The 116,352-nt window shown below is 49.4% G+C and overlaps 1 protein-coding gene across 4 annotated transcripts; it reads right to left on the bottom strand.

Moving 5' to 3' along the window:
* Nucleotides 1-8,937: 8,937 nt before the first annotated feature.
* Igf2r (insulin like growth factor 2 receptor) lies at nt 8,938-93,763 on the bottom strand. Of its 4 annotated transcripts, XM_052169702.1 has the most exons (49): nt 93,440-93,763; nt 71,637-71,776; nt 63,843-63,967; nt 62,524-62,622; nt 60,567-60,699; nt 58,593-58,722; nt 56,488-56,593; nt 53,406-53,568; nt 53,094-53,259; nt 51,963-52,066; nt 48,437-48,601; nt 46,116-46,256; nt 44,922-45,065; nt 43,590-43,727; nt 42,897-43,044; nt 42,205-42,379; nt 41,705-41,820; nt 41,166-41,334; nt 40,268-40,447; nt 38,312-38,413; nt 36,942-37,043; nt 35,728-35,926; nt 32,027-32,191; nt 31,220-31,363; nt 30,951-31,126; nt 30,644-30,731; nt 29,795-30,010; nt 28,280-28,410; nt 28,028-28,125; nt 27,322-27,458; nt 26,350-26,540; nt 25,217-25,343; nt 24,612-24,731; nt 24,177-24,433; nt 23,624-23,845; nt 21,725-21,874; nt 20,728-20,889; nt 19,806-20,004; nt 19,353-19,499; nt 18,607-18,841; nt 17,900-18,036; nt 16,958-17,072; nt 15,751-15,897; nt 15,073-15,260; nt 13,640-13,826; nt 12,625-12,768; nt 11,684-11,753; nt 10,429-10,623; nt 8,938-10,231 (listed from the first exon to the last, which is right to left on the bottom strand). In XM_052169702.1, exons 1-49 carry the CDS (start codon nt 93,580-93,582, stop codon nt 10,229-10,231), a joined length of 7,239 nt encoding a protein of 2,412 aa, XP_052025662.1. In that variant the 5' UTR covers nt 93,583-93,763; the 3' UTR covers nt 8,938-10,228. The 4 variants fall into 4 exon arrangements, with proteins under 4 accessions (XP_052025662.1, XP_052025660.1, XP_052025663.1 ...); XM_052169700.1 differs by having other exon boundaries at nt 8,938-10,623; nt 93,440-93,762; XM_052169703.1 differs by lacking the exon at nt 93,440-93,763 and adding an exon at nt 82,075-82,265 and having other exon boundaries at nt 8,938-10,623.
* Between the last annotated feature and the right edge of the window lie 22,589 nt (nt 93,764-116,352).

Below are 116,352 nucleotides of genomic sequence, written 5' to 3'. Positions count from 1 at the left end.
GTGGTCACCCCACACAGACTGGCTCTTCTGCCTTCTAGGATTCGCTTTCCTCTGTGGGCCTGATAAAGCAAGTGACCTTGCTGAGAAGCCCGTGTAGCGAGGAGGTAAGGGCTGAGAGGACACGGATGAAGGCCACTGAGCAGCTAAGACCCTCAGCCCTCAGCCACAGGAACGGAATCCTGCCAGCTGTCAGGTCAGCTCAGTGCCTCATCTCCCTTTAAACAAGCCTTGCTGTTAGGCTCGGCCCGTAGTCCTTAAAAGTTCAAGCACTTAGAAATCCATTCTCTTTAAAATATGCAGTCTCTTTTAAAAATCTAATGTCTCTCAACTGTAGGCTCTGATAAAAAAAATAACAATAACAATAATAATAGCGTTAAATACTTTCTTACTTCAAGAGGGAAGAACCAGGGTACAGTCACAGTCTGAACAAATCAAAATCAAACTCCACCTGCAAATAACTCAGTGTCCAATATCTGGAATCCACTCATGATCTTCTGGACTCTTCCAAAGATCTTGGGTCAATTCTCTGGCCCCACCCTCTGTAACACCCACAGTTGGCCCCACTCCACCTCTACAGCTGTCCTGGGTCATCCCACGGTCCTGGCATCTCTACAACACTGGCGTCTTCTGCTGCAACTGGGCTTTTTCCCCCCCGGGCTCTCTTCACAGTGCCAAGCCTCATTTTCTCTGCATGGCCCCTTCAATCCTGGGGCGTCAACTGCCACAGAGGCTAGGCCTTCACCCACAGCCTCTCCTGGCCTTTCAGATTGCCAGGCCTCAGCTGCTCTCTCTGGCCTCGTTATGCCTTCAAAACCAAACTATCTGGATGATGCCTGCTACGACTATTGTACTTGAATATACATGTGTTTCTTACATTATCAGGTTCAGCTGCCAGCACAAGGTACAATCTTGGCCACCTCTGGGATACAGCATCTGTGTGTGCTGATTCTGAGGAAGCACATCCCAGAAGATTTCACCTCCGATTTCACCTCATCCATGCTGGTCTCTTCTTAATCACCACTATTTTCCAAGCTCTGGCCCACCAACATTAGCTATCCCAGCAAAGCAAAGGTTTTGCTTTAGTGGTTCTGGTCTCTTGCTAAGCACAGCAGATTTATTGACCCCCCAACTGAGCAGAACCACAGATTATTAACTCAGACCAGAAGAATCTTTGCTTTGCTCTGAAACCTCACAAGCCAGGCCTGCATCTTCTGCACTGCTCTCCACATTCCTAGCTCCCCAGCTCCCACAGAACAGCCCCACTCAGCGCTCAACTCTCACAGAGTTTTCTAGACCAAAGTTCCAAAGCCCTTCCACAATCCTCCCAAAATTCACATTCAGGTCTGTCACAGCAATACCCCACCATCCCAGTTTCTGTTCCTGGGGGGGGGGGGACCCACCATGCATGACCCAAAAAAAGTTGAAATAGAAAGGGTTTATTTGCCTTTACACTTCCACATCCATAGTCCATCATGGAGGGAAGTTAGGACAAGAATTCAAATGGGGCACCATGAACCTAGAGGCAGGAGCAGATGCTGAGGCTGTGGAGGAGTCCTGGTTATTGGCTTGCTCCATATGGCTTGCTCAGTCTGCTTTCTTGTAGAACCCAGGACCACTGACCTTGAGTGGCCACACTCACGGTGGGCTAGGCCCTCCAACACCAGACACTATTTAAGCCCTATAGGCTCGCCTACAGCCTGATGTGACGCGGGCATTTTTTTTTTTTCTCAATGGAAGCTTCCTCCTCTCAGATGACTCCAGCTTGTGTCAAGCTGACATGAAACTAACCAGCATACATTGCTCAAAGTACATGACATACAAGACCGGAAGACTAACCAAACTTTAGGGCTGGGGATGTCCCTCTGTTTGTAGATGGTGCAGGGAGTCATGGGTTCAGTGCCTGGTACTTCGCAAAATAAGAGTGGCAATCCCAGAACTGAGGAGGAGGAGGAGATGGAGGCAGGATGATCAGAAATTCAAAGTCATCTTCCACCACGTCTAAGGCCAACCTGGGGTCTATACATAAGGCCTCGCCTCAGAAAGAGAAAACTGATTAAACAAAGCTTAAAATGTAAGTGGAGTTTAAAAATCATGTGCATCTGTGTGTGTGAGTGTGTGTGCATGTGTCTGCAAGCATGCTTAAGTGTGTGCATGCATGTGTGTATGAATGTGTACATGCAAGTGTGTGCATGTGAGTGTGTGTGCATGCATGTGTGTGTGCCTGTGTGCATGTGTGTGTATGTGTGTGCATGTGTATGCATATTGTACATGCATGTGCATGTGTGTGTGCAAGCATGCTTGAGTGTGTGCATGTGTGTGTATGAATGTGTGCATGCAAGTGTGTGCATGTGTGTACCTGTGTGTGTGTGCGTGTATGTGTGTGCATGTGTGCATTATGTGAGTGTGCATGTGTGCATGCATGTGTGTGTGTGTGTGTGTGTGTGTGTGTACATACATGCCATACATATACATTTGGACTCTAAGTGGGCACATGACAGTAGGAACAGGTTGTTGTGATGGTTTGAGTGAGAAACGCCACCATGGGGGTGGTTTGAATCCTCGGTCCCTGGGCCCTCCCCAGGGCTACTGGTCTGTGAACAATCATGGCCTCCCCCTCGGCCTTTGACTTCACTACAGTCTTGGGTGCTCTACTCATCTCCGCACTGCACACCTTTCCTTTCTTTCAGTCCCGCTCGTTGCCCTTCTTTATATCTGCGGAGCTCGCAGAAGGGTCATCAGTAATAACCAAGCCACAGGCTCAGTGCCAGGCGGCCCTGAAAGTTCCTCTGTTGAAGGAATCCATCCACTGCTCACTAACTCAGCTCCCTCTCAGTTCCCAGAGCATGGGTAGGGTGCCACCGCCGGAATCTTCACCAAAATATCCTAGGAATGGCTTCTAGAACATTCCTTTTTCCCACTCTGCAAACTCACGAAAGTTCTATTGTCTGAATTGCTGTCTTCCAGGCTTTGACTACAAAGCAACTGAGTACAAAAATTTATGCAACCGTGGACCAACGCCAGGCTGGCATCTGAACCTGGCAGTGTTGTCCATGTAGGACTAGTTTTGGAAGAAAAAAAAAGGAAGGAAGGAAGGAAGGAAGGAAGGAAGGAAGGAAGGAAGGAAGGAAGGAAGGAAGGAAGGAAGGAAGGAAAAGAGTGAGGGAGGGAGGGAGGGAGGGAAAAAGGGAGGGAGAGAGGAAGGGAGGGAGGAAGGGAAAGAGGGAGGGAGGGAGGGAGAGAGGAAGGGAGGGAGTGAAGGGCGGAGGGAGGGAGGGAAGGAGGGAGAGAGGGAGGGAGGCATGTTGAAGGGAGCTGTGGGTTCTTCTCCCATGGTTTCAGGCGGCCAAGACAGCTCACTGCTAGGTCTGAATCTCTTCAGGAAGGCACTCACTGTGAAGCCATTGTCAGAAGCTGTAAGGGTGAAGCCTGGGTAGTGGTAGCGACCCCAAGGTGTTGGAGATACCAGAGCCATGAGACATCTGTCAATCAGAGCTTGGTACAGGAAGTGGAACCAGCCTGAGAGACTGTTACAGGCTGTCTGTTACAGGCAGCTTTGGGGAGAAGCCGTGTGAACCCTTTGCAACTGAAGCCCCAGAGAGTGGACACACGGGATTTGGGGTTTGCTCTGATTTTTGTTTTGTTGTTTGTTTTTTAGCTTTGGTCTAATCTTTCCTTACCATGCCCCATTTCTCCCCAGTGTATATCCATGTATATTCGTGCCAGGGTATATGATTTGATGTTGGGTTTTTTTTTTCTTTTATAGGGGATCATGATTAAGAAATTGCCTTAAGTGTCAGCAGAGACTTTGGACTTTTAAAGTGTTGAGATTATTAATGACTATGTGGGCTTTTGAAGTTGGATTATAAGTATTTGGCATCATGACATGACCACAAATCCCTGGGTGACAGAGGCTAAATGCGGTGGCTGAAATGAGAAATATCTCCCACAGGGGCATGTTGGTTCCCTGTTGATGATTTTGTTTGGAGAAGTTATGGCAATTTTAGGAGGTGGAGGAGAGAGAGAGAGAGAGAGAGAGAGAGAGAGAGAGAACATTACTGGGAGCAGATACTGGGTTTATAGTCTCACCCCACTTCCTGTTCCTGTGTCTTTGCACATGCTTGCTTTGATCTCTCTCTCTCTCTCTCTCTCTCTCTCTCTCTCTCTCTCTCTCTCTCTCTCTCTCTCTCTCTCTCCCTCCTGTAGGTAGAGGAATATGTGATCAGCCAGCTTCATGGTGTTCCTGCCACCTTGCATTCTGCTCCACTAACAGGAAGGTCACACAGCCTACACATGCACACAACCCCAGAGACTGCTCAGAGAGTCCCTGTGTCTCCCAGGAACTCAGAGTCGGGCCTCTGCTGCCCGGGTGTCTGCTGCCCAGACTGGCTGGTCTGCTTGGAGTCTAAGCCACTCCCTTAGCAGTGCCGAAGCTCCTCCCTCTCCACCAGCTTTCCCCCTCCTCATAAGAGCTCAGCCTATGGGGCTCTGCCAGAAGGGCTGAGCCCATCCTGGGAGGACAGAGAGAGGAAGGAAAGTAAGAAGGTAGGCATGAGGGATAGGGTGAGAAGGACAGGAGGAGGTATATGCAAAGGCCCACCCCACGGAACTAACTCTGAGCAAGGCACTTGTCTTTCCTGAGCCCCCAAGATATCCACTGTCCCCACAACCCCTGTTACCACACAGGGCCCCATTTCCACTTCTGACTTATCCATGCAGAGTATAGCTGCCCAGATCTAGAGAGGAGCTATGGTCAGGTCTTCTTTCTTTTGTTTGGACCAGGGACCAGGGACCAGGGACCAGGGAGGAGGGGTCTTCCCTAGCCTATATGGTTCCCTTTATCTTTACCCAGGTCTCTGGTTCCAGTCCCCCATGCAAATGGCCAGACATCCCAGGCAATTTAAATTGCAAGGCTCATTCCTGAGAGGGACCCATGCTCTGATGAATTCCCAGGTTAACCCCACATTGTAGGTGAGAACCCAAAGCCAGAAGGGCTGATGAGACAGTTGGGATGTGTTTTTCTGCCAAAACTCAGGTTGAAATTTAACTGTTAATGGAATGGCATTGAGGTGTGGCAAGCCTTTTAAGAGATACTGGGTAACACTGCTCCACCCTCCTGAAGGGATTAAGGCAGTGATTCACAGCCTTCCTAATGCTGGGCCTCTCTACAGTCCCTCATGTTGCGCTGACCCCCACCTCAACCATAAAATTATTGTTGTTGCTACTTCATAACTGTAATTTTGCTACTGTTATGAATCATGATGTAAATACATTCCCAGCCGTGTTAGGCTATCCCTGTGAAAGGGTCAGTTGGGCCCCTTAGATAGTCCCAAGAGACAGACTTAGTTTCAAGAGTAAGCGGCAATATAGCATCCAGTACCCATGTCCCTCTCTTTCATGTGTGCCCATTGGCCTTATTCCTGGCATGAGTGAGCAGCATGGGACCACACTACTAGCTTCATAGTCTTGGACTTTCCAGTCTCTATCGTGAGCCCAAAGCGGCCTGCTTCCTTCAGACATGACTAGTCTGCAGTGTTTCATTATATATACTCAAACAAAGAGATAGGTCACCTGCCCTGAGTCATGTCATCTCTCTGTAATTCACTCACTACCCAGACACCAGTGACCCATTTTCCAAAACTTTCTGTGCATCAGCTCAACTCACCTAATGTCCAACTAGATACAGACTCCATGTGGGCACTTTCCCCACTGTTAGAAAGTGGTCCTTGGGTGCTGGTACCACTTGGAGTCAAGGAAGGGATGGGCGTGGAGGTTGGGTGGGGGCTTTAGGGGCAGGGGTGTTGAAGTAACTACAGGAACAAGAATAGAAGCTGGGCTCATCTGGAAAGGGAGAATTCAGGTCCTAAAAAATACTGGCTTCCCAGGGTGCTGTAGGTGTGACCCAGAAATCCAGGTGACCTTCCCAGAGGCCATATGTAAAATGGGGCTGAGCCATTCCTGCAGAACTGAGGTAGGGTTTGGGAAACATCCATGCTAAAGGAAAGAAAATCCATGGCACAACATGAAAGCTGATGAGAAACGGATTCTGGTGCACCCAGTGGTTCCCAGGGTGAGGAGCTTCCATTGGAGCAGTTTCCCTCTGTCCTGTCATTTCCCTCTATGGCTTTATTGTTGCTGCTGCTGTTGTTTCGAGCTAGCCTAATGTAATCCAGACTGTGGTGGTTTGAATACATTTGGCCCATAGGAAGTGGCACTGAAGGTGTGAACTCCAATAAGTGTGTCACTGTGGGCATGGGCTTTAAGAGAGCCTCCTCCTGGCTACCTGCAGGAGAGATCCAGTCTCTCCTGGTTGTTTGAATCAAGATGCAGAACTCACAGCTCCTCCTCCACCGCCATGTTTCTCCGCCATGATAATGGACTAAACCTCTGAAACTGTAAGCCAGCCCCAACTAGATGTTTCCCTTATAAGTGTTGCCTTGGTCATGGTGTCTCTTCACAGCAAGGAAACCCTAACAAAGACACACTTGCTATAAATGCAACTGAGGTTGACCTCCAACTTCTGAACCTCGATCTTCAGCCAAGTGCTCAGTGACAAAGATGTATCACCACACATCCTTGCTATAGTCTGTTGGACCCGTGTGCATAAGTATGTTCTTTCATACAGGCACATGTGGAGACCAGAGGTCAATGGTGTGTGTCTTCTGTCACTCTCAGCTAGACAGGAAGGGTGGGTGTCTCAGTGAACTCAGAACGGCTCAGCAGCCAGCCCCAAGGATCCTTCTGTGGTACCTTCCCAGCAATGGGACTACAAGCAGATGCCAACACACCTGCTTTAAGGTATATGCTGGGGTAGATGGAATCTGAGCAGGGTATGGAGGGGAACTCATGGGACAAGATCCTAAACATTTAAGAACTTTTCAGACTGAGGCAGCTCAAGAGATAAGGCATCTGGCTGCAGCAGTGGGCACTACTTCACTCAGCTCCTTCACTGTGCCAAAGGCAAAAGCCCCACGAGCTTCTGCTCCCAGCGGGACCCTGGCTTTAGTGTTTGCAGTGTGATGTGTTCATGCTCACACTGGGTGTGGCACTGTAGTCACAGAGAGGGTCCTCATCTGTAAGAATGACAGTGCTCAGGTGCCCAATGATGGTAGTCAGGGGTGAAGCTTCCTCAAAGGACTGAGAGAAGCCATTCTTTATCTTGTGATCACGTTGCCTATGTGACCATAGGCGAGGGCCCAGCTTCTCTTTCCTCCCATGAGAGTACCATTGGCTCTGTCATCTGCTTTCTCCTTCTCCTTCCATGCTAGGCAGCTCCTGCTGAGACTGGTTCAGCAGCTGCGTTGGCCCTCTCTGGGCTACGTGCAAAGGGGGTCTCCATTCTCTACACATCTGTGTGAGCACTGTGCCTCTGTGCCTTGCCTGCTTCCTGGTGCCAACTGATTATGTGGTTTTGCTCTGGAAGAACTTTATCTGGAACCTACAAGAAGCCCAGCCGGGGGTGGGGGATGGGGGCCAGTGTGGAGTCCAGACAAGATACACACAACACAGGACATGGGTAACCTAAGATCCGGTGGCCCTCAGAGGCTGAAATAGGATTTCTAGGAAATCTGTCCTCTATGCCACCTTCCCGATGGGCTCTGAGGGCAGTGATTCCTAAGGGGGCAGAAGGGAGCAGTAGGCCATGGGTTCTTGACCATTATCTGCAGGTATTTTAACAGGCTGGGTGTAGCCCTTCTAAGGCTTGTCTGCACAGTGCAGTTTAGTGGGAGAAACTGGGACTTTCGGGTGCCTTATGTCCCTGATAACGGCCTCATTTCCCCTCCTCCGTGATTTCCTTGGCAAGGGATTGCATCACCTTTTGCATTCATTCCATCTCAGCATTCAACACTCGAAAGGGAAGCACAGAAAACCTTGTTAAAAGAAAATAAGAAAGGCAAAAGATTCCGGTTTCTCCTATTTGGCAGGTTTGGCTAAAAGATCCTGTACCTATAGCTGACAAGGATCATTGGTCTATATTCTCAAGAGGCTGGAGGGAGGAGTCAGGGCCAAAGTATCCCTACCTCTTGGTGACCCACTGAGGACCAGAGCTAAGCCCTCAAGGCAGGAATCAGAGCCTTACTCTGCCACTGAGCTTACCACGTAGCAACGGGCCTCTGCAAATGCCCCCTGCATATGGACAGGAAGGGAGAAGGGCTGGAAGAACAGCCCTTGTGGAGAATGCCAGAACTTGCCTCCTCACACCAAAACACAAGACATGGGCATGATAACATACATGTATAATCCCAGGGCTCAGATGAACTTCCAAAGGCATAAGACAGGTCATCTGTGGCTACAGAGCAAGAGTAAGTTCTAGGCTCCACGAGGCAGGTTGCTGTCTCAAAGGGTGTGTGTGTGTGTGTGTGTGTGTGTGTGTGTGTGGACCAGCCTGTATATAAGCACCACAGCAGAGCTGATCTGACAACTCACATGACTACTGACTACAAGGTGGGTTGGCAGTGTACAGAGCACACACACTGGACAGAGACAATTCACACCCTAGGCACGCGAAGTGGCACACATGAATTGTGTCTTTAACTGGTCAACAGAAGCTTCAGACCGCAAACAGTGGCTTCTGGGAGCCTTCTGCTTCCGAGTGACGCCTCAGTGAGTTACAGTGGAGAACCATGCTGCGTTCACTTGGGCCTTCCTGATCACTAGAGATGGATGGTGGTTTAGCTTTGGTGGATGGGAAGAGCAGAGAAGCAGAGGCTCACATGGGGAGTGTGTAGCCCTGAGACCCAGGTAAAGCTGAAGCCAGGCCTAGCCGACTCCAGCGAGAGGTGAGGAGTAGCTTTACAGGACACTGGGGTAAAAACCCAAACGCTGGTGCCTTCTGAAATGTAAAAGAGAAGGAAAGCAGGCACTCAGAATGAACACTAGGTCAGGAGCACAGTAAGTTATAATCAGGGCGTGGGGGTGGGGTGAATAACTTACACCTAGTTAATAATTTATTTTTATTGAAATTGAATACTTCATATTACAGTAAAGTTGATTAAAAATGAAGAGAAAAAAATCAATTTTTAAAAATACACTCAATGTGAAATCATATATAAGCTAGCAAAATCAGGCATAAACCAAGAAATTCCGCGGGGTACTTTGCTTTTTGGGTATGTAATACCACCTAACTACAACTCTATAATATGAGGAGTCAGAACACATCAAGAAAAGAATCCACAGCCAGTGGACTGGGCTTGCCCTTCCATCACGGGACACTGTCCCAACACAAGCCCACACACAGCACTGGCCCACCGCGTTTCACGGTGTCTGTAAGTCACCCTGTGCAAATTAAGGCTTCTTATAGGTCAAATGGGTGATAAACATTTTCCCCCTTAAAAAAAAAGCAAAAAGCACAGTAAAGGTGGCATTATGAGAACCTGAAGAGATGAGACCTACAGCCCAAACCGGAAGTGCAGCTCCTCCCCAAGAGCCCCTCCTCCATCACATGCACAAACACCCACCCCTGGGTGAGCTGCTGGGGTTCACCAGCTGGCAAAAGCAACACCCAGAGGGTTTCGTGCAGAGGGCTGCAGCTACAGAGACGAGGTAGGGCATGGAGCAGGCGGGCCTTCCCAAACACAGGCACTCGGGACCTGTGCATATATGTGTGCCCTTACAAAATGCAAAGCAAAAAACAGAATACTGCAGCTCACTGACATGTGCATCGAGGGCCAGTTCAGGAGCCACTACAACGGCTCTAGCAGACTGCCAGCTTCAGCTTACGCCCTGGCTGGCAGAAGAAACTGGTTTTGTTTTTTTTTTGTTTTCCTTTATCGCAAACCTGAGTAGTAATTGTCAAAGTCAATAAATAGGGGAGAGAATTACAATGCTAGAAATGTAAATGGTCACCCCGTAGGGTCTAAAGCAGCAAGGGTTTTTTTCCAAATTCAGCCCTCTGTGGTGAGACGCATGTGGCCTGGGCACCTGTTGGAAGCACACAGCAGCTATGATCGTAAGTGAGGGCTTGGGGCAAAACCCTGGGCACGAAGTACCGCCCTTTGGCCGATTCAAGCAACACCTTGTTTCATTGACTGTAAACGATCGTGGAGGAGTGGTGCCCACCTCCCCCATCCTCTCCCCCATTACAGAAACTCTTCCCTTTGAAGCAGTTTTGTTAAAGGCAAAATGACAGACGCATCATCGAGCTGAGTCTTATTTGGTTGGAGGTGCTTGGCTGTCCATGGCTCCACTTCTCCTGTAGGCACCACGGAGTTAGATGTGTAAGAGGTCTTCATCACTGTCGTCATGGAAGGACACCAGCTTGGCAGGGGCCATCGGCTTGCGCTGGCCGGGTCTGAACTTCCCCTTTCTGGCCTTCTCCCCCCGGACCAGCCCCAGCCTCTCACCCTCCCTTTCCCTCACGATCTGGTGGGGGGCGTTTCTCAGGGGCTGGACGCTCTCCACCTCGGCTTCCCTGCCTGAGTGGACCTTCACCTCTGGGATGGTCAGGACCTCATCCTCACTGTCCTGGTCGTCCCCGTGCAGGGAAGTGAGAGCCTCTGCTTTCACCGCCTTGGTGGTGATGTGGCCGTTCTCCTGCCCGTCCTTGATGACCCTCGGGACTGACACCTGGATCTCTTCCATCAGCCACTCCGTCTCATGCTCCTCCGTCTCCTCCTCCTTGTTGACCTGATAGGGAGTGAAGGCAGAGACCATGAGACTCAGCAAAGACGCCCGTCTGCTGCAGGAGAGCTCTCCTGACTCAGGCCACCCAGGGCCTCTCTCTGGGCATGAGGTGAGAACCAGCACCACTGGAGAGAGCCTCACAGCCGCCTGACAGGGCTCATGACTGCTCAGCAGCACTGGCAGAGGGGCGGTGCTGGCAGAGGGGACTCTCCTGGGCCACTGTGTACTAGGGACAGGGCATCCAGTGTGCAGGAGAAGCCACAGGAAGGGCTTAGATCAGAGAGCTTAACTTTTAAATTTTATTTATATATGTGTATGCCAAACATGTGCAGGTACACGGGAGTGTGCACACCTAGGGAAGGCTTGTGTGCCTGTCTATCCACCTTGGGTCTTCTGATGTGCTTTGGTTTTGTGCTTTGGTCTCACACTGGCCTAGAGCTCACCCAGCAGACATGACCGGCTGGCTGGCCGCCACATTGGCCCGGAGCTCTTCCAGTTTTGAATTCCCTACCTGCTGGGGTTCTAGCATGTGGGTTTTTTGCTTGTTTGTTTTGTTTTTGTTGTTTTGTTTTAACAAACATGGATTCTAGAGGATTGAATTCTTGTCGTTTTTGAGCGTTCACCAACCACGCCATCTTCCTAGCTTCCACTGAGCTTAAGAAGTGATTTGGCAGTTAGGTAGGAAAGCTAGCAGCACTTCTGTGTCCTCTGACTGGCCTCTCTGCAAAGTTTACCAAAGTTTACCTGAAATTACCCAAATGCTAGGAGCAGGGAAATTCCATCACTATGGCTTTTCTTTTTCTTAAAAAAAAAAAAAAAAAAAAAAAAAAAAAAAAAAAAAAAAAAACACCCAAAGTCTAGGAACAGACTAGATATCAGATGATCTAAAGGACATCAGCTGCAACTGTGCTTGCTGAGAGGCACTCGAAGGCAGGAAGTCCACAGAAGTGGTGTCAGGGTGAGAGGTTTCTTCCCAGCATGCAGGACAAGCTTAGGCAGCACTGGGCCTGCAGCCTGGCAGCCCACCCCACCCCGCTCCGCCCTGCCCCATGGTGGACAGTACCTTTGAGTACTTGTAGGACACGCCTGAGCTTCTTTTGCAGCAGTAGGCCAGCTTGTTTATCACAGTTTCCCTGTCAAAATGGAGACCACAGTAAACCCACAGCAGAGACAAGGGCCCTGGCTGGCTGGCTCTGAGTGTAGTCTCTGTAACTCCTGTGTTTGTGGGACACATCCCTCTCAGGGTGGGGCATTCAGGATGAATAACAAGTAACTGTGGAGGCACAACCAGAACCCCAGGGCTTAGCCCGAGGCAGAGGAATGAGTCTTGCTGTACCTCAAGATTCACAAGGGCGGCAGCAGGAAGGGCGGAAGCAGGAGCACACTTTCCATTTGCCCAGACTGCCCTGATGATGGGTCCCACAGATGCATACCCGCTGCTCTGCCTGAACCCCGCCCGCCCCTCGCTCTGAGTTCATTTCTGAGTGTGGTTGGCTCTGGTCAGTTTTTCAACCACTTCCCAAGGGCCTAACTTGTGACATAAAAGTCTGATTTAAAAAAAAAATGCAGTCATACGACAAGCTTTCACCTAGCAAAGCAAGGTCAACAGGAGAGCAAGCCCGACGTGCAGCAGGTGCTGAATTAATAGCTGGTTTTTGTGACACGGAGGGTCAGCTGATCAGTATAAAAGTCTGCTCATGAAAGATTCTTAGTTTCTTATTAGTTTTTGGACTTCACACAAGGCTCATGTGTCTTAGGCCCCCAGTGCCAGTGTAAGAAAGAAGCCCGTGTGCTTTGACACCTATGCACAATGTCAAGGTTCTAAGCAGTCTCATGTCATGTCATGGAAACGGAGACATTAAAAGGCAATAGTGACTTTGTTTTGGAATTCTGAATCTAGATGCTTGCTGTGTCAGGCTCAAAACCCAAGCCTGTATCCAAGATCTGATGCGCTACTTGCCCCGCCTGCCCTGCCCAGCCCTCCTACTGTGTTGCCCACATTACCTTCTCTCCTTCTTATAAAGCAGCAAGGCCAGCAAACAGCCAGTCACTGCCACCAGGAGAAGACTGAGGACTGCCCCAACCGCCTGACTCCGCTCTGAGAGTCCTTTATACTCTGGCCCAGTATTCTCATCCTCAAAGTCCACACTAGAAAGAAATCACAAGGGAGGAGAGGAAGTTGTGTCAGGAACTGTGTATAACAACATTCCCAGTAACCCAGGGCCCAGGAACCTGCCCTACTGACCAAATGCCAGGTGAGTCAGCCCCAGCCGGGAACACATGATCCACTAGGTATAGAAAATATCATGTGGAATGCCCTGAGCCCGCATTTAAAGCAGTCAGCAACAGGCCAACTGGCAGATGCTACAGGAAAAAAATACCAGGAGCTGAAGACATGGACCCACCAAGGACATCATTTCCTGTGAGTCTGCCCAGCCCTGCAAAACCCTATGGGCCAGGCAAAAGCAGGACTTGTCCTGTACTAGGCCACCTTAGGACCTAGCCCCAGGGCTTCTGGGTAGAGGGGAGATCTACGACAGGTCGGCTCTAAAAGCTCTTCGAATTCTACTTTTGACTTCTCTTTGAAACTAAGGATACCTTAAAAATAACTGGGTTTCAGTTTCCACATGCAATAAGGCCCCGACACAAGGCCACCACAGTCCCCTCCCTCTCTGGCCTGGAGGCCTCAGGGCAGCACATTCCCCTTGCCACACACCACACCCAGCCTCTGGAGTGCGCTCTGAGGCAGTCCGGGAGTTTCTTGTGTGCTTTGCCATGGCAACTGCACACTAGCGCACACAGAGATGCTGAGGGGGGCGCTTCCAGCTCTGCTCCCCACGGCTGAGGGAAGCACAGTCAACACTACTGAGCACAAAGGGCAGTGGTAACATGGCCTCAGACCAGAGGGCAGCAAGCTAATCTTCTGGGCGCATTCGCACCCTCCCTGGTGTTACCTAGGAGACATACGCATGCTCACTCTCGAACAGACGTGTGAGGAGGGCATGGGCATCACACTCACCCCAGAGGACACACAGCTGAGGTATACCAGGAGAACAGGTACTGGCAGTCAGCCGTCTCGTGGCTGAACTCTGGGATCCCGTCCTTGGCCAGAGGGTCACAGTGGAAGAAGATGGTGGAAGAAACAGACTTGGTCTTATCTTTCCCACACTTGGAGGAAGAGGTAAACACCACATCCAGATCGCCGTCTGTAACACAGAAAAGGAGACACCACACACCATTAGCACCCGCCAAACGGACGCTTTCATGGTCTGTCAAAGCTGGCACAGGCTTAACGTTAAAGGTGCAAACCCTTCAAAGGCCCCACGTGCGCACTCCACGGCTTTACAAAGCGCCCTAAGCAACTGAGGACTCTAACCTCCTCTAACATGAGGTCTGGCCCTTATCCTTGGCTGCTAGTAGAAATTATGGTGGCGGGCAAAGAGGCCTCATTCTACCTGGAGAGCGAGACTGCCCACCAGGGCACCAACTCACTGTGCCCAGACACTTGAATCCAGCATGGCCCTGAGTCCTGAGGCTCAGCCAACACAGTTGGCCAGCAACACGTGCAAAACATCCACGTCACTGTGGAGGTGGCTGCAGCACATCTGAGTTCTGCAGAAGAGGCAGAGGGAAGCTCTGTACCTGACCCCACCCCTTCTATGAGCATTTTGTCATGTGTGACTACCGTGTAAATGTCTACTGTAATCAACTGCATACATGAAGACAGCACCTTCCAGTTCCTTACAAGAGTGCCCAATCACATTTCCAGATGGAATGGAAGTGGAAACCCACCAAGCTAGTTAGTCCTTGGTGTAAGAAATAACGGGACCCTGATCTTCTGACCACACTCTATTGGCCCATGTTCTCTTGATCTGGAAATGCTTTTTTAAAAAGTTAATAGGGTTATGCAGTTCAAAAAAAACCCAAATTACAAGAATTATATGGTGAATGATAAAATACAGAATACACATGTGACCTGGCAGGAACACAGTCACATGAGCACAAGAAGAGATGGACCGGTGCCATCTACAGCCTTCCCACACCCATCTCACTTGGCTTGCCAGATTCCTCCATGGTGTGTGTGTGTGTGTACACATGCAAGCACACGCACACCCCCACACACACCTATCATGGCTGATGTCTCATGATCAGAGGACAACTTATGAAACTCGGGTCTTCAGGCTTGGCAGCCGGACCCTTACCCATCAAGCCAGCTCTCTAACAGTCCTTGCAGTTTCTAAATGAGGACGTGGCATGTTAATGCCAGGCCACAGTGGGAGTGTGACCCATGACTGTCTCCTTCTGCCTTTGCCCGCCAGAGCAGCACCAGCTCATAAAGCGAGCTGAAATCAGTCCGGGGTTTCCACGCTCATCCACGGGTGTGTGGATGAGCACACGGAGCTCCCCTTTGAAAAGCTGTACAGGAACCACTAGCCGGAAACAGCGAGTTACCTTGGACGTAGTACTTGGTCATGTCAGAGGTGCCGACTTTCCTGCTGAAACGCTGGTCGCTGGGCTTCACCTGGCAGATGTTGGCCCCAAAGCACGCAGGGTTAGAGGAGCTGGTGATGGAGGAGAGCTGGATCTCATACAGGTAGTTGTCCCCGTTGGCTCTTATGTCCCCAGAGGCGCTGAACAGCCTGAGGCAGAGGAGAGTACAGTGGTCACACTCCTTCCTCCTGCACACACTGGCCAACAAGGCTTCAGTCGTCTGCCTACCCAGCATCACCCCCGGATGACTACACCATCTCACACACTGTGGAGCACACATGCAGCGCACGCTGCCCGGCATGGCCGTGGGACCCCAAGCAGCCCAGGACACTGCTGAGAAAGGGACTTTCACTTGTTCTCTCCATGTCCCAAGAGCCTTGGCTCCAGCCCCTGTGCTTCCCAGCCGTGAGGGGAGAAGGAGACTGTTTTTTATAATGAATTCACCACTGAGTGTCAAGTGACAAAAAGGCAGTCTTTTTGCTTGCTCTAAGCTGTCCCTGGTCACTCCCCAATGGTGACCGAGGCGGTGACCGAGGCAGAGCCGGCTTTCCTGGCAGCACGCCTGCTAGGACCAGACTTAACGCTTCTATTCACTCTGAGTGCGCGCCAGTGCCAAAGCGGCGGCAATCTTCCACTTACTTAAAATAAATTTCCCCGAGGCTGAAGCTCTTGCCGGTCACAGGGTTGGTGAGCGTCCCATTTACCATGTTCACCTCCTGAGGCCGCACAGCGCAGGCGGCCCGTGAGTACCAGGAAAAGTAGTAGGTGCAGCTGTCGATGTCAAACCTGAGAGAGAGCAGACACGGTCACCCCTGCCCGGGCCACACACAGAAAGGGTGCAAGACACACAGCAGGGCGGCCTGGAAGAAGCAATCGTCTGGGTTCCCAAGGCCCCTGGGAGCCGCAGCTGTTGGTCCTGTCCCCACAGGGCCCTGTGTGAGTGGCAGCTCTGGGCCATGACAACTGTCTTGGTTACCAGGCTTCCACACAGTAACGATATCAGCGGCATGGAAAGGGGGACATGGATTCAGAGCCTGCTGACCCTGGGGACACAATCCTGTGATTGCAGCCACTGAGGAGACAGAGGTAAGAGGTGGCTAGTGCCTGTCACAGTTACAGAACAAATCCAAGGCCGACCTGGACACTTTAGTGTCATCCTGTCTCAAAATAACAAGACAGCTGGAAGACTGCCCGAGAGCAGAGCACTTGCCTGGTTTGCGGAAGCTGTAGGTTCAACCCCCACTCCCATATGGAAAAACCAAGCTCAATAAAAATGTCTTTTAACAACATATAAAGCTGGAAATTCTTCACCTAATTTTTTTACAAGTAGTATCTTAGTCTCAGAAGTTAAAAAGCCCCTTTCAAAGCAGTTTCCAAAACAGCAGCTCACATGCTCCCCCTGTTGGCCACAATCCCTCTAACCCCACCTAACAACTGCCAGGAACACACTATGCAGTACCCAGGAGCCCAGAACCTGGGTGGTGGTGCAATTGATGTCCCCTTAACTCTATGGTGACACTGAGGGGCCGGCCAGCTCTGCTCTCTCAGGCTAGCATCAGCAGCTCCAAAGCTGCTCAGGAGTGGCTTTCTTGAGACAAACCAGGCTAAAAGGCTAAGGTGGCCCTGTTCTGGTGTACCTTAGTCCTCGGGTGGGGGCGGGGATGCCTCCTGCTAGAGAAGTACTACATAGGACAAAACCATCTGTCCCTCTAAGTCCTTGGTCTCAGTGGGCATTTCTGCCACCGTGACAGCCCCAAACCCTCTCATCTGTGTGCACCTGTGCTCCCAACTCCCACATGGGAATGGGGGCTGGCGCAGAGCCACGCTGTGCTCGCCAGCGGCTCACCTCTTGAATGCAGGCCTGCCCACAGTCTTCGCACAGGTCAGTTCGATGACAGAGGATGCAGTCCTATTCCCACCACAAGGATGGCCTTTTGAGTAAGTGACGACGACCGTTTCATCTGAAACATGAGGCAATGAGCTGGCGTTATTTCTAGTGCACTTCAGAACAATGTCGGGGCTTTAAAATCTACTGCAAAGCAAGAGTTGGTTGTCTAAAGTTGTCCTCCAGACTCAATGGCAGTCACTGGCCCATACACCCATACCACCATTACCAAGGAGACAGCCAGACCACGGACTTCCTGGATTCCTAAGATGTAAGTTTGCCCACCTGGCTCATGTGTTGGGATTTGATTTTTTTAGGGTTAGGGTTAGGTTTTCTCAAAGGGAGGCCACTTTCTTGCCTGAGTTTGTGATTAAAGGCCATGGGAATTCCCTCAGAATTCCCTCTCCATTTCAACATCCACGTCACCTTGTAGATCAAGCAGCACAATCAGAATCCTACTCTAACCTTGGAGACAGAGCCTGGTCACCGCGCTTCTCTTAGCTGGGAATGCCTGCCTGACGGTAACAGCAGACACCTTCCCCTCTGCGAGCTCACATTTAAACTACTGCAGAGTGTTGTGATTGCTGTCCAAGTGCTTGAGGAAATGCCTGGCCACCTGGACCTCGTCCTGTGTGACTGTGGCTTTCTTAGATGAGTGTAGGTGTACATTTAGAAGCCCATGTGCATCCAGAACACAATTGCCAAAGGTGCTTTAAACAGGCTATCCGTGCCTCAGAATGTACAAAACAGCATGTACTTCATGTCCCAGGAAGTGGGTAGAAATGCTTCGACTAGTCCTGGATTTCCACCAGAGCGCAGGCCCTTTCTCTGTCACACCAAGGACAGCCTCACCTTGCCGATCCTGATGCGGCAACTGAAGCAAGTACAACCCCCGAGGCTTACCCAGGACGTCCAGCCTCTGTGTATGAACAAGGCCCAGAACCTGGACGTGGCCAGCGGCGTTCTTCTTGCAGATGCTGGCTCTTTCGGAGCAGTCCAGGGGACCTTTAAACACTCCTTGGCACAGATTTATAAAGTACCTGAGAATGACACGAGGGGTGTGGAGAGAGGGCAAGTGAGAGTTTTACTCTGCGTCACTGGAGACAGACAGACCTGTGTACGCCGTGCCACCTCGGAAGGTGGCTGACTCCCTGATAGCCTCAGGGGTACAGAAGAGATGGAGAGCGGAGCAGCCAGACAGCAGCTGACTCAACAGGCTCACGTGCAGGGACATGTGCGCATGTAGCCCGGACACAGTGCAGACAGGAGAGAAGGCTGTGGAGGCACAGCGGGCACCTGATTTGCAGCAGGACCTGCAAGGCTCAGGGTGCCTGGCAGAGCAGGCACTCCCCATGTGGAACGTCGGGGTAATTCAAAAGGCAAAGGCAGGGCTAAAAGAGCTGGCGAAAGCCTTAGAAACCCTATCCTGCCCTCACACCTGAGCAGCAGGGCTCCCGTCTCCGTGGTGCACACCAGAACTCCCCACACAATATGATTTCAGAGTCACTCACTGACCGTCTGGACTGTGTCTCAGTGAGAGCCCCAGGTCCCGCAGGTATGCCATGTTCCTGTTTGCAAACCTGAGGGACCGCAGGCAGCGGTGTACTCACGAGTTCCCTTCGTGCGAGAAGTCCCAGGACCCTGTGAGGGAGGAGAGCAGCCGCAAGTCGTAGGTCTTATGGTTCTGGACAAACTTGCACTCCATCTTCTTCGGAGGGCAGGCAACTTTTGTCTTCCACTCAAACGTCACCTCACACCCCCGATCTTCACTGAACACCTGTGGCTTCCCAATGTCTTCATTTTCATCACATGTAAATATGATTGCAGACATCCGGTAGCTGTTGGCTGGGGAGCAATGGCGTGCAAAGGTTAGACCTAGGGTGGGGCACTGACCTTGACCTCTGTCACCTCCTCGTACCCCTGGGCCGTTCTCCCAAGTGCAGCCCTGGCCATAGTTTGTCTTACTCCTGAAGATCTGCCCACATACAGACTCAGTTCCCTCAGACCACACCAAGATACCTCCCAGGAAAGCATTCAACACTGATAATGACAAGAATTTAAAGAATCAGCCAAGTATCTGTAACAAACTAGAAACTTCAGGGCCACCCCTAGAAGCCTCGGAGCTAGTCATCTGTCAGATTCCTTAGAGAACTACAGAGTGCGGGCCTTCACACTTCTCTCCTTCTACCCTAAGTCGCAAAGGAGCTTGTGGTGCTCAAGCTGGGCTCTCTCCATGAGCATCCCCCTTAGCTAACATGGACAAAACTTACCTCAGAGAACCACAGCCTCAGTGAGCTTGGCCTCTGCCTGCTCCCCTCCCCTCCCCACCCCTCCCCCAACCTCGGCTCCCACTCACTCGGTCTGCAGTAGCCCCACTCATGGTCACGATCGTAATTTGCGGTTTTGCTACACCACAGTCTGGTTCGTCCCTCCAATACACATTCTTCATAGCTCTTCCCTTTGTAAATGAAGGGGAAGACACAGGGCTCGCCTTCATCTGTTTCTGGAGGGAAAGAGACAGGGGTCATACACAGGCATCAACACATGAGCCCTGCCTTACTAGATGCCGCCACCCAAGGGATCCCTAAGAAGCTGTGGGCTCGCCCTGCTAGCCCGGGGTTCGCCCAAACCCACAAGCAACAGACAGTGCCATGTCCCAGACGCGGCATTCACACCAGCCAGGGAAGGCAGCATTCACACCACCCAGGGAAAGCGGCATTCATACCCGCCAGGAAAGTCTTCAAGGACTTTCCTGCTGAGGCTAATCTGTTCACAGGGAATGTGAAGTAAGCATACTGTGAAGATTTACCTGGAGGGCAAGGGTCACCATTCACGTAACTCAGAATGACTGCTTCGTCCTGGTGCCTGTAGTCCAGCTGCATCGATGCTAGGCGCCCAAAAGAAGCCCCTTTGCTCCCAGAGAGCAGACAGACCGCGCCATCCTTGCAGCCTTCCTGCTCTACTGTTGTGCACACGCCTACACTGTATGTGTGAGCATCCCGAGTCACCTGCAAGGACAAACAGCCACGTGTGGCTCCGGATGGATGTGAACAGTGCGAGGGCTCCTACAGTTGGCATTCCTCTACCCGAAGAGGACCATGACGCCCTGCGGTTCTCCTGGGCCCAGGCCACCTCCAGAAGTCATTAGAAGTCATCGTGGCCAGTCTCTTTACTATCTTGTTCTCTCCCTGTGGCCCAGGCAGCCAACAGTACTGCTCTCTCCATCCGGCCCTGCTCTCTGAGTCCTGGGTTCCTCCTACCTTCTAGAACCCAGCAGTTCCTCAGCTGGGAGAGAGAGCAGACAACCCACACGAACATGGCCTTGCTGTCCTCAACTCACTGCGGTCATGCAGAAAACTATCCCTGAACTCAGGCACCAACCCCTGACAAAGGTTCAGAACTCCACACTCGCCGGCTCCTTGAAAGCCCCCAGCCCACAGACACGCGTGAAGGGCTTTGTGCAATGCCCGCCTCTCTCACTTGCCCCTGTGCTTGACAGACTGCATCTCTTTACCTTGAGCTCAGACTGGCAACAACTGAGCCCAGGGCCCAGTGATTCTCTGTGGCTCCTTGTGGCCACACTAGTCTTGCCTGGCCCAGGGGTGTGTTCCAATGCATGTCCTCAAGTCACTCTGCCTGTTACCCACCTGTGTCACAGGATTCCAGGGCCTGCTCACTGGGTCAGAACACCTTAGCCCTCTGGAGCTGGCAAGGCTGTGGGAAGGACTTACCTTGACAGTATTTTTGGAAAGGCTGGTCAGGTTGAAGCTATAGAGTAGCTGCTCATCTGTGACGGCACAGCCCTGGGCCTTCACTTCGTCAGGACAGACAATCGGAGTCTCCCACTCAAACACAAAGTCGCAGTCATTGGTCCTTATCAGCTTAGGAGTTCCCTGTGGCCAAGAAAAACATGAGTCTTTTCTTTTCTTTTTTTTTTTAAATGTGTAGCACAGGCTGGCCTCATGATCTTCCTGCCTCTGCCTCCTTCAGCAAATCCTACTGGCGTGAGTCACCAACCAGTAAAAAACATGAGTTTTAAAAACCACAGTGTGAGTACGAGATCCACCACACTCTCTCCTGGGAACAGTGAGGACACCCACCCCTGCCACACACTGCACAAACAAGCACAGCAGAACCAAAGGGCAGGTCTGCGTCCTGCATATCTAGACACCAGGAATACTCATGAGGACAAAAGTACTGCAGCCATATGCTGCACAGGCCACGGGCCCTGAATCGGAGCATAGCTCTCACTTATCAACAGCAGCAGAGGGGGGAGGGAGCAGCAGGTGATGGGGAGTACCATGTACCCTAGCTGGTGAGCTCATGACCGGGTCATATGGGAAGGACGAACTCTGCTGCTCTGGGAAGGACAAGCCCCTCAGTGCACCCCCAGGGTCAGCAGGTCAGAGCAGACAACAGTTCTCCCTGCTCATCCGCTCCTGGGAGATAATAAAGCTATATAATGAATGATGGTACATGCCCAAAAAAACTGATCAGAAAACCGATCACCTTATAGTTTAAAAATATAAAGATATTTCAACCTTTTAATGCATTCAGAATCAGTGCTCACTAAATGTGATTTGTACTCTCAGAGCTTCCATGAGTTTGAACCACAGAAAGCATCCACGTTAACTCCGTGTTACTCACACCCCGAGTCATGGTTTGGAGTGGTTTCAGGGCACTGCCCACAGCAGGGCTCTGAGTGAAGCCGACAGGGCAGGCACTCACCATGCTGATTCCTCTCTTGCAGTGGAAGGTGATGAGCGAGGTGTAGTTCATGTATTTGTCCGCTACGCAGGGAGTGCTGCTCTCGAAGTTCAGGTAGACTTCATTCGCCACAGGGTTGAATATCGGAGGGCCTGTGACTCTACCGATGTCCTAGAACAGAGGAAGCAACTGTGCTTCAGAACCATCCCAAGGTTAGCAGGTTAGGAATCCACATGAAACTGCTACATGCTACACTGTCAGCCTTTAGAGACACACCTGGACTGCTTTGTGACTGGCACGCAAATAGGTCGCCAGCATGCAGAGACACCAGAGACGCATGGACAGAGGCAGAGGGTGTACCTACTCATGTTTACCCTTCGGATTCTGCGCACTGGGGACTTGTGTCCTCATTCACAGCAATGAGGAAGGCAGGAGCCTGGGTGATGCCCTTCTACTGTTATGATATCCACACTGCCCTGAGATAGCCCCTTACTCAGTCAGCAGTGCCTGTGGGGAATTCCACAGGGGGGGATAACTCAAGATCACTACATGTTGCTGCTTAGGACAGTGGCAGACATACACAGTACCTCATCAGTCAGTTCTGAATGAATGAATGAATGAATGAATGAATGAATGAATGATTGAATGAAAAGGCAGGTGGGCAGGGAACCTGCCTGCGTGTGTGCACGTGTGTATGAAGTGCTGTGTGGCACTATGTTCATTCCATATGAGCCCGAGTGCATGCCTGAGCATGTCTATTGAGTGGACAACTGCTGTGGAGCATATGAAGTGATGCTTTCACCAATCAAAGGACCTAGGCAAACTGTGAATCTGACGAAGGATGGCCGAGCAGGAAAACTCAGCCGACTGGGCTTCTGGGAAATGATTGCCAGGCAGAGTGCTGTGTCAGGATGCTCCCGAAGAACTTCCTATTAAAGTGTACCTCAAGCCTTGGTCCTCCTCCTCTGTGCAATACTACACTTCCCATGACGTTTAAAAGGACACCTAATGTCCCACAACAGAACTCACAACAGAGGGGAATTTACAGTTTAAAATTTCCCAAGGGCTTGGCAAACCACCAATACAACGGCACACATCCAAATCTATGCCATAAGGTTTCAGGGCAGAGTATTTAGTTACAATTACAGTAATTGTCTTTGCCCAGTTGTCATTCATTACTAGAAAGAGCTTGTATCACTTAAGCCTTCTAATTACACAAGTCCTTGAAACAGAAGCACACGCCAGCGTGCTGGTGCGTTAACACCTCTCTGGTCAGGTTTAACCCCAAGGCTGCGAAGACACCGGAAGCATGTCTGGGAAGCTGAGGAGATGGCCCTGGGCTTAGTTCCCAGCCCCTACACCAGGCAGCTCTCGATCACCTGTAAGCACAGCTTAAGGGGGTCAATGGCTGCTGGACACCTGGACACCTGGACACACTCATGCTGACACACACATGAACCACACACAGAGTCAAAGTCTGGAGAGATGTCCACACTAATCCAAAGTGCCCTGAAACAGTTAATGCCTGTCATGAGACCACCGATCTCCAAATGTGTGGGCGGGCTACCTGAACTTTCTTCCAGAGGATGCGCAGGTCCCCATCCCAGCACCACATCAAGCAGCTCACACGTGTGCTAACTCGAACCCCACAACATCAAAACCCCTGCTCCAGCCTCCACAGCTGAACACATGCACAGCTCACACTCACACAGACACATGTATTTTTAAAAAGCAAGTGGAAGCTTTTCCATTTGTAAGCAGCTCAGCTTTCCGGGCTCGCACTCTTGGGTGGCAGCTCCGGGCACGCTCTCACACTAGTGACACACTGGAGCCTGCACTCTCTAACCCCTGTGCGTGAGTGCTCCTCTGGAAGCAGAAAGCACAGCACACAGATTCCCAACGCTGACCGTGCACACTTACTATCGGGGACCCGTCCACAGGAACTTTGCACACTGAGGCACCTGCAGGGCAGGCCACTCCGTGCATGGGATTCAGTGGCTGGCAGATGTTGATATAGAAGTCAGGGTTGGTGTCAGAGGTGTCATCTTCCTCACTTTCATCATACGCTTCATAGCCACCAGTGCGGTGGATGAGAGGGGACAGGTCAATGATTGAGCTTCCATTCCGCACAGTACATTCCGTCTGTTCAAAAGAAAAGACTATATTTGAGCCTGCAAATAATTGTTTTTTCTAGTGACCATGACAGTTAGTTTAAAAAGCTTTACTCAGGTATGATGGGACATGTCTACAGTTCCAGCAGCACTTAGTGGGCTGAGGCAGGAGAATTGCCACAATTCAAGGCTAGCCCGGACTACAGAGTGAGTTGAAGGCCAGCTTTGGATATAGTCTAAGAACCCCATCCCCAAAAGAAGGAAAAAAGAAGAAGTATTAAAATAAAAAATATAAATAAAAAGCTAAGGAAGATTGACCAGGGCCACCCAGCTGGGTGCGGCCGCGTGACAGCCCCGCTCACCACTTGCTCGCAGGCCAGGGGCGTGTGCCAGGAGAAGAAGAGCGTGCACGTCTGCTTGTCCAAGGAGATGAGCATGGGCCTGTTGGTAGGGCCAGCCTCGGGCCGGCACACGAAACTGATGACACTCTTGTACCTCAGGCCTGATTTGGAGGGGCATGGTGACCCATTGTCATACACCAGCTGCAGGACCTGGTCCTTGTAGCTCAGCCTCTTGCTGGCCTTGCCCACGCTGATCCTGGTCTGCCCAAAGCAGGCCCCTGCAACACACGAAAGACAAGAGAGCACCGTAAGGGCTCAGTGACTAGTTGATTTCCTAGAAGAATGTAGCCATCTCCTAACTACTGCAAGGGCCAGGAGCGTGGGTCTTGGAAGTGGGGAAGGGGCTGAGGCCAGCCCTCGGGACAGCAATCAGGCACAGGAAGCCATGGTGCTCACCTACTCCGGGGCCACAGTTCTCATTCTCCTCACAAATGCTCATGAAGACCATCCCCTTCTCGCTGTAGGACGCTGTGGTGCCAACTCGGCCACTTAAGGAAGTCAGGTCAAACAGGTGGCCTGCCAGGTGAAGGGAGGAGGGCTTAGACGGGGAAGGCTGTGACTGGCAGCTCGCAGCAGCCAACCATGGAGGACTCCGACTCTTCCCACACCCATCAAGAGCCCTGAAACACTCCAACTGGCAGCGCCTGTCACTGAGCCACAGTCTCGGGCCTCTGTGTACCCCAGCAGCCACTGTCACTCCTGAGGCTGATGCAGCCCTCTAATGGTCAGCAGCCCGCCACCCACAGTCCTCTTGGTGCTTAGCAAAGAGGAAGGACAGAAGTCTTCTGGTAGGTGTCCTGTTGGCTCTGAAAGGTGGCCACTCTGTAGACCTTAGCACTGATGTAGCCGCCAGCGGCAGCCAAGTGTGCCAGGAGCATATATGAAACAAGATGGAAACTGGCTTTCAGAGGTCCAAGGTAGCCTCCATAGGATGAACACGAGCCCCAGAGAAAAGGCCAAAGGTACCAAGCAGCAGCAGACGCACCTGCTGGGTCCCTCACCTGTGCTGGGGTTGCTGACTTGGCAGTCATCGTGTACGTTGCTCCTCACAGGGCAGGCAGCAGGTGTGGGCCAGGAGAAGGTGTACTCACAGTCCTGCACAGCACTGATGAACAGAGGCCTGGAGTTCTAGGGCAAGCAGAGAGAGCACACTTCAGAATAACTGCTATGCCTAGGGGGCACCCTCCCATGACCCAGAACACTGCTAGGCAAAGCCAAGCACAGCGGGGTGTCTGAGGTAAACAGGTCAAGAAAATCAAAGGTAAGTAAGGTGCCTGTGGACCTCACACAAGTCAGTCAGCAGAATACCCCAGGGACCGCCACAAGCTAGCTAAAGGAGCCAGACATTTTCTAATGATGGCCCCAGGGAACCCAGGCAAAGAAGTCCGTGAGCAAATCACTGGCCAAATGCTTAGTGGGAGAATACCTGTTACAGTCAAAAGAAAAGGGCCCGCCAAAAGAGTGGGTCACTAAGACTTCTCGGCACGGGCTACAGCTCCCTCCCAGCCTCAGGTCCTTCCCACCATTGTGGAGCTGAGACCACCTACCCAACTCTACCTCCTTCCTGCACACTTCTTGGCACTAAGCATAGAGGCCCACCACCCCCCAGTACGTCAGACAGCTTGTCTCCTGGCCCATACAGCATCTGCTCCCTCAGAGATGACCCTGCTTCCCCAATACAGATGTGCTCCATCATAAATAGAAACACAGAAGCTCTTCTGTGTAAGAGAGAAGCCACACCTGCTAATGCCAACACCAACAAGCAAGGAAGGAGGGACCTCAGGAGAGCAGCCCAGGCAGGCATTCATAACACCTGCACAAGCCACCCGGGACATCCAGCCTCCTCTCTACATCTTGCTGACAAACACGGGATAAGCACTCGAGTGTGAGCCGCCCTTCTGCTCTTTAAGGATCCAGAGGAGACTCACTCAGAGACTCAGCTAAGCCAGCTCTTGGAGCTGTGTGCCCAACGAGTCAGCAAGGAGACCAATGTGCTTCTCTAAACCACAGACCTCCGCAACCGGCGTGCACCGCAGCTATGCCACCCTGACATCTTTAACTTTTGCCCAAAGGCAACCTGGCACTGTCACTGGCTCAGAGTCCCACACTCTACTACCGGGTGCCATTAACTTACCACTTGGCTGTCACTGCAGGTGAAGCGAATAATGGTTGACCTTCTCCGGATTTTGTCTGGACACAAGTCACCGTCCACATACTTCAGGACAGTCACACCACCTGTCCACTGAGGACCGTCCCACACCTTGCCAAGGTTCACAGGCTTGGAGCCATCCAGCAGACAAACAGCAGCCTCTGGAGGGCACGGCTCTGCAACACAAGATACAATCAGAGTCTCCTGGGGGGACTGCAGTCTCCTGCACTGCAGAGTGCAGCGTAAGGTATGGTATCATCCAAGCCCTCCACGCCCACCCGCCCCACGCCATCGTTTCTAAACACAGTGTACGTAAGGCCAGAGTCCTCGATGCAATGGAGAACTGTTGGGGCCTATGTTGTCACTATTTCCTGCTCTCCGGGCACCTGTGCCACATGCCCTGAGGGAGAGCCAGCCCTGCACCGGTCGGCACAGGACCAGAGTAGCAGGCTGCCTGAACAGCAGCAAGGCCCCCTTCCGTGCTGAGGATGAAGTCTAAAAAGCATCAGCCTGGGCTGGGACTGTACCCACCCCACCCCCATAGGTGACGTTCACCTTCAGCATTCCAAGGGATTCCCTGGAAAGCCGCTGACCACCATGTGTCACCATGTGTCTTTCTTCTAGTCTCCACTCTCACCAAGGCTCTTGGGGAGAGGGCTCCCTCTAAATGGTACGCGTCCCAGCTAGGATACAGTGGCCACCTAAGGATCTCTAACCCCTTCCCCCATTCAGCTTTCCCTCTTACCCACAGGCATGTCCTCACAGTCAGAACGGTTAATATGTCCCTGCAGAGTCCTTAGCATCACCAGAGCCTGGCCATATGGGGATAATCACCAAGACCCAAAGGCCCTTCCCCTGGCTCCGGGGCCAAGCCCCTTCCACTGAGACCTCTCCTGCTGTCTGTCCCAGAAGGCTCGTCCTGGACCACCACCCTACAAGGGCAGGATCACTTCTCACCTGTGCCCGCGTGTGGAGACAGAGACTTGCATACATTGATGAGGTAGTGCTCAGTGGCCCCTGTCCTGGTCACAGCCTCCCAGTTGTCACTGTATCTTGACAGTGGGGAGAGGTCAACGGAGTTGCCAGCCCCATCCCTGCAGGGGACAGAATACCACAGTCAGGGTCCAGTTAGCTCCAGTGACATGTCTGGCACTCGCCTCAGAGGGCTGAAGCATCAATGTGTCCTTGATGTCCTGAATCAAGCTTTACTGCAGAACATAACTTCCCAAATACAGAGGGAGCAAAACACTTTGGGGGTCAAGGTTCACATTAACAAAATGGACCATCGGAAAAGCCAAGTCTGGATAAGTCTACACACACACACACACACACACAGTGACAATTGTAAGTCGGTGGCCAGCAGACATCACCACAGCACTTAGAGCATATACACTCACTGCCATTCCTAGAAGCTGCCTCGCCCAAGCCTCCTGCTCTCTAGACCTGAGGCCACTCTGGCCTTAAAAACTAGGAAGGCTGGCTCAGAGCTCTGCTTGTGCCCTGCGTCCTCTCCATGTGTGTCCGTCTGATGTGCCAGCCCCATGCGTGGCTACCTGGAGCCCATCTACCCAATGTGAGAAGAAGTGGGCGGGCTAACGCAGACACTACCTGTAAAGCAAACTTTTACCAAGGACGAACACAAGAAGCCAACAGGTGAACTTACTGGACAGAGCACTCTGTCACATTGAAAGGTGGGCAGGCGTACTGCGTTCGCCACTCAAACAGATAGGAGCAATCCGAAGTCTCCTTCAGAAACACCGGCTGAAAAGGTGAAGGTGAACAGACGGTGATCATGGGAGCCCGGGTGACGGATGACCATGAAAACAGGTGCTCCGTGAATAATGCAGCTTAGAGATGTTGAGAGCAGACCAGCCCCGAGAGTGGGGACGGCAGCGGGAGTGCCACACGGGCTCACCTTCTGAGTAGTCTGGTCACAGTAGAAGTAGATGGTTGTAGAGCGCTGATACACCTTGTGGCAGGTGTCCCCCCCAGAGTAGTTCATTTTCAACAGTCCATTTTCGAAGGTCAGCTTCTGGTTAAGGAGTCCTGCTCAAGAAAAGCACATCTGTAAGGCTCCTGACCAGTGCGCCCGGGCTGTGGTGCTAATGCAAGGCCTGTCACATTGCACGTGCCCAAAGCGCTGGACTGCTCATCCTCTCCACGTTACAAGGCAGGGGGACTGAAGAAGGCCAGCAATAGGTGCGGCCTAGAGTGTATGAGGTGGGATGCTGGTCTCCACACCCGACACATGCCGCCTTCACCGTGGTTCCCTTGGAGTGCTCATGTTCCCCAGAGCAGCCATTGCTGCCTCTTTAACAGTCTAGAGCAGATGAGACAGACAGACGGCTTAAATGATTTTCAGTTGTCCAGTGGGGAGTGTTTTGTTAGCTGAGACGGGATCTCACTATAGAGTTCAACTCCTGGCCTCCATCTCTAGAGGCTCCCGCGTCAACAGAGGACTGGAATGGTATTGGCAAACAGGCACCACCAGTTTTAGGGTTATTATTTTATGTGTGTTAGTGTGTTTGCCTGTATGTATGTCTATGCACCATGTATGTCTGCCCTCGAAGGTCAGAAAAGAGTGTCAGATCTCCTGGGACTGTAGTTACAGATGGCTGACAGCCACCATGTGGGTGCTGGGAATGGAATACCAGTTCTCTGCAAAAGCAGGCAGTACTCTTAATTACTAAGCCAAGTGCAGCCTTGTCAGTTTTCCAGCTAACCTACCATGCGCGCCCTTTGATGCAGCCCTGGGATAGACTGTTTGCAGACACCCACCATCACCTACTGCAGTGTGTCCTGTAGCTGGCCTATGGGCTTAGGTCGGAAACACACTGTGGCCTTGCGGTTCTTTTCCTTCTTTCTCTGCTTTCCCTGGTACTCTGGGCTTCCTCCCTCATCCCTGAAGCCCACTCCCAGTGGCTGTGCAGAGCTGCCTGTCTGCCTTATGGCTGCTTCTTAGGCCTCCTGCTGAAAATGCCAGCGTAATGCAAAAAGCACAGCTTTCTCTCCTCTTTTCCAACCCACTTCTCCTGGCAAGCCACATGATTTCCAACTGCCTTCCCTGTTGTTTTTTTCCAAACTCTAATCAAATTGTCCTCAGTAACCTGGCACAAAGGCTCAGTGGGTACAGGCACTTGCTGCCAAATCTGATGACCTAAGTTTCATTCCCTGGAGCCACATGGTAGAAGGAGAGAACCAACTCTTGCAAATTGTTCTCTGACCTGCAACTGTGCTCAGTGGTACCCGCCTTGCCTCCACATAAAATAACTTGCCCATAAGCATAAACGCAAGGACAGATGGACAGATGGACAAATAGATGGGAGCTTGCTTCCTTGTGTCATTCAGCATGTGTTCCTCCCAAGTTAGAAATACAATCCTTGGCATCACATCTTGACATCTTACAACTGAAGACAGAAAACAACAGTACCTGCCACTTTCTGGAATCCCTGCGGTCCTTTCTTTTCCTGGCATGATGAGACCGCCTTGGATCCGTCGTGGGCAGAGCAAACATCTGAGGACAGCTTCCCGCAGACCCGGAAGTAGTAGGTGTACTCGCCAGCAACGAGGATGGTGTCATTGAGGGCCAGGGGCTTCAGGTTATACAAACTGCCATGCCTGGGGTCTGTCACCTGGCAGTTGTCTCCTTCAAGAGCATACGGGTGCCAAGAACAAACAGGCATTTGTAGTTCCAAATGGGAACAACTTTTTAAATCAAGTTTCTTATTTACTTAGCAATCCTGAGCACCGAGGACACAGCATACCCAATGCAAACATCCAGCTAATAGAGCTGCATTCTTAGCTCTATTTACTGATTTGAGGCTGGCTTCAAACTCACTCACAGCCCAGGGAGGAGCCTTGAACTCAGGCTCCTCCTGCAAAGCTGAGGTTAAAGGCTTGTGCCCCCAGACCAGGCAAGTCTCACAATTTCTAATCAGGCAATGACTCTTAGAAAGCAGGTTGCCTCCATGCTGTTTTGTTTATGTGTAAGACAGACAGGTTTGGAGAGAGCCTAGGTACACTAGCAGACGAACAGACCAAGGCTATCCTGACTGCTTTACTGGTTCCAAGAAGAAAAAAAAAATCCAATTCAAGTATATTAGAGAAAGGCAAAGGTAAAAATTTACAAGTGGCTTCATAAAGACCTCAAGGATAAGGGGTGACCTCCCACCACGCAGGCAGCCACCAGCACAGGACTTCCCATGTGAGACATCGTGGGATAGCACATGTATTACACTAGATGTGTACAGCTACTCGGGGGCAGCAGCCTTTGGCTTACCTTCCTCTCTGACCACAGGACAGGCCTCCACTGTTCGCCACACAAACACGTACTCACAGTTGTTCAGAAACTGGAACATAGGTGACCCCTGCAACACAAGCCAAACAAGCAAGAGTCTCAGTGCGCATCCAGCATTGAGGAAATAGTTGAGGCCTGAGGAAAACGGTACACTCTAGTCAAACACTAGCCATGACCCCAATTTCTATAAAAACACAGACTTTAAATAACATAGAAGATTCCGAGATTAGAGGGAAATGGGAATAGAAGTAACTAGCAACCAAGTGCTTCGTGCTGAGGTCACACTAACCGACGTCTGGGCACACTCGAACATTATCCTGGTGGAGAAGCGCTGGTCTCCACACCGGTCTCCATTCACGTACAGGAGGCTGAGGGAGCCATTTCCAGTAGCTTGGGGACTGATCTGCACCACACCCAAGTTCCAACTGTTGTCTTCCGACACCATGCAGGACCCCACTGCCATGCCTGAAAAGACAAGAATGGTGAATGAGGAAAGGCTGACGTTGGCTCTTGTCAGACTCCAGGGAAGCAGCAGAAGGCAGGGGCCAGCGCACGCACCATGGCAGCCAGGGACGGAAGGCAGGGGGTTGCAGACGCTCAGGTAGAAGCTCCTCTTCTTCCCGTGCACAGACGTGTCCACAGCGGTCCATGGCTTCTTGACCGAGCTCAGGGGGCTCAGGTCGTACTCGTTCCCAGCTGCGTCTGGGGTGGAAGGAAACACAACGGAACGCCTTTTCCTCTTTGTTCTGGGACCGCTTTCCCTGGCGGGCGTAAAGACTGCCAGGATTCAGACAGCATGCCATGCAAGACACAAGGAAATCCACAGGAAGCCAGGACTGCAGAAACATACCCCTGCCCCTCTGTAAAAACCAGCACAGCACAGCACGGCACAGATGCTAAGCAGTCGGAGGACACAGCCACCTCTGACTGTGCCCACAACTGAGGAGCTCTTAGGGCTTGTGTCTTTTTTCTCCCTCATATGAACTTCAGACGTACATCTGTATCTGATTTCCTTCTTTGCTTGAGTTTTCTTCTAGGCTCTTATGCAGCATCTGACCCACAAACCACAATTTAAACCCTAGACTGTATGGGGGGAGGGGGCCTCTTCGAGGGAAGCATTTGTCTCGTTAACAAATGGTGTTAACGTCTGCAATCGCCCGCCATATTTCCTATAGAGGGAAGCACATGTGCTGCATTCACGAACGGTCATCTCATGTTCAAGCATGTGGAGGCTCAAAGGCAAGGACAGACGGACAGACGGATGGACCGACTGACCAACTGACCACACACACACACACACACACACACACACACACACTCACACACTCCCTCACTGAACCCAGCCTACTAACTCCTAGGCCTCACCAGTCACTTGGCAATCCACTTGAGAAGGAACACAAGCCAATGCAGTTTCAAACTCAAAGAAAGTGTTCCGGACCCCTCGTGTGGAGTCGATGTCCTGATGTAGGAATTTGGCGGTCCCTGGGTAAATGTCACCATTACAAATGAAGCGGATGATGAATGCTGTGCCTGCGGAACAGGAAAGCCACCAATCAGAAGGTGTCTCAGACTTAGGGCAGCGAGGGCAGCCAGAGGCCTCCCAGCCGTCCTGGGAGATCACAGAGCAGGGCAGCTGGCGTCAAGAAGCCTGGTCTGAACAGTGTGAAGACCGTCCCAGCACCGCTGACTGGCGTGGCACACTGAGGCCGGTGGATCGGATCTTACAGCTCTTCCTATCGGAGTGAATTCACATTAGTTTATCCTTCCATCAGACAGAGACAACTTTTTTTTTTCTGACGTCTTTGTTTCAACAAACTCTACACACCCACTCGAGCCCCAACTTTACAGTGTTAGAGAGGTAAGAACAAACTAAGGCGGCGCCCATGAAAGGACTGAACCCCCGGTGCTGGCCCGAGCCTGGAGCCTCACCGCTCATGAGATGTTCCCCAATGTTAATAGAGCTGGTGGGAAAAGCTTTCAAACCTCAAGCCTCAAAAGAACATGATAGAAAAATGATTAAGCACTCTTATTTTAAAGCAGTGGTCCACTACTGCAGAGCAAAGTAACTACAACAGGAAGCAGCCTGCTCTGTATACCGAGCCGGAGCAGCTGAGCACACACTCGCAGCTTCCCCACTCTCCCTCCCCGCCGCACTGCCTGACTGAGCTTCCCTCCCACAGAACCATCCTAGGCTGAGCACTGAGGCCCTTCTGCTCCAGGTTGTAAGAGTGCCCTCAGGAGGCCCTGAAGCAGTGCTCACTGTAAAATCGTGCTCACATAGCCCTTCAAAACATCCACGCGGAGGACGCTGAAGGCTGGCCTCGTCACCCTCGAGGCAGCAAACACAGTCACAGACTTTGGTTAATTCTTTAGCCAACTACAATGGTCCCTCCCAACTCCAGGCGCTGGTTCATGCCTGGAGACGGCGTGTTGGAGAGAGTGGTCGCCGAGGGATCTCACTTCCTTCTCCAGTGGAACCCCTGCCACACTCCTAACCTAGATTTACAGTCTCAAAAGTTGATTCAAAACATTTTCCATTAGGTTTTCATTTATTTTTATTTCTAACTGCCACACAGTAACTAGATATTCATGGGCTATGTGATCGCATTGCAGCCAAAACGTCCAACAGGCAATCGTCGCAGAGGAACTGGAGACCGTCATCACGGCCTCAGGCCGAGCTCAGCATGCCTCTCTGCCAGCCACTTAGACCCACAGCCAGTGTTGTCAACCCTAACTGTCCTGTGCTGTACTGAACATTACTCCTCCTGCCCCCTCCAACGCTAACCCTGCTATTCAAGCTCCACACCTCCCACCCCAGACTCTAAGAGCTATTACCCTGTCTGCTCCGAGATCAAATACTTACCATAGCTTTCAATCGGCAACAACAGGAGGATATGTGTCTGACTTACTTCACTAAACATGGCTTCTAGCCATGCAAATTGCTTCTAATGAGTGGTTTTCACTCGTTTTTTTAAGTAATTGACCACTGTGTGCCCATTTTCTCCATGTATCCACCCATCATTCAAGGAAAACTTGGTTGATTTTATACATGGGCTGCTGAGAACAGGGCTGTAATAAATGCATGTACTGTATCTGGTGTGTGTGTGTGTGTGTGTGTGTGTGTGTGTGTGTGTGTGTATACACCATACTGGGGCTGCTATATCATTTAGACAATGTTTCTTGATTTTTGGTCTTGAGTTTTTCTTCTTTATTATCTGTGTGTGTCTATGTGTGTGCCTGCCATGGTGCACATGTGGAGGGCACAGGACAACTTTATGGCCTTAGTTTTCTCCCTTCACATGTCCATGCACTCCAGGTACCAAACTCAGGTCAATGGCATCTAGCAGTTAACTGCCTTTACTGAGCCAACCATCTCATTGGCTCAAGGTACTTGTCAAAACAAGGCCTTACATATAGTCCAGGCCGGCCCTGGACTTGAACTCCGCCCCTCCACTTCACAAGCACCAGGCACTGCAGCCATGCCTGCTGCTGTATTTGTGGCTGCTTCCCTCACAGCTACACTACCTGGCCTCTCCCTGCAACACCTGCTTGTCTGTCGGGAGCAGCAATCCTGGCTGATGAGAGAATGCATCCCTTGTTTTTGGACTTGAATTACACACACATCATATCCATATCATATACATATGCACTAGCATTTAATGCACTATCATTCTGAGCCTTGCCCATTTTCAGTCAGATTGATGTTTTTGCTGCTGAGTAACTTCTATGTTGAGAAGTGATCCATAAGCAAGTGTTCCCTACCACCCCATTGGTTCTCCTCACTCGACTGTGTCTTTGTTGCATAAAATCTGCATAAATCTGATGTAATACGTTTGAAGACTTTTCGTGTTGCCTATATTTTAGGGTTTTCTCTAAATTCACATCTGACATCTGTAACTGAGTAGTATTAACTCTTGACATTCTGTCTTATTTCTGAATTTAGAGCAAACTAGTTCAGTTTTCCCTGTTCCATATGGTTTGGTCATGACCTGCCTGTATTTCTGTTTTGGGAGATTTTATTCTGAAGATACAATATGAGGGTATGATCTGCCTGGTTGTTGGCACACAATTGTTTACAGCAGTCCTTAATGATCATTTGTGTTCTGTGGAATACACTGTTATAAGCGTTGCATTTCCAGCATCTGCTAACTGGAGATGCGCAGTAGACAAAGCAGGAAGACTACAGTGTCGGGGAAAACCATGAAGCAGGGCAGACCCCACCCCTCCAGTACCCACTCGGATGCCTCGTGTAGGGTGTCACTGAGACTGCAGTGGTTCAGTGGCACTGACTGAGGTCAGAGGGCCACGCTGCGGCCTATTATAGTGTGGCCTGAGAAGTAACCTCACCCTGGGGCCCGTTTCCTCATCTGTAAAACAAAATCAACAGGTGGCAGAACCTAGAACAGAATCTAAGAGCCCTGGAGCTCACTCTGAAGATACCGTCACGAAGCACAGGCTCTACCCTAAATACAAGACCATTCTGCCTTCCAGTACGGTGTCTGTACAGTGCAGCAGGAAGTAAGCACAGGAGGATAGGCCAGGTGTGGCCCCCCGAACCTTTGACCCCAGCAAGGCAGAGGCAGGGAGGCCTCCAAGTTTGATGACAGCCTGGTCTACAGGAAAGCCGGGGCCACACCTCAAGAGCCTGTCTCGAAGGGACAAAAGAAAAAGAGAAGACTCGCAGAGCTGGCATGGGAGTTCACCAGACAACACACACACAGCATCAGTGGTACACACCACCTGAGGAGGCTACCCACTGACACAGCTGCTGCCACAAGGAAAGGCTCAGAACTGACCTTTTATTTACTAACGAAATATGTATTGACGAGTTTAACATACCCAAACTGTTACACAAGAAACCATTATCACCAAGTAAAAAAAAACAAAAAAACAGGAGGAAAAGAATAAACTTAGACAAAAAGAAAAGAAAGTAACTTATGATCCCTGCCCATCACCTCTTTAGCACCTAAAGAAGTACAATCAACACCCGCCTCTGAAGAATTGGAGATGCAAGATAAAAAGAAGGGGTGGGAAATACGTGCACGCCCCAGTGACCCTCAGCTCACCTCGGCTGGAGGGAGAAGCAGAGCTTTTGTAGGTCAGAGTGAGGAATCCCTCTGCAGACACCTGGAGGCTCTTCTCCGCCCCGACAGGCCTTTCTGGCCTCAGGTCCTTAATGTCTTCTATCTGACCTCCCGCCTCACAACCAAGGGCTGGCTTCCCCGCAACTGTTCCACAGGCAGGCATGGTACCACAGATATTGAACTGGAAGCCAAACAGAAAAAAAAAATTGTACAAGCCCATTTAGCTTCCTAGACTTACCAGACAAGATCCCTAGAACCCAAAGTGACAATGGGCTAAGGATCTGGTTCTCACTCGCAATTTATCAACTTCAGGGCATCTAGGTCCTAAAGTCAGAAAGGCAAAAACACAAATCCAAAAAACAACTACACTAATTCCTCTAAGGTTTAGTGCATAGTGTTTTATACTCTTATTTTATAGCCTTCTATCTATAGACATAATTACTGTAAGTAATTGTAAATCATATACTAGGGAGCAAAACAATCACTTTATTGTGCCTTTAATCGTGCAGAGAAGGGTATGCAGTTGGAATCTGACTGAAAACAAAGACAGGCCCCTAATTTCTGAAAGATGCTGATTCTATTTAAAAAAGCAGGTATGTCTGCTATAGTTGTATGTAAGAAGCAGCTCTGTGGGAGAGGCCCCCAAATGTGTAGAGCAGCTAAACTCAGCAGGGTAGGGGGCAGGGTTGGATAGTAAGGAGCAGAAGTCTACCCCTTGCTCTGATGCCAAGAGAGGGGCTGGTAGGCAGTGTGGCCCCAGCAGACCAGTGGTTCGCCTGAAGCGGTGAGCTCAGGCAGTCTTCCAGACAGCTACATTTCTTTATTACCCATCGGTCTGTCACCGGCAACCTGTCACCCTGCAACCAAGTGCCTCGGCAGTGCACAGGCTCCATCCAGTGTGGCTAGTGGTCAGGGCCTCTCTGGTTTGCTTATGTAGCTCACAACCTGTCACCATGCTGCTGCTTCTTGGAAACTTCTAGACACACAGCAGCAGCTAAGGTGGGGAAACTGCCCCTCTAAGTGCATGAGGACTTTGGTGATAATTTTACCTCATTACCCACCCCCTACCTGGATTTTCTTTCTTCTGGTGAAGCAGCTGTCCTCTCAACACTAAGCATGCCCAAGCCCAAAGCCCACGTGACTTGAATGCAGCTAACCTTGTATAAAGCAAACTAAAAATGTACTGTGTCACTTACCACAAAAGTCTTTCCAATGCCTAAGACCACGTATCCTTGGGTACGGTTGAGTGGGCTAAGATTAAACACAAATCCACTGTTGGGGTCCCTTATTGAGCAAGCCTATGAAAAATAAGAAAGGAAATACATTCAAACCATCTCTGTAGGAGCAGGGCAAAGATGAAAGGCCTCCAGAAACCCACATCAGGACTTGGCAAGCCACCTTGCCGCCCGCCCATGTTAAATCTCCACGGGCACAGCAGTGGGCCCACACAGTCCCTTGCCTGCATCAATGTGGGATGCATGCGCAGAGGAATGGAACCCCATGGATGCTAAGCGACTACACAGCAGAGTAATTCCTAAGGGAAAAGGGGGGGGGTGGAGCTAGAGTGACCCAGCAAAGATTTTTACATTAAAAACTAAAACTGAAGAATCACCTCTCATTTCTATGAGTGCACCTACGGGAGTACAACCAGGTTAACTCACAGACAGCCCCTCCCTTCCTCTAAGCTGGCCGTCAGCCTCCAATGTCCACCAAGGTCAAGAAGCAGTCATAGCCCTGAGCATGGACAGGTGCCTAAGAGGTCTACTGCCCAGAGCTAGGTCACCATCCTGTGCATCAGGCCAGGTGTCTCTTCCAGACTCTGAAGTCTGGTAAGAAATGAGAAGGACGGGGAGGGAAACACGTCCCGCCATAAAGAAGGGCACACACAGAACCAAAAAAACAACTTCCTAGCCCAGGAGGGTAGCAGAGAGCTCAGAGCGCAGCGCAGAGACCACGGCCAGGAGAAGCCGCCCAGACAAGGGCAGGCAGCCGTGGGGAGATGCTGGGAACAGAGTGTGTGGCCTTCAGCAGGGGGTAAGGTATCTACCATGTAGCCATCAGCATGAGGCACTGGGCTACACTCTGGAGGTAGGAACGGGAATAGCAGGCACACACTGTAGGGTGAGGTCCCACGAATTACTAACCCTACCCCGTGTGCTAACTGGCACATCCCGTGAAGCACTGGGCTCCACCTAGTAGTGTGGTCCCAGAGGATACATGGGCTTTACTGTCAGTGACCTCCCATGAAGCACTGGGCTCCACCTTGCGGATAAGGTCATAGACTTCGGGAGTATCGGTATATCAGATACTGGAATGTTCTGGAATGGAGCAATGTAAATCCATCAGACCCCGGCAGTGATGGAGAGCTCACTAGGACACATGGGCATTGGGAAGGGACAGCTGAAGAGGGCTACGGTGAGCAACAAGTAAACGGGGAGGCCCCGGGGATCTGGGTATCCATGGGAGGGAGGGAGCAGGGGGTGGTGACGCGCGTCAGAAAGGAGGGTGGGCGGGCGGGCGGCAACTTAACCCAGCGCGAGCCTGGGCGATGTGGCAACACACGTACCTGGTCTGTTTCTGTGATTGTCTGGATAGGGCAGGCAGCCTCCGTGTTCCACAAGAAACTGACCATACATTCCCAGTTGAAAGTGAATATGGGATGGATGTTCTAAAAGGTCACAGGGCAGAGAAAAGTCAGTCAGTGCATCAGGCTAGAATTCACTGACAGTCTGCAACGGTCAGCACCTGGCGCTCGCCTCCTTCCTACACCACACTGTTCTCTTACCCCTGTGGGGGAGGGGGAGTGCATTTTACATGCGTGGGCATTAGCACATCTGACCTCAAGCCAGCAGCACCTGGGAAAGCTCAGCTTGAATCCAAGCCTGCACACCCCAGAGTCTACCAGAAGCAACCAGACAGTTACTATGCGTTGCTGAAGACAGCAGCTGGAGTAAGGCAAAACTGACTTGTGTGGGACTGGAGAGGTGGCTCAGCAGTTAAGAGCACTGGCTGCTCTTCCAGAGGACTGGGTTTCAATTCCCAGCACCCACATGGCAGCTCACAACTGTCTGTAACTGGGGTCTGTACCTTACAGAGAAATGCAGGCAGAACACCAATGCACATAAAAACAACTAAATCTTCTAAACGATCGATGGCTTGTGTGTCAGGGAAGGGGCTGAGACAACAGGAAGGAGCACAAGGAGAGATCCTGTGGAGTTTTGTGACTCAGGTCCCCATGACACAGATGTGCTAATCTGTGAGCATTATTGGTTTATAATACATGGGGGCTCAACATAAAGTCTCCCCACAAAGCTGCATTCCATTCCCTGAGTGCTGTCTCCATCACAGACAGCAGTGGTTCATAGTTACCTAACTGCACAGCCTACCAAGACTTCACTGGCATTATCCAGCTGTTCTCAGCCACAGCCCTGCATGTGCCACCACTCTCTTCATCAGCCTAGGACTCTGCCTCCCCGCGGGTAAGACAGACCCAGGCTCTAGCCTGTGGTGTGCTCTGTGAGCCTGACCGCCTCTCCTCTCCCTCAGGAGCCTTCCAGGGCCCATACTGTACACTAGGCCCATAGGCAAAATCAGCTCAGCCACTGTGGAAAAACACTTAGAAAACTAAGTGTCTAAAAGAATTTTCTGGAACTATATGCATTTTCTAAATGACAGCAAAAAAGGGAAAGAAAAGAATGGTCTAGGGTTCCACACACCTAGGCCACGGCTGCCAGTAGGCACAGCTGAAATGAGGCCGGCCTAAGGGGCTGGCGTTGTTTCCTGACGCAGGAAAAAATAAACCAAAATGAACTAACAAACACCCAGCAGCCCATGGTGGTGTAGGAAAGGGAGTATGTCTGCAGCCCATGAATAGACACGGTCCTCAGTCATTTCATAACCTGTGAGAACTGAGCTAAAGACAAAACAGATTTCATGGCTGCAGGGTGCCTGGACACCAGGCCTTACATCAACTGAACTGGCCCCAGGAGAACCCGGGAGTCTACAAAGAACAATGGCACAAACCTTTAATCCCCACTCTGAATCTGAGGTGTACAGAGGGAGACTCAGACTAGTTTGAGATCTTGTCCCGCAAACACACACACACACACACAAAGGGAGGGAGGAAAAAAAGGTGGCGGCAGCAACTGGGTTGGGGAAATAACAACTGTAAATCTAAGGCAGGTGCCTAGGCCTCACCTTAGGCCCAGCACTCAAGAGGCAGAGCTATACAAGCTCAAGGCCAGTCTGGCCTACATAGCAAGTTCCAGGCTAGCCAGGGCCACACAATGAGACTCAAATCGCCAACAAACAAAAAATGACCCCAAAAAAAGGTCTCAACATGGATTTTGGTGATAAGGGCACAAGCACCCATGATAAATGCGAAGTTCCTGGTAACTCGGCAATGCCTAAAGTGGCCACTGTGCGGCCCTATAGACCCTGCTGCAGTGTAGGACAAAGCGCAGAACTGTACACTGGCCCGGCGCTGTTCTGAGTCCCCGCCACTGTCCTGTGCAGCACCTACCTTATTGCCTCGACCACAGACAAGATGGATCCTGGTGGTGTAGGTGGTCACTGTGCCATCACTGGTGGTGCAGGCAGAGCCGTTCACATACTCCAAGAGGAGGCTACCGCTCTCCTCCACCATAGGGCCCGTCTTTGCCAGTCCCAGGTTACTGATGGATACAGTCTCTGACCAGGAGCCCTGCAACAGAGTGTGGATTTGGCTTCCTTCTTCAGGAAGTCAACTGGCTACCTATAGTAGTCATTGCCGATGGTGCCACTGCTAGCAACTATGTAAGCAGGCAAACAAAACGCAGAAGGCTTGAATGGGGAGAAACCCTGAGTAGTGGCTGGCTGTACCCTCAAGCCGCTGTTGTGGTAGAGAATGCACACTCATGCGCACACAGCTTCAAATGCCTCTGAGGCACCAGAGCACACCACTAGCATGTGCAACAAATACAAATGTTCACACTCTGGTTTTACAGACGTCAACTTCTGTGTGCAACTTTCAAAGCCCACCACACGTAAGGGCCACAGGCAAGGTGCCAGCGCTCTCCCAGGAGATGATGAGGCATTCAGCACCCAGAGTGGCGTTACCACGTGCATCTGGGTCACTGTGAGCGACACTCTCACGTCCAACTCTAGGGCACCAGAGACTCTGCGCTATGGACGTCTGCAGACTCACTCAGGCACCTGAATTCAGGCCAGCACAACCGCTAAGAGCTTTCTCTGCAAAGTATTGGGTCAACAATGGCCAGCGGCCAGTGGATGTTTCAATGTGGTGTATGCCTGTGCAAGACGCACATCCTCAGAGACTTCACCTGGGCAGCAGCAGGACTGCGCTAATCAAGAGTTCTGGAATATACATCACACACCAGGCCTCAGAGTGGAGAGAGAAAACATGAGAAAAACACACATACCTGACGATTTTCATATTTCATCTGACAAACAGATGCATATCGGTCGCAGCCTGGCACGGGATTCAGAGGCCGACACACGTTGAGGTAGTATTTCCTCCGTGTGATATACTCCCGGGAGTTTTCCATGGCGTACCAGTTTCCTCCACTGCCACCTTCATACTTCACTAGACTAGATTTAACACAAAAGTATGCTTTTACAAAGGTGAACTACTAAAGCCAGTAGCTAATGTTTAATCATTAGAGAAATGGAGACATTATCAGTGGGGAATGAATCAGCTATATGGTGACTGACTCACAGGGCATGATATAACATAAGACAGTCTGAAACTCCACATACAGAGGACCCTGCTGACACTCACCTTACAGAGTTATTGTTTTAACCACTCAAGTTACACAGAGGGTTTGCTCTGACCAAGATCAATTGATGCAACAGCTGTGATGAGGTCAGACCACATTCACATTCTTCCCGTTTCTGTGTCCCTAGTCCTGCACCCTGGGGCTACCACAAACCCACTGCATCAGGTACGTCAAGCGCTCACCTGGAGAGGTCATACTGTTCCATCATGGAGGGGTCTGTCACCATACACTCCAGGGGCTCTTCTGGGCAGGCGTAACTGGTGTACCACCGGAAGTTGTAGGTAGAGTTATCCTCTTCCTAATCCCAAGACAAGAAAGAGTCGGGAAAGGATAGCACAAGTACATGTCCCTACATCTGTAACATCCCCAAAGACCCACAGCAAAACTGGTCCCTAGCCTAACATCAGAACTGTGATGGAACCTGTCCTTGGGTAAGGGGAATCTCTTCTGCATGTTTTCTAACACAACCAACAGGGCTGTGGACCAGCATTAAGATAAATGGGCATCTGAGTGAGCAGCTTACCCAGTGACTACATACTGCCTAGGCACCCCAAAAACTGCAAAAGGAACGATTATATGATGGTTTGGCAAGAAAACCAGACTAGTAATAGCTCTGTTCCTACAGAAAGGATGGGCAACTGGCCCAGGTATGGCCAGGAAAATTACACAAGATAATTCCCACCTGATATTCCGGGAAGCCCACTCCGGCATCACGGTCACAAAGGAAGGTGATGAGTGTGGTTCTCGGGGTGTGCTTGTCATTGTTGTAGGGCGTGCCGTTCCTGTAGCTCAGCTGGATCATCCCATCATAGTACGTGAGTTTAGTGTGACTCAGCCCCAAGCTCCAAGACTTACCACTAGAATGAACACAGAAATGTCACTCTGGCAGTGCCGTGGGGCAGGAGCTCTCTCAGGCTACACAAATGGGGGCAAAAGCAAAGTCAGTCCAAGACACTGCAGTCCCTGGGAATCTTATATGCAACTCTTTTGGCTGTAGGAGGAGAAAAGCAATACACGCACGCACGCACGCACGCACGCACCTTACTCTCAGCACTACTGGCCTGTAGTGCAACTCAATTCATTAGAACTAGCCCTATAGAGTAAGGAGAGACGCATACATAAATATGTAAGAACTGCAAAGCTAAAGGTTTGCAAGTGAGCATCTGTAAGCCCAGACTCTCAGCCACAAGGATGAGGCTGGCTTGGCCCCTTCTCTGGGGAGTTCAGGTGTCCTGGCACCCTGAATCTCTTCTGATCAGGTCTTCTCAGTACTTAGTCAAGCAACAGTGTCCACGGGAAACCTAACTACCCCTGTATGAAACATTCACTAGCCCACAGTACCAAAGAGGAAACCCAGAAATTGAGGTTACTTGCCTTTTTGATACCTGGCAGGCACCCGAGTTTGCCGGACAGGAGCCCACGGATACAGGGCCACAAACATTTATGTAGAAGTCATACTTCTCCGTCTCAACTTTATATGCACCGTTCTTCTTTGTGAGGAGTGACAAATCAAAAGAAAACCCTGGGTAACAAAAACAGCACAGGTGTGTCAGGCCAGTCACGGCACAGGGGACAGGTGACCACGCAAGCTTCTCAGAAAGAGGCCAAACCATGTTGAAGAAGAAAGATCCCTTTACCTTTAAACTGCCATTCCTGCAGTGACTATTACCATTGCCCCTTCCTGCTCCCACTGTGTGAGCCCTACAACCCTGTTCAAACCTGTACTCTGGGTCTCACAATGTGGCATAGCCAGGCAAGACACCAAACTACGATGGCCTTCTTGTAAACTCCCCTATCGAGAGAGGGACTCTGGCCTGGGACTCATCCAAAAGTCTTCCAAATGTGTGTGTGCATCTTCCTGTGCTCCGGCAAATCCAGCACAGCCATAAATTCAAGCTGGGCACTGCCACAGCTCAAGCACATAGCAGAAGATGCTTGGGAGTTTGTCCAGTGGCATGAACCAAGTTCTAAAGCAGGTTACTCCTAACAGCCATGCTAAATCTTTAGCAAAAGCTAGCCATGGGCCTAAGGCGCAGCAGGCAACAGAGGTACTGCTTGGACACAGACCTGCCTGGGCGTCCAGGACCGTGCAGTTCACTCCCTCTGTCTTGGACAGCACACAGGCGGCAGCCGTATGCCACTCAAACTCATAAGAGCAGCCGTCAGATCTCTCGTCTCTCAGCACTGGAGCACTTTCCAGATCACCTGGCAACAGGGAAAAGGAAAACAATCAAACACTGTATCTGCTGATTCTAAAAACTTTTTTCCTGTTAAAAGTCCTAGGAAAGAGGAGGAGGTTAAAAACTGGTTGTCAAGAGCTGGGAGTGTGGAGCGTAGAGCAGAGCGCTTGGCTAGTACAGCCCTGTGCGCCACCCCAGCACTGTCTAACACGGGCATGCAGCAGCCGACTCTCCACAGCCGCTTCTTCAGAAGGTGGGCACGGGGACGCACACATTCAAGCCCATCCAAGTGCACACAAAGTTCAAGGCCAGTCTCAGCTATGAGAAATCGTGTCTCAAGAAAGGGGACTTCAGGGAGAGGAGTCTCCTACAAATAACATGCGATTTTGCAGATAGGAGTTGCCTAGAGTGGGCAAGTTCATGGAAGGCAAAATAGGCGGTGCCAGATGCTGGGACAGAACTCCGGAGTACTATTCTTTCCAAGACTGCAGGTTTAAGTGTGGAGAGATGAGAAAGCTCTACAGGTAAACAGCAGTAACAGGCACAAACGCCCAACGGCACTCAGCTACCTCTCTGAAAACAGTTAAGACAGTCGGTAACGTTTCTAAGTTTTGTGCTATATATAGTCTACCACAGTAAAACAAGAAACAAAACATTCCTAGCTTGTGTCCTTCTCCCACAGCTGCGAATTTATACAAAGGAAACTTTACAGGGTGGGTGTAGAGAGGATATAGAACATCTAAATTCCCAGCAGTAAATTGCTTTAAAATAATAAAACTGCGCCATGTCAACAAGGAAATCCCTAGAAATCATAAACAGAACGGTGAAGCATGGGACACAGCATCCTGAGAACACTGAAATACAAGCACAAATGCAATCTTAGCAAAAAGAGCAGACACTTAACAGGGAGGGGTAACCACAGCTGAGATGCTGCAATCAAGAAAGTATTTCTAAGCCATTTATGGTCCCCCTGTGGAGGAAACTCAGCACTCCGCAGCCCTGATCCGCTGACAGTCCTTATGAACAGGATGTCATGCAGAGACTCACGACTCCTTTGGAGTGTGTCAACACATCTCTCCGTGGACAGCATATGGTTTCCCCATTTCTAGGCTGAAATCCAAACAACTTGATTCCCATCCCCAGAGACTAGAACTAGAGTGCTCAGCGCCACCCTTCCATCCCACCCTTCCCGCAGACTCGATGGGGAACGTGACGTTACCTGGTTTGCACACGAGTGTGATGTTCGTTGACATCTTCTTACCATTACCACAGTCATCACCATCAGAATAAGAGAGCTGGATGTGTCCTTTCTCTTTTGTAGGAGAAGATACAAATTTTCCAAGGTTTTTACTTCCAGTCTTATCTGGGGGGTGAAAAAAGAAGGTAGAGTGGAAAATTCTTATCATGTAAACACACATTAGAAAGAATACCAAGGCTCAGCCAGATGCCAGTGGGTCACCAGGACCTTCGTTCAGCCCACCTAACCTGGCTGTGATGGGAACCAGTTTTCTTGAAAGAAAAACTAAATCAGTCACATGGAAGCCACCTCCTGCCTTAGCAGGGACATGCTGAAAATGATACATGGGATTCCCCACAGCACCCAAGGACAGGGCTGCATGGGCACCATCACTATCTGTAAAAGACACTATTTCACATCCAGGGCCTCAGCTACCCTTAGACACGGGCAGCGGAGCACAGCCACGCCACCGGCTTTCCCCATGACCAAGCGGAAGCTCACACCTGCGTGGCACTCACTGCCCTGCGGCACCGCACATTGAATGCCTGGCTTAGCTACTTTTAAAGATGTCTATGCCTGAGTCCTCAGAAAGACAAGAACAGACTTCAGTTACTCGGAGACACAGCTCTAGTTCTGAATGCCAGGGTAATCCCCCAAATCCAACCAAGCCTCACTAATTTCTCATCCACGTTTCTAACAGATTCTCCTTACCCTCCTCCTGGCATCTTAAAAGTACACCTTAACAGACACCACACACTGAACCTCAGTGTCTCTTAAGACAAACACCCTGTGTGACATATAAGACCAACAGTGACAGCAAGAACACTCAGACATGCTGCTCAGCTGAGGCTCCAGCAGATATTCTGCTTCCCCTGAGTGTCTGACCAGAGGCTGCTGAAAATTCAACATTAGTTTTACAAGTACTGACAGTATTATTCTTCAGACGGGTTTGGAGAATTCTTCAAATGTCTACAAAATGAAGATAGATCATCGAGCAGTTTCCAACATGGTTCTTTTTGCCTAGTAACCCCTCTGCCAACCTCGGACTACAGTGGCTCTGACACTGAAATTTCAAAATGCTTTATCATCCTTAGTATTTACCCAAGGCAGGAGACTTAAGCAGCCCAGCTGGAGTCCTCACACCCCTAGAGAGAAGCTGCCCCTGATGTGACTCACCCACGGCACACACAGCAGCATCCTCAGGACAGTTCTTAGCTTTTCCCTCCTGCAGCACCCGGTGACAGACGTTGATGAAGAAATACATCTTTTCTGATTCAATCTGGCTGTCATCCACTGCTTCCCAATTATGTTCCGATTCTGCAATCAAACCCAAAGCCCTTTAGCCAAAGGCAGTGAATTTTTCTTGTGGTCACATCTTAAAACAGTGACTAAGCCAAGGTCAGACAATCTCAGGTACTCCACAGAAAGTCATGGCATCTCACTGAATATGTCAGGAGCAAACTATTCCCCAAAATGTTTTCTGAACCACATGAGAAGGTCAGGTGCTGTTCTGTGCTCCTAGAAGGGGCACAGGTCACATGCTGAGCTCCAGGTCCCACGAGGGCCTGTGCAGCTAAGAAGCACCTACCTCTTCTCCACAGGCTGACTGGCAGCAGGGTAGGAGGTCTGGCTCAGAAAATGTAAGGACGGATCCTGATGGGTGTGCATGTGCACGTGAATGTGTGTGTGTGTGTGTGTGTTTGGAGGACAGGGGAACCACCACCTTAACTGGCTGTTAAGGGTATCAGGAAAAGAAAAGAATAGTCATGAGGACGTGTCTACCACCCCATAAACAGGCCCTGAAGGACACACAAAGGCACACATTTCTATCTGAAATGATCCCTTGGGAAGTTGGTAATGAGAAGTAAAATCCCACAGAATCCCACAGCTTTCTGGGAACAACGCACAATATTTCTGGAAAGCTAGGCTCCCGAGTCTACACACAGCCCACAGACACACTTTGAGAAGCAGCACGTGTGCCCAAGTTTCCCCCAAAGCACCGGGAAGTGGCTGGAGGTGGGTGTGAGCCCTCTCCAGGGTGGGGCTTTCTGAACTCAGCTCACAGCATCCTCTGGGCTATCTAGATGCAAAGGCTACAGAAAGACTCCAGATTCCTCAAAAGCCAGGCTGTGGCTTAGTCTGCTAAGTGCATTAATGCACCTCTCTATCATCTCTCAAGATCCCAGTTTGTGTCTTGTTAACACATTGAGTGTTTCCCTCTCTGCTTCCTGACGGCAGTTGTAATATGATCAGCCATCCGTGGTCCTTACTGTCAGGCCTTCCTTGCTGTGATGGACTGTGTCCCTTCTTAAACTGTACAGAGCGAACCCCATGTCCTCTACAAACAAAACACGACAAGATCAAAGCCAGAAGATGTTGTGTTGCTGTGGCTCACTACATACAGGAGCTGAAGGAAGCAAGGGCGCTGACTCCATCGAGCCCTTGTGCCAGTCCTGCTCCTTCTGAGACTCTAGGGCCTGGAGAGCTCTCTGAAGCCCACATTGGCTAGAGCTGCACACGTCTTGGTGGAATTCTATCCCAGCGATTAGAACTTCTTCCACATTGCAGAAACCCAACCTTTCATTAGCACGAAGACGCAAGCTTCAGTCCCAGCTTCCTGAAGCTATCTTAACTCCTACAGAAATTTCCTGTGTTTCTACAGCTTCAGGATGCCTAACTAGTAAACCATGAGGATGACTTACTGCTAAAGCCATTAGCTATCACAGGCCATTTACTGTGGACCCTATTCTTGTCTTAGAGTGGATGGCAGGAAGCATTCCTCCAACAGTGCTTTTCAGACAGGCCCCCAAAGACAATGGAACAGCAGTTACAGCTGGTACTGACGCAAGTTACTCTGTCTGAAGGGTGCAAGGCTCCTATAAACCTACTGTCATCTACCTCATCTATTTTCGGCAAGATGCCACCCATTTCCGCAGTGTGACGTGTGGGCTCTCAGCAGGAGTCAGTCACCCAGCACCTTCAACATAACACACACTCTACCAGATTCTGCAGTGAACCCCCTCGCTGACACACGGTGGCTCTCCATGCCGTCCATACTGGACAACCCTCCCAAGACTACAGATCAGGGGCATGCCAATCCCCTTCCCTTCCAGTGTCAGTAGAGAGGCAGCCATGGGAAAGGACGGGAAGAAGCTCCGGGTACAGACATACAGAGACCCAGCTCCACCAACCTCCTCAGCCACTACCCCAAAAGGTTGCTGGAGAAACTGTCTCTAAGCACAGTGCACAAGACCTGTAATCGCAGGTCCTGGAAGTCCGAACGGGACCAGTAAGGTGAGCCAAGACAACTCAAGTAGAAAAAGTGAGGTTTGTATGCAAGCAGCTCACCCCCTAGTTCAGTGCTCCTTACAGTTTGTCCTATGTCTAGAAGGGAGCAGGGGTCATGACTCAGCTGGCAATTAAAAATGTTTCTCCAAACTGTTGGGATCATCTCTTGTGAACACAGTGAGTGCCGTGCCCAGAAAGGTAAGCAATACCTGAGTGTCGAGCCAGCACAGACAGGTCGTAGCGTTTCTTGCCATCAATCGCCCCACAGAGGAGATCTTCCTTCTCTTTGACACAGGCGTATTTAGTGTCCCACGTGAAGAAGTAGGTGCAGTCCACCTCACCTGTGAACACAGGCTCTCCTCTCCCGTCTTTACCTACACATGCAAAGTCACAGGAAAGCACACAACTTGGTGACATGATACAAACCCAGGAACTCTCAAGAACCAAGAGAGAAGCAGAAATCAGCATCGGTGTCAGCTGTGCAGCTAGCTGTCGTAGTGCAGTGGTACGCAGTATCTCAGGGAGGGGGTGGAGAGCGGTTATGCGGGCCGCAGACCGCAGTTTGCTACTCCAGGCTGCAGTCACATGGCAAAGGACTCACAGAGATGCCAAGCGAAGAGCACAGGCGCCAGAGCCCACGCTCCCAGAGTATAGACTAACGAGTGAGCGAGACCTGAGGTCTCCCAACACCGATACCAGGGAGGCAAACAGGCAAACGCACAGGCACCCGAGCCCACGCTCCCAGAGTATAGACTAACGAGTGAGCGAGACCTGAGGTCTCCCAACACCGATACCAGGGAGGCAAACAGGCAAACGCACAGGCACCCGAGCCCACGCTCCCAGAGTACAGACTAACGAGTGAGCAAGACCTGAGGTCTCCCAACACCGATACCAGGGAGGCAAACAGGCAAAAGCACAGAGGAGCTCCTTGTTCAGCTAGAGGGAGGCAGACTCTCACATTCCTCCACAAGGGCAGGGGCGCATTCCCAATGCGGCCTGCACCCACACTCACAGCCTTTCAGGACTTGTGTCTGTAAGGCCCGACTAGAGTCAACACCACGTCCTCCGCCCACAGAGGCCCGTGCATTGCCCAGAACAGCACGGCTCTGCTCCTCGCCGGCCACTTCTCCCTGGCCTGGAGTTGGGCAGAGAACCGCCCTCCCTCTGGAAACCCTATCCCTCGGCCTTTCCCGGCGGCGGCGGCCACTGGCACAAAGCTGCCCTTTTTCCACCGTTGGTGGTTTCATGATCCCAGGCGGCTGTACCTCCCATGTGTCTGCCTGCATCCTTGAGGTGTGTCTGAGCAGTTTCATGTTCTAAGGAAAGGGGAAATTAGGTTTTATAGCCAAAAGCAAATGAGTTCTCAAGTGTAATTTCTATAAAGTCTTGAACTAAATCACTAGGATTGGAAGACCAGAAGCAAACCTATCCCAAGTGGAATATGAGCCAGACAGTAATACAGTTAAAGCAAAACAAATGTGGAAAAACATTAATGGTCGCTTCAGAGCCATGGCTCTCAACCTTCCTGAAGTTGTAACCCCTTAATACAGTTCCTCTTGTTCTGACCCCAACCATAAAATTAGTCCATTGCTACTTTGTAACTGTAATTTTGCTACTGTTATAAATGTAATGTGAATATCTGCTATGCAGGACATGTGATAGTGACCCCTGAGAAAGAGGGTCATGACACAGGCTGAGAGCTACTGTTAGAGAGGCAGCTGTACAAAATGTCATTATAATGTTCCTCCTACTTGTATATCTGAAAACTTTTGTAATAAAAAGGGAAGATGAAAGACAAAAGGCTCTCGTATTAAATTCCCATCTTAACTCACTGGACTTTAGTTCCATACTGTCGTGGTGTCCATCAACAATAAGTCTGTCAATCCTCCATCCTCCTCTCTGTCATCCCCTGGCTTACCCCAGCATTCCAAAGTGAGCCCGGCCTGCACTGAGCTTAGCCTGAACAAGGCCATAGGAAGCAGAGCTGAGGCAGGAGAGGCTCGGGGAGTCACAGCACCCGCCTGGCAGTGTAACTCAAGCAGCAAGAGAGGCCATGTCAGAGAAGCTAGCCAGCGGCCTGGTGGCTGCTGGCTGATGACATAGAAGTAACAGCAGGCTGCGGCCCAGGGACTAGGGACAGAATAGGATCCAGAATTCCAAGCAAGTTGCCTAAGGCCCATTCCAAGGAAATGAGCAGAAGGACAATGGATCTGGGTGTGGAGAGGGAAGACAACCAGTCTATCCTCTCTCTCAGCCAGAGGCACATCGCAGCCACACAGAGATGGCTTCACCCAGTCTATCCTCTCTCTCAGCCAGAGGCACATCGCAGCCACACAGAGATGGCTTCACCCTACCTAGGTAAGATAGGAGTGAACTTCCCTGCAGTGCATGAGCGAGCAGCACCAGCTCATGGGGGGCCCTGAAGCTAAAGCACCCTCTCCTCTAGACTAGCCCAGAACCAGCTATACCCCCTGCCCTACAACCCCACTGACCTGGATGACCTAGAGCCTAGATAACAAACTCTGCAGTCAGAGGCTCAGCCATAAAAACCCTTATCTCTGCTTCTAGTCTGTGAACTCCCAGGGAGCCATCTGTCACCACCAGGCCCCTGTGGAGAGTGCCTTAGCAAACAGGCTTGAAAGCATGCAAGCTCTCTAAGTGATAAGAAAGAGCCAATGAGAGTCTCCAGTGGAAAAAGAAGGCTCCAGGAAGCCACAGCCCTCAGGGCCTCTGAGACATGGCTCAGAGCTCCCTAGTCCAGCTCCTAACCTATCCTCTGCTTAAAACCTAGCAAGGTCCTGAGAACTTAACTCTAGGCACAGTGACTGCTTCCAGATCCTGCTATGAATCACTCAGGAACTGGACCCTGACCAAATCGTCCAAGGCTGACCATAGAGACATACAAAACAAACACACTCAAGGGCAACAGCCGCGAGAGCTTGGGCCAGTTGCATCCGATGAGAATGGAAAACAGGCCCAGCCACAGGATGAGGGCCTGGTGTGGAAGCAAGTCAGCCAGGGGTGCCTGGGGCAGAGCCAGAACAGCTTAAACAAGACAGCTCTCGAGAGAGAGAACTTTATCACCTCTCTCCAGGTGCCAGGAATGCGTAATATCAGGACATGAAGAATAGACAAGCCAGTGACTCAGGGGCGCCTCTCGTCACCCAAAGGGAGTCATGACTTCAGCTTGGACTCTTCCAGTGACATCCCATGATTGCCAAATTCAAACTCTACCACTCTATCACTCTGAAAAGACTGGTAAATGAAAGGTAGACACACTTGAAGCTGCTGGAGGAAGCCGAGGCCGCCTCTGTGGGGCCTCCTCCTCTGCTGAGCGCCTGCAGCAGACAAGGCAGGCTGGGCAGAGTCCCAAAACAAACATGGAGAGCAGAGAAAGATGGAAACAGGATGATGTATGCATCCTGGAGGGGGAGGGAAGGGAGGGGATTACTGCACAGAAAACCCTGAGGACTGAAGGCGGCCAGGCCTGAAGGCCAACAGCTCACTCCCTACTCAACACCCTTCCAAGAAAGACACCTGGGTGCACACATAGGCCAATGACACAAAGCAGGGGTGGACAGCACACACTCACACACACAAAGCAGGGGTAGACTGCACACACTCACACACACAAAGCAGGGGTGGGCAGCACATACACACACAAATCAGGGGTAGGCAGCAGCACACACTCACACACACAAAGCAGGGGTGGGCAGTGCACACTCACTCACTCACCTGCAGTTTGGTTGCACTCAAAGTTTATGACACTCATCCGCTGGAAGCCGGAGCTACACTCGTCACCTCCAGAATAGATTAGGGTGAGGTCTCCATCTGAGTACCTAGGTTGTGAACATACAGTGTTTTATAGAACCAAGAAAGAAACTTGAAGTTTAAAGAACTGCTTTGTTAAGCCTTTTGCATACCACCCACAAATCATTACTGACATAAAGCAGCAGGCTCTGCAGCCAGCTGGGCAAGCGCCCTGCGGAAATGAGTTCCGAATGTTCTTTCCCGCTGTTGGCCCCTTGCTGTAGAGTAGCGGCCTGGAGGGAGGGCAGCCGCTTTGCTGGCAGGCAGAAAGCCTGGCTAGGAACGTCCAAAACCACCAGCTAGAAGATTTGGTGGAAGACTGAATTACAGAAAACTGTGATTTCTTCCTGCTTTTGTGAAGCCAACTACCAACTTAAGGTTCTAAGAATTACAGAAGGGTTTAACTATTAAAACTTGTATGTAATGCTAATAGTATTTAAGATTCCCAAAGTGCCAGAAGAGACGAGAGAGAGAGAGAGAGAGAGAGAGAGAGAGAGAGAGAGAGAGAGAGAGAGAGAGAGGGGGAGAGAGAGAGAGAGGGAGGGAGAGAAAGAGAAAGAGAGAGGGAGAGAGAAGAGAGAGAGAGAAAGAGAGGAGAGAGAGAGGAGAGAGAGAGGAGAAAGAGAGAGAAGAGAGAGAGGGAGAAAGAAAGAAAGAAAGAAAGAAAGAAAGAAAGAAAGAAAGAAAGAAAGAAAGAAAGAAAGAAAGAAAGAAAGAAAGAAAGAAAGAGAGAGAAAGAAGTGGAAGGAGGGAAGGACTGTGGAAGGGAGAGATAGAATACAAAAACAACAGCCACATCAACTGTGAACTACCTAAATTCCCTACAATAAGTTCTTAGAAACAATACATTTACAAACCAATAGTCTTAACAGATGTGCACTTATCAAAATCAGGAAACTGAGCAACTGCTCAGGGACAAATGGCAACTTGCCAGCGTGCACAGGAAGCCGCGCTGGGCTCGCGGGGCTCCGGCTTGCTTGTGCTCGGGGTCGATGGGGAGAGGAAGGGGGGCAGAGCCTGGCTCCCAAGTACACAATGCACTCGACCATCACCCACCGGAGCGTCTGGTTCTGGTGTCTTCCTGCTATTTTGACTTGAGTGGAATCCGTCTTTTTCTCTTGACAAACAGCAGCCTCATTGTTGTTACAGAGTGGGACCTTTGTGTCCCCACAGACATTGATAAAGAACATATATTCTCTTCCATCAGAAACATAGGGGGACCCTAGAGAAAGCCAACAGCAGAGAGTGTTTGCTCACCCATCAGAAAGTGTGGTGCTCCTTTCAGGCAAACCCGAGCCCGTCTCTCCCACCTCCCAGCTCGGTCCCTCTCTGAAGTGTGAGCGAGCACACACAGGACCTCACACCTACCTCCAGTCTGCGCCAAGGGGCTCAGGTCAATAGCAATATCATGCTGCTCGCTGCTGAGGGAGCAGCTCTGGCTCTGCAGGTAATCTCTGTGGCAGGCGTACTCCGTGATCCACTCCACTTCATAGCGGCAGTTGGACTTGGCAGTGAGTTTAGGGATGGTGCCCTACGGGGCCAATGTGAAGGGATGCAATCAGAGCTTTAGACACAACTCATGCATACTTGCCCATATTCAGGGAAAGCCCAAAGACAGGCTGTTAGAACTCCGAATGTTCCAGCATGGGTGTACACATAGGAGTTATTTGAGAGCAGGGGTTGGGGGAGCATGTACGTGTGCGGGTGCACCCAGCCATGTGTAGGGGGAGCATGTATGTGCGGGTGCACTCACCCATGTATGTGAGCTACACTGTCAAGCTCAGATGTCTTCCTCTAGTACTTCCCACCTTGTCTTTCTGTGAGGTTTCCTGCCGGCACACTCTCACACCGAGTCTGAAGAGTACTGTTTCTGCTAGCCTACCAGGTCAATAAGACCCGAGGACCCGCCTGTTTCCTAACACACCCCATTCCCAGCACTGAGGATACAGACATGGGTGTCTGGGTTCACACTAAGATCCTCATGCACAGACAGCAGTGACTGGCTAGACCGTCTCACCATGGTCTAGACCTTGTAACTGTACTCAGTTATAACCCTACACCCTTTCTGATCACCTTGAGTAACACCAGCTTCACTTGCTGGTCCACTCTGAACGGTGTCACTGGAGAATCTTTCCAACCCTGGCAATCATAACGGGTGGCACCACACGCCCCACAGCTGAGGAACGAACTCAAGAGCAAGAGCACCACCACCCTTCATCCCTTCTCTGAACCCGCTGTGGACACGCATCCTATTACGCCAGCACTTGAAAACCCAACTCCATAGGTTTGAGGTATGCCTGAGCTGACCTACACAGCAAGACCCTCTCAGAAGAACAAACTGCGGGCTAGGGAGACTGCGCAACAATGAAGTGTTTGCGGTATGAGCATTAACACCCAAGGTAAATGCCCAGACCCATGTATCAAGCTATGCGTGGCCGCACACATCCTGGACACACGGTGCTCAGGACGGCACATCCCTGAGGCTCAATGGCTGTTAACCCGGATAAATCTGGCAAGCCTCAGGCCCCAGGAAGAGAGCCTTTCTTGAAATAGCAGGGTAGACAGTGACAGAAGAACAACACCCAGGGTCCTGGGTGCACATGTACTGTGCACACAATGACACACACACACACACAGTTTGGCAGGTGATCTGAGTCCCATCTCCAAGACGCCCATGGTAGAGGAAAACCAAGCTGCCCTGACCTCCACATGTACACCCTTACACAAGAATAGCTGAGTGCTCATTCCAGGGGAGGGAAGGGACAGGCAGACCTCTGGTACTCAATTATTTGCGAGAAGAGAAGCTACTCCTTCCCAAACACAGAGGAAAAACCAACAGGAGGAGAACTGCTGCCTAGAGCAGCTGACCGGGACGAGAGCCCATGTCACAGATGCAACTGCAGAGTGCGCATGAACCCTCACACACAGAAGCCCGCCTCACACACAGGAACCCGCCTCATACACGCTTACATACGACCATCAGACAGTACCCAGAAGCTGACAGAGATAGGAAAACTAGACATGGGTGCTCACTGGCAAGGGGAGCACCAAGTCGGCTTGGGTCCCCGCGACCAAACAGGGCAGGGGCTGACCTAGAATCAGAGCAAACTCCATGTATATTCAGCAAAAGAATTCAGACCTCTTATTTCTACTACAAAAGGGCACACACACCAAAACAAACAAACAAAGCCCTTCCTCTTCCCACTTGATTGGCAAACAAGCCTGGACAGGCACTTGTGAAGATGACTCAAGTGACTCATGACATTCCCAAGGTGCAGTGAACACTTAGGTCAAAAGAAAGACAGAATGGAGGCCCTGCTGCTCCCTGTCCTGACAGCAAGATGTGCTGATGTGCACGCCTTGAGTGTAACTCAAGTGTAACACTGTGTAACACTGCTGGTTAGCAGTGCCCTCGGATCAGGTGATCCATATACTCGTGAGCAGGCCAGAGGATCTGCAAAGAAAAATCCAGGCTCCAGGAGCCACACATTTACTCTAACAAGAGACCCTTTTGGGGACCATGTTTCCCAACAGATGTTCTGCCTATGGCCTGGCTCTGACCCTTATGGGTGTTGAGTGGACTAGCCGACCTGGCTAAGCACAACTGAGGCTGTTACCAGTTAGCCTTGTCACTCTCAAGGGACATCTACAGCAGAGCCAGCATCTCCTCAATGTCAATGATCTCCCCAACAATGGGACATCAGACTTGCAACCTGCTTGATGCCACTACCTCTAGCAACAGTCCCTGAGTGAATTCTGCCCCTAGACATTGGTGGCATCACTTAGAGGTGGGCTGTTAGGTTGTTAGATTTATCTCACATGAGTTATCCCCCCCACTTTTATTATGTATGGACAATAAACTATACATTGAAAACAGACACCTGACTGTCTGCCTCTCTCCAAGGCCTGAAAGCACCCCCCCCCAAGCAGCTGCTGGCATGCCCAAGGCCCTGACTCTCCACCCCAGCCACAAGCACATAAATAAATGAAATGATAATTAAAGCAGCTAAGAGAGAGTGGTCCATCTGCCTATAGCTGTGAGTGAGAGGGAGGCAGACAGGAAATGAAAGGGGAGACAGGGCTAGTCTTCTCCCTACAGGAATCCCAAGCTGTGAGGCAGGGAAGATAGCTCAGTATGTAATGTTATTGCCATTCAGTTTTGATCTCCAGAACACACTTTTTAAAAAGCCAGGCATCAGAGAAGCACAGACACTATGGTGCACAGCTGGAGTCCCAGCACCAGAAGGTGCGGACAGGCAGACCCCTGGGGTTCACTGACCAGATCAGCCAGCATGACTGGTTGTGGGAGCCTGAGGAATGACATACTTGGCTTTCTCTGTCTTCAGGTGTACCCACACACACAAACTAAACTCGTACACGGGGACACATCGCTTGGGCAAATCTGGCTGAGGATCACATCTTTAAAGTCACTGAGGGCCAAACCACTTACCTCCCTCCGCTCAGATGGGCACACAAAGGTTACTGTCACTGCAGGGCTGTGACCATTACAGAAGTCTGGCTTTTCTCCCTCTTCCTTCACATAAGTCAGAACAAGCCTGCAGAAAAGCCATGTGGAAAAGTCATATTATATACATGTAGGTTACATTACAATTGATTCACTGCACTACAGGAGGTGCTCCTGAGAGGTAGAGAGGGGTAGCAGAGGAAACAATATAACAATTCCACTGTATTTCCATGTTTTAACAAGAGCATAAAAGTATAAATTACAGTGTATCTTCCTGTTGAAAGTCAAATAAACATGATCAGTAATGCAAACTAAAAATACCTTAAGGAATACTTTTGTAAGGACCTAATAAAACAAGACCGACATAGCTGAGTAGACATAATACAATTTGGCCCACTACGTCACATGATCTCCCTTTAACATCTAAGTACAAACCAAAGAGCTTTGTGTAACCAAAATGGCAGACACAACAGCTACAGGCTAAGACTGATGCCCCCAGAGCCCAACCCAGGCATCTGCCAGGAAGCACTAATACTAGTCACTAGCTCTGGCTTCAGCTGTGGGTGTGCACCTATCACCACCACATGTGGGCTGACGAGAGACAGGCCACACTAAGCCTGGCATCCTACATTTCCCTGAACCCTCAGCCACCACCTGGGGCCCTCCATCACCAATTTGTCACTCTGGACAATCCCTCCCAACTCCAATGGCACAGCCTTGACACACATACTTCAACAGAAACTCCTGGACCACAGGCACATTAAAGAGGTTAACAAACAGGACCTTCATGTGCCAATTCTATTGTTCTTGAGAAGATGAGAACACAGACCAGAGAAGACTATACACATAGGGAGAAGATGGCCACTAACAAGACAAAGAGTTGGGGGAAGGATTAAGGGACCCAAAGGGAACAGGGACTCCACAGGAAGATCAACAGAGTCAAATAATCTGGACCCTTGGGGGTTCTCAGAGACTGAACCACCAACCAAAGAACAAACACAGGTTGGATTTAGGCCGCGTGCACATACGTAGCAGATGTGCAGCATGGTCTTTATGCAGACTTCATGCCCCAAACAACTGCTGCAGGGGCTGTCCCTAAGCCTGTTGCCTGCCTGTGAATACCATGCCTGGCTTCAATGGGAGAGTATACACCTAGCCCTACAGCAACTTGATGTGCAGGACTGGGGGGTGAGGCTGGGGAGTAACACCCAGAAGAGGACTTCCCCTTCCAAAAAGAAAGGGGAAAGGAAACAGGGGAAGACTTGCATGAGGGGTACTTGGAGAAGAGGAAGAGCTGATATTAGGTTGTAAAGTGAATAAAAAGTTTTAGTCTACAGGGGAACAACAGGTCGGGGTTGGGGGAGGGAAGAGGGGAACAGGTTCTTGGCATTGAGGCCCATAGGTCACACAGGAACTTGTATCTATAAAAAAGTGGTAGGAGGGCCGGGCGGTGGCGGCAGCAGCGGTGGTGGTGGTGGTGCTCTGGGAGGCAGAGGCAGGCGGATTTCTGAGTTCGAGGCCAGCCTGGTCTACAGAGTGAGTTCCAGGACAACCAGGGCTACACAGAGAAACCCTGTGTCAAAAAAACCAAACCCAAAAAACCAAAAAAAAAAAAAAAGTGGTAGGAGATGCTATCCGCGTGCCCCAGTTAGAAAGAAGCCACACTGCCGGAAGGCCACCGGCAGACTGTCCCGCATCTCTCCAAAAGAAAGGTTACAGATAACCTGGCAAGTGATACAAAACGGAAAAACAAAAACTGCCTCACAAAACCGAATAAATGTAACCTAATAAATAAAGCAGGCGAGCAGCAGCAGGAAACCAGCCTAGGCCCGGCCATGGCCGATTAACCTGCTGGAAACGAAGCATGCTTCCCTCAAGCGCCCAAGGCAAAAGTCAAATTCTTTCTTCTTTGTATTTTTTCTCAGTATTAGTTGTAATTTCCAGTATTAATTTACCAGTTATTAATTGTACAAAACAATGGGTTGCGCGCATGCGTGCACACACACTGCATTCTTCAATCGTGCCGGCACCCCATTGCCAAGCTCACACTCCCTCCTCTTCCCGAGGACCCAAGGTGGCCACACACTGACCTGTCCTTGCCCAACAGCTTCAGCCCCTCCTTGGGCCGGCCAACGTCAAAAGCCTGGTTCCCCTTCAGCAGACAGGCAGCAGTGCCAGCAGGGCAGACCCTCAGCTGTGTGCTAGGGTCCCGAAGGGAGTCTGAAAAACATTACAGACGATTAAAGCACAAGGAACAGCATCATGAATCCTTGGGTCCAGTCTCTTAAATAAGCAGGTTCTCACACTCTCCGCCTTCATGTTCCGAGGCTCTGCATGAGGCGATCACATGTCCGTGTAACATGTAGGACACCAAAACCAATCTGCCCTGGCATACACAGGGCCCAGTTGACAGACATTCCTTTGTCACTTGTGTTTAAGAAATGTTCACATCAGCTCTTAAGTCTAACTTTAGCACCATGCCTTTAAGTTTGAGACACTGGAAAATGAGGCATTCTAGGGACCAGTTAAAAGACTCCTCTGTCAACGGAAAGAAACCACAGACAGGTCTGGGCTCACCTCCTAAAGGGTGACTCCCTCTCTTCCTCCCTCTCTCCTCCCTCCCTTCCCAGTCTCCGTCTCCCACTTCCCTTCTCTCTCCCCACTAGACATATTACTCCTCCACTAGATGCCTCCTCCTCCCCAGCCCAAAGCTCCAAGAAACTCCGCAACAATTAAGGATATAAGACTGAACCACTAAAGTGGCATCAGGCCAGAGTCTTAAACACCGCTGCACATGTAAGGCAACAGTAGCACATGCCCAGGACTCAAAATCCGAAGGAGGCAGAGAGGCACTAAGTCTGAAGTAAATACTAGGCATGGCGGAGCCTTCAAAGTTAGTTTGGCGCTCTGAGCAATGTCCTGGGCCGAAGAACGGGTTGAGGGGGACACACAACCCCCTTCAAAGACCACAAAGGCTGAGTTCCCCTGAAATGCCCCAAAACGGGGGTGTCTAAAATATTTAATGAATTAAGATAGGGATTTGTTTTTAAGGAACAGAAAGGTATTTTCCAAATCAAATTTAAGGACTAGAAATCTCAATGTTTTCCAAATTGAAACAGCACACTGTTGCAAAAGTTTATAATCAAACTTAAGTTAGGGTAACCCTGCATGAAAAACTTGAAATTACCACAGGTCACTGGTAGTTCTGGGTGGAGTGTAATTATTATCTTTTTAGCTGTTAATTAGAATATACAAGTAAGATAGAAGGTGTAGGTGTACATTATGAAGAACTATAGATCAGCCATATACATACCACCCACTAAGTAACATACACTGAACTGGCTTTTATTTCTCCAACATCTTTTAAGACCAACATTTCATGGGGGAGGGGGTAGAGAGAGAGAGAGAGACATAAGAAAAATATGCCCTCTTTACTTCTTTCTTTCTTTTTAAACGTTCCTGCCTTGGCAGTACAATTTCCTTACGGCATGATCGCAGCTAGCACAGCAGAAGGCAGTCCTGAGCTACAGGGCTCCCGGTGCTGAGCCCATGAGGGAAGCCAAGAACCATGGTGGTTAGCGAGTACTAAATAAACACACAGTAAAACTGTATGGCTCTTCTAAGAGGAGGCCTTCATGTACAGCCTCTGGTTATCAGGGAGAGATATGCTGGCCTCTCACATAGTTCTACAGAGAACACCAGAGAGGTCGTCCCACCCCAAGCACACAGCACACCACATTCTTACTGCCTTTGCCAGCCCTCAGCCCTTTTACCCAGCCTCCAACGCAAAGCCAGGAGCTTGGGTGAACACGGCAAACTGAGGCAGAGCTCGCCACGGAGCCCCCAGTACAGAGAATGAGGCAGAGGAGCCAACAATGGCTTGAGTAGACTCTGTAGAGCTGGTGGAAGGAAAGGCTCGCACCTCCTGAGGGAGACCAATGCAGCTCTGCAGAGCACACCTTTCAGGACAAAGCTCTCTCAGAGCTCTAATGAGGATGTGCCTGTCAAAGGTGTCGGGGCGGGCACCGACCATGCCCCACCCTTCTTCCTAAGCCAGCTCTTACCTATGTCTCTACACACGTTGATGAACAGAGTCGCATCAGGATCAGAGTCATCTACCAGGTAGCCGCCGTTTAGCTTGATCAGTGGGTTTAGATCGTGCTTCTGTAACTTGTCATCAAACGCATAGCATGGCACCTGAGAAAGCAGAGGACAAGTGAGCCACCTCCTTCACCCCACAACTCAGGCTGGTAGATCACAAGCTTGTGACAGACATAAGCAGCAGTGATGTCTGTCCCTTATGTATAGAACAGGCATGGTGGCATAAGCCTTTAATCCCAGCACTCAGGAGGCAGAGGTAGGAGGAACGCTGTGAGTTCAAGGCCAGCCTAGTTTACACAGCAAGTTCCCAGGCCAGCCAGGGCTACATAGTGAATGAGACCTTGTCTCAAAACTCAGTTCAGCACGCTGTACCATTGCCAAGGTCTCTCCCGTTCTGTGCGTCTGCCATCGCCGCCCCCACCTATGGCACTCTGCTTCTCCCTAGGACACTTCATTCAGCTGCAGCATCCGCTGACTTGCAGGGATCGTTTCTAGTTCCTGGGTCTCCCTCAGCTACCTGCCCATCTCTGTAGCTTAGAGAAAAGTCCCTAGAGCATCCCTGTCCCTTTGTCTCCTCTTGCTAACACTATTATATCTGGTGCCTGTCCCCACCACGCCAAAACCATAGCTGCCAGCTGACCTGGCCTGTTGCCAGATCTGGAGCTCATGTCTTCTGCTCGCCCTGGTCTCACAACCACAGCCTAAACAAAGGCCTTCATCCCCCTTTCCCTTGGATTCCTGTCTAGAAGCACCTGGTTCCTGCTGCCTCAACAGCATCCTAGAAACGTCCCCTCTCCACCCTTCAGCTTGTCTGAGTGGAAGACAGGGAAAACCTGTCCCCAGGAGTTGGGACAGAACCTGTCCCCGGGAGCTGAGACAGAGTTCTATTCAATAGGCTTTCCAGGGCCCCTGACTGAGAAGAGAGGACGGCAGTAATGTTAGAGCACAGCCAAGCACAGTGGCTCCGACCTGCACCCCCAACGCTCAGGAGGCAGAGTATCTTAGTTCCTCTGCTCATCTCTGAAGCAACTTAAGGAAGGAGAGATTTACTTTGGCTCTGGGTTTCAGAGCACAGTTCTTCGTGGTAGTGAACAGGAATGGGAGGTCACTGTCACATCTAATCCACAAAGAGGTGAGGACAGAAGGATACTAATGCTCCCCTCGCTTCCTGCTCGCCACCCGGCCCACGGTGCGCTGCTGCCCACACTCAAGACGTTTCCCTACCTCAATTAAGCCAATCTAGAAACCCTGATGAGTACCCAAAAGGTTTATGTCCATGATAATTCTCAACCTACCAAGTGGTCAATCATGATTTAATCACACTACAAAGGCAGAAGGATTACAAGTTTAAGATCATCCTCAGCCACATTCCAAGACCAAGACAACCTGGGCTATGTGAGACTCTGGCAATGAAAACTGGCAGAAAAGGAATCATCCAAGTGAGATATTTCATGGGTAGGGAGCAGATGCAGGGGAAGAGTCAGGTTCCTGAGGGCCAAGAGGTACAGGACAAAGCCTAAAGCCAAGAGAGAATATGCTATGCTTTGCTGGGCTGGGCTGTGCCCACAAGAAGCTGGCCTAGAAGAAGTTTTTAACAATGAAATCTCATGACCATCTCTGTGCAAATGGAACCTCACAGCCACGGGCACAAACTTGCACCTCAAGAGACTGTACTACTAAGTAATAAATATCTTTCCCTCTCAAAATCACAGCCTTCTTTCTAAGAGATTATTTTAATTTTCTATTTTTTTCTTTTGTTGAAAATAGATCTGCCCCCGCACCCACGATACACTGACTATGCTCTCCCTCTCCCAGCTCCTCCGAAATCCTCCCCACCTCCTCTCCATCAGAATCCACACCCTTTGTCTTTCGAGCTCTCCAGAGTAGATTTCATGACCAAATGATCTCAAACCACATTACCTCCTTATCAGCTTTAAATATGTCTTTCTTGCAGGCTGCAGTAGTCCTCCATTCAAAGTAATGCACACAGTCTGTGGCAGTTACAAATTCAGGAGTCCCCTATTTTAAAAAAAAAAAAGTTAACATACCACACCACTCAATAATACAAGTTTGGTTTTAAACTTACAACATTGTAAAATCTACTGAAAATAAGGGTGCAACAAGAAGAAATAACTGCCTTCCTTCAGCAAGGTTACCAAGAACGTCCCCCAAACAGAAAAGTTGGGAGATGAGTCTCCAGACATCCTGTCTAACTGACTGCCCAGCTGCCCCAATTCCACAAGCAGAGTAAACTCATGGGAAATTATCCTTCGACTTCTTCTCAAGAGCCAAATGGTCTCTGAACCAAAAAACAGCAAAATCAGAGCCAGAAAGTATGATTTCATACATCCTGTAAGGAGGTCCCTGAGGAGTGCAGGAGCATCTGAGCCTGGGTAGACTCACCAGCTCCCACCCCTAGACAGCCCCTTCTGGCCACCAGACCAGTTAGCTCTAGGGAACGCCTGCACAGCGACAATCAGCGTCTACCTTCCCCAACCCATGAGAGGGACCACAGTGTTCACCTCCAAGTCCTGTTTCTCCTGCAGTGAACACCAGGTTCTTAAGAACAATCAACAAACAGGCTGGGCGGTGGTGGCACATGCCTTTAATCCCAGCACTTGGGAGGCAGAGGCAGGTGGATTTCTAAGTTTGAGGCCAGCCTGGTCTACAAAGTGAGATCCAAGACAGCCAGAGCTACACAGAGAAACCCTGTGGGGGGGGGGGGAGACCCCCAAAAAAGGAACAATCAACAGATGTAAATCAGTGGCTAGCTTGCTCTGCTTATAGGTTGATCTAAAATTAGCATTCACCCTAGCTCAAGTTTCATACCAATTCTAACCAGCTTTAAGATTTGCTTAGTTGGTGGTTCTGGAAAGAGAGAAAGAGAGAAAGAGAGAGAGAGAGAGAGAGAGAGAGAGAGAGAGTGTATGTGTGTGTATGTGAGAGAGAGTGTATGTGTGAGAGAGTGTCTGTGGAAGAGAAGTGAGTATGTGTGTGTGTGTGAGAAAGAGTGTGTGTGTGTGTGTGTGTGTGTGAGAGAAAGAGTGTGTGTGTATGTGTGTGAGAGAGAGAGAGAGACAGAGAGAGAGTGTATGTGTGTGTGAGTGTGTGTTTGTGTATGTGTGTGTGTGTGTTGGGGGGAGGGGAGGTTGCCCAAATTCCTCCAGGATTGGAATTTCTCTAACAAGAACTCCCTTAAGGGGTTCTTAACAAGGAGCTTGACAGAGGGCCCCACTCACCAGGGTCTTTCCGCACAGAAATGTAATGCTAGTCTGGATTCTGTGCTGTGAATCTGAAGGCGGGCAGCCCGTAGTAGTGTTGAATTCCAGGAGTGATCTGGCTGAACTTCTCATACGTGAGTCACCTGTTGGGAGAGGATAAGAATGAACACACAATGAACAAACAAAGGCACGTAGGCTGTTCTCTCACAGATAAGCACTAGGCAAGCCAGGAATGTTAAACACGCAGGATTGTCTCTTCAAAGGGAGTAGAAAACCTGTTTCTAACCCAGAAGGCTGGAAGCAGGGCTGTTGAATAACCTGGTGACCTCTGCTATCTGTTTGGCCAGGCCAGAGCAGCTGCCCCAGACCCTTCCAATGAGCCTGCTTCCTTAATCTATAGAATCTATCTATAGAGAAGGTTCACTTGAACCTCACAAAAGATTCAGTGTAGTCCTAAGTAAAGATTTATTGACCACATGGGATTGAGTTAATTAAAACCAGGGAACTTTTCAAATAGTGCTTTGCCTAAAATAAACTATAAGAGTCTCAAATTTTGAACCATTACTGGCAACGGAGTCGTGTTGAAGAGAACTGCCTGCTTATCTTCTATAAAACTATCCTTTTGGTGGCTTGGTGGTCGTGAAAACCTCCACGGGAGTGGCACTGCCCACTTTGGATCCAAGCAATGGAGAGACTATGAATGTATCTCTCTCAATCAGACATTAGCTTAAAAGAAATGAAACATAACCGTAACCGTAATATATGCTACTCAAGTCTGCCTGAAAATACCTGGTCTCTCTGGTGTTCCTCCAAATCTTTCCAAAGGGCTCAGCAGGCAATTTATAGAAACTCTTCCAGGGCTGTAAGGCCATCAAAATCACAGGCTCCAGGCTGGAGCAGGAGGAGGAGCCGAGCCCGGCGAGGTTGGACCAAGCAGAGGGGGATTAAGTGACACAGTTGGGGCGGAACTTAATAATCTCCACCCCCAACCAAGGCTCCGACGCTATATCTATCCCTCCTTGCTCTAGCGGGCAGCAGGAAGCACGGCGCCGCCAGTGACCACGCAGACACCCTGGGAGCCGAGGTAAGCTAGGGGTCCGCGCGCGCGCATGAAAAACGGCAATGCGAGGGGAGGATTCTGCAGATGAGGGTAGGATCCCATGCAAGGGGAGGATTCCACGCATGAGAGGTGGATTCCGCGAAGGGATGGTTCCACAGGAGGGGAAGGCTCCGCGAGGTGAGGGTTCCACGCGACCAGCCCGAGGACTCCAGCCAAGAGTTCCAGGCCACGCAAAGGTTCCCTGCATGAGGTTCATCACTAGGGTGAAGGTTTCCGGGCTACATAAGGACTCAGCACTAGGGTGCCCCGCTGCTCACAAGGGTTCCAAACTACACGAGGGCCGGTCGAGAGCCCCGAGCCGCTAGCCTAGCCGCGCTGCCGCCATGCCGCGTCAGCAAGAGAAGGGAGGGGAGGGGAGGGTCCAGCGCGGGCTACTGCACACTAGGGGGGCGGGGGTTACGGGCGATCCAGAGCACGAGGGTGCCACGCTGCACAAAGCTAGGGCACCAGGCTGCTGGAGGGGGGTGGGGGAAGTCAGAGGATTTCTGCACGATCCCCGTCGCGGGCAGACAGGGGAAGGGTTCGGTGGGTTGCGCGGCACTGCGCGAGCCAGGGCGCAAGCCAGGGTGCCGTGCCGCCCGAGGGTTCAAACGATTTTAGCGATTTTAGCGCGATTGTGATTCTGGTTGTGCCGAGTTGCGCGAGGGGCTGAGGGTGCAAAGCTGAGCAAGGGGGGGATTCGGAGGGTTTAGAGGCTTCCGCGGCACTGCGCCGCTGCCCGAGGGTTCAGAGGATTTTAGCACGATTCCAGTTGTGCCCGTGATTCTGGTTGTGCGGAGTTGTGGTGAGGGGAGGGGAAGGGAAGGGAAGAGAAGGAGCTCCGAGGGTTCTGAGCTATCCTGAGGGTGCAGAGCTGCACAAGGCAAGGGTTCCGCGGCACTGCGCGAGCCCGGGTGCCGCGCTGCCCCAGGTTTCAGAGAATTTTAGTACAAATCAGCACTGCGCGATCCAGGGTGCCGCGCTGCCGAAGGGTTCGGGGAATTTTAGCACGATCCAGGTTATGCCGTGATTCTGGTCTTGCCAAGTTGCGCGAGGGGAGGGGAAGAAGGCTCGCGGGGTCCTAAGCTATCCTGAGGGTGCAAAGCTGTACAAGGGGAAGGATTCGAAGGGTTCTGTGATCAGGACCGCACACTCAAAAGTGCCGTGTTGGAGGAGGGGAGGGCAGGGTTTGGAGGGTTTGGCGCTATCCTGGCTATGCCTGAGGGTGCCGCGCTGCTGCGCGATATTAGGGTTCCTCATTGGCCACGCAAGTGAAGGTGCCCCACTAGGGGACAGGAAGATGGGGCGCTATTCAGGCTGTGCTTAGGAGCGCATGAAGGTGCCACATTCTATAAAAGGGGAAGGTTCAAAGGGTTCGAACCTCAGCATTTGAAGTTGGAAGGGTTCAGGTTTCATGTTATCTGTTGCCGAGTTGTGCTAGGGTTCAGTGCATATCTGGGCGAGGGGCTGTACATTGTTGTATTCAATGCAGTCATGTTGGCCACTGTGCTAAGGAGTGCCTGCCTTTAACCCAAGGCTTGTCTGCGCATCAGACACTGGGGCTAATGGAAGATGGGCCATCTGTCAGGTCATAACCGCAACCTGGACCTCTCAGTGGTGTTTCCTAACCTATGCCTGGGTCTACCCATTTCCTCTAGGCTAGTCTGGTATATAACCATAATGGTCCCATTTTCATAACCTGTAGAGACCCTTCTGCCTTTGTCACCATGCCCAGCACCTGTGTGCTACCTCACCCACTGTGGTCTTAAGGCTATTGCTGAGTGACTACTACAAACAGCTCTTTACCAAGCCACCGGTTCTCAGTTACAGAAAAGCCTAGTAGCTTATCACTCGGTCACCAACCCTGGAAAATCAATCAGACCATTGTTCCCACCTCTCCTGTCCTACTGGCTGGGTTTGTGTCACCTTGACTCAAGCCAGAGTCACAAGAGAAGGAGGAGTCTTCTCCTTTCCTTGAGGAAATGCCTCCATGTACTCTAGCTGTAAGGTATTTTCTCATTTGGTAATCACTGGGGAAGGAAGGGCCCAGCCCATTGTGGGTGTCACCATCTCTGGTGGTGGCGGGTGGTGGTCCTGGGTTCTGTAAGAAAACAGGCTGAGCAAGCCATGGGTAGCAAGCCAGTAAGCAGCGCCCTCCATGGCCTCCGCATCAGCTCCTGCCTCCAGGATCCTGCCCTGCCTGAACTATGATGTGGAAGTGTAAGACAAACAAGCCCTTTTCTCCCCAACTTGCTTTTTGGTCAAGGCGTTTGTTTCATTACAGCAAGTGAAACCTAGAGTAAGACTATCCTAACCTCTCCCCTACGACTCCCCTTTCCCTGATATCCAAATAGGGTAAGTCTTGGATCTATCCCACTCCTCTATAACACCTAAATGGCAGGTCCCCAAAAAGTCATTTTACTTGCCCCCCTCTGCCACCACAAAATTAAATGTTAGCCCCTGTCTACCTTTCCAGGCTTAAGAAGTTTCTCCCAGTTTCATTCCATACATCTAAGCCCCACCTCTAAGCTCATAATATACAGGCTTCCTAGTTCCTATTAATCACTGAGGACTAATCACCAATTCCTTTGTCCGCTCCTTTCCACATACGCCAGGTTCCTGAGTACATTCCAAGTTCTGCTTTTCCTGGATGCAGTACAGAAAGGCCTATAGCTGGCCCTGGGCCCGGAACAGACCACCCCAGCTCTCCCACAGACACTTGAGCTCCTTTGGTTACAGGAAGCATTCCAGCCCTTCCTTCACTCTGGTCCACATGAGCAGATCATCCCCTCTCAGGCACAGCCCCTTCCAACGCCTGAATCCCCCCCCACCCCACCTTCCTTTCTGGAGCCTTCTTCCACTTCTACTGTCCTGTGACTGGGTAATTACCAAATTAACTTGGACAGCCGTGCTCTCCTATGGGCCACCCAGGTCCTGGATCCCAACCAATTATGCCCTCAACAAGAGCCCTGCAATTTTTTCATTCCAGTGGTATTGGAACCTGGGCCAATTCCTCTCCTGGGCCACAATATGACCACCTACAGTCCCTTGAAAACATAAGGATAGATGGAGAGACACCTACTAGTCCTTCCTCAAATACTGCTGTGTTAATGTTGCCAGCCCAGGAGCATGGAAGAGGCACCCACAAAGGGACAAGCAGTTGGGTCCCATACAGTAAGGGGGGGTGACATAAGGATGGGATAATTTGGGAGTTGCTCAGGAAAAAAAACCTCCACATGGGGTACCCACAACCTCAAATTGGACTTATACATCCGTGGGGCAAAGGGCCTCCTCCAAACTTTACAATTGTCTCTAGAAGCAAAAACCATTTCTGTTTCTGTGTGCACACAAACCAAGACTGGGACACCACATGGACAGTCAGTCACCCCTTCTTTAATCTCAACATTCCTCTCATAGAAACACTACCACTGGCAAATTCCAGCCATCTCTTTCTGTGCCTTCCTAGGGAAAGACTGCTGGTCCTCATGCACCATCCAGCCCAGCAAGGGAAAAGGCTAAACAATTATTAGGAGAGAGAGAAAATAGAAAAAGCCTTCGGATGCGTGGACTATCTGGGAGTCATGTGGCAGGCCCAGCTGTTCAACCTCACGGCTTCTCTCTTTGTTCCTTGCCTTTTCGGCTGTCTAACCAAGGTCCTCCAAAAAAAGCCTCCAAGTTTTTATTGCCAAGAGGGTCGCCAAACTCTCCGTGGCCAAAGGGTACCAGCGCTTATACACCTGGAAGGTCAGTGGGTCCCTACCACCTTTGAGACCATCACAGCCAACCTCTAGATTCTAAGGCCTAGAAGAAAGTAGCCTCCCAGAAACTTTCTCCCTTTGTTTCCTGAGCCAGGATACTGGGTAATACCCTCAGGGCACAGGGAACTGAGTCAGGCGGTAGTGGGAGATAACCCAGCCTCACCTATCCCTCCACTTGCAAACAGCTATTCGCTGAGTATAGAGAAAACAATTCACCCTGCTCCCAGTTAAACCACAAAAACAGCTGTAACTTCCTGATAGCTCTGTGTGAGAGTGGTGTGTGCACGTGCTGGGCCTACTTCCCTCAGCCCCTCTAAAGGCAGCTAACCTCCACTCTCTGTTTCAATAAGCAGTCTCAGCCTCTGGAGATGGAGTCCGGGTATTCTCACCTCACTTCTTACAAGGCCCACCAAGAGGTCCAAGAGCACACTTAGCTTAGACTAAAAACAATATTTGTATTTTGCTAATTAACACAGTGACTCCTATAGCGACTCTTCCCAGGGGCCCACTTTCACTGCTAAGCACTTAAAATGTAGGTCAGATGGTTTGTGGGGTGCCAACAACTACATGGAGGGAGCCGTTACGTCAGTGAGTAAATCTTCGTGTGTCCATCCATTGTCCGCCCCCCCTCACTGCATCCCGCCAGACAGGCACAGTTACACGAGTTCTGACAGGATCCGGGAGTTTCGTAATGGTTCTGATCAGCTGTGTGCCTCTCCTAAAGACGCCTGTGCTGCCTGTAGCTCGGCCTCACCGCTATCAGATCCCAAAATGGGCCTTCCTGGACTCCTAACATTCAATAAATAATATGGCCCGCCCTCCCCAACTCCACCCTAGCATGAATTGTGGTGCTCTGCCAACAGGGACAACTGCAGTCATGAATTCCTGGAAAGAATCTCTCCCCATAAACTGATCCACTAATAAAAAACTTGTATGACTATGGAGAATGTGTAATGCTGCCTATCCCACAGCCTAATTATAATTTCTTTTGGGGACTGTCTTTAGCCTCAGCACGCACACACTGGCCACCTCTGCAGCAGACCTAACCTTTGGACGTTGCTAGCTTCAGAAATCCTTATCTGCCAGCGCTGGCTGGGCTGGGGGAGCTACGGGGCGACCTCTGAGGCTGTCTGCTGCGACCTGCTTCTCTGGGGCGCTCGCTAGCCCCTGCTTTTGTCTCCACTGCCGTGATTTACTGCCTCCTCACAAAACGTGGGACCTGAGGGTAACACAGGCACCAAACTCCCAGGCCTCGGTCATTCAGATTTTGCTCCATAAGCAACTCTGCCTTAGTCCCTTTGAGGTAAGACCTGTTTTCTCTGTAAGAACTATGAAGTCACAGGTGTGACGTAAACGTGAACCATTTACTAAAGCACTGCTGAAGTCTAAAGCCATGGCGCAATTACTGTAAACATGGGTCGGTCTAGTTTTTTCTGCCTATTTTTGATCTGCTTTTAAATATAATTGCTGAAAAACTAGTCCATTTTTAGCAAACTTAATTTTTAGATATTGATAAAATAGCTACTGTTGATATTTTAAATGCTCATAATTTTAATGGCAAAAAGATGATTACAATAACATTTAAAGTAATAATAACCTAGCTCCTCCCCTTTTAAAAGAAACATCTTTTTAAAAAATGGCAAAGAATGCAGTTATCAACGGGAGAAAGAGCTCACACTATCTCTCAGGAAGTTTTAATGGTGGGAGTCGAGAGTGAAATGAGACTGGACGACTGTATTCATCAACCCAACTCATAACCCACTCCGCTGCAGTCAGCTCGGTCCGGATTAATCAGTTAATTACGCTCAGACCTCACTACTCCTGGGCAAAACTGAGCACAGACATCCAAGGCCCAGTGTCCTTCCTCCCCTCCTAGACACATCTGCCTTCACCACCTCCATGGAACCTGTCCCTCAGCCAGGCGTCTGACCCTCAGCAAGCATACTCAAGAATGACTGAACTGAAGAAAGGAAGGGCTTGAGCCCAACAACTGTCCTTGACAGGGAGGCCACGACACCAGCCCTTCCTTCCAACAAAAGACTATGAGGTACAAAGGCAATGGAGGTGAAGGGGGAGGGCAATTTAAGGCAATTTAAGGCTAGAGAGATGGATGGTTCAGTGGCTAAGATCACTTGTTTTTTGAGAGGAGTTCAGTTGCCAGCACCGGCGTGGCAGTCCCAAGGATTCAGTGTCGTCTTCTGAATTCCAAGGGCACTAGGTACACATGTGGTACACAGACAGACATGAAAGCAAACATGCATACGTATTAAATAAGAAATGTAAGAAAAAGGTGAGGCAGAAGAGCCGTAAAGGCAGAAAACATCTTTCCATGTTCAGCGCCCACCCTACAATCCTCATGGGAAGAACCCTATGTTATCTCATCATGCATATTCACATTGAAAACCCAAATTAAACTTATACATTTTCTTCCAGTTTGTGTGTGTGTCACCTGCATGCCGTAGCCAGTGGGAAAGAGAGAGAATATTGTTACAACACCTGAAGCTAATACAGAGAGGTGTGAGCCACCCAATGTGGGTGCTGGGAAAAAGACTCAGGTCCTCTGGAAGAATAATGTTCTTAACAACTGAGCATCTCGCCTGCCCTAAATTGTCTTCTACCATGTTTAACTATTATAAAAGCCACCTGGGTGTGGAAGAGGCGGGAAGCTTTCGGTGACACACAGCCTGCTTTTATTCTTTCTGAGCTGCCTGGGAGTTGGAGAGGGGACTCTGCAGTCAGAGTACGCCACCCTTTTCCAGCACCCACGCCTGGGGACCCACAACCACCTGGCAGCTCCAGCTCCATCTGACCCCGGCAGACTCTGAACCCACAAGGCAAACGGCTGGCCAGAAAGTGTCTACTAGTAGACACTACATTAATTACTGTATTATAAACATGCAGCTGTGTGCACAGCTGTATCATGAGGCATGCTCACCTAACAGGAGCTTTACTTACCCACTGAGCGACAGTTTTCTGCCTTTAGGTCACACATACAGACAGCACTTGTCGGCCCACACCTGGGATTATCCACATTTCCACAGATGTTGATTTTATAAACTGCGTTATTTTTGGAGTCAACAGCTTCCCATGTGTAACTAGAAAGAAAGAAAGAAAAAGTTTGTCACTATTACTGATCTGACAATAATTAACTTCTCTCTAGTCTGGAATTCTAGCCATATTTGCTTTGACTACTACAAATAAGAAGTTACTTCCACTAATCCAAAATACCAAGTCAAATGCAGCAAAAACTTTTGAAAAGCAGTACCAGCTGGCTAGGGAGCCCTCAGACCACACAAACCCACCCTTGTTGGTCTAAGAACACCAACTCCGTTAGCAGATACATTAAAGTGTGTGTGTAGTGGGGCTGGTCCAGTCACCCCAGACTGTGAAGACCCAAACGACTGTAACTTTAGTTTGCTTTGAATTATCATTATTTTAAGTGTATGGATGTTTTTGCCAACATGTCTATTGTGTGCCACCTATGCCCAAGGAGTCCAGAAGGTGTCAGTCCCTCTAGAACTGGAGTTGTGAGGTTCCAGGAAGTGCTAGGACTCAAACCCAGGTCTCCTAAAACAGCCAGGTAACTGCTGAGACACCTCTCCAGTCCCTCCACGGGACTGTTTGTAACTCTCGAGCTTTTTAACCTCTTTGAGACAGGTGAACCGTCTGATGCCCTGCCTCCACCTCCTGAATGCCAAGATTATAGACGTATAGCACCTAGACTTCTGTGGTCTGAGGACCACACCCAGGCTTAGTTGAACATTAGCCAGCCACTCTACCAACTGAGCTCCATTCCCAGTCCTGGGCTGATTCTTTTGTTTTAAGAAATTAGCTGTAATGGGTAAAGCAGGCCTGCTCCTGGTGCAGGCTACAGTCCCCATGTGACAGCCATGCTAAGAACCGCCATCTGCCTCATGATGAGGCAGATCTACTGCACTGACTCACTACAGAGCTCTGCAGAAGGCACTCTAAGAGCGATCATCAGCATCGCCACCTGGGGTGGAAATCAGTGCGGTGTGCCCCTTCGGCCCCAAGAAAGCATTCTCAGTCCTCTACTCTCCCCTGGGATTCATTTCCTCTGCAGGAGTAGAAGAAGGAAGAGACTGGGTACAAAGTGTCTTGAAAGGCTGAACTGGATTGGCTGAGCTAAGCTTACCCAGAAGTAGGGAAGTGGGCCAGCTCCTGCCATGCCCTGTGGGTCACATTCTGCTTGTGTGGCTTCACACAAGTGCCCAGAGAAGGTCCCCAAAGCCCCCCAGGCACTGCCCCGCCCCTGCCAGCACCTCCAGCTCATAGACAATTCACTTAAATCAGACCGCCACCCCTCCCCCAGCTCACCCCTCCCAGAGCCCACCCACTCCCCCCAGCCCCTCTCCCCCCCCCCCCGCCCCCACCCCACCCCACCCACCGGAAAGCATTCTATCCAAGCTTCTGGCAGGTCCCAGGAATGTGTGGCCACAAAGACACTACAAACCTGAAAAACCAGTTACTTAAGTGCAGGGCCTTGGGGTGATGTCAGGCTTTAAAGCAGGACCGACTCAACTCTGACAGACTGATTACCTCCAGAGCCAGGAAGGACTATTATGCCTGAGGAAAAATTCTCAAGCAATCTAGCTGACCCAGAGAAAACCATCAATAAAGCCTTGTTCCTTCTTCCTCTGGCTTGGGGGTGGGGGGCATCAGGAAACTTAATTTGTTTCATAGTGTGTATTGTTTTTACTTTGGGGGAACCTGGAACTTGTAAATGTCCTTTGGCCTATGTCTCCCTAGTACTGGGGTTACAAAACCCACTACGGGGCTTCTTCAGTACTCCTTGAAAAAAGCAACAACTATGAAATGGCAACAGTTCCCCCGGCTCCCTGTGAGGGGAGTAAGTGAACTGGGGCACAGGACAAGCTCTGCCGGGAACTGAGCAGGCACATCACCGAAGATGACAGACAGACAGATGGCACAGCTATGTCGGGCTGGGAACTCTAAACTGGAATGTACTCTGAGCCCTGACAAACAGGCAGCAGCAGAGCTTCAGGGGTGGAGAAAGGAAAGGCGAGCTGCTTGGCCTAGGCTGCAGGCCTGAGTCAGCAGCAGGTGTAGAGGCCACAGGGGCCACGCCTGTCCTGCTCTCTTTAAATATATTTGGAAGAAATGCAGGCCTCGGCACTTAGAAACTTTCCTTAAGCCTTTAGCCAGTGAGCTGCAGGATATCAGTACGTTTCTATTATGGAAACGCTAAACTCTCCTTGGGGGGGGGGGGGGGGAGGGAGGCACTGTGGTTACGGTTTTTCCAGGCTGGCAGGCAGTTCACTGAAAACCTTAGCCTGTCATCATTACAGCGCCTCCCAGTCCACTGACTGAAGTGCCCACCCGGACCACAGAAAAGAAGTTAGCCATGAGAATCAGATCTAAAGAAATGCAGGCAGAAGAAAGATGAGAAGGGTGAGGTGCACTGAACAGAAGTCAGAAGGCTTTCTGAAGGCATCCTTTTCTTCTATGTGTGCCTCATACCAAATCAAAATGGAAGTCATGATATACACAGGGAAGGCCGAGCCTATTACCTACTCAAGTCCTTGAACAGACTTTCTCTGGCACTGACCTAAGGGTTAACAGGCAGCCCCGCATAGGCACATACCCTGGCTGGCCCCATCCAACTCGCCCACAGCTCCTGGGGTGGGGGCGGGGCGCGACCTCAGCTTAGTCACATCACTCAAGAGCAAAGAAACAGTTGCCCTGTTTTCTAAACTGAAACCTGATGACCTGCAGGCTGTTAACACTGGAGAAGGTCTAATTCCAGCAAACACTGCAGCTGCTTTAAAACAATCCAGCACGCCTGGCGTCCGGGCACCACCAGGCGACTGGAGTAATGTGTCAGGCGCCTCGTGGGAAAATAGTTAATTAGTTCTGCAGAATAGTGAAAGAGAACCAGCATGCAGACACATGTGCTCTGGTACTATTAGTTTAAAACTACTTTATAATAAGTCCAAGGGTGGTAAAAATACATGACAATTCTTTTAAAGAAATGCCATCTTTATTAAAGAGAAGGTGGCATGTTTGCAGCCACGTGTAATGGTGCAGTGGTGCTGGCCTGTTACTCTAGCACCAGGCAGTGAAGGAAGGAGGGTCAATAGTTCAGACAACCCTGGCTACACGGTGAGGCCCAGCCCAGCCCTAGACAGGAACCCATTTCCGGCCAGGCAGCGTGGCCCGTGCTCAGGAAGCTGATGGTCTGTTGAGTTCAAAGCCAGCCTGGTCTACATTCAGAGTTCCAGGACATCCTTGTCTTAAGAAAGAAAAGAAAAAGAAAGCAAAAATAAGCAGTAGAAGTTGTCACATTTGAAATTACAAACCAGATGACTGTAAATTTCCTGGCATACCAAAGGCCAAACAGCTAAAATGGCCTAGGCTGCAGCCATGCTTAAAATGAAATTTTTAAAAAGCTGAAAAATCAGTATGACCATATTAAAGAACCTGAGCGAGGGCATTAAAGTGTATGGTTACATCTTTAAGGGGCAATAGATCCTGTCTTTTAGAAAAAGAAATCTCTATTTAAAGCAAGTATGGATAGGCAGAACTAAAATCCTATCCTGTAACAACAGTTCAGTGCTAAGCAAGTAAGGCGCCTTAGCCGAAAGGCCCCCAAATGCACCCTTACCCGAGTTTACACAGTAAAGGAGGAGGAAGGCAAGCAGGGGAAACAAAGCCTTCGTCTACGGCTTTTAACTTTAACAAGCAACCGCCAGCAGCTGTGCTAGCGAGGGCGCGAGGTCCCCATTCACACCCAACAGCAGCAGCGCACACCCAGAGCAGACTGGCCTGTGCTCACAGTGCAGTTTACTCAGTCACCAGCTCCTCGTAGGGGTCCAGTCAGGCACTGGGGAATTCAGTCACTCTCCTGAGAGCGCAGTCGTGGCACCCTTCTGGGCACTAAGCTCCACGGAAAGGGCTTGGCTGTGGACACGGGCATCCGTCTCAGAAGTGGCAGAGTGCACACCTCTAATCTCAGTGCTCAGGATATACCAGTGGGGCCTTTCAGGTCTTCCCTGAAAGGCCAGTCAGGGCTAAAAACATCATCTCAAAAAGGAAGAAAAGGGAAAAAAAGCAAGCTAAATCCCCAATTCCCGCCTCATCACACACCCTTGAAAAGCTTGATTCTTGACACCATGGCTTCCACGGGGCAGAAGTGGGATCCTGAGCACAGGGAGATGGTGTCTGTAGCCTGACACATGCCCCTCAGGAATCCAGCTCCTGCCTGCAGAACCCTAGCCAGCAGGGAAACAGCCCATCCTCTGCTGAGGACGCCGCTTAGCTGCTATCAAGGCTTACCTGGCATACATGAGGCTATGGTGGTCTGAATGAAAACTGCCCCTCATAGGCACATGTATTTGAACTTGTGATTCCCAGTTAGTGGTGCTCTTGGTCAGGTTATGAAATGTTAGGAGGCGGAGCCTTGAAGTAAGAAGCGTGTCACTGGGGGCAGGCTTCGAGAGTTCCCAGTCACACTGAGCTCTGGTCTTGACATTTTATCAAAGCAACAAACTAATCCAGAGGCCCTGAGTTCCATCCCAGTTCCACATATAAACTAGGCACAGTGGTACATGTCTGTAATCCCAGCATATGGGAGGTAGGATCATAGCAGCACAGCAAGTTGGAGATCATCCTGGGCTATATGAGATTGTCTCAAAAACATTACAAAACAGGATGGTTCTGGGACACAGAAACTGCTATCTTCAATTAAGTTCTTCAGTCTAAAGCACTGAGAGCTTCCTGTCCACGGCTACTCTGAAGGTCACCTGCACTTCACTTTCAGGGAACTACTACTTACCAAAACATGCGGAAGGGAGCAAGGCTAAGGCAATAGCTACACACTAGTGGGCCGGCTTCATACTAGCATACGTGACCTCTCTGGACCATATGTCTCAGCACAAGGCTCCTCTCTGCACTAACCCCTAAGTGATACCTACCCCAGCTCCATCTGCAGTTCCTCAATTCAGGAAGCAAAGCCCCAAAGCTCAGAAAAATATGCCCTCACCCGTTGTGTATGAAGTGGCTAAACCGGAACAAATCCAGGACAGCTGAGCCCCAAAGGTTAAGAGCTGCACTGCCGGCCATCTGTCTCATTTGCTCTACGTTTTTAACATATTTTAAATTTTCCAGAAAATATTTAGTTTCAATGACAACACTGGAAAGCTCTCTAAAACTTTACAGTTTAGCCTTGTTACACTCACACAACACCCCCAAACCATTAAGATGGCAGATGTGACATAGATACTTCCAAGTCCCTGCTTTGCCTCACAGCCAGTGGTGCACAGTACCGGTTTTATTCAGTAACACATTAAATCACCCCTTTATGGGAACATCTGAATTACACAAACTCGATTTCCGGTGTACGATGTCCAAACTCATGAGGATCTTGGAATAAGGCAACTTCTCAGAGTGGCCGAGCCCCTTGAGGGAAACCCTGAGAACAATGCTGGCCCGAATCACCTGGAGCTCAAGAGCAGGCTCCTTGTGTCCTGGCCTAGATGCCAAACTACAAAAGTACATGCAGCCTGCAGACTCCTGGCCTGCAGCGGGGCTCCTCCCTCTGGCCTGCCTACTGGGGTCTAAACTGCTAGAACTCTGAGCAGACAATATGTCCTCTCTGCTGCTCACGGGCCCACTCAGGCGCCTTCCTTTGGGTGGACTATAGCTCAACACAGCACAGCACAGCCATCAGTAATTTGGGAACATCAGAAACAAACCAACATGTCCAGCAGGAAATGGGAAGAGATGTCACATGTGGCTAAGTATTTGATGGGCTATCCCTGATTTTAAAATTACTATGGTGGTCAAAACAATGGGAGGGGGGGTGTTAACAGAAGCATAGAAGCACATGAACCCAGCCCAGCCCTCACTAGAGAAAGCAGCACAGTTTGGTCTGAAGTCAACAGCCCTCTCCTGACCTTGCCTACACATTTCAAGCCACCTGTGCCTCAACACGGGCTCGGAGGTCCCACCTTAACCTTATTTGGTTTAAATTTCAGAATATCCTCAAAGATGTTGCCAACTTACAGACTGGCAGGCAAGGCAAAGGCAGGAAGGCACTCCTGCTGCTCTAGCACGCACTGCCCACAAAGCCCACTATAGTGGCAGCTAGACAGCTAAGGGCAGCAAACACACGTGGGCCTGCCCAGGAGCAGGAAGGATTGTAAGAGAAGCCTTGGGTATGTTCTGAAACTCTGATGGTGGGATTGTGGTGGGACACCACTGGACGCTCCGAACAAATGCCTCTAAATGCTAACACCCTGCCAGGCTCCAGTGGTGGGAATGAAGATGCCCCCCCCCATACACTCATTGGGAGTGACACTATTAGGAGGCGTGTCCTCGTTGGAGGAAGTGTGTCATAGGAGGTGGGCTTAGAGGTCTCAAGCTCACGCCAGACCCAATGGCTCAATTGCTCTTCCTGCCGCCCTCAGATCTAGCCGGAGCTCTCGGCTCCTTCCTTTATGAAAGTTGCCCTGTGTCTCTTCACAGCAATGAAACCCTAAGACACAGACATAACCTAAAGGGATTTCGTTTTTAAAAACCTTAAAGTTTGTGAGATTTATGAGACCAGTGACAGTGAGTATATGTGCTCGACCCAGCACTGCCTGGCCATGTAGCCAAGAATTTATACCCAGGACAAACAAAACAAGCAGTAAAGCGCTTGTGGTGGAATGTCCTAACAATTGAGGGATGAAGGCAAAACAGCTCAGTGGGTAACACTCTCGCTGTCAGACCTGACAACCTGAGCTCCATCCCTGGGACCCATAGGTAGAAAGAAACAATTCCAATCGTCTGCCCTCCACACATGTGCCAGGGAAACAGACATCACATACACAACAAGTAATAAACTGTTTTAAGTACTTTTAAAATTACAAAACTACACACACACACACACACACACACACACTTAAAAAAAAAAATCCCCAGAACCCACCGAAGTGTGTTAGCTCAGCACCTCTTTAAGAGGCCTGGCGTGCACAACAGAGAAACACGCGACCTGTGTCCCAGCTACAGTTAAGGCAGAGACTGAGAACAGAGGTTCTCTCCTGGCCTTTCCATTCGCATGTATGAATCTGTAATCTGTCTTCCTTTAAAAAAGCAAGTCAGTGGTCCGCACAGCAAAATACGCACACCGTCCAGTCACTAGCTGGGGGTGCTTTTCCACCTCCATGGTGAGCACACATCTGACTCAACCTGAACTTCCCAGTGTGACTGCTTCAGGCTCGCACGGGAATCCTCCGCAGTGCACGCAGGCTGTAACCTGCTTGCTCTTCCCCAGAACCAGTGTTTCAGTTCATATTCAGCACACTGGTCTCCACTGAGAGATGAGGGAGAGACAGGATAGGGTCCCTAGTGGGCCTACAGCAAGGCAGGTAGAGAAAGGTGGACCTTGTGTGCTGTGTACTACAAGAGCCAAAGTCTGGCCTAGCAAGGTGACTCACCCTGACCAGACGATGACAGTGGGAAGCACATGAGTTTGACACAGCAGGGCCCAGGATTATATAGGAAGTACTTCACTTCCTATTCTAACCACCCCACAAGACTGTGGATAAAGATATGAAGGCTGCTCACAGAGAGAAGGTGCCCATGGGAACGTCAGTATTATTAGTCTGCCTTTCCCAGAGAGCCACACGGGTGGGGAAAGGGGGATCTGGCCTGAACCCCTTAAAAAACTGTGACACCTAAGTCCGTTTTCAGAGGCTGAGAGACAGGGCTGGCAGGCAACCAGGTCCCAATAATGTCTTTGAGCCACATCATGAGGGAGTTATAGCAGAGGCAAGGTGAGAAAGGGGGAGCCCAGGAGCCTCTAGAAAGGCACCATGGTCACAGTGGAAGAAGACACAGACCTGGGCCTACGGGCAGAGTGCAACTCATATACTTCCTTGTCTACAAACCGAGCAAACCCAAAAGGTCACGAATAGGAGGAACCTAGATGAGGAACACAGTGCTGTGATCCAGCGCAAGGATTTAGATTGCTTAAGATCCAAATTCACAAAAAAGACAAGCAGGCTTGAGGCCACATGACACCAAAGGGAGTAGAGAGGGGAGGAAAGGGCAGACCCTTGTCCTGGACCACACCCACCAGGATGCTGATGCATCTGGACTCCAGCTACAACCCCAGAGGCACTGAGACATGGCCCATACATGTACACACAGTGTTAGCTTCTGTGTGGCTGTGACAAACATGTGAGAGACGATTTAAAAGAGCTACTTTGGCTCTTGGTTTCTAAGGTTTCAGTGCGTGTCAACTGGCCCCATTGCTATAGCCTTCGAGACCAAACATCACTGCAGCGGGTGTGTGATGGGTGAGACCACTAGCCTCACTGAGCCACAGAACACAGGGAAGAAGGGAATGTGGAATGCACAGGCAGGCCTGGACAAGACGGCCTCCAAAGATGTGCCCTGCCGATCCCTTCCTCCATCTAGGCCCGGCTCCGCACTGCCGCCCTATACCGGGCATGCTGAAGAACTGTGAATGTTTCTGTGAATAACTCCCCTGATCAAGGTCCTGACAGCCCAGCCACCTTACAGTGACTTCATCTGTCACTAGTGACCAAAGTTTCAAAAACAAAGCTTTTTCAGGGGACATACGTCATACCTAAACCACCCCCACCCATGCCCCCGCCCCAGCCCCGGCCCTGTCCCCACCCCTATTGCCCCACCCCCACTCCACACCCCCACCCTCCACACACACCATCTGGAGTGGGAGGGGGGAGATGACACATAACACAGCTGAGGAGGACAAGACACCAGACCACAAACACACACAGCTTCTTCCTGGTTGTCTCCTCCGGACAGGCCAACATCTGAGCCTCCCCAACCCTAAACTATCCAAATGTAACCACTAAGAGCTGCTGCCCCAAAGAGTGGTCAGGTAACCCTGAACTGCCGGGTTACACAGGAGCCAGAACACTCATAAACAAACAGCACCCGCCCTCCAGGACACAGCTCCCAGGAACCTCCCAATATGCAGCGGGCTTTGCTCGACTCAACCCAGCACTCAGACCTCAGGCCACAGTGGAGGGAGCGGTCAGACCTACTCCCGGTGGATTCCCTGGGTCCGTGTAATTGGTGCATGTACCTGAAACTAGGGTTGTTTTCTTATCCTAAACAGTAACCCTCTGGATGCTCTCTTGCTTTACTCTTAACTTCAAGGAAGAAAGTTCAAAGGTCAGGCATTTCTCTCAATGTGTGACAACCTAAGTTCATTTTTAGTACCAAAATTAAAAAAAAGAAAAGAAAAGAAAAGAACAAAAGACCAAGGCTGTGTGCTGGGACATGGTGCACAGAACCCTAGCTCCACAGAAAGAGCTCTGTGGATGCAGAGTGCCTACCCAGGGTCCTTCCTTGGGGCACAAGGAGAGCTGGCATTTGAACTGCTGGACAGTCAGCTCAGCATGTTGGTCTGTGATGCTAATAAGGTTACCGGAGGCTACACAGGCTATTTCTTCACAAAAAAACAAAAAGACAAAAATAACAAAAAAAAAAAAAAAAAAAAAAAAAAAAAAACGAGTAGGTAGACTAGGACTTGCACCTGCAATCCCAGGTTGGTAGACTGAGGCAAAAGGTCTACTTTGAGTTCTAGGACAACCTGGACCATGTGACATGTCTAAAGAATCCTGCTCTGCAGATACTGGGACCACGCCAGGGGCTCAGCAAGAAACTACACTGGGCAAAGGGAAACTCACAAGGCCCACTCCTGTGGAGCACACTTAGAAACACGGCTCACACCTGAGCAGTGACATGCCTGGGACCTGCAAGGCTTCTGAACGTATCCCTTAATCCTCACTGTCTGTCAAGGGGCACGCCAACCTCTCCATTCGGGAGACTTCAAACTAGAGCACCGGTGTCACCTGGCCCGCAGTCCCAGGTCACACGGTGACCAGCCACAGCAGGAAGAGCCTCGCCACGCCCTCTGCTCCGGCACAGACCACTTCCCACTACACTCTGGCAGCAGATCTGTCGCCAACCTCAGTGCCTGAACGACAAGAAGCCCTCTGCACAAAAGCAAACAAATCAGAACTTCCAGGGGTTTTGTTTTGTTCTGTTCCTTAGTCCCCTTTAAGTTCAGGCTGATCCACTTACTTCAGCTGCCAAATGGTTACAGGTATGAGCCGCTGTGCCTCACCCCAATTTGGAGTTAATTTCCAATAGCTCCAAAGTCAATATGGTCACCTCTGGGACCCAGCTGATTCTTGACATCTCTCCCGTCCTGTCCTGCCCTGCCCCATCCCATCCCCCCTGCCCCACCCCATCCCGTCCAGCCCCGCCCTGTCCCATCCCTCCTGCCCCATCCCACCCCGTCCTGTCCCTGTCCACCTCCCCCAACCCCATTCCAACATGGGGTTAGTCAGGCTGCTCCCACCACACTTACCCTTTGTTTGGTCTCGAACAGGCACACTTGGGCCCTGCAAAGACTCTCCCCTGTTACATACAGCGCCATACAGACCCCTCATCTCCTCCCAGGCCCCCTTATTAACGTTGGCACCTTACTGAAGGGCCTAGGCATGGCGAGCCCTTTCAGACCCACACCCTTGCTTACTCCCAAGAGCTCCTCAGTCCTCTCATATTAGTAAGGGATGCCAAGCAAGCCTCATGACGCCACTGGCTCACAACACTTCCTCTAAAAGACAACAGGAACAGATGTTGGCTTTCACTTCAGAGCAGAGAACAGCACATGTAGGCTGGTCAGGTGAAAGGAGGCAGCTCGAGGAACAGTGATGACTCAGTGGGTGCTGTCCTTGTCACTTCTAAGAAGCCCTCTTCTGTGTCATCTCTGGTTTGGTGGCCTGTTCCATTTGTAGGCCAAGCGGAGGAGTAGGGAGTTTTTCCACACTCAACATCTACTTTCAAATGTGCAGCTGACAGCCAGGCCAACTGCAGTGAGCCTAAGCCAGGAAGATCACAAGCTCAAGGGTTGTCTTAGGCAACTCAGTGAGACCTGTCTCAAAAGTTTTCAAGACAGATTGGAGATACAGCTCCTGGGCAGAGTGCTTGCCACCTTATATGCCAAGGCCCTAACTTCAATCCCTGCTGTTGGAGCCCCACAGAGGAGGGAAGGGCAGGGATTAGAACAGTCAGTCTCACATTTGGTCACAGCTCAGTGGCCATGTGGAGGCACACACCTAAGGCAGGCTCAACCTAAAAGCCCACCTTTGAAACTTACCTCGCTGGTCACATCTGTTTGAAAAATGTGCAGCTGCTAGCCAGGCCTGTTAGCACACTCCTTGGTGTCTCCTACTCTAAGACACAGCTAGAATCAGTACTCACAATGCCTGTAGGAAGCAGGAAGGCCCCGGGAACTTGCCCTCCAGCAATAGCTGAGCAAGGGAAAACTCCTGCTAAAGGTCAGAGGCTGACCTGATGTCTCACACCCGAAGAGACAGGACAGGACAGGACAGGACAGCTGGATTTTCCTCCATGGTGACGACTAACAGTGTGTGGAGGGCTGGGTCTGTCGAAGTCCAAAATAGGATATGACACAATCTTTGGCACCTCGAAACCTTGCCAGCAATAGCCGGCTTCCAGTTTTAGAGCAAGGTGGAGTGACCAAACATTTTCCTACTAACCTCTTGGGGCTCTCTACAGCAGACACTTCCAAGCTCCAGGGAGCCAGAAAGCAGGAGCCACTGGTGGGTACCTAAGTCAGCCAGGCCTTGCTGCCTCCCACTACAGACAAACAACACAGGGCTTGGTACCTCATGCCTTTAGTTCCAGCCCATGGGAGACAGAGGCAGGCTACCCTATCTACAGGAGCACACACACACACACACCACTGCCTCTTTCTACTTCCAGGAAATAGAATGAAGCAAAAACCGGACATGGGGCCCAGCCCGACAGGGGGCACTGGCACCTGCCCACACCCCATCACACCTATTGTGCCCACAAGTTTTGTGCTGGGAAAAAGTCTTGCAATCTGCTAAGTCAGTATCTCAGAACTAAGTGTAAGGTGGGACTAGAGACCCACAAACCCACAGATTCAAATGTTTTCAGAAAGTAGAATCCTTTCTTAAATTTCCTATGAGCAAGTACTCCCTCGCTGAGGCAGAAACTCCTGGGGCACTACGGGGTAACAAGGAAGTGACTTCCAAAAGTGGCCTTCAGTGAAGCATGGTGGCCCTCCTGTACCCCTGTATTCCTAGCACTCAAGGCATACACACAGGATAGGAGGATCACAAGTGTGGGGCTACAGGGAGCCAGTCTCAAAAAGTAAGTGTGGAGGAGGAAAACAGACCCAGAGGTGATTGACACCAGCTTCTTCATCCAGCTGTCTCAAATGGGACTCACATGGCCGGCCAACAGGCAGCGCACACGCCCTGCCAGCCACTGAGGAGCCAGCAGGCAGCTGCCTCCTGGCAGGAACAGCACTGCTAGGTGGGTGACCCACAGGAGAATAAGAGAAGAACAGTCTCTGACACGTCCCACCCATTCCCCATCTCCCCCAAGGCAATTTATAGCCAAGTTCCAACAAATGCTCCCAGCCCCGCCCTGAGCAGCTGCAAGGGGGACAGATGTCCAAAATGAGGACAAACAGGAGCACTCCCCTGCCCCCCCACCCCCGCCCGTCACGGGCGACATGGACATGAGACAACAACCAAAAGAAATGGGCCGGAGACAAAAAAATAAGAGTTGGGCAAGCCAGGCGTGGGACTGCTTGACTGTAACTCCGGCATCCGAGGGTTGAAGTAGAGAGATTGTGAGTTCAAGGACAGTGCGGGTGGTGTAGTGAAACCAGAGCTCAAAAAAGAAAAAAAAAAAAAGACAGCTGCGGTGGTGCACACCTTTAACCCGGTCCTTGGGGGGCAGAAGCAGGCAGATTTCTGTGAGTCTGAAGCCAGCCTGGTAGACAGAGTTCCAGGACAGCCAGGGAGACACAAAGAAACCCTTTCTCGACAAAGAAACAAATCAAAACAAAAACAAAGAAACAAAGCCCCCCCCCAAAAAAAACATAAACCAAAACCAAAACTCACCAAGCTGTGGGTCTCTATGAAGGGATGTTGTAGAGCCCACGAGCACACCCATCCTAACCCAGGGCCATGGACAAACAGTAAGCAAGACAAGGCTCAAGTGGGACAGGAATATCTCAGGGCCAGGGCAGCGGGGCAGCACAATTAATAACCCTGACCCACAGAGACCATTTCTTCCAAACACACATGGCTCTTCCAACTGACTAGGTGGCAGGCCACAAGGGAAATTCCATTCAGTGGCCACAGTGGAAAAGATAAATAAACCCCCTAAAAGTCATTTATTGCTTTATCGGCACATTTTACCATAAAGAAATGACTGAAGCAGGCCATTTTCTGGCTCCTGGTTCCTGAAGGTCTGAGGTGACATAGGCAATGGTAGTCTCCAATACATTCGGTGTGGGGATATGTATGCGCCTGTGTGCTGTGTGTGTGGGCTCCCTCCTCCTATAGTCTCTGGGATGCGGTCACAGGCCCCACCCTAAAGACACCATCTAATCCTAATCCCCTCCCAAGAGGCCTCAACTCTCAACGCCAATATGGGATTAAATGTCTACCTGTTAATCCCTCACGATGGGGACAGAGATTTCAACAATGAATCCCTAGGGACCTCAGGCTACATCTAAAGCACAGCCCCTAGAAGACTCTGCATTTCAGCGGGTCCAGGAGGGTGAAAACTAGAAAATGGGAAGGGAACGTTTAAAGCCTTGTCAGAGTGCTGTGGGACTCGGGGGAAGATACGTGGCTCTAACAGGTTTTAAATTTCACTATTTCATGTGGGCGTGTGCATGCCTGAGTGTATTTGTATATGCAGGTGCCACACAGGACCCTCTGCACCTGAAGGGATACGTGGGCCGAGTCTGCCTGCTGTGAGTACTGGGCACCAAACCCACCACCTCCCCACCAGTGCAGGCCCTCTTAAAGTAGCTCTTTCTCCAGAACCTAAAGACAGTCCTTGATAAAATGTAAATTAATTTTAAAGATATAAGCTTTCAATTAAACTAAACAGAAAAATCAGCAGTCAGCAAGAAGGTGTTAATAAAATAGAAAAAGGTGACAACGGTCTATGAGTCAGAATACTAGTTCTTCTGAATTGACTAGAATGTAAACAAGCCTTTGATAAAGATTCCCCACAGGTCAATGCCAAGAAACTTTTAGGGGCTGAAAAGATGGTTCAACAGTTAAGAGCATTGTCTTAGTGTTTTATTGCTGTGAAGAGACAACATGGCCATAGCAACTCTTAGAGGAGAACATTTCATTGAGGCTGGCTTACTTACAGTTCAGAGGCTTAGTCCAAGACTGTCACAATGGGAGGCATGGTGGCAGGCAGGCAGGCAGGCAGGCAGGCACAGTTCTGAAGAGGTAGCTCAGAGTTCTACATTTGATCCGAAAGCAGCAGATAGAAAATGAGACACACTAGGAGCAGGGCAGTGGTGGCGCATGCCTTTAATCCCAGCACTTGGGAGGTAGAGGCAGGCAGATCTCTGAGGTCAAGGCCAGCCTGGTCTACAGAGTGAGTTCCAGGACAGCCAGGGCTACACAGAGAAACCCTGTCTCAAAAATACAAAAACAAAAAACAAAACCAGAGGAACATTAGGCCTGGTTTGAGCTTCTGAGACCTCAAAGCCCAGGCCCAGTGACACCATTCTTCCAATAACACCACACTCACTCCAACAAGGCCACACTTATGAGCCTACGGAACCATTTTAATGCAGACAACCACAGGGTCTAAAGAACCCAGTTCTATCACCAGCACACTTGGTGGATAACTGCTTGTAATTCCAATCCCAGGGGATCCAACACCTGCTTCTGAGGCCTGCGAGGACATTAAACAGGTATGGTGCACAGATACATATGCAGGCAAGATCCCTATATACATTAAAAATGTTAACATAAGGAAAAAAAAAAAGCAAGCCAGGCATGAGGACAAAACATGTTGACCACCAGGGCTTGAAAGCTAAAGATGGTAGATCTCAAGTTGGCTGGTCTGGGCTAGACAGAAGACTTTATCTCTAATTAATGTAATTTTTAAAGAAATTTTGAAGATGGGAAGTTGCCTTTGCCAGTCAAAGCACTTGAACCTAAGTTGGAGCTCGAGGGCCCATGTTAAAAAGACAATAGCACATACTTACAGTCGCACAGATGGGAGAGGTTGGGAGCGGAGGAGGCAGAAGGTCCCTGGAAGCGCAGAGGCCAGCTAGCCCGAGCATGGTGTCAAATGTTTGTGCCTCCAGAACTCCAGAGATGGAGACAGGGGGATCCCAAGTTAATGCCTTGCTACTCTGCACAGAGTCTTCCCCCTATTGCAACCCTCCTCCCCCAAAGTGCCAGATTATTAGAATATTACAGCTAAGTTCTACAAAAATGTATGGACCAGAAAATGTCTAGTTCATACAAAAATTGATCCCGATGCATTAAAAAAAAAAAGTTGACTGATTCCACCACACTGTATGATAACACAGCAAAAAATAAATAATATATACATATATATAGCGTAGTATCACTTTAAAACTCAGCTGCCAGAGCTGGAGAGATGGCTCAGTGGTTAAGAACACAGGCCACTCTTCTACAGGACCCCCGGCTAAATTCCCAGCATGCGTATGGCAGCTCACAACTGTCCATAACTCCACCCGTAGATATGTGAGCAGGCAAAACGCCAATGCACAGAAAATAAAAATAAAATCATATTAAAAAAAAAATCAGCATCCAGGATGGTAAATAAAATGATATGTTCAGGAACAAATGAACCTTCTCTGTCTCCTCACCAAAAATTTAACTGAAGATCCTAGAATTAAACAATAAGGAAATCTGTGTCCTTGGGGTGCCCAGTGATTCCCAGAAAGGAGAGATTTTGTATAGCTGGAGATGCATCTGAAATGGGGACATTTTCCTTTGTATCACCTAGGTAAGGGCATGTGGCAAAGAGCCTTGCACATGCTGGGCACGGGCCAGGAACATTGCCTCACGCCCAACAATGCACAGGAAGGCTCCTCCAGTGGTGAAATTCTGCCACAGCTAGGATTTCTCAGGTTCTGTGGCTTGAATGAGAATGGCCCCCACAGACTCCCATATTTAAACACTTGGTCCCCAATTGGTTGTGATACATGGGGAGACTTAGGGGGCGTGGCCTTGCTAGAAGAAGTATGGCAGACTTCGCTTCAGGTAAAGCTGCCACTTGCGGACCCAGCAGAGAGTCTCTTCGCCATCGATGGTCCTGGCTGTGGTGTCTCAGCACAGCAACAGAGGGGGAAGGGAAACAGGGAGGGAGACAGATCTGAAGACCCGACCCTTGACACCTGAGGAACTCCTGAGTTTCCATAAGTGGGTGATCATAACAAACTGCCAAGGGGCCAGAAGGCAAATTATTATTTACAAAAAAGTCCTACCTCGTGCATCTAATAAACAAGTCTGTGACGACACCAACGTCATTAAGTATAGCAATAAACACAGGGACAGTCCTGTTTACGCCATGAGCGAGCCTGGGAGAGCACACACCTGTAATCCCAGCACTTAGGAGGCTGGAGCAGGAAGAGCACTCAGCTGGCCAAGACTATGCTAGCAAGACCTTTAAAAGGGGGAGCGAGGAGACAGAAAGGGGAGCGAAGAGTGAAGAAAGGAGACTCAGAAATACGAGGATGAGACAGACGCCTTCTCAAACCCACTGACTCAAAACTGCTAAGACCAACTGCTGACAAGGATGTGGAGCAGCTAGAACTTTCTAGTGCAGCGGATGGGGATGCAGAACAGCACAGCCAACTTGGGCTACAGATCGGCAGTTCCAATACAGTGAGAAAACTCTTCTTCCGCCATCTGAGACCAACGGGTGCGGCATCATAGAAAGATCTCACTCGCTGAAACAAGTCCAAGATAATGATGTCAGTAACCTGCTGAGTGAGGGACCCCTGCGGGGCCCTGCCCTGCTCTTACCACTGACATTGCTGAAGTTTGCACGGAACAACGTGCTCTGTGTGCCAAGCTCAGAGGAGAGCAAATGGGGCTAAGGGTGGACTCGGTGGCAGACTGCTTACCTAGCATGCACGTAAGACCACGTTACATACCCAGCGACCCCAAAACTTTAAAAAAAAAAAAAAAGACGTCCAGATTATTTTTGGAATTCCATTTCCTAAAAATCCTTCTATAACATAAAACACAGAAGCCTAAGGAGCTATTCCTTTCCTGGGAATTTATTAAGATGCTAGGTTTGTTTGTTTGGTTGCTTTGGTTTGGTCTGGTTTTGGTTTGGGCTCACTCTGTAGACCAGGCTGGCCTCAAACTCACAGACATCTGCCTCTGCCTCTCAAGTGCTGGGATTGAAGGCGTGGGTTACCACCACCAGGCAGAGATGCAGTTAAGGCAAGAGGACCAGGAGTTCAAGGTCACAATGAGGGCATGTGAGATCCTGGCAAAAAAGACAACAAAAACCATATTGGAACCATAATTAACAATCCTAGGCTAACGCACACTTTTATGGTTAAAGGAAATGCATGCACACAAACGGAGGTGCACCAGGCTAACATGTGGCCCAAATTAGGCGTATAAGCATTATTCTTTGGGAAGAGTTACAGGAGAGGGGGGAAAAAATCTCTAGAGATAACAACTAAACTGACTCAACTCCCAGCTGGCATCATTATTCTCGTCCGTCCCCAATATAATAAAAACTCTCCAGCATTCATACTCAAACAATTTGGAGAAAACTTGTCCGGTATAAATTTCAAAGCAGTTAACCACCAGACCAAGCATTTTATAATCAGTTCCAACTGTTAAGCCTTCCCCCAAAGAACACTGTAAACACCTAAATCAAGGGAGGAAATATGCATTTTACATACATAGCATGCATGGTACTCTGAAAAGCTGAGTTGAACCATTCAGCTAGCCAAGAGCACTGGTGCAAGCCGTCCACTCTGAGGGTCCTGCATTGCCGGTCCTCTGCCCCCTCCCAGGGTAGGACCATCTCTTGTTCTGACTTATCCTGCCCCACTCACCTTCCCATGTTCCCTACCCCAGACCCCACCCAAACCCCAAGCCCGCGCCACCACCCGCAGGCTCATCAGCCTAATGAAGTTTTCCTTATACCAGCCCCCCACCTCCTGAGGGACCCCCGAGTACTTCCTTCACAGCACCCTCCTCTCCAGACGTCTGACAAATGTGTATGATCAGCCAGGCCTAGTGGTCCCCAAAATCCTGGCTATAACAGAGACTGAGGCAGGATGATAGAGGTTCAAGACCAGCCTGGGCTTGGCAAGCCTTTGTCTCGGAACAAAAGATAAAAGAAGGGATGGCTGTCAGGTGACGTGTACCCCGTCCATGCATGAGGACCCAGGGTCAGTTGGTGCCCAGGGTCTGTGTGTGCACACATCCCTCCAGTCTCTTCCAAGGGCAAGCAGCTAGGGTGCAGTGCTGTTCCTGCCACCTATACTACCCTCTGCTGGGTATGGTACAGACACATTTCATAGAGCAGGCCTCTCCACTGCGAATACCCTGAGACCTGCTGCTGAAATGGCCCCTCCACTTGGGTCCCTTTGCCCCTCCCCAAAGCCAAATTCCATAGGAACTGCACCCCTAGCCCAGTGGTCAGAGCCCTAGCTCATCTCAAAGCTCCGCACCAACCAGATACCCTAGAAATAGGTCGGGACTCCCCTTCTGCTCTCTGAAAATTATCCTCTCTTGAGAGAGACTGTTCCCCCACAGGTCCCAGAACCAACGGCCCAGACTTAGGAAAGCTACCCCCCTCCCATGCCTGGGCAGGCCAATACCTTTACAGAAATAACTTCCAGTAGTGCTCTGGGCACCAAACCACACCACATCCATCTGGGTTTTTTCAACAGGGAAAAATGTAGTCCCTGTTTCAGTTGGTTTACCAACCCCTGGAATACAGTCCTCGCCACATAAGGAACTGCCTCCACATGACCAGGTGCCAAAAACAAACACAAGGGCACCATCGACAGGAGTCTACTGTTCACTCTGGAGACCCGAGGGGGCTATTTCCACCTCAGCCGTGGAGCCTGTAGAGAGAGCGGGTGGATGGATAGGCAGCCAAACACACCATACCCCCTTGATACTTACAGGCATTATCCTGGGTTTAGAAAGAATCTCTAACCTCTTTGTGTATGCAATAACCCTAAGGAACTTGAAGTTAACGTTATCTAGCAGAGCTCAGTAACTGCCCACCTTCCCGTGGAAGAGGCTAAAAACCTGTGCCGAGACTCTAAAGGGCTGTGTGTAGAGAGCTCTGGGAAACCACAGCTGCCTAGCTTGCTCCTGGCTTTGAACTCCTGGGTTTAAGCTCTCAGAACAAAAAAAACAAAACAAACAAACAAAAAAAAAAAAACCTAAACAGGGCCATACAAGACAAACTACACCCTGCAGGTACTAAGTATGAACGAGTCACTCAGAAATGCTTCCAAGCAAGAGCGTAATTACAGGCAGGGGATAGGTGAGAAGGCCGGGATGTTCAATATTCCTGAGGAAGTCTAGAGGAACATCCTTGGAGATGGTCAGAAGCTGTGGAGGACACCTTGAACACAACCTTAGACCCTCTGGAGCACTGGCAAAGTCATATCACATGGGACAGTGGCCCCTGTAGGCTGATACAAAGGCCATTCCACAAGGTAAGCAGCAGTATCCCCCCACCCCCCCCAGATGAGGTAAAAGACCACAAGTCCAAGAGAATGCGATGACCATGCCCAGGGGAGCACCCCAAGACTCCAAGTCTCTCAGATCTCCTTGACAACTCTTATCCTACTTTATTCTAGCACTTGGGAGGCACAGGCAGACAGATTTCTGGTTCAAGGCCAGTCTGGTCTACAGAGTTCAAGGCCAGCCAGAGTGATGCAGAGGAGCCCTATCTTCCTTCCTTCCCCTCACCAAAAAAAAAAAAAAAAAAAAAAAAAAAAAAAAAAAAACCCAAAAAACAAAAAAACTTAACTAACTCTAGGAGGCTAGACAGGCGGCTCAGCAGTTAAGAGCGTTCAATGCTCTTGCACAGGCCCCATGTTCAATACCCAGCACCCGCATGGAGCCTCACAGCCACTTGTAACTCCAGTTCCAGGGAATCTGATACCTTCTTCCAGCCCCCAAGGACACCATAAGGTATGTGGTCAACAGACATATATTCAAACAAAAGACTCACACACTTAGAATAAAAAAAAAATATATATTTTCTTAAAAAAATTTTTTTCAAAGAAATTAACTCAACTGCAGCTAGAGAGGTGGCCTTTAGGGGGCGAAGAGGGGCGGGGGTGGGGGTGGGGCGGGGTGGGGTAGGGTGGAGGAGGTTCAATTCTTAGCTTCCACGCAGGCTGCTCACAACCTGTAACTCCAGCTCCAAGGAATCTGAGACCCTCTTCTGGCCTCTGCGTGGCAGACACAATGGCCACGTACACACGCCACTTTAAAAATAAGTGTAAAAAAAAAAAAAAAAAAAAAAAAAAACGAATTCTAAGGCAAAGGCTGCAGGTCTGCCATGGAGTACTTGCTTAGCATGCCTGGGCCCTGTACCCAACTGTGCCAACCCCTTCAAAAGACACAAATTCCAGTTATCTAGCAAGACCGTGACTTCCCGGGCACCAGACCAGCTGTGTTCACTCTTGGTCACGGCAGCCCTAAATCCAAAATTTTCTGTTCTAAATGCGCCCCCCCCCCCCGCGCCCCTTCCCGGGCCTGCTATTGTTTAAGGGGCACCCTTCCTCCATATCATGAAGTTACTGAGGCAGCAATTTATCTTGGGGCAGCTAATTGGTCTATAAACCGCAGTGCAGCAGCGTCTCCCTCCAAATATTCTCCAGAATGGGCAATAGAATTCTGGTCAGCTCATTCTTACAATAACAAGTCCTACAAATTATTAACTCCAGGTGAGAGCAAAACTCTCCGCTACAAAGGACTAAAGGGCCTGTAACTACCAATAGAAACATGAAGTTTGGTTCAGAAGATAGGCTGGGCTTACATCTCATTCTGACTCACTTATGAAAGTCAAGGGTAAAGCTGGCTTCAAGATTTTCTTCCCGCTTCCTTCTTATCAAAGTTTTTAAAACAAGAAAAGATTTGATTTCCCTTTTCACCCTAAAGAGCCCCGAGGAGGGCCAGTCTCCAAACTAATGGTATTGGAAGTTTCCCTAGGCCCACGAGTCTGAGTCCAACACCAACAAACTTCGACGGGACTGGAAATTATACAACCTTGGATCCCAGAGCAGAAGAGTCCACTAGAATAATCTACTTTGGAGACAATGACATCATGTGAGCAACCACAGAGGAAGCTAACTGGGTGAAGTGAAGGGTAAAGTCTTGAAAGCCAACCCCGATGACCACCTCTCAACGCTCATCAGAAGAAGAAAAAGCTTCACCCACTGACAAATGGCTACTTTTAGGGTAACAGAACTGCCATAGAAGGGGTCGATCTGCAATTGAAACCACCACTTCCCAACTCCAAGACCATCGCGTGGGCTCGCACTCCCCGGAGACTCTGCACACTCGAGGGGACGCCTCCGAAGCCCCGCGGCTGGAACTTCAATGGAACCGAGCAGCGGGACAAAAGCCCAGCCTTAGCTCTGGTCCCTGCAACTTCCGACAGGCACACCGGGGTCCCCAGAGTCGCACAAAGCCTCCCGACTTATGACAGCCACAAGTGGCTGGGCACGGGGGGCTCGGTGGGCCAGCGCCACGGCGGCGCGTCCTCTTGCGCCGCCGCGGCCACCACGCGGGCAACTTTCCCGCGGGGGCGGGGCGGGGCGGAGGTCTGCGTGTCCCCGGGGCCCCGTGGCCGCCACGCAGGACACCCACCTGCACAGGGTGTCCAAGTCTACGGCCTGGGCCTGCGCGGAGCCCGCGGCCGCCACGAGCAGCAGCAGCAGCAGCGGCAGGAGCGGCGGCAGGAGCGCGACGTGCGGCCCGGAGGGCACCGGTCCCCGCAGAACGGCCCGCATCGCGTGTGGCGTGGGGCGGCTCACGGCGGCTGGCCGTTCGGAGCCGCGCCTGGGACACGGTCGCGCCGCAGCAGCGGAGTCGAAGCTGCAACGCGAGCTGGAGGGAGAAAGAGGAGAAGAGAGCTGGAGCCAGGGGGGAGTGCGATGTGGAGGCGCTCCGTGGCCGTCCCCAAAGCGTCACGTGACGGGAGCCGGCCCGCCCCCGCCCCGCCTCCTGCTCACGTGACGTCCCCCTCGTTCAGGTGCTCTCCGCCCAGTCCCGGGTCACATGAACATGGCTCGCGCGCGGGACAGGAAGTGTTGCGGGCCGGGCACGAGCGCCAGGTACCTACTCGAGGCCTGGCAACCCCAGGGTTTGCTCACGCGCGGTGAGGGGTGACGCCCCAGAGTCAAACCTCAGTTTCCCCGTCTAGCACCCTGGTTGCGTCTGCGCTTGAGCGCTTCCTAACTCTCTCTTCTTCAACCGAGACCAGTACGGTGGCCGAGATGGAGTTAGGTGGCAAAGCCCAGGTTGATGCTTAGTGTTGCAAGTCGGTGCAGGGTTAATAGGTCAGTTTTTCTAGAATACTGCGTGGGCGTTTCCGACTCATGCACCGGAGGGCCTCACAAGAGCTCTGTGGAAATGTGATTTCCCAAGCAGGGCTTTCTGCAGCAAGTTAGGTGACGGGGTTGTGCAGTGTGCACAAAAACCAAAGTGTAACAAGCAAATGATACAAAGAAACTTTTGGTGTGAGACTGTTTACTGTGTAGCTCAGGCTAGACTGGAATTCGAATCCTACCACTTGAGCCTACCGAGTGCTGGGTTTACAAGCGTGTACCACCACCTCTGTTAACAAAGTTTTATTATTCTGTAAAGATCTATGCAGAATTCATATTACATAAGGCGGTAATCTAGTGAAAGTACAATAAATATAGGGCTCAGGAAATGGCTCCGACTGTAATGTCCTGTATAAACATGAGGGCCTGAGCTCAAACCCCAGTACCCATATGATAAATCCTTAGCTGCAAACTCCTAGAACCTCCGTGTGGGGGCAGAGATGAGGGGATCTCTGATGTCTGCTGGCCAGCCAGGCAAGCTGATTCTGGCCATTATCAAGAAATCAAGAAGAGGTCACTGGGCAGGAAGACAACCTGGCTGTGACACCAGGATTGATCAACTGATCTTGCTAGCTAGGCAGATATTCCATCCCTCCAGGAGCTGCCTACTGGATGGAAGAGAATGACCTGTCCCTGATGAAGGACCAATGGAGGATCAGGGGTTCAGGAGCAGTCCCATGTTAGAAGCTGAACTTCATGTTTGCCTTCTCTAATATTATAATTAATGTAGGCAAGCGTTGTTGCTGAAAAAAAAAACAAACATTAAAAGAAGAGCTAGCCGTGAACCAGAAAGTTAACTTCCACTCAAAGTAATCACCCACTCAATACATTTTCTTTGGATGGCTTGGAAACAGAGCACCCCATAAGCCAAGCTTGGTAAAGTCTTGTGTCCCCAGGTGGTGGCACGATTGAGAGGTAGTTATGTCATGAAGACTGTGAACTAATTAGTGAAAGAATCTCTTCATAGATTCATGAGCTGATGTCATCTCCTAGTTAGCTTCAGCTCTCAGTGTGACACAGCCCACTGTGAGCGGTACCATCCCCTAGACAGGGAGTTCTGGGCTGTATAAGAAAGCAAGCTAGGCAGACGCTAGGAAGAGCAAGCCACTAAGCAGCATTCTTTAGCGGTCTCTGCTTCCGTTCCCGTCTCAGTCCTGCCTTGAGTTCCTGTCCTGATTTTTCCTCAGTGATGGACTGTGACTTGGCATGTAAGCCATTGGAACCCTTTCCTCCCCAGGTTGCTTCTGATCAGAATGTTCCATGGCAGCTGGTATCACAATTTTTTTTGGGGGGGGGGGGGGAGGGGAACTCACTATCTACGTCTTGGAGTGACGTCATGAAAATTTCAGTGAGGCTGTTTTTTAAAGCACAGAGTCACCTCATGGGTACAGAGTGGATGTGTCAGAAACTATTCCTTAAGTTATTAAAGTAAGAACTAAGAGCATGTTAATACTGACTCAAAGGGAATTTTAAAAAAAAATACAAAGGAAATGTGGGGATGCGGAAGAGAAATTAGCCAATAGATAAAGGGTTGGTTAAAAATCAAATACTTACGTGACGCAGACACAACCTTAATTTCTCAAGTCAAACAACCGAATATTTTACCAACAATAATCTACAACTCACAGAGTTGTCATTTTCATGACAGTGAAAAGCACAGATGCTGTAGATTCAAGGCTGGTCCCCGTTTCTTACCACAGTTTCAGTTTTCATAGTAAAAAATATTAAATGTAAAGTTCCAGAATTAATAATTCATAAGTTTTCAATGACTTATCAATATATTATTATCATTGTTATAGCGTATGGGTATGTTGTGCTTTTACTGTCCCTGTTTTGTAAAATGAAGTTGGGAGCTGGAGAGAGACAGTGGCTGAAAAGCACCTACTCTTGCAGAGGACCCAGGTTCGGTTCCCAGTACCCACAGCAGGTGGCTCACAGTTACCTATAACTCCAGTTCCAGGGTATCTGATGCCCTCTTCTGGCCTCTGTGGGGACCAGGCACACATATGGTACACATAAACACTCATACACATAAAAGTAAATTTTTTTTAAAAAGTCTTTATAAACTGTCATAAGTATGTACGTGTGTGTGTGTGTGTGTGTGTGTGTGTGTGTGTGGTGCTAAAGATGGAACCCAAGGTCTTGACTCTTGCTAGGCAAGAGCTTTACTAAAGACTAACCTTATATCCCCAGCCCTATCCAGAAACATTTTGATCAATTTCAGTCTTTCACATTGTTCTATACAAGGCATACTATAACTTGTATGGCATCCTTACCAAGAAGTTCATCTTAACTCCGTGAACAAATCTAGAACAAATCCACAGAGTAAAGCCTTCTTGACAAAAACTGAACTGTAGGATCCAAACTGTCAATGCTCAAAACCTCCACCACCCTCCTTCGAACACACTCTCCTAGAGCAGTAGATCATGCTATAGCCTGCAGGTCTTATCTGTTCAGGCCATACAACCATTTTGTAAATATCTTTATTGGGATACAGCCATTCCCATTGCTTATGTGTAGGGCTGACTTATTTTGCCTACAATAGCAGAGATAATAGAAACCATGGCCTGAAGAGCCTAAACTATTTACATTTAACCATGACCCTCACCAGAAAACTCATCCAACACCTCCTTTAGGTTACCAACTCCCATGAGTGTTGTCTTTAAACCATCAGTTTGGGTATCATCTGCCAGCATGTTAGACCTTTCAGTTCAAGAGGACTAGAGAGATATCTCCATTGTGCTTCATGCCTTTGCAGAGGACCTGGGCTGGGTTCCCAGCACCCAAGTTGAGTGGCTTGCACCCACCTGTAACTCCAGCTCCATGGGATGTCGCCCTCTTTCAGACTGCTGGCAGCTTCACTCATATATGTACAGACACACAAACATCGTCACATAATTTTTGTCACACTTTGAAGATTTACACTATGAAGCTCCAACTAGACTATAACCTACTATGCAGTGCAGGCTGATTTTGAACTCAGAGAGATCTTCCAGCCTCTGCCTCCCAAATGCTGGGATTAAATGTGTGTACCACCACACCTAGCCCAAAACTTAAATATTTTCTTAAAAAGAGAAGAAAACATCAATTTAAGCCCATACTTGTAATTCCAGTGCTCCTTGGGCAGCAGGATCAAGAGTTCAAAGCCACTATGGGACATGGAGCAAGACCCTATCTAAAAACTCTGGAGATGAGTCCAGAAATTATTCTAGACTAGAGACTGAACCCAAGGCCTAGTTTATGGTGAGTGCACAAATGCCCATTGGCTCATGGTGCCAGATTCTCTCATGGCCCAGACTCACCTTGAACTCACTGGGTAGCAGGCATGGCCTTGGCTCTGAAACCTATATTATATGTTCACATTCCAAGTGCTGAGAATACAGGTGACATTGCGCTTAGCTCCAGGAAACTGTTGCACGCAGGAAAATTGAAGAATGACTGTTGGCAACTAAAAGAGACTAAAGAAATGAGACAATGAAAGACTGCAGGGTCCTCACTTGGAGCCTAGAACCAAAATGTAAATATCTTAGTATAATTTGTTAGGCATAGTAATTCCAGCTCTGGAGCAAGCAGGAGGATCAGACATTTAAAACAATCTTTAGCTACCTAGCATATTCCACGCCAGCCTGCACTATCTGAGACCTGATATTTAAAATTAAAGGATTTTTTTTTAAAAAAACAAAAATAAACCAAAAAAAAAAACCCCATCAGAAACATCACACATGGAAGTACATCACTATAATCCCAACACTTGTGGGGGGGCACAGGCTGGCAGATCTGAGCTTAAGGCTGGGCTGATCTACAGAGTGAATTCCAGGACAGGACAGACTTGAGTCCACAAAGAAACTATCTCAAAACCAAAAAGAAAAGAAAAGAAAAAAAAAGAAAAGAAAAGGAAAGGAAAGGAAAGGAAAGGAAAGGAAAGGAAAGGAAAGGAAAGAAACAAAGAAACAAAGAAACAAAGAAAGAAAAGAAACACTATCTCTCAGAAGACTAGATGTACACAAGACTCACTTTGATGGCTTAACCTGTGTCCCTTTGTAGCTATGTAAGAGCCCTAAGCCTTCTGCAGAATGTGTGTGTATTTGAAAGCAGAGTCCAGGTTGGATTAGCCAAGATAATATACTAGAATAGGCTCACCAGTCAATATGCGAGCGTTTTGTCAGAAGGAAAGAGACACGATGAGAAAACATGAGGGTGTCACTCAAGGGGAAGAGTGAAGCCTCTGCACATCGCAGGACTGCCTCAGATCACTGGTAACACAAGAAACTCAGAGAATGGCCTGGGGCCAACATCTCCAGAAGCCAAGGGAGAGCCAGGGCCTGCCACCACCTTCATTTTGGACTTCTGGCCTCCAAAACCCCGAGGAAATACTTAGAGTAGACGTCCCCCTCCCTCGCTGTGGTAGGACACAAGCAGAATCCAGGTGGATCAACCACTGTATCATTATTCACTGCCTCATCTTCTTGTCCTTGCCGTCTGGCCGGATGCTAGAACCACAGCTCAAGGGGCAGCTCGCCCCTGTTTCCTGTGGGGTGCAGTAGTAGGGCAGGCAAAGCTAACCCGTGCCTTTGTGGAACACTAAAGCCCCAAGCTGTCAAACTGACAGTGTCCAGAGTACCTTGTGAATCGATAGAGGCTTAAAGAAAATTCCGGACACTTTCCAGAACACACAGGAAGAACCTGATTGTATGGAGATTGCGGAAGTACTTTTCCATTCCTCTGATTGTCCCTTGCCTTCAGTGATAAATGAACTGTTTCTTTTCAAAACTCAACTGGAGGTCCGATGGCTTAACATGTGTAAGGCTCTGGGTTCAATGCCCAGCTTTGCAAAATAAAAAAAAATATGATAGATAATATTTCATTAATGTTAGTGTCTGGGGTGAGATATTGGTATTTAGCTATGCAGAAAAAATGGCTGTGTTTTTACGAGATACACACTGAGTATGAGATCCTCAATGTTAGCAACTTTCAGATGCTTTGGGAAACAGACAGAAAGCAGATCTTAAAAATGCTTAAGAGCTCATCATAGGTGAAACTGTTACTGGTGACCTTGTAGTTCGGTGTAACCTTTTCTGAAGCTTTGACTTTTTTTTTTTTTCAAAATGAGAAGTTGAGAGCAGGAATGAAAAAAAAAATCTCAGATAGCTTTGGTGATGAACCCAGGAGAACAGGTTGAAAATACGGAGAAAGGACATTGAAGGCAATTGAAAGTCACAGGCAGAATAAGGCACGAAAGACCTGTCTTTTATGCAAGGCCTTTCTAGCTTGAGGGAAGTCACATGGGAATAGAAACTATTTTTGGCGGAAAATGGTGCTAAATCCCAAGCTTATAAATCATAATCCTTTCCTCAAGCTGATCAGGCTCAGATGATAGTTCATTTAATATCAATTTGGGGGGGGGGGTGCAATCTCTTCTAGCCATTCTTAAAAACTCTAGTTCTGGGGCTGGAGAGATGGCTCAGCAGTTAAGAGCACTGACTGCTCTTCCAGAGGTTCTGAGTTCAATTCCCAGCAACCACATGGTGGCTCACAACTATCTATAATGGGATCTGATGCACTCTTCTAGTGTGTGTCTGAAGACAGCTACAGTGTACTCATATAAATAAAAATAAATAAACCTTTAAAAAAAAAAACCTCTAGTTCGTTAAGAATGGTGCATTTAATTAGCCACAAAGTGGAAATGCTGGCAGATGACAGCAGTTCATGCTGAGACTCACTCTGAGTCAAACCCCTGATCCCACTCCCACTCCAGCCCAGCGGCCTGGGTCCTTCCATTCTCTTCACTTTTACAAGGCATGAGCAACTCAGACTCAAAGAAGTGCAGTCAGAAAACAGACATTCTCTGCAGCTCACCAACTGCCCCTTCTCAGAAAGACCCAGAAGTTCTTTAGCTGGAGCTATGCTAATCCTAGAACTCTGAAGGCAGAGACAGTCAGATCTCTGAAAGTTCAAGGCCAGCCTGGTCTACGAATCAAGATTCAGGCTTACCAGAGCAACGAAGTCACACCCTGACAGAAGAAAAAAAAAGGAGGAGGAGGTGGAGGAGGAAGATGAAGAAGGATGAAGGAGGAGGAGGAGGAGGAGAAGGAAGGAGGAGGAGGAGGAGGAGGAGGAGGAGGAGGAGAAGAAGAAGAAGAAGAAGAAGAAGAAGAAGAAGAAGAAGAAGAAGAAGAAGAAGAAGAAGAAGAAGAAGAAGAAGAAGAAGAAGAAGAAAGTTGAAGTAAAAACTTCTAGGTTCTTTGGAAAATTGTGTCAAATGATGGTTCGTTGGGGCACACAGGTGGAAGGATGTCTTGCTACAGCAAACACGTGAAAGACTGTTTTCCTGAAGCAGACACAGGTGAAAGGATGTTTGGCTATAGCAGACATGTGAAAGGACCCAGGATGATGATGAAGGAGCAGACATATGACCCCACATTCAGTGGGAGACAAGCACTGAGCCTTGGTTTGGTTTGTTTCACCTCGCTATTCTTCACTAAAGACACACATGTCTTGGTTCGCCTTACATAGCGCTGTTGAGCTCAACTTGTTATAACTCCGACATTATGAGAAACTCACTTAAGAACTGCCCATGAGGTTTCTGCAGCAGCTTGTGACTTCTGCTGCCTCTCCTCAGGATGGTTGTCGAGCCTGGCAGTGTCTTCAGGATTGAACTACAGCTGCTGGAGTCCGCTTGCTCTAGCACGGGACCTCAGCAGCCAGTTTGTGCCTACCTAGAGGACTGGTCTGTAGCTGCTAAGTCATTCGGTGTTGGCTACAGGACTGAGCTGCTGCCAAAGATCGAGCTCACTCCCAAAGAACTACTGTGGAACAAGTCCACTTCCCACCCACCCCCACCCCCGTATCATAATAACTTTTCTCTTCCACTGCCTCTGCTGGGTGGTAGGCTAGAGGAGTGGTTGAACCCTTATTAAAAGTAGGTTGCAAAACATTGTGCCTACAGAAAGTTGAAAGAGACTTGGAGCCAAGAGAGAAATGGTCCCTGTGACACAGACCCATTGTGTTGCAGGGTTGACTGAAACCTGCTTCATTCAAAGGACCACAGTCAGCCAGGTGTTGTAGGCACTCCTATAACTGAGTCCCTGGACTCCCAAAGTAGAGGCAGGAGGACAGCCCTGAGTTCAAGGTCATCATGTGCTTAACAGTGAGTTTCAGAGCAGACTAGGCTATGTATGGTGTGAAACCCTGTCTCAAACCGATAAATAGGTGTGGTGACCTACTAATCCCAGGAAGGAGGCCGAAGCAGGAGGCTCGGGAGTTTATCCTTTAGTACACAGTGAGTCAGAAGCCGAGCAGGACTATGTGAGACCCCATCTTTGAACAGAGAGGAACTGGGTGTGGTGGCACACGGCCTCTAATCCCAGCACTTCAGAGCCAGGGGTAGGCAGATCTCTGAGTTTGAGACTAACCAGGACTACACAGAGAGTGGGGCCATGCAATCTCAAAGTATACTTCTGTGTGTGTGTGTGTGTGTGTGTGTGTGTGTGTGTGTGTGTGTAATGGAGGCCAGACTCTCAGCAGTCAGCTCTCTCCCTCCACTGTGGATTTCTTGCATCGAGTTATAAAGCTTTTATTGGTTTCTGCATTCTGTATGCCCCAAACAGTCAGAGTTGCAGTGAGAATTTTGACTTCATTGAAAGCCCAGTTATGTGAATGTTTTTGTTTTCATCCCAGGTGTGGGAGGGAGATGGGGCTGCTTCAGATTGTCCACAGATGCTGGAGTGCTATTCGCCAGCTAGAGATCATTTGTTTGGAATTCTGGGGAGTCTGGAGAGGGCATAGATGCCTGAGCCCCAAGAGGGCCTATGGTGGCTGCGGCTCCTCTGCTATGTTAGCTGTTTCACTGGATTGCTTGTTGGAGATATCCTGGTGATAGAGTCTGGACTTGCCCCAAGAAACCCAAGGTTTCTAGTCAGCAGGAAGTAGTCTAAAGAGGCCTGAACCTTCTCCTCTGGTCTTCTTTTTCCCCTACCTAGTGTTGGGGGATTAGATGGGATTGGGGTGGACTAAGGGTTGGAAGGATGGTAGGTACTAGAACCCAATAAAGTATCCCAAGAAGCACGCCAACAAGAATTAATATGACAGTGTGTTCACTGGATAGTTTTATAACAACTTGACACAAGCTAGAATGATCTGAAAGAAGGAGCCTCAACTGATCAGGAAAGCCCTCAAGATTCAGCTGTAAGGCGTCATCTTAACGAGTGATTGAGGGGTGGGGGGAGGACCCAGCTCATTGCAGGCAGTGCTTGAGGTCCTGGGGTCTGTAAGAAAGCCAACTGAACAAGTCATGTGGAGCAAGCCATGGCCTCAACATCAGCTCGGTCTCCAGGTCCCTGCCCTGTTTAAGTTCCTGTCCTGTCTGAGTTCCTGCCCCGATTGCCTTTGGTGATGAACAGTGATATGGAGGTGTGAGCCAAATTCCTGCCCAGTTTGCTCTTTGGTCACCGTGTTTCACTGCAGCAATGGCAAATGTAATTAAGTCCAGCTGTGGTGGCTCACACTTGTAACCCCAACGTTTGGGAAGCTGAGATAGCTGCATCATGATGGCTACCCTGAACTTCATCGTTCTAGGCCGACAAAGGACACAGAGCGAGAACCTTTCTCAAAGGGGAAAACGCAACAAAAGAGAGAGCCTGACAACTTTTTCTCCCCAACAGCATGTTTTCTAGTTGGTGAAAATCTGGCTAGGACTAGAATCCTGGCCTATAGCATGAAGCAGAGAGGGGAGAGGGCAGGTATAGCGTGTTCTCTTTCTGCAGGCTCCTGATCCCCTTCTGACTAGCAAAGGATATCTCCAGTTGAGGGCGTGAGGTCCTTCCTTGGTTTTACCACCATGCCTACAACCAAAGCCAATACCGTCAACCCCATCCTGACAGTAGAACTTGGCGAGCAATAACCTGAGGCCTTCTGTCAAACGTTCTTCTCTTCAATAAGATAAAATCGGATCAGATTGGCCTGTGTCCATTTTCTTGATTGCTAGTTGATATAGGAGGGTCCAGCCCACGGTAGGCAGTAAGATCCCTAAGGTAACTGGCCTGCACTACAAAACAGAGGAGCAAGTCAGGAAGCAACGTTCCTCTGTAGTCTCAGCTTCAAGTCCTGGCCTTCAGTTCCCGCCCTGATTTCCCTCCATGATTGACCGTGACTGTTCTCCTTGGTCGTGGTGCTTATCATAGCAAAACCAGAACTAGCACAGCAGCCAACACCGTGGGAATGAAATGGAAAATGCTGAGGTCTTGGATCCCACTACTGACCACTCCCCTCAAAACCTCAGACCAGTATGTGATTACCGCCTTGCTGGAGAATCAGTACATTTTGCCAAGGCTGCCTGTGCCAGTAACCGGCTCCAAGTATACCCTTCGCCCTGTGCTTTATTAGGCTTTGTGGCAGAGAGCACACTTGCCTTTAGTTTGTTAAATGAACATGACGCTAAGCTTTCTAGCTTCCCAAGGACACTGCAGAAGAGGGTTCCCTGGAGTGCTGGGCACACTGGCCTATACCAGTGTGGTATGTTGGTCATCTGTTCCCGACTTGATGCTACAAAGTGGTTGTTGTATGACACTTCTTGAGATGCGAGCAAATGCCTACTCATCCAGATAGTGTCCTGAGGACAAGCCAAATAAGTCATCCCACCTGAGGCCAGCTTGGAGAGCCAGTGACTTTAGAGATGGGTGACCTACAGGACCATACGTGCGTGACTCGGAACAGCTGCTGCTGCTGCATCAAGCCACTCCACCATGAAAGTTGCATCCCTGGGTCTCACTGCACAACATGCAGGTATCCCCACTGGCAACCCTCTCCCCAAGTCTGCTCAGAGGACCTGGGGTAGAGCCTTATGAACCTGAGCTTCCTGGATCTCATGAGGCCCCATCCTTCCTCCAGGAGGGAGTGTGTCAATAGAAGGAAATAGCTAACAACCGTGTTTACTGCAACCACAGACCAGCTCCAGCCGAGCTCATGCAAGGCGCTTCTGTTCCATGTTGGGCTGAACCACATTTCCTGTGATATCTGAGTCCCTTCCAAGCTGTCTGCTCCTGAGCCACCTCTCTGAGCAGAATCAGAGACCCACATAAAGTTTTCTTTGTATCTTCATACAAACTCTCCTGTTAGTTAATATTTTAACGATTTATTTTTGTTTTATAGGCATTGGTGTTTTGCCTGCATGTATGTCTGTGTGAGAGTGTTAGATTCCCTTTAAGCTGGAGTTACAAACAGTTGTGAGCTGCCATATGAGTTCTGGGAATTGAACCCTGCTCTTTTGGAAGAGCAGCCTTAACTGCTAAGCCATCTTTCCAGCCCCTTTCCTGTTAGTTAATAATGCTCTCTTTAGGGATTTAAAATCTGAAACGAAACCCAGGCTTCAGTGAGACAGCTCATCTGATTGGGAGAACAAAAGCTATTTTTAATCGGTAGGGAGTGGGTAAGGGTCTTAAGGGAGAGTATATATCATTGGCTGGGGCCAGGGAGCTAAGGATGTTTCCCATACATAGAGAGGAATGTCAGATATTCCTGGACATAGCCTTATAAGGAAAGGAAGCCCACCCTGGCTGCCAGGCTACGTGACCTCTTCCGAGGGGCAAGGACGAGGGTGCAGGGCTGCGGGGGCCCGGGATATGCAGGCTCCAGGGAGGCGGGGAAGTGATCCTACACTTATCCTCTCAGGAGGAGATTTCCTGCAGACCAGCTCCCCTGGTCTCACGGCTCCCCGGCCCCATAAAACACTGACTTTAATTCAGTTTTCTACTCTGGTTCCAGTTAGGTTATACAGTAGAGAGTTCTCACTCGTGCTCTGAGTTTAAGGAGACAGTTCACATCTTTTGTCATAGCTGAGAATATGGTTTATGTAAATAGTTCATAATTCCTGATTAAACTCTCCTCCGGAAGTTCTCATACACCCTTTACCTAGCCTCCTCCAACCGTCCCAACTCACAAAATGAAACTTTATCATAACCACAGTTCGAAGTATGGATAGTAAGAACAGCCTCAGATATCTTCCCAAGCCCCCCACCTCAGTTTTGTTTATACATGTGTGTGTGTGTGTGTGTGTTTCTGATAGACTCCTGGACTCCAGCACTTGGGAGACTTAGGCAAGAGAATCAAGAGTCCAAGGCTATCCTCAACAACTACATAGTAAGTTTGAGGCCAGCCTGGGATACCTGAGACCCTATCCCAAACAAAGAAAAACAGTTCAAACCTTTGAAGGATCCCTTTTATAACCACTTCCTTCTCAATCTCCTGCCACATCTTTAACCTCTGCTAGCCACTAATCTGCTTTCCATATCAAAGGCTTGGTTTGTTTATTAAACCACTATGCAGAGCAAATAGTGCATATGTAGATCCCCAGGTTCTCAGGAGTGGCAGACAAGACGATCACTCAGTCCCACAAGTTTGAAACTAGCCTGAGCAATATAGTGAGATTCCGTAGAAATATATACATACCAATAGAATTATAGCCTTCTCAATATACCTTTTCAGGCTTGCTTTTCCCACCCAGAAGAATTTTAAGGTTCTACTTTAGCTTTATTGCTATGACATTCAGATACACAGATGTCCAGTCTACCAGCAAACCCCCCCTGTCCATTGGGTCTCTAGATGCAGCTGATTTCCAGTTAAGATCTGCAGCCGACTCGCTGTGCTCTGCAAAAAAGGAGTCAGAAAATTTAGGCGAAAGGGTTAAACCTTTAGGAAAAGAGCAGAGCCCAGACCACTGGCAGCTCTCAAGGAGGGCGGGCCTGCAGTCGAGGGGCCCTCTGAGTTCCTGTATGGGGACTGACTGCTGCCCGCAAAGCATGCCTCTCAGAGCCAGCAAATTTGCTCCCAAAAGCAGCTCGGAATTCTGAACTCTTACTGCTGACTAGGTATTTGGTGACGTGGCCGTTCAGTGCTTTGTTTCCAGACTTTTTCTGTCTTGCCCTCACAAAGGAGGCCTCACGAAAGCATAAATGTGCAAGCTTTTGTAGGTTCACTGGCCGGGGGCAACTAAGACTCATGTACATACATTCTTTATTTACTTATTTTTGAAAGAGCACCTTTGTGTTGCCAAGGCTATGGTGGAATTTACATGTAGCCCAAGCTAGCCTGAAACCCATGATCCTCCCGGTTTGGCCTCAGGCTAAGATTACAGGCTTGAATCCCCACATCTGAAATTAATGATTTTTTTGTTTGTTTGTTTCGGTTGTTTGTTTTTATTTTAGCTTGGGCCATTTATTGTGACTCAAACCAAAACAAACCAAAACCCTAGCACTCCAGAGGTAGAGGCAGAAAGATTAGAAGTTCAAGGTCATCCTCACCTGTATAACCTATTTAAGGCTAGCCTGAGGTACCTGAGATCCTGTCTCAAACCACTTCCCACAAAAGAAATTGCAAAATCTTCAGGGTATGGTAGTTCATGCCTTTAATCCAAGCACTTGGGAGGCAGAGGAGGGTAGATCTCTGAGTTCCAGGCCAGGAAACCAGCCCATAAGTGTTAGGACAATGTACAGACACCCTGTCTCAAAAAACAAAATGTCTGAGGGTTTTTCACTATTTAGACAATACACTATTAGTTTCTATAATCAAACTCACATAAATTACAACCTTACATGTCTAATACACTTGTGTTATCCTTATACAAGTGGAAAGATAAGTTAACTTCTAGACCAAAAAAAATTATGGTACAATTGAACATGGTAAATTGGGAGACCCTTTTCCAAAGCTGACTGCATGGCTAGGCTAAAGTTTCTAGAAAAACCCGTTTTTCAGAGTAGCCATTTTGACATTTATCCTGAGGAACAGTGTATGATCTAGCCAGTCTTTCATATCCTCAGAGGTACTCGGCATGTCTTTATTTATTTGTGGTTTTGTGATTCCTCATTTTGTAAAACTCCCCATTAGTGGGGTCCAGGAACTCCCCAGGGCAGATCTGTGTAAGATATCACCTGCCAAGATGCTCTCCCAAACTTTAGCAAAAGTTAGGTGGCCTATTAGACCTCCATACTTAACAACTCCCTTTCTCCTATATGTATGTGACACCACAGAATTGTTTAGAGAGAAGATAGTGACACTCGCTGAACGACACCTAAAGACCTGAGTCTGTGTTGTGACCGTCAAAGCAAAGAAGGCCTATGCCACCAAGAAACTCGCCGGTTTGAGACAGACAAGGAAACAATACTGACAGTGATCTGGGCGGGTGGCTTTATTAGGAAGCCATCAGTCAGCCACCTATGATTCTGACTGTTTGCAGGAAGCGGAGAAATTCCCAAAAGTGGTGTTTTGATCCTGGGGAGGAAGACAGGAAACTTAATTTTTCAGATTTTATAAATGGGGGGATAGGGAGATGGCTTAGTAGGTAACACTTGTCACCAAGCCTGATGCATGTAGTTGTCACGTGTGGGAGAAAGCACACGTGCTTGTGCACATATGCATGACATACAAATGAATGTAATAAATTTTTTAGAGTTCATGGAGTTGGAGCAATGGCTCAGTGGACAGAACAATTTCCTCCCAGGGATAAGGAGCTGAGAGAGAGTCTCTATAACCACATGAAGTTGGCCAGAGTAGCACACATCTGTAATCCCAATGCTCCCACTTGGAGATGGGGGTGGAAACAGGCGTATCCCTAGAAGCCTGTGGGCCAGCCAGCCTTACGAATGCGGCGGCTAACAAGAGACTGTCTCAAAAAAAGGCAGAAAGCAAAGAAGGACGTGAAGGATCGTCCTCTGACTTCCACATACATGCTGTGGAGTTCACACCATGGGCTTACAGACACATGCACAGACTCATGAAGGCGGGGAACAGCCTCCCTTAGACAGGCCTGTCACAGACCTGAGAAGTACGCTGGATCTGGTGTGGCAAAACATAGACACGGGCGGGGTCAGGGTAATGAAGTTAGAAACTTGGAGTTTCGCTAAAGGGAAGTGAAACCCTGATGACTTCAAGTAGAGTCACCACATAACCCAATTATCATCATAAATACATCACGGTGGCTTTGGGGGCTCTTTCCCCAGCCTCCCCTCCATTCTCAGATGATTTTTTTTTCCTAGAGTGCTGCTCCCTAACTCAGATGTCATATGAGTTCAGCTGATCCTCAAGTGATACTGAGGTCCCAAGCCCCATGATGTAAGAATGTGACTCTATCCATTTGCTTTCTGCAGCTGTGAAACATATCCCTGACCAAAAGCAATTCAATCGAAGAAGGGTTTATGGAAATAACGTTCACACCTTCAGGATACATTCTATCATGGAGGAAAGATGATAAGAACTCCAACAGGGCAGGAAACCTGCAAGCAGGAACTGAAGCAGAGGCCACAAAGAAACAGTCCTTACTGGCTTGTTCCCCGTGCTCCTGGGGTTTTATTTTGGTTTTAAATTTTATATTTACCTATAGGGTTTGCATTAATGTTTGAGGGCTCTGTCTGCACGTACGCCTGCGTGCCAGAAGAGGGCGTCAGATCCCATGACAGATGGTTGTGAGCCACTGTGTAGTTGCTGGGAATTGAACTCAGGACCTCTGGAAGAGCAGTCAGTGCTCTTAACTGCTGAGCCACCTCTCTAGCTCCTTGCCTTGTTTCGTTGTTTAAAACAAAACAAAACAAAAAAACCTCAGGACTACTTGCCCAGGGGTAGTACCACACCCACAATAGGCTGGGCCCTCATACTTCAATCAGTAACAAAGAAAAATGCCTCACAGACTTGGTTACAGGCCAATCTGATGGAGACATCTTAACTGAGTCTCTATCTTACCAGATGATTTTAGCTTATGTTAAAGTGAATATAATAATAACAATAATATTAAAAAATTAACCAGCACAATGACTTTATTTGGAAACATTTACTGGCATAAGAAAACATCCAAACTCAGTTCAAAGTATGGCTGGGCTTAGTTTAGCAGTCCATATTTTTGAACCCAGCACTCAAGAGGCTGGGGCAGGAAGATCTTGAGTTTGGGACCAGCCTGTGCTATTATGTAGATCCTGTAAACACACAGGGTATCTTAGTTAGGGTTTCCATTGCTATGAAGGGACCATATGGACAAAGTAACTCTTATTTAAAAAAAAATTTAATTGAGGCTGGATTACAGTTTCAGAGATTCAGTCCATTATGATCATGGTTGGAAGCATGGCAGAGTCTAGGCAGAAGCACTGGAAGAGCTGGGAGTTCTATATCCTGATCCAAAGCCACCAGCAAGAAACTGTCTTCCACAGGCATCTAGAAGGAGGGTCTCTTCTGCCCTGGGCAGAGCCAGAGCATAGGAGGAGGCGTCCAAGCCCACCCCCACAGTGGCATGCTTCCTCCAGCAAGGTCACATTCCAAATCATGCTACTTCCCATCGGCCATCCATTTTCAAACCACCACATTCCATTCCCTGTTCCCCCATAGGCTGGAGGGGACTCTGTGCAACAGGTTGGCCTCGAACTCAGAAATCTGCCCACCTCTGCCTCCCAAGTGCTGGGATTAAAGGCATGCGCCTCCACTGCCCAGCACAGCTTCTTATTTTAATGTCTGGGATCCACACATAATCTTCTGGGCTCCTCCCAAGGGCATGAATCACTTCTCCAGCTCTGCCCTCTGTAGCACTCTAGGCTCTGGTTGACTCCATTCCACTGTGCTGCTGTTCATGGTAGTCATCCCATAGTATTGGCATCTCCAATATGCAAGGTCTTCCACTGCAATATGCAGTATGCTAGGCTTTGCCAGTAAATAGCCTTTCATAGGCTGCCTTCATGGTGCCAAGCCTCAATTTCTTTGCATGATCCTTTCAATCCTGGACCATCAACCACAACTGAGGCTGCATCTCTACATTCAATGGCCATTTCTGGCCTCTCACAGTGCCAGACGTCAGCTGTTCTCCATGAACTCTTCATCCCTTCAAAAACAAGGACCGACTGAGTTACTCTTACACATTACCAAGTCCAATTGCAACACAAGGTACAACCTTGACTATCTCTGGAACGCAACTTCTTTGTGCTCTCAGAAAACACTTCCCAGAAGATTTCACCTCAGGGATGCTGATCTCTTCTTAATCGCCACTAAGTTCTTAGCACCAGCTAACCAACATCAATTGTCCCAGTACTATCTTCTATTTGTGACTCTATAACGAGAGTCACGTGGCCAAACCTGCGGAGTTCTGCTGCTTGCTGGAGTGGGAACATTGGCCCCCTTGTTCTATTACATAATTATCAGCTTCCTGTTTTCCAACTCCTTTACTGCCTAAGCTTGGTTGTCCTGGAACTTGCTCTGTAGACCTGTCTTGAACTCAGAGATCTGCTTGCCTCTGTCTCCTGAGTGCTGGGATTAAACGCATGTACCACCATACCTGGACCTAAGCCTTTCTATACCTTTTCACCAGATCTTTATAAGCATGGCAATTATGCTCAAGATCTGGATCACAGGATTCTGGATTATAGTTCATTCCAGATATAGTCAAGTTGACAATTAAGAATAGCCATCACAATCCGTCCCTTGTCAATTTGACAGACAATCATATCTCCTTATGTCCAAATAAAAACAATAACCAGGTCATATTAGTGCCTAGATATAACTATTCATTGTTCCACTGCAAACACAAACAATAAACTTAGCTGGGTGGGATCTTGTCCTGATGTCATCACCCCCTTAATCTGTTTATCTCTTTTTTAAAATTTTATTTATTTGTTTATATATATATGAGTACACTGTAGCTGTACTGATGGTTATGAGCCATCATGTGGTTGCTGGGAATTTGGATTTGGGACCTCCGCTTGCTCCAGTCAGCCCTGTTCACTTTCTGCCTAAAGAGTTATTTATTATTATATCTAAGTACACTGTAGCTGTCTTAAGATACACCAGAATTGGGCATAAGATCTCTTTACGGATGGTTGTGAGCCACCATGTGGTTGCTGCGATTTGAATTCAGGACCTTCGGAAGATCAGTCAGTGCTCTTGACCTCTGAGCCATCTCCCCAGCTCCCTGTTTATCTCCTAAATGGAGGATTCAGCTCCATTCCACTTCCCAGCGTTCCTTTAATACTTGAACCATATAGTTTGTATTTTTCCTTTCTCGGCTTGCTCCTTTTCATCAAAATGCTTTTCATAAGAGTGAACCTTAGTAACCACACAACAAAATTTATACTAGACTGTTTTGTGATTTCCTTTGCTAATGCAATTAATCTCAATCTCGTCACTTTAGCCTCAAGCAGATTATTTGGACAAGGGCAAAAAGCAGCCATATTCTTCACCAAACCTTAACCAGTCTCTAGGCCACATACTAACACTCTTCTCCTCTGAAACCTCTTGAGCCAGGCTCCAAGAGTTCAAACCACCCCCAACACCAATGTCTTCTATATTCCTACTAAGACAGTTCATTAAGCCCCACTTTAAGCATTCCATTGCTTTCCAAATCCAAAGTTCCAAAATCCACATTCCTCCAAACAAAAACATGGTCAGGCCTATGCCAGCAAGACCCAGCTCCTGGTACCAACTTCTGTCTTAGGGTTTTCATTGCTGTGAAGGGACAACATGACCAAGGCAACTCTTGTAAAAGAAAACATTTAATTGGGGCTGGCTTACAGTTTCGGAGATTCAGTCCATTATCATCATGGTGAAAAGCATGGTAGCATCCAGGCAGACATGGTGCTGGAAGAACCAAGAGTTCTATATCCTGCTCCAAAGGCAACAGCAGGAAACTGTCTTCCTCAGTCAGCCAGGAGAAGATCTCTTCCATACTGGGCAGAGCCTTGACATAGGATGAGACCTCCAAACCCACCCCAATAGTGACACACCTCTGACAAGGCCACACCTACTCCAACAAGCCCACACCTCCTAATAGTGCTACTTCCTATGAGCCAAGCACATTGAAACTACCACACAGAGGCTGGGGAGATGGCTTGTATAAGAGTGCTTGTCATGTGTAGAGGAATTTTAATCCAGCAACATGGTTGCTCTGGCAAAGGATCGCCAAGAAAGACTTTCTAGGTCTGTGTGATCCAGCTGGAATACAGACACACCCTCATTACACACCTTTTTTCCCCAACAATGAACTAAAGTTAGTTGGTAGAAGGAAGCAGCCGTGTTTGAAAGTGACATCTAATTCAGTGGTAGACAAAGTGATGATCAGAAAAGATTTGACAATCGCTTCTCGGCCTTTTGGCTAAGATCAAGTGTAGAAAAGATTTGACAGAGTGAGTCAGAGAAGGGATATGCCCAGTTCTCATGAGAACAGCACAGGAATGGAGCTTCTAAAAAACAGTGTAGGGAGGGAGTCCATTGGGAGTCCCTGTGGTGAGTGCAGTGCAGTGGAGTTGAGTTTGTAAGTTCCTGCAGTTCAGTGCAGATCAGCAGAGGCAGCTGAAACCAGAGAGTAAGGAGTCAGAAGAGTACAACAAATTGCTGGAGTTTGAGGCCAAGCAGAGCGATCCAAGGAGAAGCCAAGAGAAACCAGATTGACTCAGTCAGCTTGGAGAGGAGTTTGAGGCAGAACTGCTGAGTTGGACCAGCCAGCCAGAGTTCATAAAGAGCTCGAAAGAGTGAGCTTATTCAGTTGTAAGCCTCTGAGACCATTGCCTCTGGTGAATAAAAGTTAACATTTACAGTTGTGGACAATATAGGACCCAAGTCCAAATCACCAGCACTCATGTAAAAGCCAGCGCAACCACATCTGCCTACAACCCAAGTTGGGGGCAGGGAGGGGAGAAGAGGATCCTGGGAACTTGATGGCCATCTAGTATAGCAGAAATGGCAAACTTCAGATACACACACACACACACACACACACACACACACACACAAGATGAGATGAGACAAGACAGAGAGGTCAAATAATTGAGAAAATACTAGATCTCCTCCTCTGACCTCTGTGAGCATATACTCAAGTACATACACACATGGAGAGGAGGTGGGGTGGGGGAACAGAGACACAAAGACAGAGACAAAGACAGAGGTATAAAGTAATTGAGGAGAACACTAGATCTCCTCTAACTTCTGTATATATGAGCATGCATTCATGTGCATGAGCTCTCTCTCTCTCTCTCTCTCTCTCTCTCTCTCACACACACACACACACATAAATAAATAAATAAATAAATAAATAAATAAATAAATAAACAAAAGAAAATAGAAGTCACACTCAATCTCAATACAAAGGAGGCAAAAGCAAGTAGAAATCAGTGTGTTCAAGCCCAGGCTGCCCTAGTGAGATCTCATCTTAAAAGAATTATTTTGAAGTGTAGTCAATACCAAATATATATAGCCTTAATATCATCAAATTAAATATGAATCAACATTTTATCTGCATGAAAATTTTATATACGAGAGTCAGAGTCTTACCATGTAGTGGCCATAACTGGTCTAGAACTCTCTGTAGACCAGGTTGGCTTCAAACTTGTTACCCTCCTATCTGTGTCTCCCAAGGATCAGGATACAGGCGTGTGCCACCATACCTAGGTAAAGCTATTTGTTCCGTCTTTCATTTTATCCCACTGGTTATTGAAATATTCTAATATGCTAGTTGGTGTTGGTGTCTTTCAAAAAACTGGGTGTCTGAAGTTACCACACCCTGAACAATTATTCTAAGCAGTGATGGGCTTCCTCTAGCCGTACACTTTAGAACCAGGCACGTATAAGCCTGTCTGTAAAATGAGAGAGAACGTTACTAGAAGCTTCTGGGTCATCATCATAGATACGCTTTTCATTGTCCCCAGCCCAGTTTTCAGCCTCCCCCCGCTTCCAGATTTATTTACCTTGTGTGTTTGAGTGCTTTGCTTGCATAGCATGTACATGTCTGGTACCTAAGGTCAGAAGAATGTATCAGAGGCCTTGAAACTGGATGTTGCAAACCACCGTGCAGGTCCTAGGAGCTAAACCCTTTGCAAAAACAACAGTTACTCCCAATCCCTGAGCCACCTCTCCAGCCCTCATCCGGCCCCTTTCCATCTTCACATGAATTTTTTTTTTCTTTTGGCAATATGGATGTTTTACCTGCATGTAAGTGTGCCTGAGACTGGAAGAAGCCAGGAGATGTCCCGGGAATTAGAGCTACAAACAGTTGTGAGCTGCCATGTGGGTACTGGGAATCAAACTCAGGCCCTCCCAAGCACTCTTAACCACTGAGCAATCTCTCTAGCCCCTGAAATAGTTGTTTCTAAGGATGGATCAATTGTTGCAATTATTGATTCATGCAAGCTTAGATCGGCCTCGTTCTACTTGTAAGGCCTTTTGGTAGACGTGGCAGAAATGCCAGCTCAGTCACAGAGACTCCCCCCCAACCCCCCGCAGCCCTGGGGACAGTGGGTATGTGGGCTCCCATCCCTGTTTCCTGTCCACCCTTTGACTTTGGACTGGTTGTTTAATCTCCCTTCCAGAGCAAAGGTCAGCAAACCCATCAAAGGGTCAGGCCGTAAAGCGTTTAAGCCGTATGGATCCTATGGTCTTCCGTCACGGCCGCCCAGCTCTGCTCCTGTGGCATGAGAACGGCCTACAGCAACGTGTGAGCCTATGTACGTGGCTGCGGGCCAAGAAAGCTTCACTTCTGAAAACAGCCAGATATGGTCCCATGTCTATAGCTTGCCAACCCCTGATCAGATGACCCCCCCCCCATCCCCTTACAAATGGAAGAATGTGGAGGACTTTACGGTTGACTGTTCAGTGTCTGTCACACTCCAACTGATAGTGTAAGCCAAACAAACATGTCCATCCCCCCGGGTACACTTAAGCCTGTGTGTGAAAGATGTGAGGAGATGATTACCAGAGCTCCTGGGAAGATAGCTTTCACGCTGCCATGGGAAGTTGACCTCTCTCTAAGACAGGCCTGGGCAGGAAGCTGACAGGATTAGTAGGGGCTGCCACTGCTATCAGTCTGAGGTCACTTTGATCACAGGGCTGGGAGAGAGGAATCTCACTGGACCTATTTTTTTTTTTAAATGTGAACTAGGAAATCTTCCATCTTCTCTTTATTAACTTGGAATTGGGTCATCTGTTACTTCAGCTAAGAGGATCCCTGGTGGAAACCTCGTTGGAAAAGTTGTTATGAGATCCAATAGGAAAGAGGGTGACCGTGGCCTGCTAATTAAAAGACTTACCACTGAAATAATCAGCAGGCGCATGCCCCTGACACACGTATTCCGACGAAATGGAATCCTTTCCTCTCTCTTCCATAATTTTGTTTTTTTTTTTTTTTTAATTGTGAATTCTTGGTTCAGTTTGCTTGAAATTCCCAAGCGATGTAAGAAATAACTTAGTGGAAAGAAAGAAGAAAACCGTGATGAAACCACCACAAGTCTCTCCCTCTGGCCTCCTCTTTTCTTTTTTTCCCTCCCTCTTTCATTTCCTTCCCCTCGAAATGGCCTCTAGCTCACTGTTCCCTTACCTCAGCCTCCTGGGTGCTGGGATTACAGGCCTGAGCCACTACGGCCAAGTTTGACTATCAAATTACTTCCAGCAAAATGTTGGCTCTTTCAAGGATTCTTTTCCCTCTATCCCACTGAGGATGACATCATGGAAAGAGTGTGTCAGAGCTAGCCAGACAGGAAGCCTAAGAGACAGGCCCAGGCATGTACCTTTATAAAAACACTCTCTCAAGAGCCCAACCGGGGTATCATGAGCCCCACATACATTCCTTCCTGAGTGCTACATTTCCCCAACCCCCGAGGCAAGGTTCTACTTCCTGTACTTACCATCACATCTTAAAAAATCACCATGCTAAGGATTATACCCCCAACATGTGGATGCTTAAGAAACAAACAGAATCCAAACTCCAAGAGACTGAGGTGGTTTATTAAACAAAAGACGTTAGATAGGTCAGTATGTCATGTGTCTATAACCACAGCCCTTGCAAGGCTGAGGCAGGAGAATGGCTACAAGTTTAAAGCCAATCTAGTCTATATCGCAAGAGCCAGGCTAGCTGGAGCTATAACTCTGCCTTTTTAAATAAATAAATAAATAAATAAATAAATAATACCTTGCTAAGTATAAAGTCAAAATACATAGCCCTACCAAAGAGGATTAGCAGAAAAATAAAAAACAGTATTTTTTCTATTTCTTTTCTTTCTTTCTTTTTGTTACTCTTTCCATGATGACCTAGATACACAGTGATGGAAATTTTGAAAAAAAAGGAAGTAAATCCAGTATAATATTTCATAGCTTGCACTGCTGGCAACTGACCTACAATCAGGAATGAATAACAAATCACAACTCCAATTCAGATTGTCCAGATCTACA

This window comes from Apodemus sylvaticus, chromosome 23, assembly GCF_947179515.1.
Source record: "Apodemus sylvaticus chromosome 23, mApoSyl1.1, whole genome shotgun sequence".
In the NCBI taxonomy this organism is placed as follows: domain Eukaryota; kingdom Metazoa; phylum Chordata; class Mammalia; order Rodentia; family Muridae; genus Apodemus; species Apodemus sylvaticus.
Note: the sequence above shows the minus strand (reverse complement) of the source record. Positions and strands in the feature narration are given on the sequence as shown.

Bases quoted from the DNA above. Each gene is read 5' to 3' on its own strand.
- Igf2r (XM_052169700.1), bottom strand. From the start codon at position 93,582: ATGCGGGCCGTTCTGCGGGGACCGGTGCCCTCCGGGCCGCACGTCGCG. The intron at 53,569-56,487 runs GTAAGTGGTTTG...TTGGCCCCGTAG, and splicing joins GCCCATCTGAGCGGAGGGAG to GGCACCATCCCTAAACTCAC. The intron at 24,434-24,611 runs GTGAGCACCATG...CGTGTGTTGCAG, and splicing joins GAACTGTGGCCCCGGAGTAG to GGGCCTGCTTTGGGCAGACC.